Source organism: Carcharhinus amblyrhynchos, chromosome 13 (genome assembly GCF_965287045.1).
Source record: "Carcharhinus amblyrhynchos chromosome 13, sCarAmb.v2.hapA, whole genome shotgun sequence".
NCBI lineage: Eukaryota > Metazoa > Chordata > Chondrichthyes > Carcharhiniformes > Carcharhinidae > Carcharhinus > Carcharhinus amblyrhynchos.
Window position 1 is genome coordinate 51,265,397 of NC_137336.1, and position 144,179 is coordinate 51,409,575.

At 42.4% G+C, this 144,179-nt stretch overlaps 3 protein-coding genes across 3 annotated transcripts in view; 1 reads left to right on the top strand and 2 right to left on the bottom strand.

Annotated features, from left to right (window-relative positions):
* Positions 1-13,989: 13,989 nt before the first annotated feature.
* Positions 13,990-102,444, top strand: ccnjl (cyclin J-like). Its single transcript, XM_080201686.1, has 5 exons — positions 13,990-14,149; positions 20,703-20,913; positions 88,592-88,891; positions 90,245-90,404; positions 101,252-102,444. The coding sequence occupies exons 1-5, from the start codon at positions 14,033-14,035 to the stop codon at positions 101,706-101,708; spliced, it is 1,245 nt and encodes a 414-aa protein (XP_080057812.1). The 5' UTR covers positions 13,990-14,032; the 3' UTR covers positions 101,709-102,444.
* A 5,968-nt stretch (positions 102,445-108,412) lies between these two features.
* LOC145351519 (gastrotropin-like) lies at positions 108,413-111,974 on the bottom strand. The gene is made up of 4 exons (XM_080201116.1): positions 111,894-111,974; positions 110,041-110,216; positions 108,550-108,639; positions 108,413-108,466 (listed from the first exon to the last, which is right to left on the bottom strand). The coding sequence occupies exons 1-4, from the start codon at positions 111,958-111,960 to the stop codon at positions 108,413-108,415; spliced, it is 387 nt and encodes a 128-aa protein (XP_080057242.1). The 5' UTR covers positions 111,961-111,974.
* Positions 111,975-129,932: 17,958 nt separating this feature from the next.
* LOC145351520 (gastrotropin-like) overlaps positions 129,933-144,179 on the bottom strand; it is a 16,150-nt gene continuing 1,903 nt past the window's right edge. The window contains exons 2-5 of the mRNA XM_080201117.1: positions 137,961-138,031; positions 133,306-133,478; positions 130,196-130,285; positions 129,933-130,105 (exon numbers count right to left, since the gene is read on the bottom strand). Of these exons, the coding sequence (XP_080057243.1) occupies positions 130,052-130,105; positions 130,196-130,285; positions 133,306-133,478; positions 137,961-138,027 (384 nt within the window). The 5' untranslated portion in view covers positions 138,028-138,031 and the 3' untranslated portion in view covers positions 129,933-130,051. The remainder of the gene's footprint in view (positions 130,106-130,195; positions 130,286-133,305; positions 133,479-137,960; positions 138,032-144,179) is intronic.

Genomic DNA, 144,179 nt, shown 5'->3' on the forward strand with positions numbered 1-144,179 from the left:
GCTTCTTCCTTAAGATCTTGGTTGCCTCCTCTGTTGTGTTTTCTCTGAGATTTTTGATGCTTATGGACCTTTATTGAGAGTTGCCCTCTATTCGGGTCTTCCCCAATCTTTATGTCCATAGCTGTTTGTTACTTCTTGTGGTTGCCACTTTAAATGTATTCCCTCTGTAAGTATATTACCCACTATAAGCCTTTTTTTCTTCACACAGCTGTCAGCTTTCTTTCTGTGGTTTTCCTGTGCTTTTGAAGTTTTGGCATGAACCTGGCTGCTGTTTATTGAACTTTTAAGTCTACTTTTAAAGCGATCTCTGGAGTTTTTTTTTGCCATTTGTAGAATCCGTTTTTTCCCTTTTTTGATGTGCCAATTTACCAATTTCACTTGCAGTCAAGGTCCGATGAGGCTGTTGTTTTCAAACTAGTTAACTTGTCATCTTTTTGAAATTTCAGAACTTCTCTGCTTGAAGTCCATCTATGCAGGGATTGCTATTTTGGAACCCCTCTGCTCCAATCGGGAGCTTGTCAGTTTTTGCTCCTTGATTTTCCAGCACTTCTGGAGAGCTTGCTGCAGCTCCTTGCTGCATTTTTACTTTTTCACTTAAAGCACTGTTTTCTGCGTTCTGTTTTTTCAAAAAATACAGCAATTCTTTTTAAAAACTTAAAGCCATGACTCTTGCTTTGCAGGGCTATTTTCTCTTTGTTTTCGATATGTTTCTAAACTTTTGACTCCGCTGGCCAGTTCAGTTTTGTTCTGTGTCTGTCCCTCAAAGCCTGGCAGTATCTCCACATCTCAGATGAGTTTGTTCACCCAAAGAGAGGTGTTCGGGTGAGCACTTTCTCTTTCAGACTTTGATTAAAACAGGATACTCACAGGAGTGTCACGATAATTCTATTGTTGTTGCCAGATTTAATGACGCACTTTCACAGAGTTAATTAGAAACACCAAAGTTATTTATTAATAAGAAAAACTGCACAGCAGGCACACGGCTGTCCTAGTCCCCTACATGTCTTCTGCCTAAGAGAGGATTCCACCCTCTGGAGTGATTATCCATTCTGTGACCCACTTGGTCCCCAAGCCAGATGACCCTTACTCTGGTCTGATGTCCTTAAAGGCATAATCACCATAAATCACCACGTAAGATGTTAAACAATGCTAACCATAGTAGCTCATTTGCTTATAATGTGTGAAAGCAGAGAATAACAAACAGTTCGGAGAAAAAGAATTAAGGATGTAGCCCACTAACTCTAACAATGTCATCATTGTCCTTTGCCTCATTTAATGGACACCATTTCAAAGACTCCATCTGGAAATCTGGGTGTGCAATGGGAATGTACCATTTTACCTCAGATTATCTTTATGCAACTAAACTTCCATTCAGCCAAGAATGTAACTCTTCAATCAGCTGCTGCAGCTCTGAAAATGCAGAAATTTCTTGACAGCTGCACACGGCTTGCCTGCTGTGCAGTTGGAAGCTAATTTTGAATTACCCTGATTATTTTTTGGGAACAGTTGTCTGAGAAAAATCACATATCATCTCCTGTGTTGCACTGTTCCTCCATTAGCTGTATCCTTAAAGGAATTTTGACTTTGCCACCAAAGTAAGATCAGTTTTGCACTGTTGTAAAAGTGGAGCTGGGATGAAATTACGTAAACAAATTCATGATGAATTGCAGAGTTCTCTAACCAATATGATGTGAAGCATGGAATGGACTCACACATGCAATTTTAAACCTTTCAGCTCCCTTGTCTTGACAATTGGATTTCTAAGCCATGTCCTGTGTGAACAATAGATCACAATCACACAAAGATTTGAGCTTTGATGTCTTCCATAATCAAATATCATGGCAAGATTTACCAGCCAGTCTCTACATAAAGAAAATGACAAAATACTGCAGATGTTGGAAATCTGAAATAGAAGAAAAAAGAAATGCTTTAAGTGCTCAGCAGGTCAGACAGCATCTGTAGAGAGGAACAGAGTTAACTGGGTGGAAGTCTCCCCCACTGGCAGGATCAAAGATAGGTGGAGGGGAGGGCGGGAAGAATTTGGCAGGAGGTGCAAAAATAGGCTTCATTCCAGTGTGAAAGATGCAGTGGGATCTTCTGATGATGCACAGCACCATCTGGAATTCTGCTGGAGGCTGGCATGGGGATGCAAGTGAAGGCCTGGCCTGAATCTTCACTCTCGGACGTGATTGTCTGTTAGGTAAGTGGGAAAACATATTGGTTCAGGACATATCTGGACCAAAGTGGCGTGTAAATGGTGAACAGAATGGTGAGTGTGAGAGGGAGCAGAGGGTGTCGTCAGTCGGGTGGGACAGTGAAGGTACGTTCGTAGTGGTAGAAGGGGTAGTGAGGGTGATTGGTGGAGGCTCTGAGGCTGACATAGACCCTGTGAGTGAGAAGTAGGATGTTGGGGATGTCAGTATAGATGGGGATGAGATGTTTGAGAAGGTAAGGATCATACATGTTCACCGCTGTACATTGTTGAAGGAGAAGGATTTAAGTTGAAGGGTAATAGTGGAGACTGAGGTTATGCTGGCGGGTAGGACAGGGGTGTGGGGGTGGTGTTGGTGGAATGGGTGTTACTTGAAAGGAGTAGCATGTTACCTTGGTTGGGAGGCTGGAAATTGGTTCATTGGTCATTTCTCTCCTCCGAAGATGGCCCACTCTTTTGTGGCAGAGTCATCTCTGGTGTGAATTGGACAGAAGGATTGTGGCCAGCTCCCTCCAGAGTACTGAGCACATCTACATGCAATGGGATTGCCCATACATGTATGTGATTTGTGGAGTTTGCTGGTCCTCTCTGTGCCTTGGTTGTGTCCCCTCCCTTCAACCCTCCAACCCAGTGGATATGACAGAGAGATGCGTGCCATCAAATCTACTTCACCATGGAAGATGGCGCAAAGCATAATCATTATATAATCAATGACATCAGGGCCAGAATATCACCCTCTGCATGGGAAATACCCCCCATCCCATCCCCACCATAGGACTTAATCTCAGATGGGAAAACTCTGCCAATGTTTCAGATTATCTTTCATCATTAAGGCTGTGTGGGGTGAGGGGGGTGCGGGGCTAGAGGGCAGAATGAACAAAGGGAAAGTCTGTGATAGAGAGCAGAAAGTATTAACTTGCAAAAGATTTCCTGATGCAAATGCCAAAGAGTAATGGGTGAAGATTCACAGTTTGTGGCCAGATGAGACTTCTGTTACGATCCTAGATCAGACCCTTAAGTTTTTGGTAAGATCTGGTCAGGAATCAATAATGTTTTGTTTAAAGTAGACAAAGTTGCGATTCAAGATGCCTACTAAGCAAATAAAACCACAAGCTTCCATGAGTATTGGACTAGCAAAAATAAACTTTATTTTCCAAGGTTGAAAAGGTAAAACAATGGCCTATAACTTCAAGCCTGAATCCCGACTTATGGGGATTGTGTGCCGCACATGGGCATCGGGACAAAATGGGAGGCCTGACCCATGGACATTTGTGCTGAAAATGCACCAAGTTTAAACCTCTGGTTTGCTTTATTAAAACTGTTATAATTGAAGCGCTGCACTGGAGTCTCTCCCTATCTTCTCTTTCTTGCCCCAAAGATAGGGGGGTATTTACACTCATTTATTTGCACACTTTTTTCTGCTCCAGCTGCAGTTTAGAGGCAGCAGACATTCTTTGGGTGGGTTAATTTTTTTTGTAAATGTGTTTAAAAGACATTTAAAATATATGCAATGCACAGAAAGTAAAAGAAAGATTTAAAAAATATTTTTTACAAACTCAGTAAAAAATATGTTTGTATATAACCAAGTGGATTTGCAGTAATAAGTTTCAACTAAAATCCATTAGTATTTTGCTATGTATTTTAAGCAGTATTATTTACCTCAATTTTAAGGGTCTCCCTGATGCAATGTTAATCTTTAGGATCCTCTTAAAATATAGAGTGAAATGTGTCCTACGTTTACAGTGGGAAGTATGCAACGTGGCTATTTCAAATGCTTAAGGAAAGTGTATTCCTTGAGATGATATATGCAAGTCTCCTATAAGTGGATGTGAACTATTGCAGAATCCAGTGCAGATTGAAGATCTGGATTCATGTTCCACCACTGCTGGCACATCGCACTTTTAACTTAGCTTCTTAAAATCATTGAAGTTCTTTTGAGGCTTTGACGTAGGTGCAGAGATTATGAGAGAAGAGTCAGGCTATATATAAAATGTACAATTAATATGTCCAAACCCTCCGCTCCCCGCCTTACTCCTTCTAACATCCCCCCCTCTCTTACTTCCCTGTTTAAAGAGAGGACAGAACCGTTATGTTGAAATTAAAGGAAAATGTTTTGATCGTTGTGTTAAAGAGAAAAAACATTAATATTTTATTGCAAAAAGTTTGAAAAGATGAGGTCATTAAACAAAATGTCATAGTGCAGCTGCTAAAGTAAAGTGTTTAGTTAAATGTTAACATGGTATACAAAGTTTTCTATTTATAACATTATATTTGTTAGTAAATGTTTCCCATTAAACTTCACAAAACTCTACTTGTGCTTTATTGAAACATCAAAACACAACAATTAAATATGAGATAATGATACATGAAGTAAACAAGACAAAACAATACTAATGATAAACACATGGTGATTTAGATTTTCCAATGTGAACTCTCCTTTGCTCAATCTCATGCAATAAAGTATCCTAATCACAGTCTGAGAAGTTCTGACCTCTCTTTTTTCCAATTACATTTACAGTTTCCACATTCTAAATTAAAACATATGAACATGTATAAGCATGGCACACAGAAAGATATATAATAACATAATCCAGATTTAAACAGGAGTTTCACGGGTTTAAAACAAATAACAAAACCTATGTCAAATTTTATATATTAATTAATGCTCATTTTCAATCATGAAAATAAAATTGCACTTTAAATAAGCCAATAACAACAGGATGAACAGCTTAAAAGAAATAGCAAAAAAATGAAAAAAGTCAACATACATTTATAAAAGCAGGGAATCCTTTTGATTTCTCTGTGATTTTTGAACGAAGGTAAGTGTGCAAAAAATTCAACTATTTTTGATGGCCCATGGCTTTCCACTTGCACTCAACCCTGGAATACCTAGATAACAAAGTCACCTAAGACAGACTCGTATTTATCGACTACAGCTCAGCCTTCAACATCATTACTCCTACGAAACTCACCTCCAAACTCCATGGCATGGGGATCGGCTCCTCCCTCTGCGAAGGGAAGAAGAGAGTGCAAAATGCAGTATTACAGTCAGAGCTAGGCTGTAAAGAAAGGTCAACTTAATGTGAGATAGATCCATTCAAAATTCTGATGGCAGCAGGAGGAAGCTGTTCTTGAGTCAATTGGTATGTGAACTCAGGCTTTAGTATCTTTTTCCCGATAGAAAAGGTGGAAGAGGGTATGTCTGGGGTGTGTGTGGTCCTTGATTGTGCTGGCTGCTTTTCTGAGGCAAGGGGGAAATGTAGATGGAGTCAGTGGATGGGAGGCTGGTTTGCATGTTGCACTGCCACTAAAGCTTCAAGCAGTCGGTCCTGCTGAGTATAGCTCAGGTCTTTTTCACTCAGGAGCTACTGTTTCAGCATCGTGACTAGACTGATTTAGAGACCTCGATGTTAGCTCAGAGACGGGGAGAGAAATTGGGATGGCAGGAGGGGCAGGGCCTGTTTTGCCTTCAGGAAATCAGGTACGATTATGAAGTGGTGGAAACAGGTAATCTGGAAACAGCAAGCAAGTGGAACACCCATTGGATCCAGCTTTACTGATGTCTGTTTAGCTATTGGGTTTTCAGAAGGCTGGAAAACCCAACTGACAAAGATTACATTTAAAATGGAGATTAAATTACAAGCACGCAGCCAATTATAGTATTTAAATGGCCAACCCCATCCCAGGAACAGTTTGAATACCAACTCCCCCATCTGGTAAAAGCAAAAATGGGCTTGTTTGAGGCAGGTTGGAGCTAGTTTTGAGACTTTTAGCATTTTAAAGCCCACTGACACAAACCCATCTATTTCTGGGGGGATTAAAACTCTGCTCTCAGATGGTCATTCCTGTCTCTTTATCGTTGGTTTTAAATGTTTATTTTCTAGTATATTTACAGAAATAAGGACATCCCAGGATATGAAAGCAATGAAATGAAGATACTCACCCCACGTGTGGTGCATACAGGAAACTCTGCACAGAAATAAATATGGAAAGAAAGCACAATATTATTCAAGAAATACGTTTTTAATATGAAAGGCATTTTAAACATATGTTTTTTTTATCTTTCTTATTTTATCTTTGCTGGAATGCCTTTTATCTTTTACTTTGAAAGTTCCTGTGAAATTTGTAGCCTCCAGATAGGGCTGGGAGCGCTAAAGAAATAAGAGTGAAAGCATTCCACTCCCTCAAAACGACTTGTTAGTTGTCATGCCAACAGAACCTATGACCAGGCCACAAAATAATAACTCTATTGGATTCAAGCGCGAATCTCATCCTCCTCTGCGGCCTATTTGTCCTAAGCTTATCACGCACGCTATCGGGTAGATCCAATACTGATCAAAGCAATACCAGAATATCTCTACAGGGGGCACCAATCTCAGCAAAATTACACTTTAGTTTCATGCTGAACTCTCAGTCAGCGTTGTACATGTTGTACGTAGATCATCTCTCCGAAAATATTGATGATCTTAATATTTTATATATTGGACCAGCTTCAAGGTGGGGGGATGGTGGGGTGAGCTTAAGGAGGTGTGTGGAGGATATTTGTCATGCAATGTGATGGGTGCCTGGAAGGCGCTGCTGTAGGAGGTAGTGGAAGCAGGCACATTAGCAACATTTAAGAGGCATCTTGATGGGTACATGAATAGGGAAGAAATAGAGGGATACGGACCAAGTAAGGGCAGAAATGTTTAGTTTAGTTAGGGCATCATGATCAACACAGGCTTGGAGGGCCAAAGGGCCTGTTCCTGTGGTGTATTTTTCTTTGTTCTTTTTTCTAATTTAGCATAACAGAAGACTCCTACTTTGTTGAAGGGCAGGAGGAGCATTAGTGGTTATCTTTGGCATTCTGGAGTGCTGAAAAGTGTCTACATTTTGCACATTTCTCATTTCCCCTTCATATATTCCTCCCCAGTTTTAGATTCCCCTTCTCCTTGCCCTTGGATTCCCTTCTTGGCCTGTGGACAAGTGGTCTCCTGGTTCCCAGAATGCTTCACCCAACAGTTGCTCACCCACCTGCAAAGATCCTAATCTCTAGGGACCCAATCATCATATACAGTGAGTATAGTAACAGTTACAAATGCCAGATGAAAGAATCTGGAGAAATAACAGGCCTGACATTCATACAGATGCTTTGGGACCCCCAAAGTAGAGAGCCTCTGGGCTGTTCTGCTTCCCAATAGACAGATTCCGATGGATGTTCCTGGGTGGGTGATGGAAGAGAAATGGGACAGAGTCACCAGTTTAAAACTGTGGTGGGCAGGAGTTTTACTCCACTGCATTTACACCAGGTTTACGGTATATAATACATCCCTTTCCACCTGCTTCCTGTTGAATATTCTGTAACGTGCTTCCAGCTGACTCTGTGTGTGTGTGTGTGTGTGTGTGTGTGTGTGTGTGTGTGTGTGTGTGTGTGTGTGTGTGTGTGTGGCAACCACACTTTTGGACCTTTTTCTAGTCTGCTGCTGTTTTGGTCTTGCTCAGTAAACTACTTTCGATCATAAATTCCAATATTCAAAGAAAGTGCCTGTGAAAATATTTGACTTAGCTTCAACTTCCTAATGTGTGCTGACAAGAGTTGCCTTGATAAACGAACAAAATGGATGGAATTTTTTACAATCTGTCATTAAGAGTTATAAACCTGTGGGGATGCATTTGGTGTTTTCAAACCTAGGCATCAGGATATCTGTACTAATACATTCAGATCCTACAGCTCGTCAACTTTTCCAATTGTGAATTCCTATTTCCATGTTGATATAGTTAACCGTGTGTGTAAGATCATTAGCTATTCCAGGAAATTATATCTTCCCTCAAGTGGGGGATCATAACATGCAGCCTGTTTAGATACGAAGCTATTAAGGGAGCAGCTGGTTTTAAAAAAATATATCAATGGAGGTGAGGTGATGTAATATTGCCCATCATACTGCCATTCCACACAAATCAAAGGTAAATCTGAAACTGTCCCTGAGTTCATTTGCAATGTGACCTTCCTAAATCCGCTGTTCCAAACTCAGACATTTGTTGTTAACTGAATTTGGTGCAAAAGTGGTAAAAGTGATTAAAAGTATCCCATTTCCACTCCTGACTGTTTTGTGGCTCACTTCTGTAAAGTGTGTGCATGCAGCGAGGTGAGGATCAGTGCAGTATCCACCCAGTAAGTCATCAGTGCTCTGTGAATGGCCGTATATATGAAGAATGGCTATGAGAAGCATAGGAACAGGAGGTCATTCTATCCCTCAGGTCCATTCTGCCAGTCAATTAAATCATATCTGCAATAGTGTAGCAGCTGTCATTGATAAAATGACACGTTGAATGAGCTATTGGAAGAGAGTTGGCATTTGAAAATAACACAAATTAACGTTTAAATTTACATGCAGACTGTAGTGACTATACCATCAACCTCCCCAGCAGCAACAGCAAGATGAGACCCCCCCCACAGAAAGCTCCATAGGTGTTCTAGCCACCACAGAGAGCTGTATTAAATATACAGTATTTAACTAAAATAGAGAATCGGCACAAAACTATTGCTGTCCCTGTTCTTAAAACCGCTTCCAGAAGAAGATTTTCCCCTTATGTTGCTGGACAAAAGCATGGACTAAGACAGTTACTGATCCAGGCTGAGTGGGCTTTTATCTGGGTTGCAACTAACCATGCAGCTGTTAATGGTTACCCTGTGGGTATGGTCACCACTCCCAGACAGATGGTTTCCTGCTTAAGGCTTGGCGTTTCACATTGCTTGGTTGTGTTCTTTACTGTCATTACAACATCTATAAACTCTTTTATAGCACATAGTGTACTTAATGGAAAGGAGGCACAGTGAAGCACTATTGTTTTTATTTTACCCAATTCTTTAGCTGACTTCTGTTCCCATCACTCTGAATGCCTTGTAGTTGTGCAATGAACTATATATTGTACTGTTTCACATCAGTCAGCAAAAACAAGAAAAGGAGACAGTCCAGACTTTCCTCACCACCCCATTCCCTCCTACATAGAAAAAACACCTGAGGCTCTGACACATTAGCATTTGAGCACTAGTGGCACTCTACAGAGATAAATAAAAGAACAAAGAACAGTACAGCACAGGAACAAGCCCCTCAGCTCTCCAAGTCTGTGCCAATCACAATGCCTGCCTAAATTAAAACTTTATGCACTTACAGAGTCCATATTCTTCCATTCCCATCTGATTCATGTATTTGTCTAGATACTAATCTTTTATGCAACTATTGTACCTGCTCCCATCACCTCCCTGGGCAGCGCGTTCCAGACATTCACCACCCTCTGTGTAAAAAACTCGCCTCACACATCTCCTCTAAACTTTTCCCATGCACCTTAAACCTATGTCCCCCAGTACTTGACTTTTCTACCCTAGGAAAGAGCATCTGACTATCCACTCTGTCCATGGCACACATAATCTTGTAAACCTCTATCGGGTCACTCCTCAATCTCTGTCATTCCAGTGAGAACAAACCAAGTTTATCCACCCTCTCCCCATAGCTAACACCCTCTAGACAAAGCAACATATTCTGTACCCTCTCCAAAGCATCCACGTCCTTCTGGTAGTGTGGTGATCAGAATTGTACACAATATTCCAAGTGAGGCCTAACTAAGGTTCTGTGCAGCTACAGCATGACTTGCCGATTTTTATACTCAATGCCCCAACCGATGAAGGCAAGCATGCCATATGCCTTCTTGAGAATATTTTTTAAATGGCAGAGCTCTGAGGTGCAGAGGGATCTGTGTGTCTTAGTGCATGGATCGCAAACAGCTAGTATGTAGGTACAGCAACCAATTAGGAAAGCTTATATACTTATCATTGATTGAGAGGGGAATTGAGTATGAAAAGGAGGGAGATGTTGCTTCAGTTATATAGAGCACTGGTGAAATCACATTTGGGTATTATGCACAGAATTGGTTGCCTTATTTAAGAAAGCACGGAAATGCATTGGAAATAGTTTACCAGAATAGTACCTAGAATGGGTGGGCTGCCTGAAATAACTCCTCAGAGGCAAGTGTCCCTTCACCAGATTCTCTTTATTTACAAACTCTATTCCACTCAGCACATGTTTCTGATACACAGTCAAAATCCAGAGTGCCAGAAGACCTGACACTCCCATGAGACTCCCTGCTTGGGCAGGCAATTATGATCTCAATCAGGGTGTTCATACGCCAAGAGGCCAACCTCATGTGCCTCGTTGAAGTCATTACATGCCTTATGAGGAAAGGTTGGACTGGGCAGGCTTGTATCCGGGAATTTAGAAGATTAAGAGGTGATTTGATTGAAACAAAAAAGATCTTGAGGGGTCTTGTCAGAGTGAATGTTGAGAGGATGTTTCCTTCTGGGGGAGAATCTAGAAATAGGGGTTACTGTTTAAAAATAAAGGCTGCGATTTTGCACTCCTGTTCGTACCAGGATGATCCCCGATATCGAGAGATTGTCATATGAGGAAAGGTTAAACAGCTTGGGATTTTACTCATTGGAATTTAGAAGAATGAGAGGTGATCTGATTGAAACATAGGATTCTTAAGGAGCTTGACAGAGTAAATGGTGAGAGGATGTTTCCCCTCATGGAAGGGTCTAAAAACAGACGGCATAGTCTTAGAATAAAGGGCACCAATTTAAGATTGAGATGAGGAGGAAATTCTTCTCTCAGAGGGTTGTGGGTCTTTAGAACTATTTATCACAGAGAATTGTGGCGGCAGAGTCCTTGTGTATATTTAAGGTTGAGAAGGATAGATTTTTGATCAGTAAAGAAATCAAGGATTATGGAAAGGGCAGGAAAGTAGCTGTGAAGAATGTCAGATATCGAATGTCAGATCAGCCATCATCCTATTGAATGACGGAGCAGGTTCAAGGGGCCAAATGCACTGCTCCTATTCCTATTTGTATCAGGATGATCCCCAAGTGACAATGGGAGTGCAAAATTTCCAGAGAGGCCCAAATCACGTTTTATGCAAGTGGGACTCCAGGAATCCCATTAAAACAAATTTATATTTAATTATCAGGCCTCTATGTTGGGGGGCTGGGGAAGGGGGGTCCTTCTTTGACTTTTATGTAGTTTATGTACTTTATTTGACACTTCAATCTTTAACGAAATAAGATGCTGGCGGGGCAGGCTCAATCAGAGTCCAACCAGTCAGTGTGACTTTGTGGGACCCACGCTTTCTAAACTTTTTTCCCAAATTGCGAGAAATCCGCTATTGAGGACGACACCTTCAGTGCTGCTTTTCACACCTGTACCTGCAGGAAGATGGAAAAATCCTGCCCAAAGGGATCCCTATTTAAAATGGAGATGAGATAAAAAGTTCTCTCTCTGAGGGTAATGAGGCATTGGAACTTTCTCCTGAAAATGCAGTGGAGACATAGTCTTTGAATATTTTTAAGGCAGAGGTGGATAGATTCCTGCTAAGCAAGGGAGTGATAGTTTTGAGGGTAGGGGGATGCAGATTTGAGGAATCCTGCCCCTGTTCCCTTGTAGCCCCACCCCTATTCTCTCTAGCTCTGCCCTGTTCCCTCTAGCTCCACACCTATAAGACCATAAGACCCATGAAAAAATAGGAATAGGAGCAGTGCATTTGGCCCCTTGAACCTGCTTCGTCAATCAATAGGATAATGGCTGATCTGACATTCTTTACAGCTACTTTCCTGCCCTTTCCATAATCCTTAATTTCTTTGCTGATCAAAAATCTATCTCAACCTTAAATATACACAAGCACTCTACCCCTACAACTCTCTATGACAAATAGTTCTAAAGACCCACAACCCTCTGACAGAATAATTTCCTCTTCACCTCAACCTTAAATTGGTGCCCCTTTATTCTAAGACTATGCTGGCTCCTGTCAAGACTCTGTCAACCTCCTTAAGAATCCTATATGTTTCAATCAGATCATCTCTTATTCTTCTAAATTCCAATGAGTAAAATCCCAACCTGTTTAACCTTTCCTCATAAGACAATCTCTCGATATTGGGGATCATCCTGGTGAATCTTCTCTGAACTGCGTCCAATGGAATAATGCATTTCCTTAAATAAGGGAACCAAATCTGCACCCAGTACTCAAAATGTGGTCTCACTAGTATCTTGTACTGTGGCAACAAGACTTCCCTGCTTTTAAACTCTAGCCTTCCTGATTATCTGCTGAACCTGTGTGCTAGCTTTCCATGTTTCGTGCACAAATACTGTTTGTAATGCAGCTTTCTGCAGCTTGGCTCCATTTAAATAATACTTTTTTTTTCTCCCTTCTAATATGAACATCTTCACATTTTTCCACATTTGCCAAATTTTTGCCCACTTAATAAACCTATCAATATCTTTTTGTGAACTGTTTCTGTCCCTCCCGCAGCTTAACTTTCCACTGATTTTATGTTGACTGCAAATTTGGCTGATGGACATCTGCTTCCTTCCTCCAAGTCATGAATATATATTGTAAACAGTTGTGGTCCCAGCATTGATCCCTGTGGAACCTCACTGGTTACAGGTTGTCAATCTGAAAAAGAACCCCTTATCCCCACTTGCTGTTTCCCATTAGCCAATTTTCTATCCATGCCAATATACTACCTCGAACCTCATGGGATCTTATCTTATGACCTAACCTTTTGTGAGGTACTTTGTTGAATATATTTTAGAAGTCCAAATACAAAACATCTACTGGTTCTGCCCTATTCATTCTAGTTGAGGTTTCCTTGAAAACTCTTATAAATTAGTTAGACATGATTTCCTTTTCATGAAGCCATATTGACTCTGCTTGATTGGTTTATGATTTTCCAAATATGCTGCTGTAACTTCCTTAATAATTGATTCCAACATTTTTCTAACAATAGATGTTAAGCTAATCGGCCTATAATTATGCACTTTTTGATTCCCTTTTTGAATATGCAATTTTCCAATCCTCCGGCGTTTTTCCAGAATCTAAGGATTTTTGGAAAATTACAACCAATATAATCCACTATCTCAGTTGCTACTTTCTTGGATCCTGGTATGCAAGCCATCAGGGCCAGAGGAAGACACTCCAAACATCCCATTGATGCTAAGAAGTACAATTAGGACTAACTGGGAAGGCGCCATGGTCGACATGAACTGGTTGGGCCGTAGGATCTGTTTCTGTGCTGCCTTTAGCCTCGTTAGTTTGCCGAATACCTCTCCTGTATTAGAGTCACAGAGCAATACAGCACAGAAACAGGCCCTTCATCCCAACCAATTCATGTCAAGCATGGTGCCTTCCCAATTATACTTCTTAGCATCAATGGGATGTTTGAAGTATCTTCCAAATAAGAACATGCAAAATATTTGCTGAACGGCTTTGCCATTTTCATGTTCCCTATAACTATCCTCATTTACTACAGGGTTTATATTCACCTCGACCTCTCTTCCTTTTCATACCTGACCTGTAGCTCCGCCCTTGTCATATAGCTCCACCTATTCTCCCAAGGGCCACGCCCACTTTAGATAATACCGCCCACTTTCTCACCTATTCCCGGTCACAATCCACTGGCTCCGCCTACTACCTGCAATAGCCCCACCCATTCCATATGGCCCGCCTCTTTGTTCACCAGCCCCGCCCACTACCCGCGACTCCCGCCCCCTCCAGCCAGGCCCGGCCAGGGTGGCTGGCTGTTGGCGCACGCGCGGTGGCCCGCGGCCGGCCGGCCAGCTGCAGCCGCTGCGGTTGGGGGGGTTGAGCTCGGGAGGGGGGGCAGTCGGGGCTCCGGCACTCCGCTGTCGGGTCCGCCGCCAGCCGCCAGCCCAGGCCCTGCGGCGGTGGTGGTGGTGGTTGGAGGCGGAGCGGGGTAAAGCCGAGTACCGAGCGCCCGGCCGCCGTGGGTGCCGGATGCCTGTGTGCTCGGAGTGGAGGAGCCTCTTTGTGTGGATGGGAAGGATGGAGCCGGAGGAGCAGTGGTGGAAAGGGCAACTGGCGAGCGACATCCACCAGGCGCTCAGAGTCAAGGTGCGGGTCCGGGGACGGGGCCAGGGCCGGGAGGGGGGCCTTTCGCTGACCCTCACTCACCGGGAAAGTTTGGAGCCGCCGTCTTTTCAGCCGAAACTTTGGCTCAGGATCCGTGACTGGAGCTGCGGCCCGTTAGCGCCGAGTCCCCAAAACACCCCGCAACCCGGCCGGCCCCCACCCCGACCTCCAACCCCGGCCCGATCCTTGGAAACCCCCCGATCCCTCGCCCACCTCGACCCCCCCGATCCCTCGCCCACCTCGACCCCCCCGATCCCTCGCCCACCTCGACCCCCCCGATCCCTCGCCCACCTCGACCCCCCCGATCCCTCGCCCACCTCGACCCCCCCGATCCCTCGCCCACCTCGACCCCCCCGATCCCTCGCCCACCTCGACCCCCTCCCGATCCCTCGCCCACCTCGACCCCCCCGATCCCTCGCCCACCTCGACCCCCCCGATCCCTCGCCCACCTCGACCCCCCCGATCCCTCGCCCACCTCGACCCCCCCGATGCCTCGCCCACCTCGACCCCCCCGATGCCTCGCCCACCTCGACCCCCCCGATGCCTCGCCCACCTCGACCCCCCCGATCCCTCGCCCACCTCGACCCCCCGATCCCTCGCCCACCTCGACCCCCCGATCCCTCGCCCACCTCGACCCCCCCGATCCCTCGCCCACCTCGACCCCCCCGATCCCTCGCCCACCTCGACCCCCCCGATCCCTCGCCCACCTCCACCCCCCCGATCCCTCGCCCACCTCCACCCCCCCGATCCCTCGCCCACCTCCACCCCCCCGATCCCTCGCCCACCTCCACCCCCCCGATCCCTCGCCCACCTCCACCCCCCCGATCCCTCGCCCACCTCCACCCCCCCGATCCCTCGCCCACCTCCACCCCCCCGATCCCTCGCCCACCTCCACCCCCCCGATCCCTCGCCCACCTCCACCCCCCCGATCCCTCGCCCACCTCCACCCCCCCGATCCCTCGCCCACCTCCACCCCCCCGATCCCTCGCCCACCTCCACCCCCCCGATCCCTCGCCCACCTCCACCCCCCCGATCCCTCGCCCACCTCCACCCCCCCGATCCCTCGCCCACCTCCACCCCCCCGATCCCTCGCCCACCTCCACCCCCCCGATCCCTCGCCCACCTCCACCCCCCCGATCCCTCGCCCACCTCCACCCCCCCGATCCCTCGCCCACCTCCACCCCCCCGATCCCTCGCCCACCTCCACCCCCCCGATCCCTCGCCCACCTCCACCCCCCCGATCCCTCGCCCACCTCCACCCCCCCGATCCCTCGCCCACCTCCACCCCCCCGATCCCTCGCCCACCTCCACCCCCCCGATCCCTCGCCCACCTCCACCCCCCCGATCCCTCGCCCACCTCCACCCCCCCGATCCCTCGCCCACCTCCACCCCCCCGATCCCTCGCCCACCTCCACCCCCCCGATCCCTCGCCCACCTCCACCCCCCCGATCCCTCGCCCACCTCCACCCCCCCGATCCCTCGCCCACCTCCACCCCCCCGATCCCTCGCCCACCTCCACCCCCCCGATCCCTCGCCCACCTCCACCCCCCCGATCCCTCGCCCACCTCCACCCCCCCGATCCCTCGCCCACCTCCACCCCCCCGATCCCTCGCCCACCTCCACCCCCCCGATCCCTCGCCCACCTCCACCCCCCCGATCCCTCGCCCACCTCCACCCCCCCGATCCCTCGCCCACCTCCACCCCCCCGATCCCTCGCCCACCTCCACCCCCCCGATCCCTCGCCCACCTCCACCCCCCCGATCCCTCGCCCACCTCCACCCCCCCGATCCCTCGCCCACCTCCACCCCCCCGATCCCTCGCCCACCTCCACCCCCCCGATCCCTCGCCCACCTCCACCCCCCCGATCCCTCGCCCACCTCCACCCCCCCGATCCCTCGCCCACCTCCACCCCCCGATCCCTCGCCCACCTCCACCCCCCCGATCCCTCGCCCACCTCCACCCCCCCGATCCCTCGCCCACCTCCACCCCCCCGATCCCTCGCCCACCTCCACCCCCCCGATCCCTCGCCCACCTCCACCCCCCCGATCCCTCGCCCACCTCCACCCCCCCGATCCCTCGCCCACCTCCACCCCCCCGATCCCTCGCCCACCTCCACCCCCCCGATCCCTCGCCCACCTCCACCCCCCCGATCCCTCGCCCACCTCCACCCCCCCGATCCCTCGCCCACCTCCACCCCCCCGATCCCTCGCCCACCTCCACCCCCCCGATCCCTCGCCCACCTCCACCCCCCCGATCCCTCGCCCACCTCCACCCCCCCGATCCCTCGCCCACCTCCACCCCCCCGATCCCTCGCCCACCTCCACCCCCCCGATCCCTCGCCCACCTCCACCCCCCCGATCCCTCGCCCACCTCCCCCCCCCGATCCCTCGCCCACCTCCACCCCCCGATCCCTCGCCCACCTCCACCCCCCCGATCCCTCGCCCACCTCCACCCCCCCGATCCCTCGCCCACCTCCACCCCCCGATCCCTCGCCCACCTCCACCCCCCCGATCCCTCGCCCACCTCCACCCCCCCGATCCCTCGCCCACCTCCACCCCCCCGATCCCTCGCCCACCTCCACCCCCCCGATCCCTCGCCCACCTCCACCCCCCCGATCCCTCGCCCACCTCCACCCCCCCGATCCCTCGCCCACCTCCACCCCCCCGATCCCTCGCCCACCTCCACCCCCCCGATCCCTCGCCCACCTCCACCCCCCCGATCCCTCGCCCACCTCCACCCCCCCGATCCCTCGCCCACCTCCACCCCCCCGATCCCTCGCCCACCTCCACCCCCCCGATCCCTCGCCCACCTCCACCCCCCCGATCCCTCGCCCACCTCCACCCCCCCGATCCCTCGCCCACCTCCACCCCCCCGATCCCTCGCCCACCTCCACCCCCCCGATCCCTCGCCCACCTCCACCCCCCCGATCCCTCGCCCACCTCCACCCCCCCGATCCCTCGCCCACCTCCACCCCCCCGGATCCCTCGCCCACCCCCCCGGATCCCTCGCCCACCCCGACCCCTCGCCCACCCCGACCCCTCGCCCACCCCGACCCCTCGCCCACCCCGACCCCTCGCCCACCCCGACCCCCCCGACCCCTCGCACGTCCCCGACTCCCGCCCCGATCCCCCGACACCCCCCCCCCCCCGGTGTCTCCCCCGACCCCCCAGACGTCTCCCCCCACCCCACCAGGCGTCTTCCCCCCCCCCCCCCCCCGACGTCTCCTCCCCCCCCCCCCCCCCCCCCCCCAACAATTATTGTCGCTGACACCCCTCGGTTCCCCTCACAAATCCAACCCCCTCCCTCAGTGGTCCAGGTCCAGTCCCAGCCCCTGTCCTCTTCTCCTCCAAACCCTCAGCTATTGCTCTTCTGCTTGAGTTGCTGCTTCATTTGTTTTGGTGCCATTAAAAGTTTCTAAACTTGGGTGGGAGATGAAGTGGTTTGTTGATTGAATTAAACACTACCTTTCTGTTAAATATTCTCTGTATAAATAAAAACCCAATAGTTCCTCCCTCCCTCTGTCAATCATTCTTATTGCTTCAATTGTAACTGGAACGTTAAGATGAGGGTCTCCTTGTTTCAACGTCCTTTCTAACTTGTTTCCCAGTGCAATATCCAATCGCTATTTTTACTTTTGGTGCCAATAGAAATCAAATGTGCAAATTGTTTCTTAAAATACATTAGTTTTTAAAGTAAGAGCAGTTTTGAAGACTAATGAATGCAGATTATTTTACTTAATTGTAAATCTGTCTGTAATTTAGTGGTCATAATGGGGTCTTTATGAATGTGAAATGAGTGCAAAATGGTGATGCGGTACCCAACAACCATTTGATGTCATAATATTGTTTGCTGGCTTTTTAAACTGAGAGCTTGTGTTTCATTTGGATTCTCAGAAACTTGCCTTTGATTAATGTTGGAATGAATAATTTACGAAACGTGATTCTAAACACAAGAAAACAGTCTAGAAAACTGTTGTTCTAAATAAATAACTTGTTTTAACTTGAAGGTTAAATGTGTTGTAAACTGCATCCCTAAAAATGAAGCAATTTTTAGCTTAACAGCCACTATTGAAACAAAACCTTTTGCCACCTTCCTGATTCTTCTCTCAATGTTTAATTTTTGTGGTGTTTCTTGGCTTTTTCTTATTTCACTGGTCCAAGGACAATGTGATCACTTAGTGAGGCCACCAGGGTTCTTGCGTAATGTGATTTAGGACTCGATTTCTGGGCTAACCCTCTCATTTCATAACTGAAATTAAATTTAAATAATCTGAGATATTGTTTGTACAGCCCCTTTGGAGTTGCTTCATCCCCAGAATTTAGTTGCCTTACATTATGATTAATGTAAGGCTGTCCATTTGGCACATTATGCCAAATGGACAACCAGCAAAGGAGGTGATTCACTGTGTAATTGTTATGTGTAATTGTCTCTTGACCAAAAAGTTTTTTATATTTTGAACAGTTCTACCCTGTTGGTAGGAAGTTGGTACATCTTATTTTGCAGATGTTAGCAGTTGTATCAAACTGTCCCCAGGATACAATGATTTCCTATAGTAATTAGAAGTTTGTATGGCTATGGTTCATTTCCTTTCTATTTAATGGCCCTCCATTCTTAGCTTTCAAAATGAAATGTCACAGTTTATTAGAAATTCACTGAGAATTACTGCAGATTAAAGTATGGGTTCTGTTTCATAACTGAATAGGTTACTGACGCATGTTGTTTATGGATCATGCTGCTATGAATAGTTGGTCTAAGTTTTATGTTCATTGCTAAATATCTGTTCTAATAATGCAACTGCAGCAAATGATTAAACTTGGGATTGACTTGTTTTGGGATTAACAAGTGAACTACCTGGCTTTGGAAATTACACAGTGTTGAATATTAAGCTTTTAAATAATTTCCTGCTTTGAAACTTCTATCTAAAACATAAAAAAAATCCAAATCAAAGCTGTACAAAATTGGCCTCCACTTCTCTAGCCTAGTTACTAAAGATCTTGTTCTAATTTATCAGATTGTAAACAGGACTTTCAATGTTTAATTGTTGAAACCTTGACATTTTGAAACTTTGATTTAGAGCCTTTAACAAGTTATTGGAAAAAGGCAGAACTCTCACAACTTTTAAGGAATGTTTGGATGAACACTTGCAATGCCATAGCATACAAGGATACGGACTACTGGAAAATGGGATCAGAATAGATAGGTGCTTGATTCCCGACACAGACATGATAGGCCAAATGGCCTCTTTTTAAAATGCTGTAAAACTGACTATAACTGATTTCAGTAATTTAAAAACAAAATCTATTACATTAGTCAAATGAGGTTTTGATTGTCCCTTTTTGTGTGTCTCATACTTTTATTCTTTCATGGGATGTGGGTATGGTTGGCTAGGCCAGTATTTATTGCCTATCCCTAATTGCCCTTCAGAAGATGGTGGTGAACCACCTTCTATTTTAATTTGCAACTACTGTACATAAAGGCACAGTACCACAACAGATCAATGTACAAGATCTTCTCATGACCAGCATCTGAGGTGCCTCTAAACCAATGGTCTTAGAAAAACATGTATAAACAGAAGTGTCGAAGTCCATTTGCCATGTAAGATTTAACAAAGCCTGGTCATTACTGCATCTTCAGCAGTCGTTCACCTGGACCTCTGCCTCATCTTTCGCCTTTTATGCTTCAGCCTGCGCATGCGCTTCTTCCGCCACTTCGCTCTCATGTCGCCAAGGATCTCAAGACCCCAGAACCGAAAGGTGAACCACCTTCTAACATGAATAAAATGCAACAAAGGCATTTTATTCTCAAATCACAGTTTTCCTGTGCTATGTGAGAAATGTCATGTTGCTGGACGTTTTTAAGATTCCTGTTTGGTTTTTGAACACACCGTGGGAAAAATAAACCAAGTTTAGATGTTAAAACAGCAAATAAGTTTTGGGATTCTTTCTTATCCCACCAGGAGGTCGAAATGGGTGATGGAAATTGAAAAGGTTCTGGAAAACAATTGGGAGAAGATCAAATGGCAAGCATGAATCTTTTTCCTTGTTTTTATAAAACATCCTCTGAGATAAACTTGAGTTGTGAGATTCAAACCCGTTTGATTGCTGTCTGAAATGTGGCTTTTTATTTGCCATAATGAGGATCACCTGTAAGCATCAAAGTTCTGGCTTCACCAAGCTCAGCATGCAGCTGTTCACTCTGAAAAAATATGCCATTTGACACGGGCTTTGAAAAGCCTGCAGCTTACTGAAGCATGGCCTGGTACTGTGCTTGGGCTTTGTACGTTGTTTTTATTATGAGATTTCCTACCGCAATTACACAGCTCGCAGTGACAGACTGTACTTTTGCATTTTTTTTCTTGGCGTAAATCCTATTCCAACAACTGTCCTGTGTAGTTTTTTAAAAAAGTGTGTTTGTTGCTAAGCAGCCAGACCCTACTAGCAGGTGGCAAGCGGGAGCTTTCTAGGTATTTTTTATGTAAAGGCACACACTTGATGCTGCCCTTTCTTTACTCTGCTCTTTTGCATTGTGTGCATAGGAACTGAAACTGCCTGTCTACAAGGCTCATTCACCACAGATTGGCTTGCGCCGCTATTTTGCTGACCTCCTCGCCATCCTGAGCAATCGCTACCAGCTCTGCCCTACAGCACGCCACCTTGCTGTTTACCTACTAGACCTCTTCATGGACCACTATGATGTTGCAGCGAAACAGCTGTACGTCATTGCCCTTTCCTGCCTCCTCCTAGCTAGTAAGTATATTCAGCTAGTAAGTTTAAATTGTGCTGCTTGACTAGTAAGTATAATTTGGAAATAATTGTCAGGTTTTGTTTTTATGATCTGTTTATAAAGTTGCAAATGCCCAGTGTCTGAAAGTGCAAATAGAGCAAATTTCCTATTTTTTGCATATTTGAATTTTAACTTATTTAAAAAGGAATGTTTGATAAAGCATGTATGTCGTCCAGACGACACTGAAGACAGGTAAACATTTAAATAGTGTCCAGAAAGTAATTGAGGATTGATTTTTATATCCTTGCCATGTTCAATTTTACCCTGTTCAATAAAAACTTGGGTTTAGTATAGCACTGTTGCATTGTTTTTCAATGGTTTTACTTTGCTGTGTGATTAAAGTAAAAGTAAAGTTTATTTAATAGTCACACATAGACTTGCATTCACACTGCAATAGAGTTACTGTGAAAATCCCCTTGTCGCCGCACGCCAGCACCTGTTTGGGTTCACAGGGAGAATTTGGCATGGCCACTGCACCTAACCACTGCATGCTAACCAGCATGTCTTTTGACTGAGAGGAAACCCACGCAGACACAAGGAGAACATGCAAATTCCACACAGGCAGTGACCCAAGTCAGGAATCGAACTGTGAAGCAGCAGTGCCACTCCTGTTCCACCCAAATCCTTATTTCATTATTGGGATCATACTTTTCAGGTGGAAGTAACTATGTCCTTTTGTGGCTTTGCTTCTTGAACAAATATATAAAATCTGACGTGAAGCACTTAACACTGGAATGTATTTGTGCTGTAGCTACCACTCTGAGACCAATAACTACAGTTTTTGTAAATGTACCTCAATTTCTGTCTGGCTGGAAACTATAACTGCTGTGTTTAGCAGTAAGTTTTGTACAGACTTGAATACGCAGATGGGCAGTGCTTTCTCCAAGAAGTTAGAAATTTAAATATTTAAGAACATAAGAAATAGGAGCAGGAGTAGGCCATCTGGCCCTTCGAGCCTGCCCCGCCATTCAATAAGATCATGGCTGATCTGTCGTGGCTCAGTTCCACATTCCCGCCCTCTCCCCATAACCCTTAATCCCCTCGCTTATCAAAAACCCATCAACCCACGTCTTAAAAATATTTAGCGAGGTAGCCTCCACCACTTCAACGGGCAGAGAATTCCAGAGATTCACCACCCTTTGAGTGAAGAAGTTCTTCCTCAACTCCGTTCTAAACCGCCCCCCCCCTTTATCTTGAGGCTGTGCCCCCTAGTCCTACTGTCCTTTCTGAGCAGGAAGAGCCTCTCCACCTCTATCCTATCCATCCCATTCATCATCTTATACGTCTCAATGAGATCTCCCCTCATTCTTCTAAACTCTAACGAGTACAAGCCTAGTCTATCCAGCCTCTCCTCATAGCTCAACCCCCTCAACTCCGGCATCAGCCTAGTAAACCTCCTCTGCACTCCCTCCAAGGCCAAAATATCCTTGCGTAAGTACGGTGCCCAAAACTGCACACAGTACTCCAGCAGAGAATGCAGAAGGAGGGATCTTTACTTTAAACACTTCAAGGTCAGATGACCCTTTGAACACTTCATAAACCAGATTTGATATTTAAGTGAATTTACACTTTGGGGTTAGCTCCGATCCTGACTTCAGGGTTTGTAATCTTTAAATCGATTCACATCAGCAACAAACATAGTTTATAACTGAATTCCTTAATGCAGTTTGTGAAAATAAGTTGTGCCTGCATTGATTATTTGTGATTATAATTGTAAGATGCCATTACAGTTCTTTGAAACAATATTGTGCTGCGATTAATGTCAGGTGGTATAGTATGTTGGTCTTTGCTGAAAATTGTTTTAGTAGCCCATATGAGTGTAAACTTATGATCAACAATTTATAATAGAGGAAATTTGATCATACTATCTGTTCCCTTCCCTCCCCTCTTGAACTCATGGTCTTATTCTGAATATCAATCAGTCCATAGCTTCTAGTTGTGCACTTGGAACTTGCACATTATTCTATATAAATGTAACCATACAGTATAGTGTCAAGGTATGATGGATGGCATCAGGGCCACATAACTGCAATTGAATTTGCTCGTTCCCTGTGCCAGTACAATTTGGAACATGGACCAGGTTTTCGTAACCCAGTGCCATTGAAGTTCTTTGATTTGATTTATTATTGTCACATGTATTAGTATACAATGAAAAGTATTGTTTCTTGCGCGCTATACCAACAAAGCATACCGTACACAGGGAAGGAAAGGAGAGTGTGCAGAATGAAGTGCCACAGTCATAGCTAGGGCATAGAGAAAGATCAACTTAATGTGAAGTAAAAGTCTGATGGCAACAAGGAAGAAGCTGTTTTTGAGTCGGTTGGTACGTATCCTCAGAGTTTTGTATCTTTTTCCTGATGGAAGATGGTGGAAGAGAGTTTGTCCAGGGTGCATGGGGTCCTTGATTATGCTGGCTGCTCTTCTGAGGCAGTGGGAAGTGTAAACGTATCAGTGGATGAGAGGCTGGTTTGAGTGATGGACTGGGCTTCATTCACAATACTTTGTAATTTGTTGCGGTCTTGGGCAGAGCAAGAACCGTAACATGCTGTGATACAACCAGAAAGACCATCTTCGGTGCGTATGTGAAGGTTGGTGAGAGTTGTAGTGGAGATAGCAGATTTCTTTAATCTTCTGAGAAAGTAGAGGCATTGGTGGGCTTTCTTGACTATAGTGTTGACATGGAGGGACCAGGACAGGCTGTTGGTAATCTGGACACCTAAAAACTCGAAGCTCCCAACGATTTCTACTTTGTCCCTATTGATGTAGATGGGCATGCCCTCCAGTATGCTTCCTGAAATCAATGACTATGTTCTTCATTTTGTTGACATTGAGGGAGAGATTATTGTTGTTTTACCAGTTCACCAGATTCTCATCTTTTTCCTGTACTCGTTTTTTTATGCAATTCAACCCTCAATGGTGGTGTCATGAGCAAACTTTACAGTTCCTGCTTAGGGTGTCAGCTTTTCCTCTGGTACAGTTGCATTGGAATTAAAAGGCTGTGGTTCAAGCCACTCTCTGAAACTTTGGCAGTAATGTGGACTTCATACAGCACAGTACTATACTGAACTGTAGGAGGAACTATCTTTTGAAAGAGTTGATGAATTAAGGCCCCTTAGTTGGATATATAAGATCCACCGACACTCTTTGGATAAGCAGGAAAATTCCCCTGTTTCCCTGGCCAACAATTATCCAGTAAGAAGTCTCACAATACCAGGTTAAAGTCTAACAGGTTTATTTGGTTGCAAAAGCCACTAGCTTTCGGAGTGCTGCTCCTTCGTGAAGAGAGTGAGATTTCAGTTCGCAAACAGGGCACTTAAAGACACAAACTCATATTGAGTGTTTACCCGAGTCCAACGCCGGCATCTCCACATCACAACAATTATCCCTCAGCCAGTGTTACTCATGGATGTTCTTGTTATTTGTCTCATTGTTTGTGAGCCTTTGCATAAAGTGGCTGTCATATTTCTCTATAGTATGATAACGATTGCACTTCATTGAAATGTTCCCACAAAATATTGTAGGACATTCTGATGTTATGAAAAGCATGATATATAAATGCAAGTTCCATCTGACTTACAGCACAAACTGGGAATTGAACATGGGGCTTTTCCTGGCCTACCTTAGCAGGTTACTGGATAAGCTATCATAAATCCTGAAAAAACTATTCCATCTCTGTGGGAAAACAGTAAATAAAAAAAAATCTAATTTTCTGAGCCATCCTCAATTGAAGAAATTACTAACAGAGTTCCACTTTTTTTATAATGTTTACTTTAACATGAATCAGAATCAATACAAATTGCATGTGAACTCACAAGAAAATTATACTTCAAATAAGTTAAATTTCACTTCAAAGATACATTTTGCACATCTGCAAGCACCCACATCACTCCCTGCACAAATGTAGCACTATCTAGCTACACATTTCCACAATATGCTGTTCTTTATTATGCAGGGTAGATCAGGACAACAGCTCTGAGTTTCATGGGTACAATTATCAGCAAAACATATCTACAAACCCCATCGCCCTTTGACCATGGCAGTATTGTTTGTACAGTTTTCTGAAGTTCTTTTCTAACCAACTCAATGCCCCTGTTCATATTATGGCCACTTCTGTGAAAACACCCAGCTCTTTTGCACCTCTGAGTTATTTGCATACCTTTCCAAAAACTTCCTACCCCCTTTTCTGCCAAACAGAAAAACTAACTTCTCCCTCAGTGTGATTTGCTTCCTCTCTCAAGAATTCTCTGTTCCTCTTGCTGTCTCTGAATTCTCTTTGAGTCTGCATCTGTGCTCTGATTACCTTTGCCTTCCATTGCTCTGCTTGTAGCTCTCCTTTGTGTCAGGCACCTTTCCTAACTTCCTGTTGGTAGGGCTTTCAGCTCAAGGGTTGTTAGATCACATGGATCAGCATTATTTCTTCAAGAATTGACCCCTTTATAATTGATGGAAACTTTTAAAAGGCCCTTTTAAACATTCTTAAAAACAATTGCAGATCACACATTTCTTTACCGTATTGCCCCTGGGTTGAAGGCCATTGCCAGGGCCCAGACAGAGTGTGGGCATATGCATGGCAGATGCAACATAATGTGGATAAATAAAAGGTTATTCACTTTTGTAGCAATAATAGGAAGACAGATTATTACTCGAATGGGTGTAAATTGAAAGGTAGATACTCAATGAGATCTTGGAGTCCTCGTGCATCAGCCGCTGAAAGTAAGCATGCAGGTACAGTAGGCAGTAAGGAAGGGAAATGATACGTTGGCGTTCATAACAAGAGGATTTGAGGACAGGGATGTTTTGTTGCAATTGGATAGGGTGTTCGTGAGGCCACACTTGGAGTTTTGTGTGCAGTTTTGAGTTTATCTGCGAAGGGATGTCCTGACTACAGAGGGAGTACAGTGAAAGTTTGTCAGGCTGGTTCCTGGAATGACATGAGGAGAGACTAAGGTGGTTAGGATTATATACACTGGAGTTTAGAAGAGTGAGAGGGGATCTAATAGAAATGTATAGAATTCTACCAAGATTAGATTCAGAAAGAATGTTCCCAATGATGCGGGGAGTCCAGAATTAGGGGTCATAGTTTGAGGATAAGGGGTAAATCTTTTAGAACTGAGGTGAGAAGAAATTTCTTCACCCAGAGGATGGTGAATCTGTGGAATTCATTATCACGAAGTAGTTAAGGCCAAAACATCTTTAGAAATTAGGTATAGCTCTAGAAGTTAAAGGGATGAAGGGATATGGGGGGGAGGAGGGGTCAGGTTATTGAATTTGATGATCAGCCATGATCAAAATGAATGATGGAGAGGCTCGAAGGGTTGAATGGTCTCCTCCTAGTTTCTATGAAACATGATCTTGTTTATTCTTACTCCAAGCATTTTCTGTTTTTACTTTAAATTTCTTAATAAAGCAAGTTTTCTTTCAGTGACCCTTCAGCCTTTTGTCAGTTGTCAAGAATAGCAAGGGTAAGACTGCGAAGTGAGAGGCAAATGGAGGAGTACTATGGAAACAGTTATTACTGTTTCTGTTATTGTGATTTTCTGTTGTCAGAGTACAGAAATATTTGGAATACAATAATAGCCTCTTTTTTGTTCATCATGCTTGTCTTTTTTGTTCAAGGTGCCTGGCATTTATAATTTTTATTTAAAGTTAAAGTTTTAAAGTTCTTTTTCACTGAATAAAAGTAAGTGTACCTAAGAACTGCAGTAGGCTATTAGTTTCTGCTTTGTGTTTAAATTGGGAACTGATCTTTAAAATTAAATCTTTAACAGGATAATTTTGCTGAAGCACACACACCCAGGTTTAAACTTTTGACTCACTAGCAATAAGTGTGGGCTGGAAAATAGGATTGCAGTGTTGTAGTCCGCCTGTGTTCATACTTGTTGCTAATCATTTGTCATACCAGTTATGAAACCCTGTAAAATTATGCCTCAAAAGTGAAAATTTCAGTACCTGATCATCAGCATGCCTTCTTATTCTGGTAAATTTAATGAATAGAAGCATTATTTTAAGTAGCAATCTTTGGTTAACAGCTTTTGCTGAAAGTGATTCTTTCAGGGACAGCATTAACTCCTCCCCAGTAACTGTGATGGCACGGGTTGCATATGGAGCTAAATCTACCTAAAGCAATGCCCCTTTAAGATGCTCTTCCTGCCTGTGCTGTTCATTTGGCACATTGTTACTATTCTAAGTTGGGGGAGGAAGTATGGTGCAATATCCAAGAATTGTGTGATCTGAGTTGTCGGAAGTTCTAAAATTCTCCTCTCTATTTTCAAAACCCTCCCCCTCCTCCTCTCCCTCTCTTTGTATTCCCCTCCAGCCTCATAACTCCATGAAATATCTGCACTTTTCTAATTCTGGCCTCTTGAGCATCCACAAATGTAATTGCTCAACATGGGTGATTGTGCTTCAGTTGCCTAGATCCTAAAGCTCTGAAAATTCCCTTCCTACCTCACTTTCCACGTCTCTACCTCATTTTCCTCTTTTACAATACATCTTGCAGCTTATCTCTTTGCCCAAGCCTTTGATCATCTGATTTAATGTTTCCCCACGTATCTGTGTCATACTTAGTTTTTTAATGTCTGTGAAGTTCAATGGAATATTATTACCTTAAATAAAGCAAGTAAATATAAATTGTTGTTATAGGTAGCAAGGGGAACATAATTTCCTCCCCCATTTCTTTTCTAGTTTCACCACCATGTCTGAGTTGAAACAATTTGCACAGGGCCATTTGATGCTGTGGCTAAGGTCAGCTCACTTGGCACTGACCAGTGGTTAAAGCCCATTGACTAGCATGGCTCAAGCAGTACACCAAATTAGTGGAGAGTTATTATTCCTTATACTTGGAAATACGAGCATTACCCCCTCCCCTGCCTTATCAGACTTCCCTGTTTTTCCTTAGAATGTCAATGTGGCATTGTGGCAAAGTGGTCAGCACTGCTGCCACATAGCACCAGGGACTTGGGTTTGATTCCAGCCTCAGGCCGCTTTGTGTGGAGTTTGCATGTTCTCTCAGTGCCTGCATGGGTTTCCTCCAGTGCTTCGGTTTCCTCCCACACTCCAAAGACATGCGAGTTAGGTTGATTGGTCATGATAAGTTGCTCCTTAGTGTTGGGGGACTAGGAGAGTAAATATGTGGAGTTATGGGGATAGGATGTGGGTAGGATTGTTGTTGGTGCAGGTTCCATTGGTCAAAAGGCCTCCTATTGCACTGTAGATTCTATAAATTTGAAATATAAAGATCTGTCTGGCTCACCAAATTTGCTATCTGAGATTTCAGCCTCGCAGGTGGAATCTGATCAGTTGCTTTTTTCATAACACCTGTGCCCAGAGACCTTGTTGTTGAAAATGTAAATATTTCCAAGATTTTTCACATCTGATTATAAATGCATGCCATGCAGATAAGATTTATGAGCTTGCTCATTATAATCTGGGTATTTCTAGGTCCATCAGTTGACAGTGATCCGTTTGAAATCAGCACCTGGGTTATTACCTGAAAGACCTCTGGGGATCAAGGAATGTTAGGGGTGGTAGAATTGGCAATTGATCTTGGCTAATATTGGCTGTGGAGTCTCACTGTGGTCTACTTATTATTAATTGATTGTGAGAAAGAATAGAACATTGATGGAAGTTCGTTTACACCTTTAAAGCATGTTTTGTTCCTTAGGAGCAACAGAGTAATTATAATAAAAGCTTATGCAACCTGTGTGTTACTGCAACAATTATCTGATTGATAGTACATAAAGTGGAATATGCTTGATTCTTCAAAGTTTTACAGAACACTTGTAAGTGAAGTATTCATAGAACTTTCAAAGATGTCCAAAGGCAGCTCTTTACTGTAGTCATTAACCTGCTATGTCGGCTGAGCCTGGTGGCTTGTGGAAACAAGGGTGATAGCTGGTGCCTGTATCATACCTGAATGGTCTTTCTTGATGTGTGAACCCAAACACTTGGGCAGTTTAACTTCAGGGAGTGTAACAGCCAAGCACTCGAGAGCTTGCAAAGATCATTTAACAGTGAGCAGGAGTAGAAATTGTTATTTTTTTGGAGCTGGCGTCCATTGGATAATTATTAAATTAAGGCCCTGTGTACCCTCTTGGGTGAACATGAAAGACCCCTTGGCAATAATTTGGAAGTAAGCTGGAGATTTTTCCTCAATCCCGGCCAATGATTATTCTTCAGCCAACATGACTTAAAACGTTGAGGTGTTTTCTTGCTTTCATGGCCGATGTTTCTTTCATGCCGGTAAAATAGATTAATTGGCGTGATTTGAATCTACGGACAAAGCTTGTATGTTTCGAGACAAATCCCAATTGAAAAGTGAAAGGAAAGAGAGAATCTGAGAAAGGAAACTAGGGTTAAAACTGAAACTGGAAATCAAAACCTCTGGAGAAACAGAACCTGGTTGAAATCATATAAAAGGTTACAGAGAGCTCAGTGGTAGATGATTCCAGTGGTGCAGTGTGCTGCAGCTGTTTCTGAGAGTTGGAAATAACATTGCAGATATGTGCCATTTTTGATGAAAACAATACCCTTGGAACTAAGCTTGGCTGTGCGCTGCTGTGGGCTGAGGATCAGGTCAAATCCTAGAAGAGGAACTTAAATTTTGCGAGGAAGGCAGTTTTGAAGAACTTTGTGACTCAGGTTGATGCCATATAAACTGAGTGATTACCAAGCTATAAGGTCTGTCTTAGTTGTATGTCACGATGTGGAGATGCTGGCGTTGGACTGGGTTAAACACAGTAAAAAGTCTCACAACACCAGGTTAAAGTCCAACCAGTTTATTTGATAGTAAACCCACAAACTTTCGGAAATACTGTTCCTTCGTCAGGTGTGTGGAAGGTTCTGATCAGAGAAGGGCGTATAGAGGCACACACAATTTACAGAATACTGATTAGAATGCGAGTCTTTCCAGCTAACCTGCTATTCAAGTTTTAAAGGTGCAGACAATGTGAGTGGAGATAGCATTAGCATAGGTTAAAGAGATGTGTATTATCTCTAGACAGGACAGTAAGTGAGATGTTGCAATTTCAGGCATGTCATGGGGGTTACAGATAATGTGACGTGAACTCAAGATCCCGGTTGAGGCCATCCTCATGTGTGCAGAACTTGGCTATCAGTCTCTGCTCAGCGACTCTGCGCTGTCATGTGTCATGAAGGCTGCTTTGGAGAATGCTTACCCGAAGATCAGAGGCCGCTGAAGTGTTCGCCAACAGGAAGGGAACAGTCTTGCCTGGTGATTGTTGAGCGACGTTCATTCATCCATTGTCGTAGCATCTGCATGGTCTCCCCAATGTACCATGCCTCGGGACATCCTTTCCTGCAGCATACTAGGTAGACAACGTTGGCTGAGCTGCAAGAGTATGTGCTGTGTACCTGGTGGATGGTGTCCTCACGTGAGATGATGTCATCTGTGTTGATGATCCAACATGTCTTGCAAAGGTTGCTGTGGCAGGGTTGTGTGGTGTTGTGGTCACTGTTCTCCTGAAGGCTGGGTAATTTGCTGCGAACAATGGTCTGTTTGAGGTTGTGCGGTTGTTTGAAGGCAAGAAGTGGGGGTGTGGGGATGGCCCTGGCAAGAAGTTCGTCTTCATCAATGATATGTTGAAGACTCCAGAGAGGATGTTGTATCTTCTCCACTCCAGGGAAGTACTGGACGATGAAGGGTACTCTGTCCGCCATGTCCTGTGTTTGTCTTCTGAGGAGGTCGGTGCGGTTTTTCGCTGTGGCATGTCGGAACTGCCGATCGATGAGATGAGCGCCATATCCTGTTCTTATGAGGGCAACTTCCAGCGTCTGGAGGTGTCTGTCGTGATCCTCCTCACCTGAGCAGATCCTGTGTATACAGAGGGCTTGTCTGTAGGGGATGGCTTCTTTAACGTGTTTAGGGTGGAAGCTGGAGAAGTGGAGCATTGTGGGCTTGCAGTACAGTGAGGTGCTGAGGTGATGCGTGTGTTCAGGAATGCAACTGATTCCGGAGGTCCATGGTAAGTCTGATGGTGGGATGGAACTTGTTGATGTCATCATATAGTTGTTTCAGTGATTGTTCACTATGTGTCCAAAGGAAGAAAATGTCATCGATGTATCTAGTATATAGCATTGGTTGGAGGTCCTGTGTGGTGAGGAAGTCTTGTTTGAACCTGTGCATGAAGATGTTGGCATATTGAGGTGCTGTTCCCCATGGCTATTCCGTGTGTCTGGATTAAGAACTGGTTGTTGAAGGTGAAGACATTGTGGTCCAGGATGAAGCGGATGAGTTGTAAAATTGCATCTGGAAACTGGCAGTTGTTGGCGTTGAGTATTGAGGCAGCTGCAGCAATGCCATCGTCATAGGGGATGTTGGTGTAGAGCGCCGAGACACCCATTGTGACGAGGAGACTTTACATAGTTGTATGTGTCATTTAATGCTTAATTGATAGTTAATAATTGACTTCAATTTACCTGTTAGTTAATGTTTAATTTAATGGTAAATCTGGGTTTTTTAGTAAAGGGATTATCCAAAATAGGATTTAATGTTTGCTTTGTTTGACTCTTGTGTAGAAAAAAATCTTTTATTTAGACTGTGGAATCTTGCAGCTTTGTTCTTTTGGTAAATAACTAGGATCTGAGATTTCTTAAACATGTTACTGGTCTCAAACAAGATCATTGTCATATTCATAATTTCATTGCTGTTTGTTAGTCCTCACTGTGCATACATTGGCTACCGCTTATCGTAATATTACAAGACTGATTACACTTCAAAAGTACTTCATTGGCTGTAAAATGCTTTGGGAGGCCCAAGGTTATGAAAGATGCTTTATGAATGTGAGTCTGATTCATTCATATCCAGTACATGATCCTGATGACAATTCATTATACCTTAGCATCTCAGCATTTGCTTTTGAATTCTTACATTTGTAAAATTATAGCAACTCCCACTACCTTGTTTAAGAACATTTAGAGCTGTTTTACTATTCTTTCCCTCTTGGCACATGTGCTACATTGATCTTGCAGCCAATGACAGCATGCAGGTGTGTACACTGGATTTTAAGACCAGAAGTGGGCTTTGCATAATTGCTGCCAGTATATTGGGGTTATTAAAGGTACTCTACTGAGGCTGATGGTAGCACAATACCTTGTATGGTCCACCATAATGATATGTATATGGATGATTATTGTTTTCATTGTTATGTCAGTATCACAGAGGATAATCTGTTGGAACCAGTTTGTGCACGTGTGAAATGAACGACATAACATATCCTGTGCACAAAAATGTTGTCTGCTCTGGGTGTTTAAAGGATACTGCTGACCTGAGACTTGCACAGTTTAAATTGGTTAACTGAGAGGTTAGGCCTGTTATATGTGAACTAATTTCAGTCTGTGCATTGTATTTATAAGCTGGAACTTGAAATCAAAATGCAGAATGTGTGACTTTTGTTCCTGTACTGTTTGAGCAGCTTTTCACTTCAAATTAAATAATTTATCAAATGTTTTAAATGTTTATTTAGTGTTTGATCATTTAGTCAAGACAAAACAAACAGGAATACTGAGATTAGAAGAGGGTTGTAACTTGCTTGGCAATTGGCTGTGAGTATAAGAGGCAGAGAGTAATGGCAAACACTATGCACTGACATGAGAGAAGTCAGTGAAGTCTCCCAGGAATTGGTACGAATGCGATTGTGTTTCTTAGTGACCTAGACTATTATTTTGTGTTTGCCAGTGTAGTAAATGGTGAACATGGTTGCACACTTCAGGAGGTCTTGGGCTGCTGAAATTTGCTGATGGCAAATATAATTTACGGAGAGATTAGTCTTCTTAAAAAAGTGGAAAGTTATAATTGCAGAGACTATCTTAAAACAGTGTCTTAACTGACTGATTTATGATTTGTCATTCTTGGTCCTAAACATTGATTGGAATTACTGTTAGAAGTTACTTTGGTTCAGCCATTTTTGCACGAATCTATGTAAGAATGAAATAACTTACAAATAATTAATTTGGGGCTATTCATGATTTCAAGATGTCCTAAATCCTTCTGCCAATTAAGTAGTTTTGAAGTGTAGTTGCTCTTATAGAATGAAATATTGATTGACTGGGTGATGGGGCACAATTGGCAAATTAGGACAGTCACTTTGGACCATAAAAAAGATAGAACAGAGTACTTTCTTAATGGTGAAAAAGTAGAAACAGTGGAGCTCTGTGCACGTAGATTCTTGAATTGTCAGGAACTGGTACAGAAAATGATTCAAAAGGCTTATTGACCCTTGTATCTGGAGGATAGACTGTAAGGTGATTGAGGTCATGCTTCAGCTATATAAAGCCTCAGTTAGACCATACCTGGAACACTGAGTAGTTCTCAGCCCCACACTTGGGAAGTGGAGTGAGCTTGAAGAAAGTTTACTGATATGATACTTGGGCTCCAAGGATAAAATTATAAGGTGAAATTTAACAAACAAAGGATGTATTCTCTGGATAAAAAAGTACGCTGTGTACCCTCTGGAATTTGGAAGATTGAGGAGTGATTTGATTAAAGATGTCAAGTTATTAATGATGAGCTTAGGACTGTGGAGCATAATCAAAAAATTAAAGCAAGACCTTTCAGTGATGCAGTTGGGAAATACTTCATCATTGAAAAGATTCTGTGAATGGCAATTGATGTCAGATCATTAACCAGTTTTAAAACTAAGGTTGATGGGTATTTCAGCCAAAATTGTTAAAGACTCAGGTGGAGAACATGAAGTTGGATCACAAATCATCCATGACCTCTTTAAATGACAAACTTTTGAGGGTCTAATAAATAGCCAACTTCTATTCCTATATTGCAAGATATGGCGGTTGTTTTGCACACAACAAAATACCAAAAGCAGCAATGTAAAATTACCAAATAATTTATTTTGGTTTGAATAAATATTAGTCAGGCCATTGGGAGAACTCTCTCGCTTTCTTTCTTCCCAGATCCCATAGCACTATTCAATGTCTCATCTAAAAGAGGAGCACCCCTGTTGGTGCAACATTCCCTCCATATGCCACTGAAGTGTTGGGCTCAAATATGTGGGAAAGTCTTTAGGCTAGGGATTAAACTTGTTAGGTGTATCCTTATGCTATGTAGCAGCTAAGTTACTTATTAGTATTAGTACATTAGTAAGGAGGGTTTTGGTTCAAAACAAAATCTTGGAAAGATCATTACACATTTATCATTATGTACTTAATCTCTGGCATTCTGAGCTTTGGTGCAAAGTATGGCAGTCCAATTGTTTCAGGTGCAAAAGGTAAAGACCAGTTCTGCAGATTTAGGTTACTGCCACAAGAAGTGTTATCTGACAGATTCACAATTTTTTTGTTGTTGCGTTTGAGGTTTTTCTTCCCTTTATTCTTTGCTGCGATATGGTTCCACAGAAATTCACTGCCTGCTTGCAATATTCTCAAGTAGACATTTTTTCAATGAGATTTTACTGAATGGCTTAAATTTGGAGGAGGGAGGGCATGCTGTCTTCAGGTAACATATACACCAGCTCAGTTCCGGTAAAGGTCATTGGATTTTATTTAGGAATAGAATGTCTGAATTTTGTTTCTTTTTTGCTTATGGTTCTGAAGCTCATGTGGCAGCTCATCTGTTGGCATAAATAAGTTTAGCACGGTCCTGGAATTGAACCTGGAGCCTTCTGGTGTGTGTTACTTGGAGCTATATTAGGCAATACTTAGTCAGAGGTCATCGGGAAAACTATAAATATCCATTTGTAGTGTTGTGCGCTGATGTATTGACTCTGGCATACTCTATTCTTTCAATCAGATCCTTAACCTCTCCTAGTTCAGGGAACTAGGAGAGGTTAAGGATGTTGAGGAGTATAAGGACTGTAGAAGGGAGCTTAAAAGGGAAATTAGGAGAGCCAGAAGGGGTCATGAGAAGACCTTGACGGTTAAGATTAAGGAGAATCCCAAGGCCTTCTATAAATATGTGAAAGGTATAAGGATGAGAAGAGAAGGGATAGGACCTATAAAAGGTGAAGGGGGAAAGGTCTGTGTGGAACCAGAAGAAATGGCAGAGGTGCTTAATGAGTACTTTGCGTCAGTATTCACAGTGGAAGCTGATCTGGGAGATTTTGCTACGGATTTGCAGCAGATGGAAAAGATTGAGTATGTGGATGTTAAGGAGGAGGATGTGTTAGAACTTTTGAATTCTATCAAGATAGATAAGTCGCCGGGACCAGATGGGATGTACCCCAGGATACTGTGGGAGGCGAGGGAAGTGATTGCAGAGCCCCTGGCGATGATCTTTGCGTCGTCGATGGAGACGGGACAGGTTCCGGAAGATTGGAGGATTGCGGATGAAGTTCCTATTTTCAAGAAAGGGAACAGAGATAGCCCGGGAAATTACCGACCGGTGAGTCTGACCTCAGTGGTTGGTAAGCTGATGGAGAGGCTTCTGAGGGACAAGATTTACAAGCATTTGGAGAGGTTTGACATGATCAGGAATAGTCAGCATGGATTTGTCAAGGGCAGGTCGTGCCTTACGAGCCTAGTTGAGTTCTTCGATAATGTGACTGAACACGTTGATGAAGGAAGTGCCGTGTACATGGACTTCAGCAAGGCATTTGATAAGGTCCCCCGTGCAAGACTTCTTGAGAAGGTGAGAGGGCATGGGATCCCAGGGCCTTTGGCCTTGTGGATCCAGAACTGGCTTGCCTGCAGAAGGCAGAGAGTGGTTGTGGATGGGTCTTTTTCTGAATGGGGGTCAGTCACCAGTGGAGTGCCCCAGGGATCTGTTCTAGGACCCTTGCTGTTTGTCATTTTCATAAATGACCTGGATGAGGAAGTGGAGGGATGGGTAAGTAAATTCGCTGATGACACGAAGGTCGGTGGTGTTGTGGATGGTCTGGAAGGATGTCATAAGTTGCAGCAGGACATAAGTAGGATGCAGGACTGGGCGGAGAAGTGGCAGATGGACTTCAACGCGGATAAATGTGTAGTCATCCATTTTGGCAGAACCAACGGGATGAACGAGTACACTATCAAGGGCAGGAGTCTTAGTAGTGTTGAAGAGCAGAAGGATCTTGGGGTCCGGGTCCACAGGACTCTTAAATTGGCCTCGCAGGTGGAGGAGGTGGTCAAGAAGGCGTATGGTGTACTGGCCTTCATTAATCGAGGGATTGAGTTTAGGAGTCGGGAGGTAATGCTGCAACTTTATAAGACCCTTGTCAGGCCTCGTTTGGAGTACTGTGCGCAGTTCTGGTCGCCTCACTATTGGAAAGACGTAGAAGCTATTGAAAGGGTACAGAGGAGATTTACAAGGATGTTGCCTGGACTGGGAGGCATGCCTTATGAAGTTAGGTTGAGGGAGCTGGGACTCTTTTCCCTGGAGAGACGTAGGTTGAGAGGCGACCTGATAGAAGTTTATAAAATGTTGAGAGGAATAGATAGGGTGGATTCTCAGAGGCTATTTCCCCGGGTTGAAATGGCTGCTACGAGAGGACACAGATTTAAGGTGCGGGGAGGGAAGTACAGAAGTGATGTTAGGGGTAAGTTTTTCACTCAGAAGGTGGTGAGTGAATGGAATCGGCTGTCATCAGTGGTGGTGGAGGCGAACTCGCTGGGGTCTTTTAAAAGACTTCTGGATGAGTATATGGGGTTTAATGGGATTGGGGGTTATATATAGGTATATAGATTGGTAGGTGTGATGTGATCGGCACAACTCGTGGGCCGAAGGGCCTGTTTGTGCTGTAGTGTTCTATGTTCTATGTTCTAAATCCAGGATGTTACTTTGTGTAAATTGGCTACAGTTTGCCTACACAGTATCAATGCACTTCAACATGACTCAGTGCTTTTGGGATCTTTCTGAAGACACCTGCTATATAAATACAAGTTCTTTCTTTCATCCATTTGTTGGTGCATTGAAAAAAGTTGCATAGTTGATTTACATTACAGTGCTGCAGCCAGCAGCAGCCATGTGTCCAACAATACTATAATGTAACTATAAATCTAAAGAATTGATGCAGTGATGGGACTAGCCATGTGGAGTAGTCATTTTCAAGGTAACAGCCTCTTTGAAGTGGACCATGTAATTGAGCCATTTCATTTATCAGCATTTGAATGTGGTTTAAGTACCTTGTAACCAAACAATCTTCACTTTTTAATGAGGGAGGATGGGGAGGGAAAAAGCAAGTGGAAAGAGGGAGAAGGGGAGAAAAAGATATCTGGAATATGTCTGACATTGCTAGACTAGATGAGTCTGCAGGTATATAACAGAAAAACAAAATATTCAGTCGTTTTCAGAAAGAGAATAAAGCTGTGATTCTTGTACCTGGTTCCATATTAATGACAACATATTTGCCACCAAATTATCTTAAGACTTTGTGGTGTGCTGTCCTCCTGGGACTTGTTTCTGTTTGAACTGTTTGAACTGTTCCTGTTTGCATGCATAGTAATGATGGATTTCCTCATCACTGGAAGTTAATTGCCGACTCTTCCTGAGGTATAAGCCCTATCAGCTATTTGATACTCTGTTCAATTGACCATTTTTCATGGCTGAATCCAGACAGTGAATGTCAACAGGTCTTTCAACTATGCTTTAGGAGTTGTAGGTGGCAGCATTATAACTGATTCTTGCCTTATTCTCTTTTGTTCATTTATCCATTTGTCAATAGGAGATCTATAGATAAGAAATCAGGAACTGGAAAACTGACGTTTATTTTACCCCTGATCTGAGAACTAACCTGTTCTCTCTCAGTACTGCCTTGATTGAAATCAGATCATTTGGAACAGCAACTGAATGTTCTCTCTAAGACTAGCTACACAATTGCGGTCTGCAATGTTACTGCACAGTGAAATGCAGGTTGTGCACAACCAACATTTCCTTGAGCATGTACAAGCAGAACAACCATTAAAGCAACTGCCCAATGTTATAAATAGATTTTGCCGAGCAGAGAAGATGTAGACGAATGTTGCCTGGGACTGTACCTTTAGATCCCAGTGGGAAGTCCAAGGAAAAATTCCAGTGAATCTTGAGGTATTTGTAATTTGTGACCAATTGGAACACCACTGTTGGGAGGCACAGTTCTCTATTTTCCAATTATATGAAAAAGAATCTATTTGTAATTGAGCATTTTATTGCCTGCTACTTAGCACTGTTATTTCTAAAGTTGAATGTGAGCAGTTTTAGAACGTTTTGTGAATATTGGACACTGTTAGTTGTAGCAAATTCTGGGTCTCCAAAGAATATAGGTGCATTGATATTTTGCTGTTCTTGATCTGAAAGTGCTTTTGATGTGTACTTTTGTAACGTAGGGAGACATGGCAACCAGATACTGTGGAACAGGGCCCCATAGACAGCAACATGATGACGACCGGGTAATCTGTTTTGCTGATGTTGAACAAATATTGATTAGGATGCCCCCAACTCCAGCCCCTGGGGTGGTTTTATGAATAGGACTGTACCATCTGTTGAATGGAAAGACTGGGCCTCAGTTTAATATCCCCTTTAAAAGATGGAGCTTCTGATTGTGCAATACTCCCTTAATATTGCACAAAGCGGGCTATGTGTGTACTGTTGTCATATTATGTTCTGAAGTGGCACTTGAACGTGCAACTTTTTTCATGGATCCCTTAGGTTATTTCCAAAATCTGTTCCTTTATTTTTAAAGGTCAATTTGGGGTCCAGTCACAATGAAAATGTCACTTGTTGCCATTCTTGCTGGGAAACAGTACAAGAGCACGCTGAAATAGATGATATCACTGCGTCTGTTTCGTGTGATGACCAGTGCCAAACTGGATTTTAAAAATGCATGCAGGTCCCATGAATCTTTGGACAACAGACAGGCCCTGGAATTGGTAGGTGTAGAATAAATCATAGAACAGTGCAGCATCGGAGGAGGTTCATTATGTCTCTGCTGGCTGTTTTGACAAGCAACTTAATTAGTCACACTTCCTCATTCTTTCCCATATCCCTGCAAATGTTTTAGGGTACTCTTGAATCTATATTCATCACTCTACTGGGGAGTGTATTCTCAAATTTTAACCAATTATTGGCTAAGAAGAGTTTCTGTCACATCTATTTCTTTTATAAACTACATTAAATCTGTTATCATTCCATTGACCCTTCAGTCATTGGAAACAGTTTTGTTTAATTTACCCTATTTAAACACTTCATGATTTTAACCCCCTCTATTAAATTTCCTGTAATTGTCTCTGCTCAAAGGAGAGCTACCCAATTTCTCCATTGAACTTAAATAATAGTAATCATCCCTAAAACCATTGTAGTAAATCCTTTCTGTACCCTCCCTCAAGACCTTTGCAGTCTTCATAGGTGCAGTGCTTAGAATTGAGCACACCTCATTAGCATGTTTTAAGATTTAGCATCACTCCCTTGCTTTACGCTTAACTGCACAGACACCCCTAGATGTCTTTGTTCTTGAAACCCCTTTAAAATTAATCAGTTTAGTATATCTGGTCTCATCCTTTCAAAATGCATTACCTCACACTTCTCTGCATTGAATTTCGTCCACCATGTGTTTATCCTTGTGACACATTGTAGTTCTCATCAGGAAAAAGTGGCAGCCTATCTGCCCTGTAAACCCACACACCTAAGCACACTTCCCCCCAATGTTCGAGATCTTTCAGTAATTAAAATAGTGAGTACAGAGATCATGACCTCCTGGCCACACTCGAGCCTTTTGTAATGTGTGACTGCTGGTGTCTTGATTGAAGATTTAAGCTGAATGAATGTCATGTTGGGATGACTGCATTTGGCCAAATAGAGGCAGCTATGAACAGTGTAGTTATGTGAAATACAAGAATTGTTTAAAGTCTGAGACTCCGGTTTGTTCAACCTTCACGTAACTAAGTTCCAGGAGCCGGGTGTGAACAGTAGTGACCAGGTGTGAAATGGCCTATTACCCATGATAAACTGGGCAGACATCCTGACGAGATTATTATATCACAATTTATACTTCAGTCCCTGCCCCAGGGAACAGTGAATAGTTTTAAGTATCAATCCATTGCAGATAACTGTAAGGAGGGTGGGGTTGATATGCTGGGCTGCAAATGAAAAGGAGACCTGTCTTCATTACCAAGGATCTTGCTATCAGTTTGTAGCAGCTGTAAAAATATATTAAGTGTTATCAGAGGTCAATAAAAGGTTCTCAAGATGCCTGAAAGTGGATCATCCTGATCATGATACCTCATTCACCAAAAATCCTTGCCTTCAAACATGTATCTAATGATAAAGTAGGCTGAGGGGAATGAACATCGCTTCAGATAAAAGGCAAATGCATATCTGATCCCAAGTAGAAATCTTGTGGCGCAAATGTCTCTATTCTTTCCATTAAAATAGCATTTTTGATGCAGCAGTAATAGTCTAATCCTCAGCCAAGCATAACATTTCCCCACTGTCTTTCCTTGCTTAGCACGTTGCATAAATTGTCACTCTCTTATTGCCACAATAACAAGCCTTTTTTAATTATTCATTCTGGTTTGCAGGCTGAATGATTAAAGTATGTTGAAAGTTGTGCTATAAATCTTTTATACTCGTAAAACTCTTGATGCTAGTATAATGCTTTTTAGGAAATTGGGTTTATTAGATTTCAGATGTTGCTTATTTGTGTTTTTCTTCTCCAGCAGCATGTTTAGTTGAGTTTTTTATGAGACTGGTTTTCATACATTTATGTTATAAAGGTGAAACTTGGTTTGTTGTGCAAAATCAAATAGTTTGAGAAGTATTAAAGAATCTCTTCAATTTAGTTGGCCAAGGTGAAAACCCATGCTATTCTTGATTATCAGAATACAGGTGACGCTGGCACAAAGCAGCATTATTACTCATCTTCAGTTACCCTAAGAGCACCAACACTCCTGCCTCTTGATTTCCATAGAAAGAATCATTCAAACCCTACCATGCAGAAGGAGGCCATTCAGCTCACTGAGTCTGCACTGACAATAATCTCATCCCAGGCTCCATCCATACAACCCCACGTATTTACCCTGCTAACCCTTCTAACCTAACATCCCAGACACTATGGGGCAATTTAGCATGGCCAATCAACCTAACCTGCACATCTTTGGACTGTGGGAGGAAACCAGAGCACTTGGAGGAAACCCATGCAGACATGAGGAGAATGTACAAACTCTACACAACAGTGATGCAAGCCGGGAATCGAACCCAGGTCCCTGGTGCTGTGAGGCAACAACACTAACCACTGCACCAATTACCACCCTCTCTTCCTTGAAGGCACCTCTTTGGGTAATCTAAAGTAAAATTCCCTTGTGTGGCTTGGTGTCTTACATTTGTATAATAACATGTGAAGCATATTGCAAAGTTATTGCATTCAATGTACTATACAAATGTAAGTTGTTGTAGTGATGTAGGACTAGAGCTAGCTGTAGGCTAGACCAAGCAGTGTTGCAGGCCTCTTCCATGATGGATATTGGTGAATCAGTTAAGGTATTCAGCAATCCAGCTGCTTTCTCAGTCATGTTAAGTGCTAGGTTGCAAACAATCTGAAACGTTAATTTAATCCCATAATTTACTATAGTTAAATTTGAATTCATAATCTCTGAAGTGCTACTTCTAATTTCTTTCTCACTTTTTTGCCCTCTTGGCCTAAGGCTGTTGATTTCAACGGTGTACCTTCATTGGCAGCTTTTGGCCCATTCTCTGCATGAGATAAGAGTGTTGGATGGCTGACTGGTCACAGAAGGCATTGCATCTGAACTCACCTGATATCCAAGACTTTGGTTTTACCCACTCATGCTGCCAAGGAACAAACAAGAACTCATCGGAGGTGATTAGAAGCAATACTGATTTTCTGTTCATCCGTCCTCTGATTCCAGACATGCTGTTGCCTGTTGTCAATCTATCTAAATGCTCTTGTCAATCTACCTATGAGCAGCAAACATCTCTGGACTTGAGATTTCCCTTGTGTTTATGACTCAACTGCTCCTTGTCTTGGGAAAGCCCCCAACTCTAAATTCTGAATCTCTGCCATGTCATTTGATTGCTTTGACATTGGATATTTATAGATTTTTGAAGCATTGAATTTCTATTGTAGCTTCTGACATTCCTGGAGGTTAAGGGAGAGGTTGAAAAATGTTGTCAAACATTTGTTGCTTTTGGTGCTGTGGTATTTTGGTTTTGGGTTGATTTTTTGTTTTAAAAAAGGCCAAATGCCTGCTCTCTACTTGAGTGCTTCATGGTCAAAGAAGAGAGTTGCTTTCTATAGGTCTTGACTAGTATTCTTCCAATTAATATAGTGTGCTTAAATAAATACTGTTGTAAATTTTTAATTAAAATCAGGGGGTGAAATATTAAAATGAACTACACAGCCCATCTCAAGAATGCAGTTTGTAAAATGAGAAACTCATCAGCATACAGGAGTGTCTAAAGTAGAAGAAAATTAATTGCATGCAGTTTGTTTTACATCACTGCTTGGAATTTCCTTAATTCAGGCTCTTTCTGCTTCTAACTGATTGTAGACAAATTTCAAAATGAGAGAAGCCACTTAAGAAAAGGAGATTTTTTTTGGTTAGTTGTCTTAGCATGTCAAGAAACTTGGTTTGGCATATTTAAGAATTCCCTAACCAAGCTATCGAGAAATTTACAGTTTGTGTGTTTGATGTGAAATCTACGCAACTCTTTGTAGCTTTATCTGTCAAGCGTGGTAGCAAATTGACAACACCCAGAGCTTACTGTTGTTGAACACAGTTTGTACAGCTGGGACCACCTTATCTCTTAAGGCATTGGCTTAGAGTTATGTAGGGAAGGATTGCAGCCCCCTCCTAGCTGACAGGTCAGCTCTTGCCGATCCAGTAATTGAAGGAGGTTGGCTAATCAGTGATCAACAGTACCCTGCAACATTACAGAATTGTCTGATGCAAGTATCAGGTTTCTTTTAAATTCAGTCATGGGACATGGGCGTCATTGGCTGACCAACATTTTTTGCTTATCCTTAGTTATCCTTGAGAAGGTGGCTGTGAGCTGCCTTCTTGAAAGGCTACAGTCCACATTCTGTGGGTTGACCCATAATGCTGTTAGGAAGGGAATTCCTGGATTTTGACTCAGGCCTAGAGGATTAACTGTGTTCCTATCTTCAGTTGGCAGGTGTGCTATCTTTTGCTAAATGGACTCCAAAGAAAAAGCATTTGTATAACAAAGAGTCTGTGTACCTTGGTACTCATATGGTATTTCCCCCTTCAGGTACCATGCCCCACAGAGGGCGCTGATGACCATGGACTCTCATTAAATTGGACCAAGAGTATGTTTGGCAAATTACTATTGTGATCTGCCATAGCTTTCTGCAGTATGCCCAACTAGGAAACTCTCCTGCTGTTTACCACCTGCCATCAGATGTAGTAGAAGGGTTTACAGCCTGATAATCAAGCTGTTTAGCCACATTATACACAAGCATTCCATGGTCATCAAGTGCTGAAGTGGAACTTCTGACCCAGAGGTAAGGAAGGCTGCTACTGCTCCGCAAGTATGGTATTGATCAGAAAATCTTACTGAAACCCACAAAATACTTAAAGGGAAAGGCAGGGAGATGCTTGTACAATGGTTATCCTCACTAGGGAGTCTCGAACCGAGGGGGGGCAACATTTCAAAATGAGAGGGAAGTCACTTAAGAACAAGAAGGGATTTTTTTTGCGCAAAGGGTTGTGAATCTTTGGAGTTCACTGCCCCAGAGGGCAGTGAAGCTCAGTCATTGAGTATGCGTAAAGTAGCAATTGATAGGTTTCAAATACCAAAGATGTAAAGGGATATGTGAGTAGCATTGGGGGGAAAGGTTTTAAATTGGATTAACCATGATCACATTGAATGGCAGAGGAGACTTGATGGGCTGAATGGCCTACTGCTGCTGTGCTTATGTTCCTCATGATTCCATGCAATATATCAATTAGGAGCAGCAGTAGGCCACTTGGCCCCTTGAGCCTGCTGTGCCTTTGACAGTGGCTTATTTCTATTAGTAGATATGTCAATATCCAGGAGGCATAGATTTGTACTAATTGTTCAAGGGTCTAGAGGGACAATGAATATTTTATTCACCCTAAGAGTAGTGGGTGTGGCAGTGGGGAAGTCTGGAACTCACTGCCTGAAAGGTGGTGGAGGCAGAAACCGTCGCTGCATTTAAATAAAACCTTAGATATGCATTTGATGCAGATTAACCTCCAGAAGAAGGATCAAGAGCTGTAAGGTGTGATATGATTGGATAGGTCATTTCTCGTGCACGCAATGGGCTGAATGGTCTCCTCAGTGCCATAAATACTCCTTTCAGTTGTGGCCTCACTGAATGGCAGAGCAGGCTTGAGTATACCATATTCATGCTCCTATTTCTTTCTTGATGCTAGATTGTAATGTAGATGGAAGTAAACTTGGGCATGTGATCGACGATAGTTCAACTGCATGTGAGTGCAGAAATATTCACCAATGTAGCATTTATCTGTGTACATATTGTGTCTTTTGGAATTTATGGCTTTTAAGTGGAAAAACGTCCCACGCAAAGTATGGAAACAGTAGATATTTTCTTGGACTGAATAGCTTGGAAAGAGCATTGCTATTAATTGTGCCCTTGGGCTATAAACATGTCTTTCAGGGCACCTGCCATATGTTCCTGTTATTGCGAGAAGACAAAGGTTGCCACAGCAGCCTACTCTGATGCTATTCAGCTGTGTACTAGCCTCGCACATGGTTTATTGAAAGAGTTAAACTGTGCAATGTGTGCCTGGGAATTTGTTTAGTCCAGGAACTGAGTGAGACGGGGAATAATGAATCTCGAAAAGCTGGAGGAAGTTGTCTGATAAAATACCCAAGATCAAAAAGTGGTATTTCCTACATAGTCCCCAAGTAAAATGTAAAATGGTTTAAGAAAGAATATGTTACTGAGAGTTTCTAAATTTAAATGAATTATTCTTTCATCTGCATTCACATTAAATTCCAAGTTTTTTTTGCCTATGTTTTACTGGACCTGCTTCTGTGTTAAGAAAATCTAATCACTGTTATTCCAGACACCCAGCACCTGCTGAACATATAGTAACACCCATCACATTGCTACATATTGTTTTCTGGTTTTATTATTTGTAGACGGATAGTAATTCAAAACTCTATAATCTACTAACTTTTCAAAACCTCGGCAAAGTTACAGGCTATGGTTGCTGTAGACTTTTATAAATCTAAGGGAGTGAGTATAATTTAGCAAATAGACTTTCAATGTCTTTGCTTAAAAAAAATGAAGTTGTAGTCCCTTTGTTCTGCCCTGAAGTTTCTGATTTGTGTATGTGCTGCCATCTGGTCAGAAAGAAGTTGTTCGTAGTTATTTGACAAAAAGTGTTATGTTCTTACACATATGGAGATGAAGCAGCATTAATTCTGAGATCTGTGCCTCCCAGTGGGGAGTTTTTTTGGCAGTTATGTCCCGACCTGACAGTTTGGGAAATTCATGTGTCACTCTGCAGTACTTAATTTCTCTGCTGAAGATATTAGTGCTGCAACGATATTCCTGAATGCATCAGAATGATACTCATTTAAAATAAAAATGCTTAAAGTCTCGTCTGTGAAAATTGAATGCCAGGACAGGTTTGGGCGAAAGAACTTGGCTAACTGTCATGTAAATCAGAATGTCCTTATGCCTTCCTGTATTGCTAATTATCCAAGAATTTTGTACATGGGTGATTTGCTTATTTATTCGCATCTATAGTGAAACTACACATTCATAAAAGCACGATGCCCTAAAATCTCCCCCACCAATTTTCTGCCACTGATGGGCACATACAGGGAAAAAGTCACCATTTCCTGCCATGTTCTTTCTTTAAATACTTTGGACTGGTTGAATGTTGTAGCTGCACAAATGCCTTGTATGAAAACCCATAAAGAGGATTTGTAGTGGGAGATGAGATTTATTCCCAAGTGGTGAGCTGTCCTGTTTTGCCTATTGTAATATGAGAATTGTGTGATTATTGAATGTGGATCTAGTAAAGGACAAATTATTGTAATTTATTAACTGACAGATATATTAAGTATTCATAAAGCAGAATCATCATCACATGCTTTGTTTAATCCTTGAGTGCAGAATTTACACTTCAAACTTCAAGATTTCCTTGTTTTAATAATTGTCAATTTCTAATGCCTAAGAAATAACACTTGAGGACCAGGACTAGAACAGTACTCTTTCATGTGTTACAGCGGTACTGCAGTACTGATTCAGTAAGCTGCAACTGCACCACCATGTTAGAATAAGCTACCAGCGTTTCTGAAAATTTGGGAGGTACTAATCAGACTAAGAGTATGAAGTCATTTTACATCCATGGTATGATCTGGAATGGACTCTGGTATGAATTGAGCATTTGTCCTCTATTTACACTGGCAGTTACATCAGATTCGGCATCTTTCAAAATCTAACTTAAATAGCTGAATCAGATATTTTATAAATAGAGTTAAAATAGTATATTTCAGTCTGTCTATTGTTTGTTAACCTTTTGTTACTTTATACTTCACTGATATGGCATCCAGCAGCCTTCATTCCAGTCAGCAAAAATGTAGCAATTTCTGCCCTCAATCTTTCTTCACATAAAGTTACCTGTGCAGCAGGTTTCATGAAAGAGTTGGTTCCGGTACACTGCTAACTATGGGCTCAACCTACTGTTGAAAGAGAGAAGAAAGACAGACTTGTCTGCACTAATAAAGCATCTTTCATGGTATAAGCATGTGCCCAAAACACTTTACAGCCAATTAAATACTTTTGACTTGAGTCACTTTCATAGGAAGCACAGCAGTGTGATGATGACTGGATAATCTGTTTCAATGATATTGGTTGAGGAATGAATATTGCTCAGGTTATTAGGGAGGTCTCCCCTGCTGTCCTTCGGACTTGTGCCATGGGATCTATTTTGTCTTCCTGAGAATGCAGACTATGCCTGAGCTACTGTTCCAGTGCAGCTGTGAAGTGTTCGTCCAGATTTTGTCCTCAAACCTACAACCTTATAACTAAGGTGCTACCATTGATAACACCACATGCATTCTAGTATTTCCCTGAAGTGCGAAGGGTTTTAATTCTGTCCTCCTTAGAAAACTGCCACTGTACTGGGTAGTTGTGGTTTCCAATCGCAACTTCTCTGTCCATTTGGAAGTAATATATGAATGTGCAAACTGTTGTCTTTTGTAACATTAATTGCACACATCATCACTCTCTCTAACTGCAGAGCTATCTAAGTGGGATTGTGGAATGGTAAACTGATTAGAACAAAGGCTGCTGGATGCCATATCAATGAAGTATAAAATAACAAAGGATTTAAACACACTATTTTAACCCTTTTTACAAAATACCTGATTCAGGAAACCTCGAATCAGTTCTGCTACAGAATAAAATTCTCTACATAACCACTGCCATAAACCATGCAGTTAATTAAGTTTGTCAGATTGTGTCTGGTCAGAGCTGTCTTCTGTGCCACCAGCTGCAGAATTGGGTTAATATAACCAACTCTTTGCCATTTTGACCTCTGATCTGAATTGAATGTGACCAATGGGAGTCAAACTAACTATGGTGTTAAGTGATTTGCCATCTCAATAAATAAAACTCAGACAATATACAAATCAATGAGGCTTTGCATTCAGACCAGGATAAGCTGGCGGGTGTCCTTTACTAACTGAATGGTTTATGGCATTGTTCGCTGGAGCGAGCGGAGTGAAGGTTGCACAGAGTAAAGGTAAGATTACCTTTGTAAAGATTTTCGCGGGCTTTGTAACGGTTTTTCTGCTTTAAAAACTAGACAGGGAGTGGGCCGCGGGGCTTTGTGGGGAGGGATTTTTTTTACCGCGCACAGTTTAAAAGGAGGCTTGCTGTAGACAGCGGGCAGCGGAGTGAGAGGGAAGCAGAATGAGCAGAAAGGGCTTTGGATCAAAGGGCTTGGGAGAAAAGGGCCAGGTAAGTTTAAATTCTTAACTGTGTTTAGTAATCACTAAGAGACTGTGATGGAGGGGCATGTGATTTGCTGTTTCTGTATGATGTGGGAGCTGGTGGACCCCAAAGTCCTTCCCAGTGACCATGTCTGCAGTAAGTGCTGGTTGCTTGAAGAGCTCCAGCTCAAAGTAGATGAGCTGACCTCTGAGCTTCAGACACTGAGGCTCATCAGGGAGAGGGAGTGTAACCTGGATAATGGGGTGCAAGAGAGATCCACACCCCCTAGACTGGCTAACTCTAAGGGTCAGGAACAAGAGGGTGCTGCTGGGGGGAGGAAGGAGGGGGGAGTGGGGAGGAAGGGTGAGAGGAAGGAGGGGGGAGTGGGGAGGAATGGGGGGGGATGCCAAAGGCCTCAGCCTCTCAATCTGCACAACAGGTTTGAGGTTCTTGATCCCAGTGTGGACAAGAATGAGGGCTGTAAAGTTGATGAGCAAACTGCTCACAGTACAGTGGTGCAGACACAGGACAAAGAGGAAGAAGTAAAGAGGAATGTAGTGGTGATTGGGGATAGTGTGGTTAGGGGTATAGACACTGTCTTTTGTCACAGTGATAAAGAATACAGAAGGGTGTGTTGTCTGCCTGGTGCTCGGGTCCAGGATGTCTCATCTGGGCTGCAGAGGAACCTGGAGTGGGAGGGTGAGAATCCGGTTGTTGTGGTACATGTGGGTGCCAACAACATAGGCAAAATGGGAACTAAGGACCTGCAGAGGGAGTATGAAAAGCTGGGAATCAAGTTAAAAAGCAGAACCGACAAGGTGGTTATCACTGGATTACTACCTGAACCGCATGCAAATGGGCGTAGGGTAAATAGGATTAAAGAGATGAACGGGTGGCTCAGGGATTGGTGTGGGAGGAATGGGTTTGAATTTATGGGGCATTGGCACCAGTATTGGGGCAGGTGGGACTTGTTCAGATGGGATGGTATTGGTCTGAACCGTGCTGGGACCAGAGTCCTGGCGAATTGTATAAGTAGGACTGTAGATAGGGCTTTAAACTAATTTGGGGGAGGGGGAGGGGTGCAGGGGTGGGAGAAATTACAATGTCTAAAGTAAAAGAGAGGGTACGGGCACGGGAAAATGTTGAGGATGTCCCAATAATAAAGGGAGTAGGGGGGATGAGAAAGGTTGATGGCGTTCCTTCAAATATGGTCCAGATAAAGGCTGGGATAAAGACACTTTACCTGAATGCACGAAGCATTCGGAACAAAGTGACTGAGCTGGTGGTGCAGATCAGCACAAATGGATATGATCTGGTGGCCGTTACGGAAACATGGTTGCAGGGAGACAGGGACTGGGAGCTGAATGTCCAGGGGTATCAAGTGTTTAGGAAGGATAGGCGGGAGGAAAAAGGGGCTGAGGTAGCTCTGCTGATTAAGGATAATATCAGGGCGGTAGTAAGGGAAGATATAGGCTCCAAAGAGCAGAACGTAGAATCGTTGTGGGTGGAGATAAGGAACAGTAAGGGCGGGGGAAGACGCTGGTGGGTGTGGTCTATAGGCCCCCAAATAATAACTTGGAGGTGGGGCGGGTTATAAACAAGCAAATAAATGATGCGTGCAGAAAAGGAATGGCGATAATTATGGGGGATTTCAATCTGCATATTGATTGGTTGACCCATGTTGGACGCGGTGGGCTTGAGGAAGAGTTCTTGGAATGCTGCCAGGATAGTTTCCTTGAACAGTGTGTGACGGAACCGACGAGGGAGCGAGCTGTCTTAGATCTGGTGTTATGTGACGAGGCAGGTGGAATTAGGGATCTTGTTGTGAGGGATCCTCTTGGGACGAGCGATCATTGTATGGTTGAGTTTTTGATGCAGATGGAGGATGAGAAAGTAGGGTCCTGAACCTGTGTCCTCTGTTTGAAGAGAGGGGAATACGATAGGATGAGAGAGGAATTGGCAAATGTAGATTGGGGGCGCAGATTGGTCGGTAGGACTGCAGAGGAACAGTGGAGGATCTTTAAGGAGTACTTTTTTGGTGCTCAGCAGAAATATATTCCAGTGGTGAAGAAGGAATGTAGGAGAAGGGATAATCAGCTGTGGTTATCGAAGGAAATAAAGGAGAGTATTATATTAAAAGCTGATACTTTTAGAGTGGCTAAAAGTAGTGGGCGAGTAGGAGGTTGGGAGAGGTTTAAAAATCAACAAAGATTGACTAAGAAGTTGATAAAGAAAGGAAGGATAGACTATGAAGCTAAACTAGCTCTAAATATAAAAAAGGACAGTAAGAGTTTTTACAAATGTATAAAGAGGAGGAGGCTGGCTAGAGTGAATGTTGGACCCTTAGAGGATGAGAGGGGGGAATTAGTGGTAGGAGATGAGGAAATGGCTGAGACCTTAAATAAGTTGTTTGCCTCGGTCTCCATGGAGGAGGACGTGAATAGTTTGCCGGATATTAAAGATAGAAGGATGGTAGGAGTTGAGGGCCTGAATGCGATCACTGTCACTAGAGAGGTAGTGCTTGATTGACTAGCGGGACTGATGGTGGACAAGTCCCCAGGACTGGATGGAATGCATCCCAGGGTTCTGAAGGAAATGGCAGAGGTGATAGTAGATGCCTTAGTGATTATTTACCAAACTTCACTGGATTCCGGGGAGGTGCCGGAAGATTGGAAAATGGCTAATGTTACGCCGCTGTTTAAAAAAGGTGGCAGGCAAAAGGCAGGGAATTATAGACCGGTTAGTTTAACGTCTGTTGTTGGAAAAATGCTTGAATCCATCATCAAAGAAGAAATAGTGAGGCACCTAGAGAAGAATTGTTTGGTAGAGCAGACGCAGCACAGATTCGTTAAGGGGAAGTCATGTTTGACGAATTTATTGGAATTCTATGAGGATGTGACTAGTGCGGTAGACGGAGGGGAACCGGTGGATGTAGTGTTTCTCAATTTTCAAAAGGCGTTTGATATGGTGCCGCACAAAAGGTTGCTTCAGAAGGTTAAGGGGCATGGAGTTGGGGGTAAGGTGGTTAGTGTGGATAGAGGATTGGATGTCTAATAGGAGGCAGAGAGTTGGTATCAATGGGTGCTATTCTGATTGGCGGTTGGTAACTAGTGGAGTGCCGCAGGGATCGGTGCTGGGGCTTCAGCTATTTACCATTTATATAGATGATCTGGAGGAGGGGGCTGAGTGTAGGGTGACGAAATTTGCTGATGACACAAAGATAAGTGGAAAAGCAAATTGTGCGGACGGTGTGGAAAGTCTGCAGAGGGATCTAGATAGGCTGAGCGAGTGAGCGAGGACCTGGCAGATGGAGTACAATGTTAGCAAGTGTGAGGTTATCCACTTTGGCAGGAATAATAGTAGGAGGGATTACTATTTAAAGGGTGAAAAGCTGCAGCATGCTCCAGTGCAGAGGGACCTGGGGGTCCTTGTGCATGAGTCGCAAAAACCCAGTCTGCAGGTGCAGCAGGTGATCAAGAAGGCGAATGGGATGCTGGCCTTTATAGCGAGGTGGATAGAATATAAAAGCAGGGAGGTCTTGCTGCAACTGTACAGGGCATTGGTGAGGCCGCAGCTGGAGTAGTGTGCGCAGTTTTGGTCGCCGCACTTGCACAAGGATATTTTGGCCTTGGAGGGAGTGCAGAGGAGGTTCACTAGGCTGATACCGGAGATGAGGGGTTTGGACTATGAAGAGAGATTAAATAGACTTGGTCTGTACTCGTTGGAGTTTAGAAGAATGAGGGGGGATCTTATAGAGACATATAAGATAATGAAAGGGATGGATAGGATGAAGGTAGAGAGATTCTTCCTGCTCAGAAAGCTCAACAGGACTAGAGGGCACAGCTTCAAGATAAGGGGGGGGGGGGACAGTTTAGAACGGAGTTGAGGAGGAACTTCTTCACTCAAAGGGTGGTGAATCTCTGGAATTCTCTGCCTGTTGAAGTGGTGGAGGCTACCTCGCTAAATATATTTAAGACACAGGTAGATAGGTTTTTGGTAGGCAAGGGAATTAAGGGTTATGGGGAGAAAGCAGGAAAGTGGAACTGAGGCACTTCAGATCAGCCGTGATTTTATTGAATGGCGGGGCAGGCTCGAAGGGCTAGATGGCCTACTCCTGCTCCTACTTCTTATGTTCTTATTTACTTTATTCCAAGTGTGTGCAAAATATAAGTTTTCGAAAGAAAACTTTTTCTCCTCTGAAAATCGTTGTCACCAGGTAAAAGGTGGCACGGTGGCACAGTGGTTAGCATTATTAACTCACTGCGCCAGGGACCTGAGTGCGACTGCAGCCTTGGGTGACTGTGTGGAGTTTGCACATTTTCCCCATGTTTGTGTGGGTTTCCTCCCACAGTCCAAAGATATGGGAGGTATAACCCCTTAGTGTCTCAATATGCCTAAATTAGGGGGATTAGTAGGTTAAATGCTTGGGGTTACGGGGATGATACTGTAAGAAGTCTCACAAAACCAGGTTAAAGTCCAACAGGTTTATTTGGTAGCAAAAGCCACTCGCTTTTGGAGCACTGCCCCTTTGTCAGGTGGGGATGGGACAGGGGTAGGCCTAGGTAGGATGCTCTGTCAGAGAGTCGATGCTCAACCAACCAAATGGCTGCCTCATGGATTCCCTGATTCTAAAAGCTGAATGCTACAAGTCAATTTTGGACAGATTTCTTCAGAGAATTACTTTTTATTTTCTATCTCCCCAGCCCAAATGACTTACTTCCCTCCTTCCTTAAAGGTAGCAACATTGTCCAGGATGTATTTCTTCAGGCATTGACCATGCGCTGTTGTTTTGCCTTGATAGTAAATGCTAGTTTGTGGAGTAAATTTCAGTCCTGTCCTCGACCAATTCTCACTGACCTTCAGCCTCCAGCAGGGATGGTGATTAAGAGCAGCCTGTGTACCTTCTAGTATTTAAATCATTGCTAACAAATATCAGGCTCTGCTAACAGTGCAACTGTGGGCACAATTGCCTCAACCACAATGCTAAATCAGGAGAGAACCTGAAATTCGGAAGCTGTGAATTTTAGTAGTAACATTAATAAGAGGAGCTTGATTACTTCTTAAAAGCTTTACTGCTGAATGCGCAACACAAACATGTTTTCTTTGTTTTACTGTGCTTGCAAAAGACCTTTGCACCCTATTCATTTTAAAACTGCAGATTGTTATTGTGAAGCGTTTGTAAGCAGTGTAACACAAGCTAATTGAGGAACTGAAACTACAATATGGTTTTTGCTTCTGGAAAGCTAAACTGGTAACATTGTCATGCAGCCTCTAAAACCAAATTTACTATCCCCCCCCAACCCCACTACACTGTGCAGTTAGAATCAGCACATTTTGATGTTTTTGTTTTCCTCAGATTTGCATGTGTATTCATTTTAATTCATTTGGGAAATTTAAAACAACTGGTGGGAATGGTGTGAAAAAATACTCCCTTTTAATTTGTATAATTATGTTTATATTAATTGACACCTTGCAACACCAACCAGTGAAGTGCTGAAAATGGAAATGTGGCAAATTTGTACAAATTTGGCCTGTGCCAATGTGCTTTTAAGCCAATTTTCCTTGGTTTTAAATTACCATCTTGAGCTCTGATTTTCTGTGGTGATTCTCATCACATTCCTTTGTAATATGATCTTGGGTCACTATAACTATCTTATACTTTGTATGTATGTGAGGGTTACCTGGTTCATATCATCTGCCAGCTGACTCTGACCTTGAAGTGAATTGCCAAAAAGAGATTTCTTTCGACTTCGCTCACACAGCTGTCACCTGAGTTAACATAAAGGAAGAGGTAATAAAGGCTTCTCTTAAAACTAAACACGCCTCCTCCTGCATTTCTACTTTATTTAGTGTCAAATTAGCCCAACAGTTTGACCTGATTCTGTGCAAAACAGGAAGTTGCATCCTATTTTACAGACCACTATGCTGTGTAAATGAACATTAAAGGTTCAATTGGTTTGCAGTGTAATGAGATTGATGTTTTATTTGGAGTGGAAATTATTGCCCTAAAAATGTGTTTCCTCATTTCTGTTGTTAGTTCTAGGGTATGATTGCCAGACTCAGCTGCATTAAGATGATTTGGTTTGGATTTTGGAGTGGAATTGTCCTCAGTGCATCTTGGTCGGGAAAGGAGGAAAACAGACTAGATTCTGTGTCTGTATATGTGTGCATGAGTTTTTTTATTTCATTCCTTTACTCTTGAGCACTTCCTATTTTGACTCATTTTATGTGCCAGTGAGCTGAGGGTCAGAGGTGAAGTGTTTTCACCACATGGCAGATCTTTTAGTGAGCAGATGGCATTGTTTTGACATCACTGCATTGGCAACTTTGTTGCTAAGGGATGAATGGTGCAGATGAATGGTTGATCAGAGGATGTATGGCCAACCTGGAGCCCCTTGATGGGGGAGGGTTTGTAGAATTCCACAAAGGTGGCTTTTACAGTTGAGATTCACCACAGAATTGCGCCACATTTATTTAGAATTAAAATTTACCATGTGGTGCTGGGGAAATGTTGTTGTAGTTGCAAAATTCAGTCAGCTTTGTCTTGCACGTTAAGGTGTTTTTGTAGTTTTTTCTCCTGTGGTATATTTGTGAGACGTTTTTTAATAGTTAAGGAAGTGAAACTTTTTTTTTGAGACCACAGATCCTAGCAAAGTATTTACAATGGATCAGATGGTTTTAATTGTTAGCAACCCCAGTGAGAAGAAATGCCTCATTTAAAAGTTTGGCTAGAAGCTATGTAAGATTTTTGTTTGATACCACTATACTTTCACTCCATGTCAAAGTTTCAGTTGGAGCTGTATTTGGCCTCAGCCTTTGTCTCCCACTGACATGATATGCTTGGCTACTAGTACAGATAGCAACAGACTCATGATGATTTGGATATGCATTAGAAGAATCTGACTAAATGCAGAACATTAAGTACAAATCTTAGTGTAAGTTGGGTAAATCTGCCATTTTAAAAAATTTGTTGAAGGATGTGGGTGAGATTAGCATCTGTTGCTCATTCTTAATTGCTCTTGAGAAGGTGTTGCTGTTGAGCTGCCTGCTTGAACCACTGCAGTCCATCCGGTGCAGACCCATTCACAATGCTGCTCGGAAGGGAGTTCCAGGATTTAGATCCTGTGACAGTGAAGAAATGCTGATATGGATCGAAGTCAGGTAGGTTGTGTGGCTTGGAGGGGATCTTGCAGGTAATGGTGTTGTCATGTGTCTACAGCCCTTAACCTCTTTACTCCCTAGGGAGTATATGGGGGTTGAATCATGTGTCAAAGGAACCATGAGGAATTGCAGCAGTGCACTTTGTATGTTGTGTATGCTGCCATCACTGTGTGTCATTTCTGGAGGGGGTGAATGCTTAAGTTGGTGGATGGCATGCAGTTCAAGCAGGCTTTCTCTTGGTTGTTGTTGAGCTTCTGGAGTGTTGGAGCCACAGTCTCCATTTGATTTGCTTTTATTATTGTCACATGTATTGCTATAAGAGTAAAAAGTATTGCTACTTGCTAATATACAAACAAAGCATACTGTTCGTAGAGCAGGAAAGGAGAGAGTGCGGAATGTAGTATTACAATCATAGCTAGGGTGTAGAGAAAAATCAACTTAATGTGAGGTAGGTCCATTCAGAAGTCTGGCAGCAGGGAAGAAGCTGTTCTTGAGTCTTGATGGAAGGAGATATGTCTGGGATGCATGGAGTCCTTAATTATGCTGGCTGCTTTTCCAAGGCAGCAGAAGCGTAGACAGGTGGGTCAGGAAGTGAGTTACTTACCTCAGAATTCAGTGGGTGGGAGGTTGGTTTGCATGATGGATTGGGCAACATTCATGATCTTTTGTAGTTTCTTGCGGTCTTGGACAGAGCAGCAGCCATTCCAAGCTGTGATACAACCAGAAAGAATGCTTTCTATGATGCACCTGTAAAAGTTGGTGAGAGTCATAGTGGACATAGCAAATTTTCTTAGTCTTCTGAGAAAGTTGGTGGGCTTTCTTAACTGGCGTGGGGGGAGCCAGTACAGGTTGTTGGTGATTTGGACACCTAAAAACGTGAAGCTCTTGACCATTTCTACTTCGTCCCCATTGATATAGATAGGGGCATGTCCCCACTATGCTTCCTGAAGTCGATGACTACCTCCTTTGTTTTGTTGACATTAAGGGAGAGATTATTCTCATTGCACCAGTTCACCAGATTCTCTATTTCTTCCCTATACTTCATCTCAACATTGCTTGAGATCCAACCCACTGCAGTGGTGTCATCAACAAACTTGAAAATCACGTTGATGGGGAATTTGGTCATGCAAGTGGAGAGTATTTCATCACACTCCAGACTTTTGTGCCTTGTAAATGGTGCACAGGCTTTGGTGGGTCTGGAAGGGAGTTTCTTACCTCAGAATTCCCAGCCTCTGACCTACTCTTGTAATCAATAATAACCCTCAGGATGTTGCTAGATGGAGTAGCTTAGTAAACAGTGACAGAAATTTAGCAAGGTTGGGAATTTGGAACAAGCGGAAGTAGTAGTGTTGGTAATTTAAATCAAGGGGGATACAAAAAATAAGTAAAAACATGAATCAGTAATTAATTGCTGATGTGTTATAGATAACCTTTCAAAGCTGTCTCAATTGAGGAATTACCCCCTCTCGATTAAAAATTTATAAATATAAGTTCAAAAATAGTTAATAAAAAGTGTGGGAAATTGTAGATCTGTTGGTCTAGCGACTGTTGTGGAGAAGTTATTAAATCTATAATTGAGGCCAGTGTAGAGAATGAAGCATGTAGAGAAATTTGAATTAATTGGCGAACCAACATGGATTTGCAACGATAAGTCATGTATAACAACAAACCTAATGAGCTTTTTTCAAGAATGTACCTAAGGCAGTTGAAGGGAATGAGTGAGGATATCGTTTATTGGATTTCCAGAAGATATTCAAAGAAGGTTCTTCATTAAGAGACTGTTGGCTATAACTAAAGTTCATGGAATTAAAGGTAACCTATTGGCTTGGCCAGGGAGACAAGAGATGATGGATATGCACTTGAATTGGAAAGAAGTTGCTAATAGTGAACCACAGTGATCTATGCTTAGGCTTCAATTATTCATGATCAGGGAATAGAAAGCCGTGGGTGGGATTCTCCCGAATAAGTTGTCTAATTCTTGTAAAGGCTGGAGTAAATCCCGCTGTTTTTTACAACAGGAGTTTCAAGATGAATCCCCCACATTCTGTGCACTGCAGTGTGCACTAGCGCAAATCAGTCCAAAAATTAGAGGGCGGGGCCTATTCCCGCTGGAGTGGTTGGCAGCATAATGCTAAGCGGGCCACTGCGCATGCAGTGATTTGTCAGAGTGGAGATGGCGCATGCACAGTGGCCCCACACTGCCACCACACCCCTTGTGCAGATTTCTGGTGCGGAGCTGACGTTGCCGGAAATCTGGCACTCGGAGACTCGCAGAGGCTGTGATGCCCAGTGGGAAGCCTGCCAAATGGCCTCTGCTTGAGTCTCCCAGCCCACTGCACTACAAAAGCAATGCAGCGGGGTGGGAGAATCATGCCCCCATAAGTTTGTCAATTATACAAATATTCCTGTCATAGTAAGTAGTATAGATGGCAATATAAAATTACACAGAGGCATTGAGAAAGTGATTCAATGCATGAGGTCATCCATTTAGCATCAAAAAACAAGGGTTATCTATCCACATTTTTAAGGATATATTGACCTTGGAGAAAGTGCAGATTCGCTAGAATTTTATCAGGGCTCCAAGGGTGGAATTATATTATCCAAGGAGAGATAATATTATCTAGTATTGTCCTGAATTTGGAAGGTTAAGGGGTAATTTGACTGAAATTGTTATGATTTTGAAATAAATTTATATTTTGCTACTGGTGGGGGAAGCTAGGATGAGGAGTCAGAACCTTAATCTCAGGGACATGGTATTCAGGAGAGAAGTAAAGAAACACTTCTTCACACAATGAAAGGTAGAAGTGTGGAATATTCTCCTACAGTAAGCAGTCAATACTAGTCTATTAATTTTAAATGCATGATTGATTTTTGATGGTCAAGGGATGTGGAGTAAAAGTGGCTGGTGGAGTTAAGATATTGAGGAACCATGATCTCATTGAATGATGGAAAGGGCTTGGTAGTCTTTTTTTTTGAGATCTCTGGACTTGAAATATTTTGTTAATTTCAAAGGGATTTACTGGTATGTTGTGGGGTGCAATACTGAGCAGTGACTTGCATGAGGCCCACTTTTGTGTACCTATTTTTTCTAGGTTTTCTTTTCCTGCATGCTTGCTCTCAAGCTGTCACTTGCTTTTTCACACAACATCACAAGAAACAGGAGTGGGCTGCCAGATCCTTTAAGCCTGCTCCTCCACTCAAGATAGTCATGGCTGATCTATGCTGACGTCAATTCCTTTTCTGTGCCATTCCCCCATAGCCGTCTATTCCTTGATATATCAAATATTTATCCACCTCCACTTTAAATACTTTTAATGATCCAGCCTTCACTATCCTTTGGGGCAGAGAATTTCAGAGATTCACCATCCCCTTCGAGAAGAAATTTCTACGCCTCTCAGTTTTAAATGACCAGCCCTTTATCTTGTAGTTATGTCCCCTTGTTCGAGGCTCCCCAGCAGTGAAAACATCTCGCCATCTACTCTGTCAAACTCCTCAGGAACTTATATATTTGAATAAGAGCACCCTCTCACTCTTCTAAACTCCAAGGAATGCAGACCCAAACTGTTTCGTTTCTCTAGGATAAGCCTTTCATCCTAGGAATTAGCCTGGTGAATCTCCTTTGGACTTCCTCCAGTGTTATGATATCATGGTCTACACTTTTGATGTGTAGTCACTATTTCAACATTGGAAAATGTGACTTGTAAGAATATGCTGGGGAGACAATGGTAGAGAGCTATACCGTACTATAATCCAGAGACCCAGGCTAATGGTCTGGGTGCATGAGTCCAAATCCCACCACGGCACCTGCTGAATTTAAATTTGATTAATTGAATGTTAGTCTCAGGAAGAGTGATCAAGGAACTATCATTGTTGTAAAAACCCATCTGGTTCACTAATGTCCTTTAGGGAACGAAATCTGACATCGTCATCTCAATTGGCCTACATGTGACAGCGATGTAGTTGACTAAAAACTGCCCTCTGAAATGGCTCAGCCTATTCAAAGGCAATTAGGAATGAGCAGCAAGTTCTGGCCTTCAGCCCACATTCCATAAAAAAAATGAATACCATTCTACTTTTCTCCCTGTCTCCTCTTAGACATTGATTCTTTCCTGGGCTGTGGTTCCATCCTTGCTTTCATATGTAGTCCAAGTGAAGGGTGTTGTTTGGGATGGTGGATTGAAAGAAGGAGCATCATACTTGAGCTAGGTAGCTGGATCCTGTCATCCACTGTCTGTAAGTGCATTTTCAGTAGGGATTGTTTGATTGTGGTTCAGAGCAGGAATCCTGAACTATTTTCCCTGACTCTGCAGGTGTATCTTATACTCAAATGATTTAGTGGTGTTAAAAAAGTTGTAGTCTGTTTTGAATTAAATTCCACATCTGAGAATAGAAATTGTTGGACTCCATCCTTGCCTGTTCTTAACACAACTAATTTAACCCTTACATGTTTAAACAATTACAGCAGCAGATATATCATCTTGTAGTGAGTGAACATAAAAGTTGTATTCAAAATTTCCAGTGTTGTAATGGACGTGCTGCTCAAGCTTAGGTTAAAGGTTCATTGTTGAAGCAATGAAACTGAACTCTATTTTCTGTCTGGCAACAAAACCAGAAGTGTCTTGATATTGATAGAAGTGTAAAAAAAGGAAGTGTTTCCTTCAACATTATTTATAAGAAAATAAAAAATATCAAATATCTCAATACATAATCAGTCCTGCAATTTGTAAAACATTGCAAGTACACAATAGGCTTAGTCCTGCTATCATGATTATTCAGAGATGTAGGGAATTTCATACCGGTGGTGACGTAGTGGTATTGTTGCTGGACGAGCAATCCAGAGAATCAGATTAATACTCTGGGGCCTGGGTTCGGATCTCACCATGACAGATGGTGAAATTTGAATTCAATAAATATTTTAATGACCATTAAATTTTCGATTATCATAAAAACAATTGTTCACTGAGGAAGGAAATCTGCCACCCTTACCTAGTCTGGCCAACATGCGACTCCAGATCCACAGCAATGTGGTTAGCTCCCTCAGGATGGGCAACGAGTGCTGGCCCAGCCAATGATGCCCACATCCCATGAATGAGTTTATAAAAAAAATTGGGTTAGCTATTTGGCTAAGCCCAATTTGTTTTGAGGTTTGGTGGAGATTCTCTTGGTCAATATATTAATGTCAGCAAGTTAACAGTATGTACAACGTGATTGCCCTTTTACTTGCTGGGCTACAAAGTAGAGGGGTGGCTGCAGTTCTGTGCTCCTCCTCCAAATGACATGCCAATGGCTTTTGCTGAAAAATGGGCATCATTCAAGGACCAGATTCTGTAATGTCTTTAACATCTTGGAATCGTCAGTTGATTACTTGTATGTTTAGCTTAAAACAAACAATGAGCACTTTAGTGAGATTGTAATGGTTACATTGACAATTAACTGCAGTCATCAGTACCTTGAGACAAAATTGGGAGGAAAAATAACCATTTTTAATATTTTGCTATTTAGTGCATGTTCTTGAGTTGCTATTGTTCAACAGCATTTGAACGGCAGTTAAACAAAATACTCAATGTTTGCACTGTCCTTTATCACAAGGAAAATAACAAAATGTAATTGAGTCTTTGAGGGATCCCTCTACTGTTCCATCCAGATATGCTGTTTGCTGCATAATGTAGTCTCTGGAGCAATTTACAAAAGTTGTGGTGATCTTTGAAAGGTTAGCTTTCTTGTCTGACTCTGGTTTCAATCAAGGGTGTTACTAAAATTAACCAATGATGCATGGAAATCTGATCCAGCTCTTTGCCTGAGGGGATGCTATTAGATGGGAACCAAGAGTAAGTCATTTCGCTGTGTTGTGCTTTATGCTTTTGTTTCTTTAGATGTATTCCATGTTGTTGAAAAGTATCACATTTTCTTTGTTTTAAATATTCTCATACATGTACCATTCAAGCCTGAGAAGCAGATGCTGTTGTGCCCTGGCTTTTGCCAATGTTGCTTTCTTACTGATTGAAGTCCATTTTAAACTGATGCTTTAACTGCTTGGCATTAATTAAGTGCAGCCAATTACTGTGTAACATTTACTTAAACTATGACACTCTCTCCTTATAATGTCAAAAATTATCCCACAAGTCATCTAAAAGATTTAATCCCCTTAATGTTCAATTTTAAAAAAACTTGAATGAAATTATTGCGTAACTGGGCAATGTAAACTGTCTTTTTATTTCCTGATAAAGGAAGTTGGATAACTTGAAACATGAGGGAAATTATGTTTTGGCTTAAATACTACCCAGTATCAAAAGACTGAATATGGTGCAATCTTTGAATGTGTTATAATGCTTTATAGTTCCCAAGACTCTTCCTGTCTGTCTCCCTCATAAAACAATGTCCCATTTATCTGGATGCAGTGGAGGATGTGAGGATTTGTCACTTTCTGATCAAAATAATTTTGGAGACGGGCATTTCACAACAAAGCATTGAGTTACGATCAGCAACACTTAAGTTTAAGTTTACTTAATAGTGTCACAAGTAGGCTTACGTTAATGCTACAATGAAATTACTGTGAAAATCCCTGAGTTGCCACACTCCGGTGCCTGTTTCGGTACGTTGAGGGAGAATTTAACGTGACCAATGTACCTAACCAGCACATCTTTGGACTGTGGGAGGAATCCGGAGCACTCAGAGGAAACTCACACAGACATGGGGAGAATGTGCAGACTCTGCACAAACAGTGACCCAACATAAGAACATAAGAAATAGGAACAGGAGTAGGCCATCTAGCCCTTCGAGCCTGCCCCGCCATTCAATAAGATCATGGCTGATCTGTCGTGGCTCAGTTCCACTTTCCCGCCCTCTCCCCATAACCCTTAATCCCCTCTCAAGAACCCATCAACCCGCTTCTTAAAAATATTTAGCGAGGCAGCCTCCACCACTTCAACGGGCAGAGAATTCCAGAGATTCACCACCCTTTGAGTGAAGAAGTTCCTCCTCAACTCCGTTCTAAACCGCCTCCCCTTTATCTTGAGGCTGTGCCCCCTAGTCCTACTGTCTTTTTTGAGCGGGAAGAGTCTCTCCACCTCTATCCTATCCATCCCATTCATCATCTTATACGTCTCAATGAGATCTCCCCTCATTCTTCTAAACTCTAACGAGTACAAGCCTAGTTTATTCAGCCTCTCCTCATAGCTCAACCCCCTCAACTCTGGTATCAGCCTAGTAAACCTCCTCTGCACTCCCTCCAAGGCCAAAATATCCTTGCGCAGGTGCGGCGCCCAAAACTGCACACAGTACTCCAGCTGCGGCCTCACCAATGCCCTATACAGCTGCAGCAAGACCTCCCTACTTTTATATTCAATCCCCCTCGCTATGAAGGCCAGCATCCCATTTGCCTTCCTGACCACCTGCTGCACCTGCAAGCTGGGTTTTTGCGACTCATGCACAAGGACCCCGAGGTCCCTCTGCACCGTCGCCTGCTGCAGTTTTACGCCACGTAAGTAATAGTCCTTCCTACCATTCTTCCTACCAAAGTGGACCACCTCACACTTGCCAACATTAAATTCCATTTGCCAGTTCCTGGCCCATTCGCCCAGCCTATCTAGATCCTTCTGCAGACTCTCCACACCCTCCGCACAATTTGCCTTTCCCCCAATCTTGGTGACCCAAGCCGGGAATTGAACCGGGTCTCTGGACCTATGAGGTAGTCGTACTAACCACCATGCCACCCTGGTAAAGCTTTAAAGGTAGCACTAATAGTTTAAATGTAACCCCATAATTATCGAGGTGTAGTTACTTCTGAGCTTCTAGACATTCAGTAGCTCAGCATAAATCATATCAGCACCTATGTCCACAATACAAGTAGTGAACCAGGATAATTGTAATTTCAAACAAATTTTTCAACATGCTTTACTGTGGCCTTAAAACTGGAATCATGAAAGCTCCAAAACAAGTCGTCTTCCAACTTATGTGCGTGAATTACTAGGGGTTTTAGTGGGATGCACAATCCAGAGCAATGGCTTATAAGAACATATAAGAACATAAGAAATAGGAGCAGGAGTAGGCCATCTGGCCCTTCGAGCCTGCCCCGCCATTCAATAAGATCATGGCTGATCTGTCGTGGCTCAGTTCCACTTTCCCGCCCTCTCCCCATAACCCTTAATCCCCTCTCTTATCAAAAACCCATCAACCCGCTTCTTAAAAATATTTAGCGAGGCAGCCTCCACCACTTCAACGGGCAGAGAATTCCAGAGATTCACCACCCTTTGAGTGAAGAAGTTCCTCCTCAACTCCGTTCTGAACTGCCCCCCCTTTATCTTGAGGCTGTGCCCCCTAGTCCTACTGTCTTTTTTGAGCGGGAAGAGTCTTTCCACCTCTATCCTATCCATCCCATTCATCATCTTATACGTCTCAATGAGATCTCCCCTCATTCTTCTAAACTCTAACGAGTACAAGCCTAGTTTATTCAGCCTCTCCTCATAGCTCAACCCCCTCAACTCCGGTATCAGCCTAGTAAACCTCCTCTGCACTCCCTCCAAGGCCAAAATATCCTTGCGCAGGTGCGGCGCCCAAAACTGCACACAGTACTCCAGCTGCGGCCTCACCAATGCCCTATACAGCTGCAGCAAGACCTCCCTACTTTTATATTCAATCCCCCTCGCTATGAAGGCCAGCATCCCATTATGTTTATGTTGCACCCAGTCTTTTGCCCACTGCTATGGAATTCGGTTTTCAAAATGTTAGGATGTCTTATATATTGTTGCTGGTAAAGACAGATGGCATTCGAAGGCTGTGATTGTTTGATTCATCATAGCTCTAGCTACCTTTTTACTTTGTATGTAAACTTTCAAAAGCAATTCAGTTTTGAAACAAACCATTAGTAGCATAGAAGGCACTTCAGCACTCACTGTTGTATCCCAAAGTGCACCTCCCACCCCTGTCTGAAGGTGCTTAGTTGTGCTCATTGGCATTATTCTATGATTTGGGAATTCTTGACCTTAAATACTGTCAGCTACTCTGGTATTTTTTTTAATTTAAACTCGGCAATGTGAACATCTGAAGTACTCCAGAATTCCATTGATTAACTAAGCTAATTCATTTAATGGCACCTGAAGAAATGTTGGGATCATTCCCAATCAATTCAGATAACCCAAGTCAATACCTTAATGGGTCCTTGTTGAACAAACAGCACAAAGCTCCCACTCTGCTGATGAACCATGTGAATTTTAACTGTTAAAAGTCCAGCAATAGCATAATTTAAAAAATGGCCTTGGACTGCTGTGCCCCTAATCCACATTTGGCAAACAACACAAGAAAGGCTTTCCCAAACCTATTTTGGAGACTCAGGAGCATGATATGATCCTGTATCTGTAACAAGGACAAAAAAAGTCTTTTTAAATAAATCCATCAGCCTGTATACAGAAAGGAGTTTGACGTTTCTCCTTCCATACAGGCAGTGTACAATGTTTTCACTTACGTGGCTGCTCTCACTGGAAAGTTGACCCAGACACTAACTATGGAGCTAATTTCATTTAGTGATACAGATCCTTGTGGCTGCATCTTAACACATTGCTATGCACTACCAAGCCTGAGAATATAAAAACATAATGGTTGAAATAGAGTTGATGTGCACCATAAGTTTGTTGGTTGAGTTGAAATTCCCTTCAGGCAAAATGTTCAACTGCAATTGTATTCTTAATGAAATGCAACTGAGATAAGAGTCTTGTTCTTGTTGGTCTCTGTTTAAAATGCCTATCGATGCACCTGATGCTTTAACTGAAATTGTGTCTTTAAGTGTAAAGGCACCATTGAGTGAAAAATGGCAAAGATTCACAGTTCAGAATCTAATTTCTTCAATCTATGACCTTCCATACAGGGTGGAATGAACAGAAAAACAACTTGTTTTTGATTTAGCAAAGACCTAGATGACAAAATCTTTGTAAATTTACATGGCAAATTTACCCTTATCAGTTTTCTCGTGAGGCATAATCTGTATCTTCAATGCAAATGACACAGATTACAGCAATATTGACTGATGCAGCATAGATTATAGAACTTTTTGATAAAGCAATAAATCCTAATCTGGTGGTCTAATTTTCTTTATCCTTAACTATAGCACAGAATCAGCAGGATATATTGTAAGCAGAGTCTGAGTGTAAAGTTGCTGATTCAGGATGCAATCATTTAAGCATTCAGGCTGTAATTTTGTGGTAAGTGTTTCATGCTGCATCATAATTCCAGAACACAAGCTTAGTGAGAAGTAGCTAGCTATATAAAAAGGAGCTCAGTCTGTCTCTGGATTGCACTTCCCTGAGGCATCTTGTGACATTTTAAATTAACTTTGATGGGCTGTCTGATGAATGCAATGGCTTGTGTCATGTAAATTTTCACTTTATTATGTGAGCAGTGGTGTTCATTAGACTGCAAAGTTTCTCATTACAGTATAAACCTCAAGCATTGTGCATTCAGTAGTGTTTAATATAGTAGCCATTAACTATAGAGGCAGTGAAACTCCTTATTCAATCGGCCCCTTTAAGCTGCTTTTAGCTTTGTACTTAAACCTAGAACCCTGTTTTAGGAGAGGTACTTCTGCGTGCCATCTTTCTAATATATTTCAATTCAAAATTGATATCCATTAGTTTGCTGGGCTCTTCCATAAACAAGAACAACCAGGTAGTAATGATGCATCCCTATGTTTACATTGGCAAAACTGACAGCCTAACCCTGATGGCAGAATCAGAGACTAATATTTTGTCGGTTGATGATGCTGTTTCCTACAACCTCAGCTTGCTTGCACCAAGTAGTGCTGCCAATAATAGGAGACCTAAATGTCTCCAATCAGCTAGATGTCACTTGCCACTAAATCAGAAGATTGTGGGTTCATGAGATATTTGCACTGCTGCACTCTTTCATGGTAATCTAGACCCACCACCATTGCATAAATCAGTATTCATTGAGCTTATGAACTAGGCATCTTATATGCAGCTGAGTTCAGCTTTTTAACAATACTGTGTATGCCTCTAGGCATAAGTTTGTCAGGCTCGCAGAGTGGTGCATTTGCGTGTACTGTAAGCCACGTATATTAATATGTAGGCCCTTGTTCTTTGCAAGCAGAAAACATGGACACACATTGGCTATGTTTAGCTGAAACAGATGCATTCATTGGTTTATTTCACAGGGCACTGTCGTGATCAGTCAGAGTTGAGCTGTCCGGTTTAAATTTCAAACTGTGCTCTAGGGTGGCACGGTAGCACAGTGTTTTGCACTGCTGCTTCACAGCTCCAGGGACCTGGGTTCGATTCCTGGCTTGGGTCACTCTGTGTAGAGTTTGCACATTCTTCTCATGTCCGTGTGGGTTTCCTCCGGGTGCTCTGGCTTCCTCCCACAGTCCAAAGATGTGCAGATTAGGTTGATTGGCCATGATTAAAAATTGCCCCTTTGAGTTCTGAGATGCGTAGGTTAGAGGGATTAGCAGGTAAATATGTAAGGATATGGGGATAGGGCCTGGGTGAGATTGTGGTCGGTGCCAAATGGCCTCTGTCTGCACTGTAGGGTTTCTATGATTCTTCAGTTAACTGTTAGTCACCACCAGCTGGTGCATTCTCCATGGCAACACCTCCGCCATTCTGGGTCCACTTGCCAACCAATCAGTTACCCTCTTCTCATAAGTATAAGGTTGTTGTTTATTCTGACATTTATATTCTTGCAATTTCCTTATCAGTGCAGGACGAAAAACTTCAACAAAGTGTCTTTTTCAGCATTACTCAAGTTCTGTACAATCGAATCACTATTTGAGTGCTATACTGTTAAAGATGTTGTATTTAAGATGAGATGCAAGACCTGTGTGCCTGATCACGTGAAAGATTGTGTGGTATAGTTTGAAAAAGACAACTAAATTTATCTGTAACCAACAGCAAAACAGAGTAGCTGGTGAGTTGGTTGGACCTTGCTGTGCTCAATTTATCACTAATAACTGTGCACACAATGGCAGTGGTTACACTTAAAAATAAACTATTTGACTCTCAAGTGCTATGGGATTATAAATTCAAATTTGTTCTTTTCAACATGGCTCAAATTCTGACTGACTGCACTTATAGGTATTTTCCATTACTGCATATAACTAGGGAGGGCAAAGGTCATGATTCGAAGTTCTCAGTGCCTTGAATTGGGACTAGTAGTAGAAATAATGGGAACATAAGAGTTGCTTGGTTTTCAGCCAAAGGAATGATATTTATTAGATTTATTCCAGAAAATAGCTTGTGTGTCACCCATGTGGGTATCAGGTAAATGGTTGAATAAAAATGTAAATAAAGCCTTGCAACTAAGACTGTCCTTTTAAGATAAGCAGTGTTGTTAGACGTTTGTAATCCATTTCATATTTTGTATTGCTTTCACGAGTGAATTTACTATATTGCAATTTTAGAAATAAAAATGGTCTGCTTACCACAAATTGTTTTATAAAATGATAATAAGTGTATGTTGTTCTAATTTAAATAGGTATTTGAGCTGTAAGATTGCTGGCTTCAACCTCTCTTTCCAAAGCTCTTTATTGTAGGGCATCAGTAGTGTAGTAGTAATGTTATTGGACTAGTGATCCAGGTGTCCAGACTAATCCTCCATAAATGAGTTCAATTCCACCACAGCTTCTGGGGGAATTTAAATGCAATTAATTAATAAATCTGGAATTAAAAGCTAGTGTCAATAGCAGTGACCATAAACCTGGTATTGTTGTCAAATCTCATTTGATTCTGTAATACCCCTCAGAAAAATAAATCTGCTGTCCTCTGGCCTTCAGACTTATATTTGACTCCAGATCTCAACAATGTTGTTAACTCTGAACTGTCCTAACAAGCCATCCAGTTGTATTAAACTGCTACAGAAAAGTCAAATAAGAATGAGACTGGATTGACACTTAGCATTGACCTCAGTACTTGGAACAGGAAAGGCACATACTTCCCAACTTACCCTGCACAGTGCTCCTCACAAACACATGGAGTCCTGTGCAAAATTGGGAAATCTATCCTACAGACAAGTCAACCAACAGCCAGACACTCATACTCACTGAATCATAACTTGGAGTCAATGTCCCAGATTTCTTCAAGCACCATTCCTGGGTGTGTCCTCTCCCATGGCAAAACACACTGACCAGAGGTGACAACAGTAAAAAGTCTGACAACACCAGGTTTTAATCCAACCGATTTATTTGATAGTAAACTCACTAGCTTTCGAGGGGTTTCCCTCTTCTTCAGGTGAATGGAGAGTTCTGGCCTCAGACAACACAGTAGTAAACAATTGGGAGGGAGTGGCTTTTGTCTTCAACATTGACTCCAGACTCCATGATGTCTCATAACAGGGTATATCTAGGCAAAGAAACCCTTGCTGATTATCACCTAGAACCTCCCACAGCTGATGAATCAGTGCTCCTCCAGATTGATCACCACTTGGAAAGAGTACTGAGGTTATCAAAGACACAACATACTCTGGGTAGGGGACTTAAATGTCCATCACCAAGAGTGGCTTATAGCACCACTACTGATTGAGTTGGCTGCCCTAAAGGATAGATCTGCTAGGCTAGGCCTGCAGAGGTGGTGAGAGAACCAACAAGAAAGAAAGCCCACTAGATCTCTTCCACACCAACCTTGCAGATGCAAGACAGCATTGGTAGGAGTGACCACTGCATAATTCTTGTAGAGATCAAGTCCAAACTTCAGTGAGAACCTTGTGTTGTATGGCATTACCGCTGTGTTAAATGGGATACATTCAAAATAGATCTAGCAGTTCAAAACTGGGCAGCTGTGAGGCAGCAGTCAAATTGTATTGTCTGTGGTCCAGCATATTATTGAAACTATATTCAAGACAGCAATCTAGCTGACTGATCTACCTGAACTACACCTTTTATTTATGGAATGTGAGCATCACTGACATGGACAGCATTTATTGCCCATTTCTAATTACCCTTGAGAAGTTGCAAACCATGTCCTTGAATCTCTGCAGTCCAGGTGGTGACAGTACACCAACAGTGCTGTTGGCAAGGGAGGCCAACAGCCTGTGGTCCAGCATATTATTTTATACCATTACCTGCTTCAGTGAGAGTAGGAGAGCATGCAGGTGAGCTGTAACTGCAACACTATATTCTGCACCCTCTCCTTCCCTTCTCCCCTACTTATTCTATGAATGGTATGTTTTTGCCTATGAAGTGTGCAAGAAACAATACTTTTCACTGAATCCCAATACATGTGACAATAAATCAAATCAAACATTCAACACAGGCTGGGAACTTTGTAACTAATAATACACCTGACATCCATCGTTTGCAAAGCACATGTGAAGTGAGTGGTGTGACATAGAAGGAACTTGGTTGGATGAGTGTGACTGACAACAACAAGCTTGAAATTATTCAGGGCAAAACAATCCACAAGTTCCCTTCCAAGTCGCACACTGTCACTGTTCCATCAATATTGTCACTGGTTCAAAATCCTCGCCCTCCCTTGCCAACAGCACTGTGGGTGTACCGTCACCACCTGGACTGCAGAGGTTCAAGGAGATGGTTTGCAACTTCTCAAGGGTAATTGGAAATGGGCAATAAATGCTGTCCTTGTCAGTGATGCTCACATTCCATAAACAAAAGGTGTAGTTCAGGTAGATCAGTCAGCTAGATTGCTGTCTTGAATATAGTTTCAAATTGCTCTATTGGTTTCACTGAGCGGGAAGTGGATTGCAAACTTGTAGAGTGGGTGATAGTTTTGTAGATTGTTGCCTTTGAGTATTTAGTTCTCTTTTGAAGGTTACTGTTGAATCAGCTTCACCACTCTTTTATAGTACATTCCAGGTCATGACAGCTGGGTATTTAAAAAGATCATGTGGCCTCAGGTTACAGACACTTCTGCCACTGAAAGTAGTTTTATCTATATTTACTGTGATCAAAACCATTTATGATTTTGAACACCTTTATCAAATCATTCCTCCCCACCCCGCCCGGCCTGATGCTCATTGCTCTAAGCAGAGCAGTCCTAGCTTTTTGCATCTTTTGAGATAACTGAACTCTCTATCTTTTCCAGTAGATCTCTTTGGCATCCTTCAAGTCTTGATATCAAACAATTTTCTCAACTTGTCCTGTCACCTTCAAAGATTTGTATATTGATATCCCAAGTGTCTCTTTCCTGGATCCACTTTTAAAATGTAGCACTTCACACTTCACATTGAATTTTATTTACCATCTGTCTTACCATTTCAGCAGTTTGTCCAACTGAAGTCTTACCATCTGCTTTATTGTTTTCACATTTCTGAGTTTCATATCATCTCTAAGCTTTGAAATAATGCCCGATATGTCCAAGTTCAGGTCATTAATATCATCAAAAAGAGCCAAAGCTACCATCTGTGGGATTATGATTGAACGCCTCTAAGTCAGAGTCCTGCTTAAAACCATCCCATTGGAATACCACTACATATTTCTCGTTGAAGAATTGCCATTGACCACTACATCTACTTTCTGTCCCTTAGCCATTTTTGTGTCCATGCTACTTCTGACCCTTTAATCTTATTTTGCTCGTAACACCCTTGTATACTTTTTGAGTGTCATTATAAGGTGTACATCTACTCTCTTCATCCATAGAAAAGTTAAAGCTCGTTTTGTCCATGCCAGCCCGAGGACACCCAGGTGCCCTTTCTAATCCTACCTCCAGTCCATAGCCTTGTAGCTTACAGCACTTCAAATACAGGTCCAAATACTTTTTGAGAGAGTTTAGGGACTCTGCCTCCACCACCAACTCAGGCAGCAAATTCCAGACACCCACCACCCTTTGTGTAAAACAAAAAAGTTCTTCTTTATCTCCCCTCTACACCTACTGACACTTATCTTGAATCTATGACCCCTGATTCTAGAATTCTCCACCAAGGAAAACAATTTTACCTTGTCCACTCTCTTCCTCTCATAATTTTGTATACCTCTATCAAGTCATTCCTCAGCCTTCTTTGTTCCAAGGAAAACAACCCCAGCCTATCCAATCTCTCCTCTTGTTACTTTCTTCAGTATTCTTCAAAGATCTTGATCAAGTCAGTCCAAAATTGGCTTTGGTATAGGTAAATTATTGATTTCACTTATTATCCCATACTTCCCCAAATGCCAAGTAATTTTCTCCCAGAGTTTTACCTCGAACAAGTTCTGCGTTGTGGATGTTTAGGCCTGTAGTTGCTAATGTTATAGAGTCATAGAGGTTTACAGCATGGAAACAGACCCGTTGGCCCAACTTATTCATGCCACCCTTTTTTTTTAAACCCCTAAGCTAGTCCCAATTTGTCTGCATTTAAAAGACAAAATTGTTCCTGCCGCTACTACTACATCTGGCAGCTTGTCCCAGACAATCACCTACCTTCCTCTGTGGAAAAATTGCCCTCTGGATCCTTTTGTATTTCTCCCCTCTCACCTTAAACCTATGCCCCCTAGTTTTAGACTTCCCTACCTTTGGGAAAAGATACTGAATATCTAACTGATCTATGCCCTCACTATTTTATAGATCTCTGTAAGATCACCCCTCAGCCTTCTATTCTCCAGAGGAAAATATCACAGCCTCTCTTTATAACTCAACTATCAAGTCCCAGTAGCATCCTGGTACATCTTTTCTGCATTCTTTCTAGTTTAATAATCTCCTTTCTATAAAAGGGTGACCAGAACTGTACACAGTATTCCAAGTGTGGCAGTACCAATGTCTTGTGCAACTTCAACAAGATGTCCCAACGCCTGTATTCAATGTTCTGACCAATGAAACTAAGCATGCTGAATGCCTTCTTCACCACTCTGTCCACCTGTACTCCACTTTCAAGGAGCTATGAACTTGTACCCCTAGATTCCTTTGCTTGGTAACTCTCCCCTAACGCCCTACCATTAACTGAGTAAGTCCTACCCTGTTTCAGTCTACCAAAATGCATCACTTTGGATTTATTTAGATTAAAGTCAATCTGCCATTCATCAGCCCACTGGCCCAATTGATCAAGATCCCGTTGCAATCCGAGATAACCTGCTTCACTGTCCACTATGCTACCTGTCTTGGTATTATCTGCAAACTTACTAACCATGCCTCCTATATTCTCATCCAAATCATTGACATAAATGACAAATAACAGTGGACCCAGCACTGATTCCTGAGGCACCCCACTGGTCACAGGCCTCCAATTTGAAAAACAGCCCTTTACAATCACCCTCTGGCTTCTATTTCAAGCCAATGTATCCTTTAGCTACCTCACCCTGGGTCCCATGAAATTTAACCTTATGCAGCAACCTACCATGCGATACCTTGTCAAAGGCCTTGCTGAAGTCCATGTAGACAACATCAGCTGCACTGCCCTCATCTATCTTCTTGGTTACTCCTTCAAAAAACTCAATCAAATTAGTGAGACATGATTTTCCACTCACAAAGCCATGAGTCTCTAAGTGCCTGTAGATCCTGCCTCTCAAAATACCTTCCAACAACTTACTCACCACAGATATTAGGATCGCTGGCCTGTAGTTTCCAGGCTTTTCCCTGCAGCCCTTTTTAAATAATGGCACAACATTTGCCATTCTCTAAATTTCAGGTACCTCATCTGTGGCTATCGATGATTCGAGTATCTTTACTAGGGGATCCGCAATTTCCTCCTTCGCCTCCCACAATGTCTTGGGATACACTTCATCATGTCCCGGGGATTTATCTATCTTGAAGCACTTTAAGACTTCCAGCACCACCACCTCTGTAACATGTACACTCCTCAAGACATCACTATTTATTTCCCCAAGTTCCCTAACATCCATGCTTTTCTCAACAGCAAATGAGAAATATTTATTCATTTAGGATCTCAGCCATCTCTTATGGATCTGCACATATATAACCTCATTGATCCTTAAGAGGTCCTACTCTCTCCCTAGTTACTCTTTTGGCCCTTAAGTATTTGTAGAAGCTCTTTGAATTCTCCTTTGCCTTATCTGCCAAAACAATCTTGTGTCCCCTTTTTGCTCTTCTGATTTCTCCTTTACCTCTACCCCTACAGCCCTTATACGCTTCAAGGGATTCACTTGGCCCCAGCTGCCTATGCATGTCACGTGCCGCCATCTTCTTCTTGACTAAGGTCTCAATATCCCGAGTCATCCAAGGTTCCTACTTCTATCAGCCTTGCCCTTTACTCTGAGAGGAATGTGCTTACCCTGAACCCTTATCCTTTCTTTTAAATTAGGTTTTAACATTTGCAATCTTCCAACTCTCTAGCACTATTTGCATATCTAAGGAGGATTGGAAAAATGATAATTACAACCTCTGCAATTTCCAAGCTTATTTCCCTCAGTAACCTCAGATGCATCCCTCTGGATTATATGTATTTTCTGCTTTCAAGATTTGCCAGTCTTTTAAGTGCATCCTCTATTTTAATCCTATTCAAAATTGCTACTGTCTCCTCTTTTACAACTACATTGGTAGTATCCTTTGCTCTAAGATGTGAAGCCTAGTGGGAGTACTCATTCAATATCTCAACCAGGATCATTATTTTAGTTCATAATTGGCATTACCTATCCTTTGACTGCCCTTTTATTATTTTTAACTACCAATAAATAGGAAATCAAATAGCAAGCTTAATGCAGTTCAAAACTAGTTAAGTGGGGGAGTTTCTTTGCAGTCAGGCTAATGAATTAGGAGATGCAAAAGTACAGCATCATGATTGATGAGAGGCCATTATGTGGATTTATAAATTTGATGTGTGACAAATGAAAGTGTGTACAAGCATAAGATATCGAATATATTACTGGTTGATTATCCATTGAACAATGGAGTCCAGACTAAAGTGCACTCCTAGAATGAAGTGGGTGAGCACATTAATTTGCCCAGAGCATAATTGTAATTCCATTTCCATTTTAAACCTAACGTTTTGCCTTTATTTGGGATTTCATATATCCCAGCAGGGCAGAAGGGGCCATTTGGTCCATCAAGTCTGCACCGACTCTCTGACAAAGTATTTTACCTAGACTCTGTCCCCTGCCCTATCCCTGTAACCCCACACCTTTCCCATGGCTAATCCATCTAATTTAAGGGGAAATTTAGCATGGCCAATCTACCTAACCTGCACATCTTTGGAGTTTGGGAGGAAACCAGAGCGCCCGGAGGAAACCCATGCAGGTGTGGGGAGAATGTGTTAACTTCACCCAAGGCTGGAATTGAACCTGGGTCCCTGGAACTGTGAGGCAGCAGTGCAACATCTGCCATTGTGCCGCCCGTAATCATTTCTTGGTGAAATAGGAAAACATCCTACATTTTGGGAAACAGCTGGTTAGGCATTGAAGTTACCTTGCAATGTACGTTGAGGAACTTGAGAAGCAAAACTGGCATGTTACAGTGCCACCAATGGCAAGAGGCTATCATTACACTGGGGCAAACATCATTAGGCAGTTACATATAAATTATGAGCACCGAATAATAAAAACATGAAAATGCAAGGTTTCAAAGACAATGTGTGATTAGGTACTGTACCTAAAATATTTTTAAAAACTTCTCTCCTCATTTACAGTTGCTTTTAAATATCACATTGATATTGACTTTGATTAGAAATGTATTGTTTGAATGCTTGCTGGCAGAATTTGTATTACTGATATAATGTACATAAAGATTAATATATTATAATTCTGAAAGACATGAATACTTCTCGAGTATAATGGAATGAAATCCTTGATGTGATTAATTCAACAATACAACCATAGCATGAGTGTTGATTGAAAAAAATATTTTGTCTAAGCTTTTCATCTTTCGCTCATCAGGATAGTCGCAAGAATTCAATGCGAGAGAAATCAACAAAATAATATGAAATGGGATTCTTAAAGTTCCACGTTCTTTAAGATTGGCCTTAATGACAACTTTGTAAATAGGGTCTAAGCCATTTGCTCACCTGGTAAGTTTAATAATGAAATAGGGCACATCAAACATATCCTGCAGAAAATAGCTACCTTAATCAGATAATTTCATGCTACATAGCTTTCAAACTGATGAATAGACATGAGACCACCACTTTTGGCCCTGAAAAGTACCCAGTCTACCTGGATTACCCTAAAGTGGAGTTGCCGGCGTAGGATTCAAATTCAATTGAGTTTGTGTCTGTATATGTCCTATTTGTGAAACAAATCCTGCGCTCACCTGATGAAGGAGCAGCGCTCCAAAGCTTGTGCTACGAAATAAACCTGTTGACTTTAACCTGGTGTTGTGAAACTACTTACTTGGATTACCCTGGAAGGGCAAGGTATCTCGAATATTTGAGCAACAGGCGAAGCTAGCTGATTCATGCTGCTCCTACAAAATAGCAGCATGAATGATATTCACCACTAACAGGATGCTGCTATCAAGCCAAAATTACATTCTGTCTAACAAATGACTAATGTGATATATGACTTTGTGTCAGTGTGATGCTAGGTATGTAGTCCATTATTCTGAAAGGCTGGTGGATCATATTAAACAACATGTTCCTTCCGCTGTTCGCAGAAGGCAAAGTATAGATTGTATGCAACGAGCCTGTGCTTGCAAAACTCAAAACATGGTGTCCAACATTAAGTGTGATATTGCATTTGGACAACATTTGCTAAATATTCCTCAATGTGCTAAGAATTAAACTGACAACTGTTATAAAATTGTCAGTCAGACTCACATTGGAAGCTATGTACATTAATACGCAGAACTCTGTTCTTTGCAAGCAGAACATGTACACATATTGTGGCTGTTTCAGCTAAACAAAATAAACAATAGCCATTTGGTGGTTCATTCCACAGGGCAATACCTTGATCAATCTAATCATCTTCCCATGTCATTCAATGATATTGCAATTATCAATATCTTGAAAATATTGATAATTATCAAATATTATCAAAATTTATTTGATAAATCAATTTTATCACTCCACTATCAACATGTTGGAGCAAAAAGTATTCAGAACATCAATTTTGCTTTCTCTCCTTTCAGATGCCAGACCTGCTGAGTTTTTTCAGCATCTTCTGTTGCTGAGATTACCATTGACCTGAGCCAGCCATATAAATACTATGGCTACAAGAGCAGGTCAGAGGCTGCGAAATCTGCAACATGTAATTCACCACCTGCCTTCCCAAATCCTGTCTGTCATCTGCAAGGTGCTGGCGGCATGGTGGCATGGCTAGCACTGCTGTCTCACAGCGCAAGGGACCCGGGTTCGATTTGTGGCTTGGGTCACTGGCTATGTGGAGATTGCACATTGTCCCCGTGTCTGCATGGATTTTCTCCATGTGCTCCAGTTTCCTCCCACAGTCTGAAAGATGTGCTGGTTAGGTGCATTGGCCATAATAAATCCTCCCTCTGTGTACCTGCACAGGTGTCGTCGGAGTGTGGCGACTAGAGGATTTTTACTGTAACTTCATTGCAGTGTTAATGTGGCCCTACTTGTGACAATAACAAAATAAGTAGAAGTATGATGAAATACACTTCACTTGCCTGAATGAGTGTGACTCCAAAAGCACCACTTAGCACCATCCAGGCCAAAACGAACCTGGTTGATTGCCGCCCACCGCATTCACCAATTTAAGCGTGTACTCCACTCCTTCCACCATTGAACGCACTGGCAGCAGTATGTCCCATGTGCAAAACAGCAGCAACTCACCATGACTCTTTTTCAATAGCACCTTCCCATGGCCTCTACCACCTAGAAGGACAAAGCCACTACAATTTTCCCTCCAAACCCTCCACACTTCTGACTTTCAACTACAAGCGTCGCTGGAAAAATATGGAACCTCCTTTTGAACAACAGAGGGTGTGCCTGCACTAAATGGACTGCAGTGGTTCAAATGGTTCACGACCACCACTTCAAGGGCAATTAGTGATAGCTACAAATGTTGGTTTTGCCAGTGGCTTCCACATCCCAACCCAGAACAAAAACCTGACCAGCCAGTTGAAAGTTGTTCTATAAGGTGCCTTTACACTGGCCTTGAGGTGCATTTGAATGGCCGACTTCTAAAATGAATCTTGCACACACCCTATGATATAGCCAATATAGACTTGCTTGGATTGCTATGACCAACCTTCAGAACAACAAGACATCTTTAATGGGCATTTTGATTTCAGTACTGAGTCCAGTAATTTACTGGAGAAATTTGAAAACAAGGTTGAGAATTTTAAATGACCCAAGGATCAATCTAAGCCAGTGAGGGCAAGTAGGACACTTGATATAGGATAAGATGCAGATAGTGGAGCTTTGCATGAGCTAGTTTTTGGAGATAGGCCAAGTGAGTTTTAGGGTTGTCAAATTTGGAGGTAACAAAGGCAAAATGAGAATTTCAGTGGCAGTTTTGCTGAGGTGGGGCTTGGTGATGCTGGAGGTGATTTATTCTATTTTGTGAAGGTATTTGCAGCATTTAATTCTTATTTGTTCCTTCCAAAATTATTATGTTGGCGCTGACACTGGTTCACAGCTGCTTTCACCCAATCTTTTTCTTTTGACCTAAATTCAGGACACGTAATACTTGAATCAAAAATGAATGAATTCTTTTCTGGACACTGTACAAAATATTAGAACTGCACAAATCAAGTGTCATAATGTGGACACAGTAAGAAGCCTCACAACAGGTTAAAGTCCAAGAGGCTTATTTGGAATCATGAGCTTTCAGACTGCTGCTCTTCTGTCAGGTGCTGGCCCACCCCAGTCCAACGCTGGCATCTCCACATTATTATCAATGTGCTACCCAAATTTGCTTTAATAGCATCTCTGTCTTTAAATTATTTCCCCCTTTGGCTTCATCCTTCCCATCTCTAACTGACTCAAGTACAATTGTCTCAAATGTTACATTAATCTGACTCCAAACGTCTTGTGCAGTTTGTCCCCTCATCCTACAAATGGCAGCAGTGCTTTGACTAACATATAGATGATGACCATGGAGTGAATTGAATCAACACAACATGTATGTTTCTTCCCCAGTGTTGAAACATTCCAATTCTGGCTTCTTGCACAAACCTGATTTTAGTTCACAATTTCTAACCATACCTGATGATACCAAAGGTTTAAGGTCTGGAAATTTTTTCCTAAAACGATGTCTCAACCTTTTCCTCTCTTCTTTAAGATGCTCCACAAAACCCACCTCTATCATTCTTCGGTCATCTGCATTAATCCCTCAAAAGATTCTTCATTATAATAGGGAACGTATTTTTCTGGTGCCTAGACAAGGAGTAAATTCTATTTTATTTGAAGCCTATGAGGAAACCATATCAAAGCTGGTTTATTGGCATTATACTCACCTACCATTTCTCTTCCAACTTTCAGGAATGCACATACTTTTAAGTTGCAACGTCTTAAGTAATTCCTTTTTCACCAAATCCCTTTTGTGAGAAAAATAATCCTGAAAAATACAGAAATATACCCCTCCCTCTCCTTCCAATATAAAAGCAGCTTGAATGTTTTTAAGTGCACTATGTGGAGGGTGAAATGATCCTATAAATCCATATTTAACATGTCAATTAAGAAAATTATGAGAAAAGGTGTGATGGTGGATTTTCATTATATGAAGAAGTATTATAACTCAGCCAACTCAGGATCAGTCAGAGGAATAAAACTTTTGAGTCTTATTGATTCACCCATGTAAGCACAAGAGGGAGGGGCAGCACTTGATGTTGGGCGATTGTTTAATCCAATATGTAATGAGTGTGATGTGAAAGTTGCAATATTCCCTGGGAACAGGATCATAAGGAATAGGAGCAAGAATGTGCCATGTGGCTCCTTGAGCCTCTTCTGATATTCAGTAGGCTCATGTTTGATCTGACTGATGCGTCAACTCCACTTTCCTGTCTGTCCCCTGTAAGCCTTAACTCGCTTGTCAATTGAACATCTATATTTGAAAAATCTTTCACAGATGTGGGTATTGCTGGTTGGGCCAGCATTTGTTGTTGTCTTTCGTCAATTGCTGTTGAGAAGGCGATGCTGAGCCATAGCCTGGATCTGCTGCACTCCATGTGGTGTAGGCACACCCACTGTACTGTTAGGAAGGGAGCAAAAGAACCATGAAGTAAGTCCAAGTCCGGGTGGTGTGTGAAGGGGAGCTTGTACGTGGTGTATTCCCATGTATCTGTTGTCCCTGGTGGATGAGATCATGGGTTTGGAAGGAGCCGTCAAACAGTTTTGGTTAGTTGCTGCAATTCATCTTGTAGACGGTACACGTTGCAGGAGAGATGGGGCATTTGGATTAAGGTGCATACATAGTCCCTTGTTGGGTTTTGACTGGAAGCATTTGGATTTGCTTTTTTTAACATCCCCAAATTCGGTGCCTTTAGCTTATTATAATGCATCACAATCGCAATCATTTCAAGAGATAACCACTCCTCAATGTTTGCATAATAAACTGTAGCACAAGTGTGGTGAACTGGTGACCTTGTTCCTCACTCCTCACTTGTACATGTTTTATTAAACTTACAGCTAAGCTGCCCTGGTGATTAAGCAAGTTAGAAGTACCCAGTGTCTTATTGATGTTCAACAGAGGGAAATCACTTGGAGGATAACAGTTGAAAAATGGATGCACCTAACTCAGTCTTAGATATAAAAGCCATTCTAAAATAGCGATGGAAAAGTTGCAGTATTGATTTAATCAAAATATTGCCAAGGATAAGGATTACAGTTATGAAGTGGGGCTTGAGGACAGAACTTGTATCGTTGTACCTCAGAAGTTTGAAGGTGACTTGATGGAAGCCATGAATTATGAAAGATTACAGTATTGTAAAGTGTGACTGTTTTCACCCTCCACTTGTTGAATTGGCACAACACAATTTATCATAGTAGTTCAGAAAAGGTTCTTAACACAGTAGTTAAAATGTAATTTGTTTCCACAAATACGTGCAGAAACAGCACCCAGAAATTATTTTACAAGAATGCTTGATGGTTGATCAAAAACGAATATTAATAAAGAGGATGATGTGTGAACAGAAAGTCAGATTAATTTAGATAGCTCATGGAGAAAAGCACAGGTGTATATCTAGTTGATGAGCCAAATGATTATCTGTTGCAACCCTAACTTCAAGTGTATGTTCGTTGGCATTAGGTGAGGATATCTGTAATGCCTCCCACTTTTTGATATCCACCATGCACTCATTTTATGAACTATTTCTTAATGTCTGACCATAATGGTTAATTTGCAGTTTTCATCAGTTTTGATGAAAACAGTTTTATTCAATTTTGAACTGGCGATGATGCGTAAAGAACTGTCCAGTCACCAACACAAATATGATTCTGGGGTAATGGGGGTTAGCTGGTTAGTTAAGGCCCGCTGATAATTGAAAGCTGGATAAGGCCCGAAAATTATTTGAGACGTCCAATAATTTGAATAAAGTGATGTAAATCGTGGAAACGTGGTGCTTTTCAAAAAAAATGAATTAAATGACAAAATTAAGAAGAACTACATGTTGAAGTACCTATATGTTGAGAGCATATATTAGATTGTGGGCCTTGCAATCTAACATTACACCAGTTCCTACACATTTTTCTCAGCTCCCGAAACTGAGGAAACTGTGGTTCTATTTGTTAAATACAATGTCCTTAAAAGTAATGATCAAACTTCCAGTTTGGGACTCATGACTGTATTGAAGGGTTTTGAAACCTAAAAGCCAAATGATGACTGACACTTGATGCAGCTAAACAAAGGAACAGCCTCCCACTGAAATAGGAGTTCAGCTGCCATTGCATGCTTAAATCAACCATATCATTTCAAGGAAAGAACGGTGTAAACCCGTCCTAGGCCTTGGGCTGAATAATGTTTTAGATGAACATTTCTTTGTTGCTTCCTTCACTTGACTGTTATGTTTTGGTCTTGCTTTGTTTTTAACCCTTGTGTTCCCATTTAGCTACACAGTATTTGCATTACAAGGATACACCCATGGGGAATGTTCACACCATTGAGGGGCAGTGAAAGGACTACAAGTTGTAACCTGACCTCTGCCGAACAAGGAGAAAGGATCCTGCTTCCTGCATGTGATTGATTTAAATTAATGAGAAGAAAAAACTGTTCCTAGGTCTGAAATACATGGAAAAGATGAATGTGCAAAGGTTGAGCAACTGTCAAGGGAAAAATTGTCTCTCAATGGAGCTCCCATTTATATAGGAAATTCTTCATCTGTTCCTTTAAAACAACATTCCACTATGTATCTCTTGATATCAAATTTTGTTTTAAAACATGAGAACATTAACTGTGTTTCATATGCCAATCCTCAAATCTCCATGGCTCGACAAAAAGCTAAGCCAAAAGTGCTTATATTGAACAATGCAAATGTAAACCACTAAATTCGTCGTTTGATGGATTTATGACTTAGCTATCATATTTTCTCCAGTACCTGCAAAGGTTCCATTTAGTACTAGTGAAAGGAACATTCCCCGGCTTCTACAAAAAAAAGCTGTACAATTTCAGTAGATCTGACAGCATCTGTGGAGAGAGAATAGAGTCAATGTTTCGAATCTGGATGACCCTTCGTCAGAGCTGCTGAGGTTTTCCAACATTTTTTATTTTTGTTTCAGATTCCAGCAACACCAGTATTTTACTTTTACCTGTTGCTTTTATAGAGAATGTTCAACACTGTGTCCAAGGACAAAATCCTTTGAGTGCATTTTCCTTTGTTCATTTCCTCTGTTTACTCATGTTGGCACTGATTTTTTTCCATTGTTAACAAATGGAGAGAAATATAACTCCTGTCTTTACTGCTGCTAAGCGCACTGGTACTCTTCCGTTGGAACCCCACTACCTTAACCTCTGTGCCCCTTGAGGGCAATGGTGGAAGTGTGGGAGGGCAAAAGAGAGAAAGTGCATCATGGCCTCTCACTTTCACAATGCTTACTGATTCTCCCATCAGAGACCGTTTCTCTCCTGTGTTTGCTGCTGATAGGCTCAACACCGTTTGAGATTGGAGGTTGTACTTAACCTATGTTTTGAATAAGAACGTAAACGTAAGAACATAAGAAGTAGGAGCGGGAGTAGGCCATCTAGCCCTTCGAGCCTGCCCCGCGATTCAGTAAGATCATGGCTGATCTGAAGTGGCTCAGTTCCACTTTCCTGCTTTCTCCCCATAACCCTTAATTCCCCTGCCTACCAAAAACCTATCTACCCGAGTCTTAAATATATTTAGCGAGGTAGCCTCCACCACTTCAACGGGCAGAGAATTCCAGAGATTCACCACCCTTTGAGTGAATCCGTTCTAAACTGCGCCCCCCCCCCCCCCCTCCCCCCCACTCCCCTTTTCTTGAGGCTGTGCCCTCTAGTTCTGTTGTCCTTTCTGAGCAGGAAGAATCTTTCTACCTCGATCCTATCCATCCCCTTCATTATCTTATACGTCTCTATAAGATCCCCCCTCATCCTTCTAAACTCCAACGAGTACAGACCCAGTCTATTTAGTCTCTCTTCATAGTCCAAACCTCTCATCTCCGGTATCAGCCTCGTGAACCTCCTCTGCACTCCCTCCAAGGCCAAAATATCCTTGTGCAAGTGCGGCGACCAAAACTGCGCACACTACTCCAGCTGCGGCCTCACCAATGCCCTGTACAGTTGCAGCAAGACCTCCCTGCTTTTATATTCTATCCCCCTCGCTATGAAGGCCAGCATCCCATTCGCCTTCTTGATCACCTGCTGCACCTGCAGACTGGGTTTTTGCGACTCATGCACAAGGACCCCCAGGTCCCTCTGCACCGTAGCATGCTGCAGCTTTTCACCCTTTAAATAGTAATCCCTCCTACTATTATTCCTGCCAAAGTGGATAACCTCACACTTGCTAACATTGTACTCCATCTGCCAGGTCCTCGCTCACTCGCTCAGCCTATCTAGATCCCTCTGCAGACTTTCCACACCATCCGCACAATTTGCTTTTCCACTTATCTTTGTGTCATCAGCAAATTTCGTCACCCTAGACTCAGCCCCCTCCTCCAGATCATCTATATAAATGGTAAATAGCTGAGGCCCCAGCACCGATCCCTATGGCACTCCACTAGTTACCAACCGCCAATCAGAATAGCACCCATTGATACCTACTCTCTGCCTCCTATTAGACAACCAATCCTCTATCCATGCTAACACCTTACTCCCAATTCCATGCCCCTAACCTTCTCAAGCAACCTTTTGTACGGCACCTTATCAAACGCCTTTTGAAAATTGAGAAACACTACATCCACCGGTTCCCCTCCGTCTACTGCACTAGTCATATCCTCATAGAATTCCAATAAATTCGTCAAACACGACTTCCCCTTAACGAATCCGTGCTGCATCTGCTCTATCAAACAGTTCTTCTCTAGGTGCCTTGCTATTTCTTCTTTGATGACGGATTCAAGCATTTTTCCAACAACAGACGTTAAAACTAACCGGTCTATAATTCCCTGCCTTTTGCCTGCTACCTTTTTTAAACAGCGGCGTAACATTAGCCGTTTTCCAGTTTTCCAATCTTCCAGCACTTCCCCGGAATCCAGCGAAGTTTGGTAAATAATCACTAAGGCATCTACTATCACCTCTGCCATTTCCTTCAGAACCCTGGGATGCATTCCATCGGTCCTGGGGACTTGTCCACCATCAGTCCCGCTAGTCGATCAAGCACTACCTCTCTAGTGACAGTAATCGCATTCAGGCCCTCAACTCCTACCATCCTTCTATCTTTAATATCTGGCAAACTATTCGCGTCCTCTTCTGTGAAGACCGAGGCAAAAAACTTATTTAAGGCCTCAGCCATTTCCTCATCTCCCACCACTAAATCCCCCCTCTCATCCTCTAAGGGTCCAACATTCACTCTTGCCAGCCTCCTCCTCTTTATATATTTGTAAAAACTCTTACTGTCCTTTTTTATATTTAGTGCTAGTTTAGCTTCATAGTCTATCCTTCCTTTCTTTATCAACTTCTTAGTCAATCTTTGTTGATTTTTAAACCTCTCCCAATCTTCTACTCGCCCACTACTTTTAGCCACTCTAAATGCATCAGCTTTTAATTTAATACTCTCCTTTATTTCCTTCGATAACCTCGGCTGATTATCCCTTCTCCTATGTTCCTTCTTTACCATTGGAATATATTTCTGCTGAGCACCAAAAAAGATCTCCTTAAAGATCCTCCACTGTTCCTCTGCAGCCCTACTGACCAATCTGCGCCCCCAATCTACATTTGCCAATTCCTCTCTCATCCTATCGTACTCCCCTCTCTTCAAACAGAGGACACAGGTTCGGGACCCTACTTTCTCATCCTCCATCTGCATCAAAAACTCAACCATACAATGATCGCTCGTCCCAAGAGGATCCCTCACAACAAGATCCCTAATTCTACCTACCTCGTCACATAACACCAGACCTAAGATAGCTCGCTCCCTTGTTGGTTCCGTCACACACTGTTCAAGGAAACTATCCTGGCAGCATTCCAAGAACTCTTCCTCAAGCCCACCGCGTCCAACATGGGTCAACCAATCGATATGCAGATTGAAATCCCCCATAATTATCGCCATTCCTTTTCTGCACACATCATTTATTTGCTTGTTTATAACCCGCCCCACCTCCAAGTTATTATTTGGGGGCCTATAGACCACACCCACCAGCGTCTTCCCCCCCTTACTGTTCCTTATCTCCACCCACAACGACTCTACGTTCTGCTCTTTGGAGCCTATATCTTCCCTTACTACCGCCCTGATATTATCCTTAATCAGCAGAGCTACCTCAGCCCCTTTTTCCTCCCGCCTATCCTTCCTAAACACTTGATACCCCTGGACATTCAGCTCCCAGTCCCTGTCACCCAGCAACCACGCTTCCGTAATGGCCATCAGATCATATCCATTTGTGCTGATCTGCGCCACCAGCTCCTTCACTTTGTTCCGAATGCTTCGTGCATTCAGGTAAAGTGTCTTTATCCCAGCCTTTATCTGGACCATATTTGAAGGAACGCTACCAACCTTTCTCATGCCCCCTACTCCCTTTATTATTGGGACATCCTCAACATTTTCCCGTGCCCGTACCCTCTCTTTTACTTTAGACATTGTAATTTCTCCCACCCACACCCCCCCCTCCCCCCCCCAAATTAGTTTAAAGCCCTATCTACAGTCCTAGTTATACGACTCGCCATGACTCTGGTCCCAGCACGGTTCAGACCAAGACCATCCCATCTGAACAAATCCCACCTGCCCCAATACTGGTGCCAATGCCCCATAAATTCAAACCCATTCCTTCCACACCAATCCCTGAGCCACCCATTCATCTCTTTAATCCGATTTACCCTATGCCCATCTGCACACGGTTCAGGTAGTAATCCAGAGATAACCACCTTGTCGGTTCTGCTTTTTAATTTCATTCCCAGCTTTTCATACTCCCTCTGCACATCCTTAGTTCCCATTTTGCCTATGTCGCTGGCACCCACGTGTACCACAACGACCGGATTCTCATCCTCCCACTCCAGGTTCCTCTGCAGCCCAGATGAGAATAAGAGTCCACAGGTGGAGAGACACGGCAGGCCAGTTTGTGATCTGTGGGCTCTATGTTTGCAAACCTTTCTCTAGATGTATAATGTGAGGATGAGATGATTGCATTGTATGTGGCAACCATGTTGAGTCCCAGTGTATTGCACACATCAAGGAACTGCAGACCTATGAAAATCTCTGAATTTAGTTTATAGTAGAAGGTTATAAACATTTAAATTAGATATGCAGATTCAGCTTTGCCACTGATAATTAAAGTATATAACTATATACTGAAGATTTAATTTCTCACAGGCTTGAAATTAATAATGCAATAGATGTTGAGTGCCTGCTGTTGATTTGCTTCAGGGAGAAATCCTTGACCATATGACAGCATAACTATATTTTACCTGCCAATTCTCAAATCTCCATGACAAACAGACCCTTTTTGTTGCTTTGCCATAAAAAATACCACTTAATTGTATTATTACTGGTGTTATGTAACACAATGCAATTTTTCTGCAGGCCACAGTTAAAGATCCTTTATTTCTATTTCCATTTTTTCATGATATCCCTTAATTTTCTTCCCATCTGCTCTCCTCAAGGAATCGGCTTCCTGCTGGGTTACAACTCAATGCATGCCCAAAGTCCTCTATGTCCCATTTTCTGGACCAAATTCCAAAACAGCACAAGAATTGAACTGTGTGGGAGGATTGTGAACCATTGCTATTGTACTGAGGGAATAAATGACTAGCAATTACTTATGGGAGTTGTTTTCACAAGGCTGCATTTTCTGCCAGTGCTGTGCAAGTGCAGTTGTATGCCGCTAACAGGCCTGAGTTAATGGCTACCATATTTATAGGTGAGCAGCAGGGCGCATGTGTGATCATCACTGGCAGCAGGAGGAGAGAATGCTGTGAATTTCTATTTGGACTGACAGTGGAGGATTTTGGAAATTCCTTTTATAGGAGGCCAGAATGGAAGGATTTGCAGATAGGAAAGTAAATTATTTTCCTTGTGGGATATTTTACTGCAGTCATGTTAGTCAATGTTTGTAAACTTTGTCTCACTACCCAAGTAATGTAAGTGGACTGTAGGTTACTGAGAGTGTTGGATTATATTGCCTTATCTAACACTCTCAGCAACCTGTCTAATTCTGTATAGAATGACATAAGGTGGCTTGAGCTGTCTTTTCATACTTCTAAGTCAAGACTGACACTGCTCAACTGTGGAAGGCTTCAGGCACTAGACCGATCTCGGTCTTTCTTGTCCATGGGATACATGCTTCTGGTAGTATTGCTGGTATTGATCAAAGAAGATCTAGAGCTTGTTTTCCCTATTTTTGTTTCCTCTCTCTGCTTACACCATTGGCAGTTGTGATGCCCTTCATGTTGTGCTGTTTGAAAAGAGCTGACTGACTGCAGAATGACGGTTAAACCAGGGAACCGAACGTACCTCTGGTTCAGCTGTTCACTCTGACAACCAACTGGACTTTTGGTTAAACCCTGAAGAACATGTGCTTTACTGACATCTCCAAATTGCCCAGTCATGGATTGCATGGATCTGGTTTAAACTCAATATTCTGGGGGTTATAATTGACCAAAAACTGAACTGGACTAGCCATATAAATTCATAAAGAAGGTCAGAGGTTTGGAAACCTGCGACAAATAACTCACCTCCTGGCTCCCAAAGCTTGTCCACCACTTACAAAGCATGAATCAAGTGTGTAATACAATACTCTCCACTTGCGTGGATGAATGCAGCTCCAACGACACTCAAGAAGCCAGCACCTTCGAAACCCATGATCGCTGCCATCTACAAGGACCAGGGTAACATTGACCAACTGGAAGCTTCCCTCCAAGCCATTCATCATCTTGACATGGAAATATATCACCTTCCCTTCACTATCACTGGTTCAAAATCCTGAACTCCTCTTCTAACAGCACTAGGGTGATAACTTGCACTCCAGGCACTGCAGCGATTCAAGAAGGCAGCTGACCACCACCACTTCGAGGGCAATTAGGGATGGGCAATAAATGCTGGTCTCACTGGTGAATTCACATTCTATGAATGAATTAAATAAATTGTGTAAATTACGTTCCAAGAAGGTACTTGTGTTTTAATTCTCTTCTCAAGGTTTATTTATTTTGTTGTATGTGAGGCAGTGGCAAAACAATCTTTGTAGTCTTTTGGCATTTAAATAATGGCATACTTTATCATGATTCCTTCCCATGAAGGGGAGAAGGAAAGATATATATTCACTGCCAGTTAGTCTTGATTCATGAGTAAGAAAGGATACTTAATTGTTCTAAATAATGTAGTGAAATTCTATCAAGAATGCATGACATTCAGAATGAATCTTGTCAGAAACAGTTTGGGAGAAACATAGAGCTGAGGCTATTGATGTGAAATACAATTACTGCAGCTGTTCTGCTTTTTGTGGTTAAGATGTATGAAAGTTTAATTTTAATAAATTATAAAGAAACTATGGTCTGCATTCAAGCATACAATTTTATATATTGCAAGGGGACACTGTTACTTAGCAACAACTGAATGGTCAGCTTGCGAGCACTTTTGAACAGAAAACATGGAAGGGCAAATTTCGGAGTAATTGTGAGCAAGGCAAGACTACAAAGGTTTTTTAGTCTAGAAAACGTTTGGGGAATGTGTTCTCTTGTTCCTTCAACTCTTGGGCATATTATGTGATCTCTAGCTATTTTCCCCCTCACGGGTGGCAGTGCTGTGCTAAACATGTCATCATACCAAATATCAGGAACTCCATGTGCATAGCTCTTACTAATTGCATTCACAGTACATCTTATGAATTTAACTTTCATTTGCACATTTCTGGTCTGCTCCTCAGTTTTTCCCAAATACAATATGATGAGATTGTTAAAACAAGAGCATGGGAAATTATAGGTGTAAAATTGCACCCCATTACCTTGTTGCCATTCTCAATATATCTGATTTAAGTGCTTTTTTTATTGTTTAACCCATGCATTTTAAGAAAAAACTTTGGTAATTAAGATTTTTTTAAAAACTGCAGAGAGACTATTTGGATAAAATGGATTAGGATCTTTAACTCAAGACATGATGATGCTCCAGTATGGCAGAAATCTCTGAAATTAGTGAATACCAAAATTTGTTAGTATAATTAGTTTGAAAGTAAGTTGTTTGCTAGCTCTAAATCTCATTTGTCATACGTGGTCAAAAGTGTTGGAAGTGAAAGGTTCACCATGTTGTTGCTGCTCTTTTTCAAGGTAAATTCGAAGAGAAAGAAGATCGAGTGCCAAAGTTGGAACAGCTCAACAGCCTGGGCTTCATGAGCAGCCTGCACCTCGTACTGAACAAACGAGATCTGCTGCAGATGGAGCTGCTGCTGCTGGAGACTTTCAACTGGAACCTCTGCATGCCTACAGCAGCACATTTCATTGACTACTACCTCTCTGGCTCTGTCCACGAGAGTGACCTCCATAATGGCTGGCCGCTCACCTCCATTACCAAAACCAAAGCCTTCATGGAAAAATACGCCCATTATTTTTTAGAGGTTTCACTTCAAGGTATGTTTGTCAAACATAAAACTGTCAATGTAACAATATCTAGGTTCAGTCGTTTTTATGCTGGACTATCATTTGTAATCTCATAAACATGAATGTGTTTCTTCCTGCTCCTGATCACCTTGCCCAAAATTTAAAGCATAACCTCAAACGGGAAATTATATTTCCCTTTTGTGCCATCCTACTGATAGTTTATTTTCTTTTGACTATTCCCCCGCTCTCCTAAGGCACTGACTTGCACTCGGATGTAGTTCCATGAGCATTAGGTAACCTCTAGAACTTCACCCTAAATGGTCACTCATCATGTGCAACAAATGCAGACAAAGCATTCTTCATGGAGAGGAAGGACAAGCATCATAAGTGAACTCCAACCCTTCTCTCTCCCACTGCCTCCACTTGTGCACCTTCCACGGAAATAGCAACCAGGGATTATTCCCCAGTTGTAGTATCACAGCTGCCACTTTATCTGATCGTCTAATTCGGCATAAGATCAGCGATCAAGCCTCGGATGAGTAGGAGACTACTAGGCCATACAGTAATTTGCATCCTAATTTTAAGATAAATGAGCGCCCAAGTAATAGGTTCTTTTTTCCTCCAGAAGTAAAAAAAATTAGGAAGAAGACTATCTGAGTACTTACATGTAATATTAAGAGATTGCTACTTTATAATACAAACCATCATTCATGTGAGCCATGAAATTTATGCCCCATGTCTGATTGGTCAAAGGAGTAAAAGATTTCCTAGCACTATTTAAAAAGTAGGCACTATAACAAGTACCAGAAAAGCAAGTTGGCTTCAGGTCTCCCAGTGACATGGGCTGGAGTCAATGGGAAATCTCATTGACAGCAGCGAGGCCAGAAGATCCACATGCCATCTCTTGCCATAAGAAAGACACCAGGGGGAGGCCAGAGAACCCCACTCAAAACTGGTCATTCATCTATTTTGCTATGTTTAAGATTCTAGAAGCAGACACTATAGTTTCAAAATAATTAATTGGTTGTAAAGCACTTGGCAATATAATTGAGATGTGATAAGGTGCTAGGTAGATGCAAGTTATTTCTTTCATTCTGCTCTTCTATTGAATGTTGGAAATGGAACTTGCTGGTACAGGTGGCAAAATGTAATTAACATTTTTACTTTGAATTGTGAATTTGAAGAGTTGGATGGTTGTGGCAAGACTGGAGGTTAGGAATAAAACGTGGGCGTGAGACGATGAAGGAATTTGAAATTAAGGATAAGAATTTTGAATTGCAGATGTGAAGAACAAGAGTCCGTGTAGGTCAGCAGAAAATGGGGTGATGTGAAAGACTAGGTTACATTCTCCCTTTAAGACTGATCTTATTGTTCTTGTTGTAGATCACAGCTTTCTGACTTTTCGTCCATCACTGGTAGCAGCTGCCTGTATAACCGCCTCCCGTATTTGTTTACACATCAGTCCGTCCCTGACCACTCACCTTCACCTGCTGACTGGGTATACGTGGGAACACCTGACTGCCTGTGTTGAGCTCATGCTTATGTAAGACACATCCACTTTTTTTTTTCTTATTTACATAACATGAAAGAAGGAGGACTGTTTAAATAAGGGACATGGTTTTCTCTGTGCAATTGTGATTTGTGTGGCTTCCTCAAATGGAGTTTCAGCAATGCTGTAAAACCTACCTCCATCTTCATTTTCTTAAGGATGACATTATGAGCATATTATTGAATTTAATTTAGATTTGTATTTAAATATTCTAAATTTAGTACATATACTTATTGTGGAAATTCTCATCTTTCTCTCCAAGTACTTAATGTGTAACTGTAATCTGTAGTTATCTTCCTCAGCACAGTCTAAAGACGACACAGTTCTGTATTAGCTGCTAGAATGAAAAGAGGAGACCTTTATTTCAGGCATTTGTGAGTACCTGCTTTACTCAACTATTCCGCTGCAATATATAGGGATAAGCAGGATAACATCTATGTCATCTTGTAAGACACTGAACTTCCGCAGGGCGGCATGGTGGCATAGTGGTTAGCACTGTTGCCTCGCAACACCAGAAACCCGGGTTTGATTCCAGCCTTGGGTGACTGTGTGGTGTTTGCACACTCTACCCATGTTTGTATGAGTTTCCTCCAGGTGCTCTGGACTCCTCCCAAGGTCCAAAGATGTACATCTTAGATGGCTTGTCCATGCTAAATTGCCTCTTAGTATTCCAAGATGTGTGGATTAGGGGGCTTAATGGGATAAAGTGTGTAGGGTAACGGGGATAAGGCAGCGGGTGGGCCGGGTAAGATGCTCTGTCAGAGAGTTGGTGCAGACTAGATGGGCCAAATGGCTGCTTCCTGTGCTGTAGGGATTCTATGAATTGTATTTTCTGTTTATAGATTTTCTGTTAGTTAAAAATAATTATTTAAGGATATAACATTTGCAGCAAGAGAGAATGGTTTAAACCATTAAGACCATTCAGTCTAGAGTCCATATGCAATTTCCTAGTTATGAACTGCACTTGCTTGCTCACCTATCGATCCCTTACTTTAAGGAGCACTCAACTCCTTGCCCAAACATTTGAGAAATGCAATGAATAACTAGCATCTTCAAAAGCTAAGATAATGTAAATTATCTCTTTAGGAGGCTCCTTTTTTGCACAGTCTTTAATTAAGGTGATGTTATTTGCTGGCTCTTGATCCAGCTGCTTGCAGATAATGGGGATTTTATTTACACTTGAAGAACATTATATAAATCTTACAACATGTTAACCTATTTGAAGGAGCTTTCATTGTTTCTTGTGCTTAACAACACATCACTTCACAGAGTTGTACAAAGGTTTTGATTTTTGAGTGGATTGGTATCATTTTCATCTCTCCACTGAGACTGAATCTCTCCGCTCAGACTAATAATTAAAAAATTTTATGTTCCCATATCTGTAAAATTTGGAAGCATTTGAGTCACCTGAATTTCCAATGGCTTTAAGGTTACAGCACAAACAGATTAAAATCAGTAAACCAAAAGTAAGATTTGAGAGTAAAAGGATTTTTTCCAGTCACCTTCCCTTCTCCTTCTCCCTGCCTACTTTCTTATGCCATTTCCCCCTCTCTTCCTCTATTCCCCCTCTTCCTGTCCCTCCACATTCTATCTCCCTACCCCTTTCTTTACTCTCTTTCATTCCCCTCTCCCTCTCTATCGATTTGGCCCCTTCCTTCCTCTTTTCCTTCCAACCACTTGCCTGTCATTCATTTCACTTCTCTGTCCTTCTATCCCCTTCCCCCCTCACATCCTCCTTCTACTTTTCTCTACCTCCTCCCACCTCCCCATTTCTCCTCCGTCACTGTTCTTTCTTTCTTTCCCCCTCCATCTTTTCTACCTCCTATCCATTCATAAGAACATAAGAAATAGGAGCAGGAGTAGGCCATCTGGCCCCTCGAGCCTGCCCCGCCATTCAATAAGATTATGGCTGATCTGCCGTGGCTCAGTTCCACATTCCCGCCCTCTCCCCATAACCCTTAATCCCCTCTCTTATCAAAAACCCATCAACCCGCGTCTTAAAAATATTTAGCGAGGTAGCTTCCACCACTTCAACGGGCAGAGAATTCCAGAGATTCACCACCCTTTGAGTGAAGAAGTTCCTCCTCAACTCCGTTCTAAACCGCCCCCCCCTTTATCTTGAGGTGTGCCCCCTAGTCCTACTGTCCTTTCTAAGCGGGAAGAGTCTCTCCACCTCTATCCTATCCATCCCATTCATCATCTTATACATCTCAATGAGATCTCCCCTCATTCTTCTAAACTCTAACAAGTACAAGCCTAGTTTATTCAGCCTCTCCTCATAGCTCAACCCCCTCAACTCTGGCATCAGCCTAGTAAACCTCCTCTGCACTCCCTCCAAGGCCAAAATATCCTTGCGTAAGTATGGCGCCCAAAACTGCACACAGTACTCCAGCTGCGGCCTCACCAATGCCCTATACAGCCGCAGCAAGACCTCCCTACTTTTATATTCAATCCCCCTCGCTATGAAGGCCAGCATCCCATTTGCCTTCCTGACCACCTGCTGCACCTGCAAGCTGGGTTTTTGCGACTCATGCACAAGGACCCCGAGGTCCCTCTGCACCGTCGCCTGCAGCAGTTTTTCTCCACGTAAGTAATAATCCTTCCTACCATTATTCCTACCAAAGTGGACCACCTCGCACTTGCCAACATTAAATTCCATTTGCCAGTTCCTGGCCCATTCGCCCAGCCTATCTAGATCCTTCTGCAGACTTTCCACACCCTCCGCGCAATTTGCCGTTCCACCAATCTTGGTGTCATCAGCAAATTTCGACACCATACACTCGGTTCCCTCCTCCAGATCATCTATATAAGTGGTAAATAGCTGAGGCCCCAGCGCCGACCCCTGAGGCACTCCACTAGTCACCAACCGCCAATCCGAATAGCACCCATTGACCCCCACTCTCTGCCTCCTATTTGACAACCAATCCTCTATCCACGCTAACACCCTACCCCCAACTCCATGTCCCCTGACCTTCTGCAATAATCTCTTGTGAGGCACCTTGTCAAACGCCTTCTGAAAATCAAGAAAGACCACATCCACCGGCTCTCCTCTATCCACCGCCCTAGACACATCCTCATAGAACTCCAGTAAATTTGTCAGACACGACTCCCCCTTAACAAAACCGTGCTGCGTCTGCTCTATCAAGCAATTCCCCTCAAGATGCCTCGCTATTTCCTCCTTGATGACAGATTCTAACATTTTACCTACAACAGACGTTAAACTAACCGGTCTATAATTCCCCGCCTTTTGCCTGGCACCCTTCTTAAACAACGGCGTAACATTAGCCGCTTTCCAATCTTGTGGCACTTCCCCGGAATCCAGCGACGTCTGGAAAATAACCACCAAGGCATCCACTATCACCTCCGCCATTTCTTTCAGAACCCTCGGATGCATTCCATCCGGTCCCAGGGACTTGTCCACAATCAGCCCCTCCAGTCTGTCGAGCACCGCCTCTCTAGTAACAGTAATATCATTGAGACCTCCAGTCCTACCACCTTTCCATCTCTAACACCCGGCAAATTATTCACGTCCTCCTCCGTGAAGACCGAAACAAAAAAGTTATTCAAGACCTCAGCCATTTCCCCATCCCCTACCACTAAGTCCCCCTTCTCATCCTCTAAGGGTCCAACGTTCACCCTAGCCAGCCTCTTCCTTTTTATATGCTTATAAAAACTCTTGCTATCCTTTTTTATATTAAGCGCTATCCCAGCTTCATAGTTTCTCCTACCCTTCTTTATCAATTTCTTTGTCAATCTTTGTTGACATTTAAACCTCTCCCAATCCTCTTCTCGCCCACTACTCTTAGCTACTCTAAACGCCTCCACTTTTAATTTAACACTTTCCTTCACCTCCTTCGTTATCCATGGCTTATTACCTCTCCTCCTACGGTCCTTTTTGACCATCGGAATAAATTTCTGCTGACCACCAAGAAAGATCTCCTTAAAAACCCTCCACTGCTCCTCAGCAGACCTACCTTCCAACGCGCTCCCCCGGTCCACATTCGCCAACTCCTCTCTCATCCTACCATACTCCCCTCTGTTCAAACAAAGGACACGTGTCCGGGAACCCACTTTGTCCTCCTCCAATCCTCCCACTGCTTGTCTCTTCTGTCACCTTGTTTCTCTTGTCTCCCCACTCTTTATCCTTTCTGCCCCCTTTTCCCTTTCTTTATCCTTATCCACTTTCCATTTTCCCATTCTGCCCCCCCGCCCCCCACCACAATCATTTCCCTTGCGCTCTCTTCTGTTTCTCTCTCTTGCTGTCCCCCTTCCTCTCTTGCTTTCCCCTCCCCTTTCTATCTACTCCTGTAGAAGTTGGTTGCTCTCTGAATTAGAGACTGGCTTCATGAGAGTAATTTATTTTCCTGTTCCAAAGTTCTTTCTATGTGGAACTTTTAACTAAAGCAGTTCTCCCAGCTCTCTTTTTGATGATGCCTGGTTTGGAATGGGACTGAGAATTATACAGATAAATGCAGATGGCGTTAATTGAAAGTTTCTTGGAATCTGATAGTTTCTGAACTGCAGTTTCCATGCCAATGCCATGCTAACAAGACAGCTGGTCTAGCCTGAATATTCTGAGTTCAATAGGTTCTGTGTTGCATGTGCAGAATATTGGAATCCGGCATTAGTTTAATTTTGTTTATAAAATTGGAAAATGAAACGTTATAAATGCTACAACATTTGCAGCACAAATGCTACAAATCCTGAAATCGCAGCCCTGCAGTAGAACTCTGATTAAAGAGAACTGAAAATTGATGCCTTGGACCTCTTCCCACTAATTAATTGTTATTGTTTCTTTGACCTTTCATCTTTCATCATTACTGGAAATACATTTGCTTCTCTAGTATCTTTGAAGTGATTGTCAAATCGCATAAGCATTGAACGAGGCATTGATTGAGATGGTACTTACATTCTCAGTGTTGAGGGATCTGGTTTTGCATTTGATGGGTATAGAAGCATATAAAATAGGAGCAGGAGGAGGCCATTTGGCCCTTTGAGCCTTCTGCACCATTTGCCATGATCATAGCTGATCATCCAATTCAGTAGCCTTTCCACCTCCCCCCCCCCCCCCCCATATCCTTTGATCCCCTTTGCCCCAAGAGCACTATCCAACTCCTTGAAAATATATAATGTTTTGGCCTCAACTGTATTTTGTGGTAGCAAATTTCACAGGCTCACCACTCTCTGGGTGAAGAAGTTTCTCCTCATCTCAGTCCTAAAAGGTTTACTCTGCATCTTTAGACTCTGACCCATGGTACACCCACCATCAGGAACATCCTTTTTACTTCTACCCTGTTTTGTTAGTATTTTATAGGTATCTTTATTCTTCTAAGCTCCACGTGAAGTATGGTCACATCTAACTGTCTCAATCTCTCTTCGTACGTCAGTTCTGCCATCCCAGGAATCAGTCTGGTGAACCTTTGCTGCACTCCTTCTATAGCAAGAACATCAAAAAAAATTACAACACAGGAACAGGTCCTTTGGCCCTCCAAGCCTACACCGACCATGCTGCCTGTGTGATTTAAAACCCCCTACCCTTTTGGGGACTACATCCTCATATTCTTCAGATAAGGAGACCAAAATTGCACACAGTATTCCAGGTATGGCCTCACCAAGGCCCTGTATACTTGTAGTAAAACATCCCTGCTCCAGTACTTGAATCCTCCCATTTGCCGTGTTCACTGCCTGCTGCACCTGCATGGTTGCCTTCAGTGACAGGTATATGAGCACACCCAGGTATTCATGTGCATTTCCTTCTCTTAATTTATAGCTATTCAGATCATTTGCTTTCCTGTTTTTACTGTGCATCTGACCAATAAACATGATGTAATGGCGGGAATGGCATGAAGTTGAATTTAAATGATTGATGTTTTGCTCCATGTTCTAGTGCTATTGTAAACTGAATTTGCAATAATTTAACATCTGAATGAACCAATATAAGTAAGCTAACCCATTCCCACCTTGCATTAAGGACATGTAAATCCTGTTTTTACAAAGCAGGGCTCCAGAAACTCATTTCCAACTTTGTCAACAAATAGAGTAATTTTGAGAAATTTGATTTGCTCCCTCCGGCTATCAAGATAAGGAAGTACCTTCAATAAAAAGAGAAAAGCAAGTCCATCTCTTCCTCATCTTCTAGCGTTTTTCCCCCGTTCTGAATGTTGGATTTGGCTGGAATATTGTCTCAGAGGTGTCACATGACTTGCATTGGTGTGCCTATAAGTGCACATTCTTCATGTAAGCCTAGATGTTCACTGCCAACAGGCTATATCCTGCTGAGCTCTGTTATATCATCACTTGATGTTTGCAGATGCATTTTTTCCAGTAATACTGGAGCCCTCCTACCCCTCACCAACTCCCCTTAAAAAGGGCATTTAAGCCAATAGTACAACCTGCCACTATTATCCCCATTTGAAATCTAATTTGAACATATCAAAGCTCCCAAAACGTGTTTTTCCCCCCTTACTCCATATCCCTGTTCTACATTTTAAAGTAAAGTTTTAAAGTTTATTTATTAATCACAAGTAAGGCTTACAATGAAGTTGCTGTGAAATTCCCCTAGTCACCACACTCTGGTGCCTGTTTGGGTCAATGCACCTAACCAGCATGTCTTTCAGACTGTGGGAGGAAACTGGAGCACCCGGAGGAAACTCACGCAGACACGGGAAGAATGTGCAAACTCCACACAGTGACCCAAGTCAGAAATCATACCCGGGTCCCTGGCTGTATGAGGCAGCAGTGCTAACCATGTGCCACCGTGCTGCACCGTCTGTGCGCATTTCTTAGATAAATCTCTTTCAGACAAATTAAAAATTGACTCCAAATAGGTAAGTTAGAACCTGTAATTTCTCTACTCTTATTATAGTCAAATGCTATTCGCAAAGATTCTGTTCAGTCTAGTAAGAGACTACTGTGAGATAGTGGAGAAAATAAAAATATCAGTTGCTGTACGCATTGTTCCAGTTTCAGGCTTCCAGAGAACTAAATTACTCCCATTATAAGGACTTGTCTAGTTTATTTTATTTAGTATGATAAATGCACCAAATGACACCTGCACATGCTAGATGTCTCATGATGTTGTGTAGGTTGAAATGATTTAGGAATTATTCAAGATAGGCAATTTAGCACCAAGATTTTCAAAGCAACTGCAGTAAAACCTTTATTATTCAGCATGCGCAGTGGATGGATTGTGCCAATTAATTGAAAATGTGGATTAACAGAGTTTCAATTACCAATGGAAAACAGTGCAATACTTGTAGTATGAACTAATACATAAGTACTGAGGAGTAAAGAACAGTATTCTTTTTGCTTCAAAATCTTCAAAGGCATGGTTTTGAAATATAAAATAACAGTATAGAGTATTGGTTCTAGATAACTTCATAATTGATTCTGGTAGAGAAAGTGACAATTCTTATTTGGGGAACATCAGGAATTGTGATTAGCAAATGTGCTGATAACATAAATTTTACTGTTTTATCTGCAAGTTTTGACTTTGAGATAATCCTTCCTGAAAGTTTGATTCTAATGAGGGTATCTGAATTTAGTTGGATGCTTGGTTTATTTTGTATATTTATATTAAGTGTTGCCATGGTTCTGGGTCCAGTTCTGTATTGGTGGAGTCCAACTTGTTCCTGGTTGTCACCACAATTTTCTCCCATTCTTCTCACATGAGCAGTGCTATGGAAAATATCCTGGTGCTGAGCATGCAGAACATTTATAGCGGGCACATTAGAAGTTGCAATATTTGTTTATGTGGCTTCCAAAAGCATTTACCTGCAACAAAACTAGCATGCAGACCAGAAGAGCAAGAGGTCAGTGAGAGCACTCCACCCTGAAAGCCTCGGATGAACCTGTGTCCGAGGTCACCATTGCAGATGTCAGAGCAGCCTTCTCGAAGGTCAACCACAGAAAGTGACTAGCCAGGATGGGGTACCAAGATGAGCAGTCAGATCCTGCGCAGATCAGCTCGAAGGGCTATTTATAGACATTTTCAACCTCTCTTTACAACAATCTGAGCTCCTATCTACTTCAAGAAGATGACCATCATCCCAGTACCAAAGAAAAGCCAAACAGCTTATCTTAAAGTGAAGTTTAGAAAGTTTATTTATTAGTCATAAATAAGGCTTACATTAGCACTGCAACAAAATTATTGTGGAATTCCCCTAGTCGCCACACTCCAGTGCCTATTTGGATCAATGCACCTAACCAGCATTTCTTTCAGACTGTGGGAGGAAATCGGAGCAGCTGGAGGAAACCCACGCAGACATGGGGAGAATGTGCAAACTCCACAGAGACAGTGACCCAAGCCAGGAATCGAACCCGGGTCCCTGGCGCTGAGAGACAGCAGTGGCAACCATTGTGCCACTGTGCCACTCTTAATAACTATCATCCGGTGGCTTTGACTTCCATCATTCGAAAGGTTAATCATGGCAAGAATCAATTCTGCCCTCCCGACTGCCTGGATCCATTACAGTTTGCCTACTGTTGTAACAGTTCTGGAGCAAATGTCACCTCCCTGGCCCTGCATTCAACCTTGGAACTCCTAGGTAACAAAGACACCTATGTCAGACTGCTATTTATTGACTACAGCTCAGCCTTCAACACCATTATTCCTAAGAAAATCATCTGCAAACTTTGTGGCCTGGAGCTCGGATCCTCCCTCTGTAACTGGATCTTGAACTTCCTAGCCCGTAATCAGTAAGGATAGGCAACCTATCCACCTCCGTGATAATCCTCAACACCGGTGCCCCACAAGACTGTGTCCTCAGCCCCTTACTATACTCGTTATAGACCTATGATTGTGTGGCCAAATTCCCCTCCAACTCAATTTCAGATTTGCTGATGACACCACTATTGTGGGTTCAGATCTCAATGAGCTTCAGATTTCCTGTCCTGATGCCTCCCATGCCGATACTATAATTAAGAAAGCCCATCAATGCCTCTGTTTTCTCAGGAGACTAAGGAAATTCAGCATGTCAGTTATGACTCTCACCAACTTTTACAGGTGCACCAAATAAAGCATTCTTTCTGGTTGTTTCACAGCTTGGTATGGCTCGTGCTCTGCCCAAGACCGCAAGAAACTGCAAAGGGTCGTGAATGAAGCCCAGTGCATCACTCAAACCAGCCTCCCACCCATTAACACTTCCTGCTGCCTCGGAAAAGCAGCCAACATAATCAAGGACCCTGCGCACCCTGGACGGTACTCTTCTCTCGATACAAAAGTCTGAGGTCATGTCCAACCGACTCAAGACATGCTTCTTCCTTGCAGCCGTCAGACTTTTGAATGGACCCACCTCGCATTGTTGATCTTTCTCTACACCCTAGCTATGACTGTAACACTACATTCTGCTCTCTCTCCTTTCTTTCTCTATGAACTATATGCTTTGTGTGTATAGTGTGCAAGAAACTATACCAACACGTGACAATAATAAATCAAATCAAATCAGAAGGACCCCACATTGGATTCTTGGCCTGTCTTTGCTCATTAGTTTGGGCAGCAGTACGATTAACACTTTTACCTCTAGATCAATGAAGTGAGAAGTTAGTTGAGGTTTCAGCCTTTGTTTACTGTCCATCGACTTGATTCACCACATCAAAGTGTGCATTTTACTTGTAGACAAGAATGATTCTTCAAATGTTTTCCAGAGCTGAATAGCCTGCATATATACATGCTATAAGAACAGAAGAGGGTGGATAAGCTCAAGGATTTGGCTGCATGTGTGCAGAAAGACAGTTAACATTTCAAGTCCGTTTTAATTCGTTCACGGGACATGAGCATCACCAGCTGGCTGGCACTTATTGTCCATCCCTAGTTGTCCGACGGCAGTTGAGAGTCAACCATATTGCTGTGGCTCAGGCAGCACATGTAAGCCAGACTAGGGAAGGACAGCAGATTTCCTGAACCGGATGGGTTTTTCCAACCATTGATAATGGTTTCATGGTCATCAGTAGATCCTTTAATTCCAGATTATTTTATTGAATTCAAATTCCAGCATCTGCCATGGTGGGATTTGAACCCATGAGCCCAAAACTTTCTGGATTAATAGTCTCACAATAATACCATTAGGCCATTGCCTCCCCATATGGCCCTTCTACATGTGCATGCAGTCTAGATCTTGTGTGAAGAGTCATTTGGATGAGATACCACAATAAGTTAGAGCTTTGGAGAGGAGGAACAGTTGGAAGATGAAAGAAAAATTGCTGTGAATCATATAACACTTGGTCCTGGATTATTCCTGCTTGAATCCTTTGTTTGAAGTAATAGACTTCTTTAGACCAGAATGTATTATTTCTGCAAGAAGTTTAAGCCTTTGGATCTCAGTTTTTTATAGAAACCCAGTCATTTTTGGGTGAAACTTGCACTTGTGTTGACCTTGCATAACTATTTATTCCGCCCCATATAATGATTCAAATAAATTGCAATAAGTAAGAAGAGTCCTGAGACTAAAGACTCTGTGCATTCTGGTTATTATACTGTATCTTTGAATTGTATAAATGGCCTGCTTTCGCTAGCAGAAGGTTTAGATCAGAAAACGAAATGTAATGTGCAATGTTTCACTGCTTCAATTTTGAATTCTTCATCCTGATATTTGACCCCTTCAACTACCTGATTGTTTGAGTTCAATACATTAATTACTATAAATTAACAACCAATTATAAAGAAAATTTGATATAAAAGGGTATCAGAAAATATCTTAAATTCACAAATTTGCAATAATCAAACTATCATAAATTCAAATAATTAAAATGTGGAATTATTGTGCTTGTCTTGGTGGCACATATTATGAATGTTGGAAGGTAATATTGGAAAGTGTCTGATCCAAGGTGTCTTTTGTATTTAGTGCCCACGATAATGACGTCAAAGAAGCCAACAAAACCAAAGGACAACAGTCAACTCTACAACAGCAAACAACAGTGCAACAACAACATCAACATCAGTCCTCACCACAGCTCTTGTTCCAACAGGGTCAGTATCAACACTTCACCCAGAACTCCTCCCAGCTCGTACAGTTCCATTCGCCGTTGCAACCTCAGGCTTCGGTTCAGGCCCACAGGAGCCACGTGCAGGGTCGCCGAGCGACCATTGTCTCAGGAAGTACTGGCAGCAGCTATACGCTACAGTCATACCCAGGTTTGCAGGCCAGTCTACAGCCCACAGTAAGGGCTCTGCCTGTTCAGGGACCCATAGCTATGCAGGTTGCCATAACTACAGAGCCCAGACACTGCATTGCTGTGGCCTATGGTAGTAATTTTTTAAGTGGACATCAAACATATGCAACTGGCTGTTTTGACAGATGACAGTAATTGCAATAATGCTTTTTCTCTAAACCATCTTCCCGTCTACTTTTCAACGTTGGAAACCGTCTCTCAGAAGCGATACAATTTATTACACTGATTTAACTTTTTTATTTTTTGATATGCAAAAGAATGCATTTGCCATGCAGCTTTTCTTGTTACAATTTTTTCTGGAAATGTGCTAATTATATTGGACTGAGAATGCCCATTGCTGGTATTCTGAACAAACAGTTTTGAGACTAAATAGTCCAATGGGATGTCAGGAAGCCATATGAAAATATTTTGATAGATTTGGAGAAGACAAGATACTTTTTTGAAGAAAATTTTTAAGCTGCTGCCTTAACTTACATAAAGGGCTGTTATTACTGTGACATTTTTATATTGTTTACTTGAAAGCTATTGGGCAGGGGTGGTTGTCAGGGTGTGAGGGGTCACTTTTTTTTACTTGAAGGCAATGCCGTTAGCCCCACTTGTGTTAATTTAACACATGTTGCCTGCGATGTTTTAGTGTTTTATCCAGGGAGTATTGTGAGACATTTGCTAGTGCAATATGGTTTGTGTCTTAGCTGTACCTTCACTTTAAACTGTTTACGGCACTGTATCCCCTTTCAATTGCATGACAGGCAAGGCAACGTTGCAGCAACTGACTTCTTACATTGACTGCTGCTAATCACAATAACTGTAACCATCCCAGACAATGATTGCCTGCTGCATTTGTGAATTAATACTTTTTCATTTTGGGGTGGGGTGGGCGGGTGGGCGGGCAGGTAGTATGAGAAATGCACTCACTGATTCAATCTACTCATCACTTCAGCAAAGGTAATCTACTGAAAATTCTAAGTTTAGGAACAGAACTGTTTAGAGGATAGATGGTAACATAGAACTGATATTTGAACCTTTTGTTTTGGATTCAACACTGGCTGCTTAGGGAACAAGAGAACTCTGGTTGTACTAATGGTGAAACCAAGAAGCTGGCACAACCAAACAAACTAGGTGAGGATCTCTTGCGCACATAAGGGTAAATTCCTCAATAATTAAAAACTCATTAAGGCCTCTTGAGATTTCACAGAAGGGAAACAAATTAATAAATACCTCTTGTTATTTTTGATGATCAGCATAAATACAAGACAATTACCTCAGGATAACTTGGGTTCTCCCTCCATCTGACCTGAGTTTCACCTCCACAGTATTGAAGATGAAAACTAGCCTTGCTGGAGTGCGACACACCTTGACTATTTACATTTTGGGGCGGTGCGGGAGGGGTGGTTTCTGATGCAGAAGAATCCAAAGAGGCTTTCTTTAACTGCTTTTTGTAAAATGCCTATTTTTGGAATCTTTGTTCAGTTTATTTCCATGGACTTTATTGTAAACTAAGAAATTAAATTCATGCAACTGTATTTAAATCGTAGAATTCAGCTTTCAGATCAGATCCAAAATTTAACAAGCTGTAATCTTCATAACAATCTTGTTTCAGTAAATATTTCATTTTCAATGTAATTTTTAATTGCTCATATTTAAGCTAAGATTACTGCCTAATTGAAGCAAATTCTTATATAGCCTCATCCATCCCTAGTGGGAGGAGTGGTGAGGAGTTTCTACAAGTCACCTGAGATCCCCAGTTTAAAGAAAGGGCTGTCATCTTTGATCTCTATCCTGTAGCCCACTGCAGGAATTGTTCATACGTGGACAGAGTTAAACTTGGCTGTGATCATCTCCCTGATTGAATTGCTCACTAACACTAAGTGTCCAGGTTCATGCTTGAAAAATATCCACTTGGGCAAAGTATCAGGGGTTAACGTTTCTTGTAATGGAGAGTGACAACAAACATATGGCAAGTCCTTTCTTAATTTTCTAAGGAAATTGAGCTGCAATTCTGAACCTATAGCTGAAGGCTGTAGTTTTCTTTTAGATTTGTCAGGAAGGGAGAATTGTTTAAGACTTTACTGTTTTAGTTTTTTCAGTTTTTAATGTAATGGGAGTTTTAGGCTCATGGGGTGAGTGACTTAGTGCAATGATATGTTAGTGTTAGGCATCTAAGTAATCCATTGTTTCTTTGTGTCATGTCAAGGCATGTTCTAATGAAATGTGGTCTTTGTCCATTTCAGCAGTAATTGCTTCCAAGCATGTTCCGTAGGCTTTATCGGGGGCATTTTGGAAGTGAATTCACACTGATGAACATAGCAAATAGTTTAATGACTTGGAGTTCGGTGAAAAACCACCGTAGTTTATACAAATGCTTCAGTGTCAAATAGCGCTGGAAAGTCCCACTCCCAGGAAGTCACTCCAGTTTGGAATATGAACAATACTGTTGCCAAGATGAAACAGCTTTGTGTTTACCCTTGGGTTGTACAGATTAGTCAATTTTAGATGTCATCATCAGATCAAAAATGTACAGCAGTTGATTGAATTGCTGTCTTGTGTTGAGCTGCTACAGTGCACTCCTCGGGATTTGGGGTAGTAAAGAGCAAGCTCTGATTTTGGTTTTAGTTCATTGGCTGACAATGCCATTAGAGGCAGCTGGTATTCATTCAGCGTGCTGTTGTGTTATGATATCATTGCACTTGACATCAAATGTGTGCTGAACCAGCAATTTGTACTTTTTTTTTAAAAATAAATATAGATAGTTTTAATGTGTCCAAAAATCCAACTCTTGATAAATTATTTATTTTTTAAAAAGAAACTTATTAAATGTAACACATTTGGGTGCAGAACTTTTTTTAACCTCTGATCAAATTCTGACCTCAGTCTGCCTGAAGTTCTTGGCTTGTGTTTATTTTTAAAATGTTCAACATAACTAAACAACCTCGTTATAAGACGGATTCATCGAGGAATGACTATCCTGGAGACATTTCACAGTGTTGGACAGTGTGTTTAAAAGTGCCTTCTGCATCTAATTCTTGATATCTTTAACCCTTCGTAGATATAAATTGTCATGCAGGGCAAGATCAAATGTTTACTTCTTTCAAAAATTAAAAAAAATGGATGCCTAATTACTTTTAAGGCTTACAGCCATTTTCTAATTGAGTTTGCATCTTATGAAGTGATCTAAATTTTTTTTTCTTTAAGTGCATGGAATGTGATGGGGGAGTCTGATAAAAGTCATATTGTGTGGCCTGTTCTTTAGGAGATTGGAAATCTTCTGCATACAGACTGGTTAACTAAATGTGATGCTGTCTTTCAAATGCAAACATTGTTTAAAATTTTGAGATGACTAAGCACACAATTGAGGATGCATAATGCATGGTGCTGTGCATACATCCTATTAATTAGATACAGCAACCAGTAACTACTTTACTGACTAGAAGTAGGGTAATACACATTGTATTCGAAGAGACAGGATAATGTAAGATGCATTCTAGTGAATATATGAAGGAATTGTGAAGCAAGTTGCAAATGTGACAATACTGTCAAACCATGAAAAACCAAGTGGAATAACTAGCGACCAAAAAATATTATTGTAGTTCCGATCTTCTGATACAAAGTTAGCTCATTTTATTCCTGTCCAGAGATGTTCTGTTTAAAGGGACCTCTTTAATGGCACAGTATGCCAAATATCCATGTATTCTCAAGAACTGTAAGGCAAGAGTCAAATACCTGCTGAATGATACACTAATATTTGCTAGTAATATTATTTAAATAAATCTTAGACCTGGCTAATTGAAGTTTAAGCAAATATGCTGTAAAATCCTGTGTACTTTTTTAAATAAACGCCAGTCTGTTGATTCCTGTGTTCATTTCGTTATTTCCACTTAAATGTGCCTCAGCAGTGTTAGCAAGTTCCAGAGAACCACCTGGCTTTGAAATCTTGAATAATGTTTCAGTCTGTTATTTTCTAATTTTGTTCTTTTCTGGATCAGTATTGATCTGTTACGTACTGCCCCAAGGTTGAACTTGACTGAGTATTAAAAAGTGTAGACTGAGCTCTAGGCTCCCTAACCATTTTCCAACCCTGTGACTTCTACTGCCTAGAAGGACACGGCAACAGATCAAAAAACAAAGAAAATTACAGCACAGAATCAGGACCTCCAGCCATCCAAGCCTGTACCAACCATGCTGCCTGACTTAACTAAAACCCCTACCTTTCCAGGGACCATATCCCTCTATTCCCATCCTATTCATGTCTTTAAATAAGATAGGCATACCACCTGGAAGGTCCCCTCCAAATCAGTCACTTTAATGGAATTACATTGCCATCCCTTCACTGTCGCTCTAGCAAAATCATGAAACTCCTTCCAGAACAGCATTGTGGATATGCCTATACCACACGGACTGCACTACTTCGAAGATGGCTCAATACCAATCTCTCTAGGGCAATTAATACCAGCCTTGCCAATAATGCCCACATCCCAAGAACGGAAGAAATACCTTGGATGGCTCTGTTGTCAGGGAGGCCTTGACAAGCCTTGACTAGCCTTGACTTTGTGGTAGACATTTCTGAACCGTGAGGAGGCTGAAGTCCAAAAGCAAAGAAAACAATGACAGCAAGCAATTAGATGATTTGGATAGAATTTTAAGCTCTTTAGTTTTGAGCAATAGCCATAGGAAACAGGATATAAAAGCTGCAAGAAAAGTAGCAACAGTCACCAGCTTTGCAGGTTGCAAGTGAGCCTTACTTTTGGCTGTTCATCACTATCCAGTTGAGATAGAGTTTGACTTTGAACCTCTTGGTATTTTTACCTTAAATAAGAAAAATGCCTATTTGAACCTTTGATGCTTGTGATGGTGTTAGGCCTGGTCAAAATGATTTAAAATAACTCTTTGTTCATCTGTGTGGTTTCTGATTGTATTGTTAATGGTTCTGGAATTTCCACGCTATCCTGAGATGTCTGCAAATAGTCTTCAGTGTTGTTAGAAGTACTATAAAAGAAAATTAAATTGTGTAAGCAGCTGGATATAAGCATAGTTCAAAAATAATTTTTTTCTCCACACTGCTTCCGTCACCAAGGTAAATATTCTGTGGCAATGTTTTCCACTCAAACTCCTGCAATATCAATAACTCCAGGGTGATTGACAGCCCAAAGAGATAAAACAAAGAAAATTACAGTACAGGAACAGGCCCCTTCAGCCCTCTTAAGTCTACCAACCATGCTGCCTGTCTAAACTAAAACCCCCTACCCTTCCGAGGGCCATATCCCTCTATTCCCGTCCAATTCATGTATTTGTCCAGATGCCCTTGAACTCCACTATCGTGTCTGCTTCCACTACCTCCCCCGACAGCAAGTTCCAGGCGCCCACCACCCTCTGTGTAAGAAGATGCTACTTAAAGTCACAATATAAAATGAAATAAGAAAAAATTAACAAACCGGCTTGTCAGACTGCCTTCATGTTGCTCTTTGCACCCTTCCAGGTAGCCAACTTTTTTTTTTCTTTTTAAGGTTGATTAAAATGTAATATTTTCCAGATAGTCTCCAAATACAACATAGCTGTACAGCTTTGAAGCATTTACTGAGGTAAGACTGACTCCTTTGACAAAAAGATAGCACTTGATAGAGTATGGCATCAAGGAGTCCTAGTAAAATTGAAATCAATGGTGAAAAAATCCACGTGACTGGATTGATACTGAGTGCAAAGGAAGACATTTGTGGTCACTGGAGTCCAATAGTATCAAAGCATGAGTTCCTCGGTCAATATCCTAGATCCAGCCATTTTCAGTTGCTTCATCATTGACCTTCTCTCTATCATAATGTCAAAAGTGGGGGTGTTCATTGCTGATTGTACAGTGTTCAGACCGGTTTACAATTCCTCGGATAATGAAGTTAATGCCCACAGGTGGTATGACTTGGAAACACCTTGAGTTGATAAAGGGCAAGTAGCATTTGTTCCATACAAAGACCAGATAACAATAATCTCCAACAAGAGAAATGGCATTAAAGTCATCTAATTCCCCATTATCAACGTCCTGGGGACCACCATTGAAGAGAAAATTAACTGGGTTAGTCGCAATAAATATTGTAGCTTCAAGAACAGATCAGGGGCTGGGTGTTCTGTGGCAAGTAACTCTGCTTCTGACTTCACAGTGCATTTTCACCATCTATCAGGCACCATTTAGAAGTGTGATGTAATACTCCCCACATGACTGATTAACGGATCTCCAACAACATTCAAGAAGCTCAACAGCATCCAGAACAAAGCAATCTACTATATGGGTAACCTATTCACTGTCTTATACATTCACTACTTCCACCATCAGCACACTGTGGCTGCAGTGTGTACCAGCTGCAGGACAAGGCTTTGTTGACAGCTCACTTAGGGATACAAAAACAACAAGCCTATGGGAAACTGCCGCTTCCAAGCTGGAATGCATCTCAAGTACATCAGCCACCCTCCAGTAGCTTTGACAACTGCCATTATTTATGTGCTAGTCAATCTTTGACTTTTGACTGAACATAATCCTGCCCTCATTTACTATCCACTTTCCAGAAATTGACATCAGAATGTGATCGAGGATCGAATTGGGGACGTTGATAGTCCATTCTCTGTGTCTCAGGTTCAATACTGACCACTGCAATTATCAGACTCAAGCTTTGAGAAAGAACTGCAGTTCTCAGTATGCAAGTAAAAGGTAGTTGTTTGGCAGATAATGGTATTGTATAGTTGAGAAAAAAAATCAACAGCACCCAAATTGTTATCATTTTATTATAAAATACAGTTGAAATGTATTGCGATACATTCTTAACTTCCAAATGGGTAACTGGAGTTTTGCAGTCTTAAGCAATTTTCTTGCTAATTCTCTTGTAAGCAATGCCACCACATGTAGAGGTCTGTCAGAAAAAAAGAAACAAATTAGCAGATGCCCATTTTTCACTGACCATATTGAGTTCATTTTCTAACTGAAGACACTTACCTCGACAAGATTTCCTCCTTCAATCTCTGAAGTATGATGATAGTTCGGAAAGTCACAAACTATCTTATTTCCTTCCATTTTGACTGTTGCCTAAATTTGGAAAAAACGAAAACTAGATTCAGTACTGAGTTGCGTATTAGTGATATTGACATTCCACCTCATAATAAAATGGCACTTCCCCTGGTTTATTTAGATCAACTAGGCTATGTGTTACTAAAATTCAAACCAGAAGAGATGGATTTGCAACTCTTAAAAATGCGCCCTCAGATGAGAGATGCAGAAACGCTGTTCAATAGAGAAATAAAAAAGTGAATTCCAAGTCTTGTCTGATAGTATTTTGGGGAGAAACTAAGTTTATGCGGTTTAAGTTTACTTATTAGTGTCACAAGTAGGCTTGCATTAGCATTGCAATGAAGTTACTGTGAAAATTCCCTAGTTGCCACATTCCGCTGCCTATTCAGCCACATAGAGAGAATTTAACATGCCAATGCACTGACAGCACGTCTTTTGGACTGAGGAGGGAAATTGGAGCATCGAGAGGAAACCCATGCAGACACAGGGAGAATGTGCAGACACCACAGGAGAGTGACCCAAGCTGGGAATCAAATCTGGATCCCTGGTGCTGTGAGGTAGCAGTGCTACCCACTGTGCCATCCTTAGTGTGGCCCTCAAAGAATAAATATTACAGCCAGATTATTAATTTTAACTAGATTTTCTCTCCCTAGAGACACTGATATATATTGGGGCACAATTTTACAAGCACAGTCCATTAGCGCTTTAATAGTAGGTGGCCATTCAGTATTTGACCACAGCATGCAATACACCTTAGCTCAATACAACCTTCACATGTTTCCCATGCATGCACATTACCAGTAGGTATTGTTGAATGAAAATCTTGCCTGAACTGTCCCCTGTTAACTGGAAGGCCAAACATTTTGGGTCAGCTAGCTCAGCAGGTGATAATAAATGTGCACTTTATTTGCCAGGGTTACTACCTAATTTGATGCATTCTGAAGCAGAGGTGGCCAGCATGACAGAGACCAGAACACTCAAGTCCATTCCACTTGTTTGGGAGGTAGATATCTAACATGATGACTTTTAAATATTATTTCTAAATGCTTTGTTTGCTTGATGGTTAGCAGTGCTGTTTCATTGCGCCAGGGACCCAGATTTGATACATGGCTTGGGTGATTGTGTGGAGACCGCAAGTTCAGCCCATGTCTGTGTGCATTCCCTCTGGGTGCTCCGGTATCCTCCCACAGTCTGAAAGACTTTCTGATTAGCTGCATTGGCCATGCTAAATTCTCCCTCAGTGTACCCGAACAAGTGTTGGAGTGTGGCGACTGGGGGATTTTCACAGTAACTTCATTACAGTGTGAATGTAAGCCTACTTGTGACACTAATAAATAAACTTTATTATATCTGACTGTTGAAGTAATGAAATGCTGAAATAATGTTTTGTGTACAACACAAACGTTTTTCCATGCTCACCTTGAATTTCTTGCCATCCATAGTTTCCATCTCTGATTCCTGGTCAATCACAAATGTGTTCTTCATGGTTTTGCCTCCCGGGTAAACTTGGGACCAGGTGAAATTATTTCCATTTTGGATCACTTCCGTGATAACCTTGGCGTTCCTTCCCTTCTCGATGATATCAGCAGAATATTCTGAGGGTAAATAACTGGTATGTCAGGTTTGATGTTTAGTCCAATCTCCAGTCTCTTGGTATCTAAGTGCACCTTTCCATATTACAGAATGTTGCTGCTTTTTTGGGTTACTCAAACACTTTCTTTCACCAATTTTTTTTCCAAGTAGTTGTTCAAATCCCTAATCAGGTTGTGCCTATCATTTTGTGACCAAAATCAATGAAACACAAGGTTAAAGAAAAGAAAGAGTTATTATTGAGAAAACGATGGATACGGAAAGGAATTGTCATGCTGGGGGTGGAGAAATATTGGCTGCAATGCCTCCAGCTTTAGCTTTTGGCTCAATCTGATTTACAGTAATCAGATGAATTCCAATGCAAATTGGTCATTTTTGCAGATGACTGGACCAAAATCTGAGAGGGCCAAACAATGACAGATAAATCTTAATTCAGACACGTGTGAAATACTGCATGTAAAATGGCACAGTGGATGACAAAAATACCCTAAGAATGTTGAACCAGTTGAGGATGAGCCTGTGCAAGAAATCTAGAGGCCCTAATTGAATTAACATCTTGAACCGATGTAGGACAGCAGTCAACAAAACCAATAGACTGTTAAACCACAATAACTGAAGCAATAGAATATAGCTGAGCAGAAGCTGTGATAAATTGCCCAGGGTTCTCGCCGGCCCTCGCCTTGAGCACAAAGCAAAGTACTGTGGGTACTGGAATCTGAAACAAAAACAGAAAATGCTGGAGTAACTCAGCAGAACTGACAGCATCTGTGGAGACCTGCTGAGTTTCTCCAACATTTTCTGTTTTTGTTTCATCTTGAGTACTTGTCTTGTTTAGTCACCGAGAAACAACAGGAACATTCAACTGCTGAAGACAGTGCAAAAACAAGCATAATCCTACACATGCTAGGGACTGCATTTTGAGAAAAGAGAGGAGACACTTGGACTTTTTTTCCTGGCATGGACACATCCAAGATCTTATCCTGACGACTATAAGGTGAAACCTTGAGGCTGATCTGACTCTATAAAGTTAAACACCGGCCCATGTCTCATCTGTGGATTTTTCAAGTTGAATAATGTTCTTAATCTATAGGCACTGCCAAAAGCAAACCATTCTGTTCAAATATTCATGTTTATTGAGTTCTCAAACGAGAATGAAATGGACAGGGTGTCTATTGGTCACTTTAAAATGAATCTTTCCTGTTACTGGTTTGGACTGGGAGGTGGGGGTACGGGGTGGGGGGGGTGCGGTGTATCAATTTTCAAGACCAGCCAGATACAAAATAAACCCATTCTGAGGACACTGCTGAAATGACAGATGGATGGAACAATATGAGTGATGGGTTAATCTTGACACATTGTCACTGTTCACAGCTACACAACAGGGTATTTTACAGAATGAAAAGATCCTCTCCAGCAACCTCTGGAGCACATTTGTATTGCAGTCCAACATATGCTGCACCTCACATTTTATTCATACTTCCACCCAGTGACAAATCACCATTTGCATTGACATCTATGTTTCTTGGTAGAAAACTGCTATAAAAAAATCTCAAATCCTTTGCAGTGAAGTTCAACTCGGTAAGCCGAATGGGATCAACATTTGTAAAATTAACATCACTAGAAACACCATTTGTTGCAACATTGTTTGACCAAAGCTATTACTATCAATTAGCGTAACTTACTTAGAACCTTCATGAACTCATCGTAGTTTTCCTGACTTGCAACTTCATACTTGCCGCTGAAAGCCATAATGACGGAGCAGAAATCAGGCACTCAATAAGTTTGGAAATAAAGAAGCCAGTGAATATAGTGACCAGTCTGCCTGGTATTTATACACATGGAGCAGTCACACCCTAATGATTTATTAACCAAATTTTTATGTTCCTGTGTACAATATTATGAGGTAATTACATAATTTTTATGGCATAAAATGTACAATGCACTGAAAATGTCATTGACATGGATGTCATTGTCCTTGATGCTAACTCTACTAAAGATGAAGACATCTATCTTTATAAATACAAAAAAAGGTTGTAAATGCACAGCATGGTGAGCCAACTGAAGGACAGACAAATAAAAAGTACTGGGAGGTGGTGCTTCATCAGAATTCTGTTGGAGCAGATTGCACAAACATTCATCAGTCAATCCATAGAATCATACAAAGGTAGAATTATGCAACACAGGAAGACGTGATACACCCTCTCAATGCCTATGTTGACTCTTTGAAATAGTTGTCCACTTATAGTTCCCCCCCCCCCCCCCCTCCCCCTAGTTTGCAGGACTATTTCTTCATAGCCCTGCAAACTAAGTGACCTCCATCTGGGCAGTCAAAACCAATTCCGGACAGGCAGCACAGTTCCACAGTGCTTGGCACTGCTGCCTCACAGCGCCAGGGGCCCAGGTTCAATTCCGGCCTTGGGTCACTGTGTGCGTGTAGTTTGCACATTCTCCCCGTGTCTGTGTGGTTTTCCTTCGGGTGCTCTGGTTTCCTCCCACAGTCAAAAGATATGTGGGTTAGGCTGATTAGCCATGCTAAATTGACCCTAGTGTCAAGGGGATTAGCAAGGTAAATGTGTGGGGTTACAGGAATACAGCCAGGGTGGAATTGTGGTCAGTGCAGACTTGATGGGCTGAATAGCGTCCTTCTGCACTGTAGAGATTCTATGATTTTGATCTCTTGTTGAAAACTCCACATGTCCTTTAGAATGTTGGAAGGTGGTCAGCAACAGGGACCCCCCGGTTCATTTTTTACTTTTATTGGCCTATGTGGCATTGCTGTAGACCCCCCCAAACTGAAGGCAGGGAACGTAGCACAGAACAAGAACGAAACATTGAACCACTTGGTTCCTGGAACAGCTCCACGTCATCTCTAATCTGAAGCTGTTGGGATGGAGATGGTAATGGTAATTCTCTAATGAATGTATTATTCAAGTGTTGGACAGTTATTGGCTCATCACACACATGCATGCATGTGCACGTTAACACATACAAAAACTAGTCCATTGTGGGGAAATCCCCCATTTTTATTTTTGTGTGATTGTTTTACAGTGTCAGATTGGCATGAGATGAAAATTTGAAGGGAAATGTTGATTTTGAATCTGTAGTTCTGACAGCCCTCCTCCAATCAAGTTTCCTTGTGTCATTTCTGGATATAGGGAAGGCAGAAACCAGTCTCCAGTTTCCACATAGACTCTGTTCTTCAGTCACTGACTCCATTCAATGGCATTGCCATCATCAAGTCATCCTGCATCAACATCCGGGGGCTTAACGTTGACTAGAAGCTTAACTGGACCAGTGACATAAATATTCTGGCTATAAGGGCAAGTCAGATACTGGGAATTCTGTGCTGAGTCATTCATCACCTGAGTCCCTAATGCTTGCCCACCATCTACAAGGGATAAGTCAGGAGTGTGATGCAACACTCTCCATTTGCCTGGACGAGTGCAGCTCTAGCAACGCTCAATGTGCTCAATACCATACAGGAAAAAGCAACCTGCTTGATCAGTACCCCACCCACCACACAGAAGTGGTGTGCACACAGTGACAAGAGTGTGTATCGTGTACAAGATGGACTGTGACAACACACAGCCTTCTTCAAAAGCATCTTTTATAACCACAAAAACTGCAACAGGCACATGGAAACATCCCTTTCAAGACACATACCATCCTGATGTGGAACTAAAACACTGTCCCTTTACTGTTATTGGGACAAAGACTTGGAATGCCATCCCTAACTGCACTGTGGGTGTACCTACACCACATAAACTGCAACAGTTTAAGGAGGTGACTCACTACCACCTTCTCAGGGGCAATTAGGGATGGGCAATAAATGTGAGCCTAGTGATGCCCACAGAAAAATGTAAAAAAAATCTCTCTTGAGTACTGGTACTGGCGTAGGCTGATGGGAGCAAACAGAGTTAAACTGTCTTGAGCAGATTAATATTATGCAATGCCTGGATTCACAACCATTCCATGGTTTTTCATAGTTTTATTTTGTGTAATAAATATACATTTCACAATAAAAATACAAAGTGGAACTATGTTTCCAGAATTTACTCTCAATATCATCCAACTTTTGTGTTTTTGCCCTTTTAATTACCTATAGTGACTTTGATATAAATTCCATTGCATTTTGTTTTATTTCATTTAATGTTACTGTCTGAGGCACTAGGTAATATTATTTCTGGTGGTGAGAGTCAAGGGCTGATCCGAATATTGGATGGACAAGACAAATCTTATATGTATGTAAAGCTCAAATCAGCATGATGTCTCATCACGTCACAGTAAGTCAAAAGTCTCTGTAACATGAAGAGTGTCTCCTCAGTCTCTGCCACTGCGAACACTGAACAACCTTTCTGACAATGGCGGGGTGTCTGTTCACAGTTTATGTGTTCCCACCTTTCACCAAATCCTGGCTATACAGATTACAGTGCAGAAATGAGACCATGTCTTGTATCTTGCCACTTAACAGGTTAAAACAGAATGATGCAACATTAAGCAATACGGATCAGGAATATTCCAAAAATTGGTCTGTGCTGAGTTCCTTCCTTACCTGGAGGGGGACAGTAGGGATGATCTCAGTGACTTTGGGTATAAGAGGGAATAAACCAACCTGATGAATATTGTAAAGATGCACTGTCACATTTTTTGAATGCAAAAGAATTATACAGCAGCCTCACAGTTGCAGTTTGCTTCTCTACAGGTCTCCTGCCTAAGAGGGCCCTCCGCTGATTACCCACTTCGAGTCACAATTGGTCAACCACACTAGGTGACCCTTTTCTGCTGCGTTGCCCTTAAAGGGGCAATCACCACAAATACCCACTGGAATTGCTGGAAAATTTGTGCTGCCAAAGTTGGGGAAGGAATTGACTTGTCCATCTTTCACTGCCTCGCTGTCAAACTGCTGCTAACTGCCTCGACCGAGCTTTGGGGCAAGCAACTGGAGGCTTGTTGCTCCTTCAGGAATTAAACTCCTGAACTCCAGCAGGAGCCAACATTTCTAGGGGAGGATGGAAAAAGAAACTTGTGAATGAACAGTCACCACCTCATTTAATATGTGATGAGTAGGCTTCTGTCTACTGCTGGCCACTATTATTTTGACCAGGTTGCCAAACAATGAAGCTTTAACTTTTCACTCTCACCAGTTGCATCAGTGAGTACTTTGAGAAATCTTGAGTGGCTGCGGGAGGGACTGAATCCTTTCAGTTCAGGGAAGTAAGCTGACAGTTTGAACATTGTCTCAGAAATGCATGGCATGAGGACAGAGCCAGATCCATTCATCTTGTTAGAGCAGATAAGAACCAATGTAGAAATGACTGCAAATGGCTGAAAATTAAAATAAAGTTGTGTAATAATCTTGCCACAAGATCACATTAGAAGTTTCCTGAGGTCAGTGCACTACAGCACAAGAGCTCGAGTGTAATAAAAGTACATCTCTTCCACTGACGAGGCCATTGACTCGGTGCTGCATATTAATTCCATCTTTATTGCTTAGTTATAACAATTACTGCTTTTTATAGCTCCATTCATGGTAAAGATGAAGATACAAGTGAAACTGATTTCCTCGACCTTCAGAATTGGTCACACTGTTGAAATGATGAGCTTGCTTTAGCATGCAGGCTGCTCACTGAGTCTCCACAAGGATGAAGTCATTCACCACCTCTACTACCACCTCTGGCATCCTGTTCCACCCTCTGTGTGAAAAAATTGCCTCTCTGGACTCTTTTGTATATCTTCCTCTCACCTTAAATCTACACCCTCTAGTTTTAGACCCTACCTTTGGGAAAAGATATTGACTATCTATGCCCCTCATTATTTTATAGACCTCTATAGGATCACCCTGAGGCCTCCTACGCTCCAAAGAAAAAAGTCCCCGTCTATCCAGTCTCTCCTTATAACTCAAACCATCAGTCCTGGTAGTATCCTACTAAATTTTTTCAGCACTCTTTCTAGTTTAATAGTATCCTTTCTAATATAAGATGACCAGAACTGTACATTGTATCCCAAGTGTGGCCTTACCAATGTCTTGTACAACTTCAACAAGACGCCCCAACTCCTGTAATTACTTACTTTTTCTCAGGTCAGAAATGTCAGATATGACAAACACAAGGGGTCACAAGTTCAAGGTAAGGGGGGCAAGGTACAATACAGATATGCGAGGGATGTTTTTTCACACAGAGGGTGGTGAGGTCCTGGAATGCACTATCAAGCAAGGTGGTTGAGGCGGACACACTAGGATCATTTAGAACTTATCTAGATAGCCACATGAACAGACTGGGAATAGAGGAATGCAAACGGATGGTCTAATTAGGAACATATGATTGGTGCAGATTTGAAGGGCCGAAGGGCCTGTTCCTGTGTTGTTTTGTTCTTTGTTCTTTATTCTTTGTATTCAATGTTCTGACCAATGAAACCAAGCATGCTGAATGTTTTCTTCACCACTCTATCCACCTTTGACTCCACTTGCAAGGGCTCATGAACCTGTACCCCTAGATCTCTTTGTTCTATAACTCTCCCTAATGCCCTATCATTAACTAAGTCCTGCCCTGGTTCAATCTACCAAAATGCATCACCATGCATTCATCTAAATTAAATACCACCTGCCATTCATCAGACAATTGGCCCAATTGATCAAGGTCCCCACTGCTGGTCACAGGCTTCCAATTTGAAAAACAACCCTCTACAACTATCCACTGTCTTCTGTGATCAAGCCAATTTTGTATCCATATGGTTACCCTCACCCTAGATCCCATGAGATTTAACCTTATGCAGCAACCTACCATGCGATATCTTGTCAAAAGCCTTGCTAAAGTCCAAGTTGGGGGTAGGGTGTTAGCGTGGATAGAGGATTGGTTGTCAAATAGGAGGCAGAGAGTGGGGGTCAATGGGTGCTATTCGGATTGGCGGTTGGTGACTAGTGGGGTGCCCCAGGGGTCGGTGCTGGGGCCTCAGCTATTTACCATTTATATAGATGATCTGGAGGAGGGAACCGAGTGTAGGGTGTCGAAATTTGCTGATGACACCAAGATTGGGGGAAAGGCAAATTGTGCGGAGGGTGTGGAGAGTCTGCAGAAGGATCTAGATAGGCTGGGCGAATGGGCCAGGAAATGGCAAATGGAATTTAATGTTGGCAAGTGTGAGGTGGTCCACTTTGGTAGGAAGAATGGTAGGAAGGACTATTACTTACGTGGCGAAAAGCTGCAGCAGGCGACGGTGCAGAGGGACCTCGGGGTCCTTGTGCATGAGTCGCAAAAACCCAGCCTGCAGGTGCAGCAGGTGGTCAGGAAGGCGAATGGGATGCTGGCCTTCATAGCGAGGGGGATTGAATATAAAAGTAGGGAGGTCTTGCTGCAGCTGTATAGGGCATTGGTGAGGCCGCAGCTGGAGTACTGTGTGCAGTTTTGGGCGCCGCACCTGCGCAAGGATGTTTTGGCCTTGGAGGGAGTGCAGAGGAGGTTTACTAGGCTGATACCGGAGTTGAGGGGGTTGAGCTATGAGGAGAGGCTGAATAAACTAGGCTTGTACTCGTTAGAGTTTAGAAGAATGAGGGGAGATCTCATTGAGACGTATAAGATGATGAATGGGATGGATAGGATAGAGGTGGAAAGACTATTCCCGCTCAAAAAAGACAGTAGGACTAGGGGGCACAGCCTCAAGATAAAGGGGGGGCGGTTCAGAACGGAGTTGAGGAGGAACTTCTTCACTCAAAGGGTGGTGAATCTCTGGAATTCTCTGCCCGTTGAAGTGGTGGAGGCTGCCTCGCTAAATATTTTTAAGAAGCGGGTTGATGGGTTTTTGATAAGAGAGGGGATTAAGGGTTATGGGGAGAGGGCGGGAAAGTGGAACTGAGCCACGACAGATCAGCCATGATCTTATTGAATGGCGGGGCAGGCTCGAAGGGCCAGATGGCCTACTCCTGCTCCTATTTCTTATGTTCTTATGTAGACAACAGCAATTGCACTGTCCTCATCTACCTTCTCGGTTACTCCTTCAGAAAACTCAACTAAACCCATCTTCCTCCATTTGTGACAGAGCAGCTAATAACAACTCTGATATCTCATTCTCTTGCAAGGTTGAGCTTGGAAACCCAATCCCTGCAGATTCATTGGCATGAAACAACTTCCTAGTTCTGTGACACAAAGCAAAGGCAAACTATTACCCTGATCTATTCATTACATATAGGCTGGAACTCTCCCATCTCGCCTGCCATGGAATCGGAGCAAGCGAGAGTCCGACAAAAGAAATCTCTGTTGGCTTTGGGCGGGAATTCCCGGTCTTGCCTGAGCGAGGCCATAAACTCCTGCCCATTATCTTTTGGCGCAGGGACACAAGTAGGCTATCAGCTCATTCAATTTACTCAGCTACTCAACTCAATCATGGCTGTTATGTTCCTCAACACCATAGAGCTGCCTTGCCTCCATATCCTTTGATATTCTTGTCTAACAATGTCAATACAGTCTTAAAAGGGTTAAATTGAGCCCACATCCTCAGTTTTTTGCACAAGGTAGTCCCAGATTTTCATTACCCTTTTGTGTGGGAAAAATTTCCTGCTCAGTTAAATCCCTCCTAAATGGCCCAGCCCTAACTTTAATATGATGTCCAAGTGTTGTCCAACTAAGCCTGGAGTCATTACTGAAGGCTTAATAGCTGATGGTCTGATCCCATGATATCTGTTACTACATTTACTATAAATGATTTGGTGCACAGTTGTTGAGTATCTCAGTTTGCAGATTTGCAATAGCAGCTGTGCCAGATGTTCCAGGGACCCGGAAGCCACCATGAACAGGCGAAGCAGGGAAGAAGGTGAGAGAGGGGGAGAGTCGGGGGGTGCGGGGGGGGGTGGGGGGGAGGCGGGGGAGAGTGGTGGTTTAGGTTAAAGGGGGAATTGGGTTTGGATTTTGAGTGGGGCAGGAGGCATGATGGATTGGGAGAAGGGCTTAAGAGACAGCCTGTGGGTTGAGGGGGAAAGAGGAGTTCTATGCGGTGGGGATGGGGATTAGGGAACCTCATAGGGGGAGGTTGGGTAGAGAGATTGTAAATGCCCTAGGGATGTGATTCGTCAGGAGATGGGGGTTCTGGAGTTTGATTTGATTTGATATATTATTGTCACATGTATTAGTATGCAGTGAAAAGTATTGTTTCTTGCACACTATACAAACAAAGCATATCATACATAGAGAAGAAAAGGAGTGGTTGCAGAATATAATGTGATAGCTAAGGTGTAGAGAAAGATCAACTTAATATTAGGTATGTCCATTCAAAGGTCTGACGGCAACAAGGAAGAAGCTGTTCTTGAGTCGATTGGTACGTGACTTCAGACTTATGTATCTTTTTCCTGTGTGGGTCTCGGTCTGGCTGTTTAACATAGTTATACTGAAGTTACAAGTGCTTTTATTTCTTCTAACTGTTTCAGAGTAACTTTGGTGTAACTGGCAGAATCACCTGAAGTTAGCAATTTAAATCCCTTTGTGGGATGGTTCTCAGCGCAGTGCAATTGTCCAGCACTTTTGGACATTTGCCATGTAAACCCTTGCGTGGGAACTTCTGAGAGGAATTTCCTGGGTGGCACATAGAACTCTCACAGTGCAGAAGTAGGCCATTCGGCCCATCAAGTCTGCACTGATCACAATCCCACCCAGGCCCTATCTATCTCTGTGGCATGGTGGCACAATGGTCAGCACTGCTGCCTCACAGCGTCAGGGACCTGGGTTCGATTCCTGGCTTGGGTGACTGTGCAGAATCTGCACTTTTAGTGCGGAGCCTGCACATTCTCCTCGTGTCTTTGTGGGTTTCCTCCCACTGTCTGAAAGACATGCACCGGCTATGCCGAATTCTTCCTCGCCAGACTGTGGCGACTAAGGGATTTTCATTGTAACTTCATTGCAGTGTGAATATAAGCCCAATTGTGACGATAATAAATAAATTTTAAACTCTCTTTGGGTGCCCCAATGCTTTTCCAGTGTTGAGAAGTCTGTCTCAGCTCAAAGATCAAGATTAACCACTTGGTTGCTCTAGATATTGTATGTCAGAAAATTGGTGAAAACTCTTGAAATTTAATAGGAGAACCCTTTTTGGAGGATACTCCAGTTGTCCCTTAGTAACTTGGAATTCCTTGTTGCTTGTATTTCCCTTTGTTAACAATAGATGGGGTTGAATTGGAAAACTACAAACTTTTGAATTTGTCTGGCTGAATTCCAACATGCAAAATCCATATTTATAATTATAAATACAAAAATTTCTTTCCCTTTGGAAACTTTCCACTGTACACTTTAGATAATTAAACAAAACAACATAGAATTTTCTCAGTCACATGGCCTAATTATTTTTATCTGCTAATTTTTTCCTCTCTGTTTCTCCCTCATGGAGGCTTTGATGTTTTCATGCAGAACATTTCCAGGATCGCTCTTCAACCTCTAAGTGGCTTTTATTTATGTTTGACAATGACCATGGGTAGGCTGGGTGACTGAGAGCATTCCCCTGCCTCACCCGGTAATGTGTGTAGGTGCTGATCCCACAGGGCCTCTGGACAATGAACGGAAACAGCAGTGAAATGGTCTTTGCATTTACAAAGCAGTTTCCTCCACTGTTGTACATTGCTTCACAACCAGTGAAGAGCTTTTGAAGTGTTGTCGCTGTTGCAATGTAGGAAATGTAACTGCCAACTAGTGCACAGCAAGTTCCTACAAACAGTAATGTAATAATGGCTAGGCAATCTGTCTTTGTGACATTGATTGATGGATAAATATTGGCCATACACCATGGATGACTCCCCCACTCTTATTCAAAATAATGCCATGGGATCTTTAATATTCACCCAAGTAGGCAATGAAAGCACTGCCACCATTCTCCTTTGAGATCAGCTGAGAGGCAGGGTGGCACAGTGGTTAGCATTGCAGCCTCACAGTGCTAGGGATCCTGGTTCGATTCCTGGCTTGGCTCATTGTCTGCGTACAGTTTGCAAATTCTCCCCATGTCTGCGTGGGTTTCTTTTGGGTTTTCCAGTTCCCTCCCAGTCCAAACATGTGCAGGGTCAGGTGGATTGGCCATGCTAAATTGCCCATAGTGTCATAGGGATTAGCAGGGTAAATGCATGAGGTTATGGGGATTGGGCTGAGTGGGATTGTGGTTAGTGCAGACTCAATGGGCCGATTGGCCTCCTTCTGCACTGTAGGGATTCTATGGAACAGACTGGAGAAGGAATCTGGATCTGCTTTAGTCCCAAAATGTTTAAGTACTCATAGGGTCAGTTCACCAAGATGGCTGAGAAGCTAACCCCTCTCCCAGCTTGTGATTTATCATTTATTGAATTTTATAAACCAACTGAAAATACTTAAAATGTGTACCTCAGATAAGATGTTAAAGTCCTATTTGCCTGCTTGGGTGAATGTTAAAGATACCATGGCATTATTTAGAAAAAGAGTGGAGGAGTCATCCATGGTGTATGGCCAATATTTATCTGTCAATCAACATCACAAAGACAGATTCCCTGGCCATTATCACATTGCTGTTTGTGGAATCTTGCTATGCACAAGTTGGCTGTCGCATTTCCTACACTTCAAAAGTACTTCATTGGTCGTAAAGCAATTTGCAACATACAATGGAGGAAACTGCTTTGTAAATGCAAGTTTTTCTGTTTTTTTTGGTGAGAATATTTGTATGAAATTACAAACTGCATGAATTAACTGGGTGAATAATTTTGAAACGACATTGTCCAGAGCTGCCTGTATCATCAAGTCACAGACAGAGGGAAGTTCTGTGTTAGTGAAGGAAAGATCTATTGCAAAGAAAAGAATTCCTCACAGCAACCAGAGGTAGTTTGTTCTCTCATTCCTTTGTTCTTTCATGTGGCTTTAAGCATTTTGCAAGCTTTGCTCCATTGTAGGAGATCCATCATGAGGTCTCCACAGAAAAATGTTATTTGTCAGAGAGTCAGTGCAGACTTGATGGGCTGAGTGGCCTCCTCCTGCACTGTAGGGATTCTATGATTCTATGATGATTCTATTGGTACTTTTTCCACAAGCGTTTTCCTACATTTGGGCATAGTACAGGTTCAGCTAAAGACCTGAGGGCAAATGAATATTTGTGGCTGCAGTGTGCTGTTCTGACTTCCTGCCTTTCAGTTCTTATTTTTAATTAAGAGTCTTGCTATTTTCCCCTCTCTGATGTTTACCACATGGCTGATTATTGAAGTTATCTATGGAGAGAGTATACAACATTCCTGGTCTCTTCTTTTAGGCTTATGGAGGTTAATAACCCCAAAGCCGAGACCCTTTGTGATTGCTCACAGAATGAGCCACATCTGACCCAGATTCTAGTGCTTGACTAGGTTATTCTCTAGGGATGATGGTGCAGAGTTGAGGGGGGCTAGTGTTGACAACCCTTCCCTTTTTTAAAATGTATTCTTTCACAGGATATGGAGGTCACAGACAAGACCAGCATTTGTTGTTCGTCCCCAATTGTCTTTGAACTAAGTGGCTGACTAAACCATTTCTGGGTGAACTACTTTGCTTTGAGTCTGGAGTCACATGTAGGCCAGATGGGATAAAAATGGCAGATTTCTTTCCCTAAAGGACTCAATGAACCAGATAAGTTTTTACAACAATGGTTTCTAAAAAAAATCACATTTTACCACCTGCCATGACAGAACTTGAACCCATGTCCCTAGAGCATTATCCTGTGTCTCTGGATTAACTGTCTAGTGACAATAACACTAGACCACCACCTCCACACTGTAGCCTGGATTCACATGTTGGGCCAGACCAGGTATGGAAATGGAAAGCTTCCTTCCAGGTGAGTTTTTATGACAATTGATGATGATGTCAAGATCACAATTACTGAGACTAGTGTTCAGTTCCAGATTGAATGGTGAAATTTGAAACTGTGACTTCAGAACATTAGCCTGGCCTCTAGAACCATAGAATCATAGAACATTACAGAAACAGGCCTTTTGGCCCTTCTTGGCTGTGCTGAACCATTTTTCTGCCTTGTCCCACTGACCTGCACCTGAACCATATCCCTCCACACCCTCTTATCCATGTACCTGTCCAAGTTTTTCTTAAATGTTAAAAGTGAGCCCGCTTTCACCACTTCATCTGGCAGCTCATTCCACACTCCCACCACTCTCTGTGTGAAGAAGCCTCCGCTAATATTCCCTTTAAACGTTTCCTCCTTCGCCCTTAACCCATGTCCTCTAGTTTTTTTCTCCCCTAACCTCAGTGGAAAAAGCCTGCTTGCATTCGCTCTATCTATATCCATCATAATTTTATATACCTCTATCAAATCTCCCCCCATTTTTCTATGCTCCAGGGAATCAAGTCCTACCCTATTCAACCTTTCTCTGTAACTCAGTTTCTCAAGTCCCGGCAAGATCCTTGTAAATCTTCTCTGCACTCTTCAACCTTATTAATATCCTTCCTGTAATTAGGTGACCAAAACTGCACACAATACTCTAAAGTCGGCCTCACCAATGTCTTATACAACCTTGCCATAATATTCCAACTCTTATACTCAATACTTTGATTTATAAAGACCAATGTACCAAGAGCACTCTTTACGACCTTATCTACCTGTGACGTCACTTTTAGGGAATTATGTATCTGTATTCCCAGATCCCTGTGTTCTACTGCACTCTTCAGTGTCCTACCATTTACCTTGTATGTTCTAACTTGGTTTGTCCTTCCAAAGTGCAATAGATTCCTAGTCCAGTGAAATTCCGACCACACTACCATCTCCTGATAGTAATCAATTTTGGATCTTACTGAAGAGTTCTATCCTCCTGAGCAACAGGGTTTGGGGGATGGAATAAAGTCGACTACACTGAACTTTATGTCCCATTCCATCAGATTTAAGCACTCAAAGTGAAATTGTCAGCAAATCTCAGAAAGAGATATAGTTACAGCTACCATGCTGGTAGTCTATTCAATGAGATATACTGTCCTGGATCCTTGCGGAAGTTGGGAATTCATTTGGAAGATGGCTGCAACAACTTGCATTTCTGTGGCTCCTTTAATGCAGCAAAACATCCCATGGTACTCCTCGAGAGCATTATCAGACAACATTTGATACCAGTGAGGAGATGGTAAAACAGATAATCAAAGGCTTCATCAAAGAGGCAGAATGTAAGGAGTGTCTTAAAGGAGAAGAGTGAAGTAGAGAATCAGAGAGGTTTCGGGAAGATGTTTTAGAGCTTTTTTTTCACTTGTGAGTGGCTTGTGAGGCCATTTTAGAGGGCGTTTAAGAGTCAACCACATCGCTGTGGGTCTGGAGTCAGAGACCAGGTCAGATTGGCAGATTTCCTTCCCTAAAGAACATCAGTGAACCAGACGGGCTTTTATGATAATCGACCTTGACGCTGGTTTCATAGTCATCTTTAAATTTTTAATTCCTGATTTTTATTGAATTCAAATTTCACCATCTGTCAACATTTGAACCTGGGCCCCCAGAGCATACTCTGGGTCCCTGGTCTACTAGTCCAGTGATAATACCATTAGGCCACTCTCTCCCCTTGTTCAGATTTAGAGTCTAGGAGGCTGAGAATATGGGTACCAATGATCAAGAAATGTGCACAAGGCCAGAATTAGAGGAGTGGGACTACTCAAATATGTACAGAGCTGGAGAAGATTATAGAATGAGGGAGGGTGGAGACCATAAAGTAATTTGAAGATGTGAATGACAATTTTAAAATTGAGGTATTACTGGATTGGGAGCCAATATAGGTCAATGAGCACAGATATGATGGATGAATGAAACTTGGTGTGAGCTAGGGTATGTGTGATAGAATTTAGGATGAGCTCAAGTTTATGGAGGGTGAGTGTTGGAGGACCAGTCAAGGATGATTTGGAATATTTAAATCTCAAGGTAATGAGGCTGTGGATAAGGGGTTCTGCAGCAGACGGGTTGAAGCAGGGATAAAGTGTGCTGTTGTTATGGAGGTGGAACTGGTTGTTTTGGTGATGGAACAGAAATGTGGTTGAGAGCTCTTCTTAGGATCAAATATGACATGAAGTTTGTGAAAGGCTGCTGCAACCTGTCAGGGAGAAGATATTCAAGGGCTTTGAGGGGAAAAATGGGATGTTAGGGTTGGGGCAGTAGTTTGCAAGGTCAAAGAGCTCCAGGATGGATTTTCTAATTGGTAAGGGGAAGTGATGGTGATGGTCATTATAAAAAGGTCTGGAACATTTACAATGTTAGCTAACGTGGGTCGGAAAGGCCAACAATTTAGCAGGAATTAAATCAAGGAAGCAGGAGGCAGGGTTTCTGGAGAAGACAATATCTAAATGGTCATGAGAGAAGATGGTAGAAAATAGAGAAAAATGCAGCTTTGAAGTTTAGGCAGGAGGGAGCCAGGCAGTAGTCATGGTGGAGGGAGAGGGGTTAGGTTTAGGTGGGTAGGAAAGGGGAAAGTGGTGACACAGATAGTCTCCACAGAGAGGCCCATGAGCTCCTCACTTATTGTTGGAGATCGGGATGGGGTGGGGGCGGGTGGTGGAGTAGAGAAAGGGGTTTAAAGCGTTGTTTGGAAAGTGGAATAGTCACAAGAACTGCCAAAGATCATTAACAGAGCCAACACAATCCCAAAAAAAAACAGATGCCTCAGCAGCAACTGCCAAATAAAGACCACCATCATTTAACATTTTTCAGTATATTGGATTCCTACCAATGTTTGTGGATCATGTACTGCTTTAGATTATGTTTCTGTGAAAACTGAAGCTTCATAGCCTTATCTAGGCTACATGCAATAAAAACTTGGAAGGACATGAACTTGCAAATAGATCCTGTCTTCCAAGCTATAGGGGGAAGGAGCTAAACAAAAGTGTGATTTTTATCTCCAGTGACATAATTACAAATTGCTGAAGCAACAAGTGAGCACTGAATTCTGCAGCTGTTCCCTCGGGGGACCTGAAGAATGATCCATTGTTTTATTTTTATTCAGACAGACTTTTGGAAATCTGCATTTGATGCTAAAATGTTAGAGCACACCAAATCCCCACATGATTCGAGCAACAATAATGGAATATTATCTGTGCAAAACTCTACATTTCAGAAATGACAGATCAGACAAAGGCTGTCCCTTGTGATTTCATCCAGCACATCACAAATTTGGAGAAAATGTCTGCTTTGCCTTGATGTGAGAGTGTTAGTTTGAATATAATATAAATTTTAGCCAGCTTGCCAAACACAGGTAGCAATAATGCAAAAAGTAATGCTTCGAGTCTGTGTGGATCTCCTTCAGGACTTGAAACATTGGGCGGGATTTTATGTCCTCGCTCGCCCTGAAACTGTAAAACCCCACCTGAGGTCAATGGACCTTCCCATGCTCCGCCCCTCGCCCACTCCGGTTCCCGTGGTGGGCAGGCCAGTAAAATTCTGACCATTAGCTCTGTTTTTCTCCTTCAGGCACTGCCAGACTTGCTGAATTTTTTCCAGCCTCCTCATTTTTATGTCACTAAAAACCCAGTTTATGTTCACTTGTGTCCTTCAGGGAAGGAAATCTGCTGCTCTTACCTGGTCTGGCTTACATGTAACACCAGATCCCCCACAGCAATGTGGCTGACTCGTAATTGCCATTTGAAATGGTGTGGCAAGCTACTCAGTTTCCAAGCAATTAAGGATGGGCATCAAATGCTGGCCTTGCCCTTGTGCTCACATTCCAAGAAAGAATAAATAATAATCTAGTAAAGACAAAAATTTTTATTCATGGCCTGCACCAGGAACTTCTCCCTTTGGAGCCTGCTAACAAAATGACAATTGTTCCTTGTGCAACCCAACCAATCAATACTGTTTTCATGTTCTTTTTGAATAAAACGTGGAAATATTTTGCACTGTATATGGCATACACACACACACACACACACACACAGCTGAAACATACAATACAAAGGAGGCCATTTAACCCACTGTGTGTGCTTGTTCTTTGCTGGAACAATTCAAAACTAATCCCACTGGCCTAATTTTCTTTCTTTGGATTTGTATGCTCAATTGTCCAATTTCCCCATTAATGATGCAATGTTTTCTGCCTTAACCATTTCCTGTATCAAAGCATTTGGTGCTCTGTGCAGAATTTTAATTTTTCTCTCCGCTTCTTTAGTTCGTTTTTTAAATCGAGAACTCCCTCACGATCAACTTGCCAATTTTTGACCACTAACCTGGTAAAAATGGCATCCAAGTTATATCTTTACTAGGACACCAATGTCCATAATTTTTAATGCAGCACTGGAACTTTAACGTCCCAGAGCCAATGAAATGTTTTAACAATATCACCATTTGTTAAGTATAAAATAGGTGGGGAATTCGACAGTCATAGCATCATACAGTGCAGAAAAAGCCCTTTGGCCCATCAAGTCTACACCGACAACAACTACCACTGAAGATGTGCTAGTCCCATTTTCCTGCGCTTGTCCCATATTTTTGATTGTTATGATATTTCAAGTGCTCATTCAAATATTTATTAAAGCTTGTAAAATATTCGGCCTCTATTACCTTCCCAAGCAGTGCATTCCAGATTCCCACCATCCTCTAAGTGAAAATATTTTTTCTCAAATCTCCTGCCCTGGGGAAGCACCTGGCACAGTAGTTAGCACTGCTGCCTCACAGCGCCAGGGACCTGGGTTTGATTCCCGACTTGAGTCACTGTGCAAAAGCCTCCATGTTCTTCCCATGTTTGTGTGGGTTTCCTCCGGATGCTCCAGTTTCCTCCCACAGTCTGAAAGACATGCTGGTTAGCTGCATTGGCCGTGCTAAATTCTCTCTCAGTGTACCTGAACAGGCACTGAAGTGTGGCAACGAGGGGATTTTCAAAGTAATTTCATTGCAGTATCAATATCAGCCTACTTGTGACATAGTAAATAAATTAAAAACCTTATCCTAAAACTATATCCTCTCGTGATGGACCCTCACCCAAGGGGAATAGCTGCAGTGGTACATCTGTCAAATTGTAACCCAGTTTTTCTCAGCTTGAGCTTCGGGGGGGAACTGAAATCTCCTGTTTGTTCTAGACTCATGTTACAACTAAATTATACCTACAACAATAATTGGAGTGTTAAGTGAGTAATGCAGTGTGTTTCACAAGCACTTTAACAACATCATATAAATATCATATTTCCCATACATACATAATGCACCCTATAAACACTGTTGTGTTCTTTTATTATTTAATTCCTATTTCAAACTGTCAACTGGATCACAAATAAGAATGAGAAAACTGAGCAAACACACAGCACCTAAGGTTACTGCTCATGGAAATTCCAAAAACAGGCAGATGATGGCGCTGGTACTCAGGTTTAATGGTGTGTCAGGGCCTGGATGGGAGAGGAGAAATAATTCAACTTTGTGTTAAACCAGTAGTTTCAAGTGTTGTGATTTCAACATTCAGCTGGTAAGGGGGATACCTTTATTCCAATTATCCCTTCTTTTGCTGGCTCTGGTCTGTTTCAATCCTTTGTCTCAATGTTGCCGAATTTGGGTCTCATTATTCTGAACCTAATCCTCAGTTAGGGTTTTGAATTGGCAGAGCTCAGGTATAAGGTGCTTGGATCCTGTTTGACTGAAATCTCAACTGCCCAGTTTAGCAGAGAGTCCGAAAAGGCCTGAACACATGCAAGGGGTGAAGATTAAAAATTTAAATCTCTAACATGGTATGGGGAGAATCTGGTCTCCAAGTGTCAGTGGATGTACAAATTAAGTGTTCATTGGGTCCAATATGCATGCATTCTCCTGTGTATTGGAATATGTGTTTGCGTGTGGGGTGGGGGAATCAAATCTGAAATATATTTCAGAAATTAATCAAGTTACGATTCATTTTATTTCATGTTTCCATTTTTCTTCTTTATTCTGTAGCTTTCAAGAGAAATTGCTGCCAGTAAAGCTGCAGATATGGCTCTCTGTAGATTACTGAGGCTGACTATTAAAAAGCAGCATTGCACTGAACCTGATGGAACCACAGAGTATTCTGTAATCTGTTGATTTCAAAATGCATTGTTGTCAATTAATAGAACTTGTGCGCGCTGTAGACAAAGCCATTCACCCAGTAGTATGTTTCCACTGTTTGGACAGCAGTACCGGGTAAAATCATGTAGATCCATAGACCACTCAATAACTTTTAAGTTTATTCATTAATGTCTCAAGTAGGCTTACATTAACACTGCAATTAAGTTACTGTGAAAATGCCCTAGTCACCACACTCCGGCATCTGTTCAGGTACTTTAAGGGAGAATTTAGCACGTCCATTGCACCAAACCAGCATGTCTTTTGGACTGTTGGAAGAAACCGGAGCACCTGGAGGAAACCCACGCCGACACGGGGTAAACATGCAGACTCTGCACAGACAGTGATCCAAGCCGGAAGTCGAACCCAAGTCCGTGGTGCCATGAGATCCAGGCCACCATTCTATAATCTGTTTATTGAACAGAGTGGCCGTATCAAATGATAGAACCTGCCTACATGTGCAAACAGTACGCGTCCTATTCACCTACCAGGTTTCAACTGAATGAATAGTACAGCTGAGACGGCAAAGAAAGGGAATGAACTACATCTTCCTGAGCAGCACTGATGCAAATCTAAAATTTCGTAAGTATGAGTTTAACATAAAAGTTAGACAGTATAATTTTGTGCTTAGCTGTTCTTGTGTATTTCTTAATGGTGTACTGGTGCAAACATTGGTGATGGTACAGAGCAAAAAGAAACACACAAAAGTTCTCATTTTATAATTTTATTCAGTGGTTTGACTGTGGCATATCATTTCCTTTACGTGCACAGATATGCTTCGGAAGTGCTGGGTTATTTAGTTATTGTGAAATTATTCTATCGTCCACAGTGGTTCTTGGATACAGCAGTCCTCAGCAGCTTAAACTGTTTTTGTATGGACTCTTTTTAAAGTGATCCCATCACAAACAGATGTCTGTTTTCAAGAATAAATTTGGTCTTTAATAGATGGACCATTAAGCAGCAAAACTGTCCTTTAGGAAAAATGTAAATATCAGATACTCACTTCAACCAGCTTGTCTCCTTCAATCTTAGCAGTGTGAACATATTTAGGAAAGTTCATGAGCAGTTCTCCTCCTTCCAGATTTACTATGATCTGAAGTGAAACAAAAAACCTCTTTTGATTATTACATAGAATTTACAGCACAGAATTCTCTTCTTTTCCTATCTCTCTCACATGTTTATCTAGCTTCATCTTAAACTGGGTGGCACGGTAGCACAGTGGTTAGCACTGCTGCTTCACAGCTCCAGGGACCTGGGTTCGATTCCTGGCTCATGTCACTGTGTGTGTTGAGTTTGCACGTTCTCCTCATGTCTGCGTGGGTTTCCTCTGGGTACTTTGGTTTCCTCCCACAGTCCAAAGATGTGTGGGTTAGGTTGATTGGCTATGCTAAGAAATTGCCCCTTAGTGTCCTGGAATGCGTAGGCTAGAGAGATTATTGGGTATAAACTGTAGGGATATGGGGGTAAGGCCTGGGTGAGATTGTGTTCGGTGCAGTCTCGATGGGCCTCTTTCTGCACTGCACAGTCCTATGATTAAACTGCACCTATGCTGTTCACCACTACTCCAAGTGATGGCAAGTTCCATCTTCTCACCAATCTCGAGGGAAAGAAGCTATTTCTAAATTGTGGAATATGAGATCAGCAAGATGCCTCCAGAAGATTCAATGTTGATTCCAATTGGAGTTTAGTTTTGTACAAAACTCCGATTTGGAGTTTAGTTTTGTTTAGCCCAAAGTTGCAGTGTCTGCTGAATATGATGCGTCTTTATTCAATGTCTACGCAATTTATTGATTAGCATTCCGCTCTGAAGTAGAGTCCTGGCAGATTCGTTTGACCCCTTTCCAATAGGGATAAGGCCAACTAATGCCCTGATTAAGAGCAGCACCATCCTGGCAATTGAATCTGGGATTCTCCAGTTTGTATACTGCACAAGGGTGGCACAGTGGTTAGAACTGCTGCCTCACAGTGCCAGGCACCCGGGTTCAATTCCAGCCTCGTGTGTGTGGAGTTTGCACATTCTCTCTGTGTCTATGTGGGTTTTCTCCAGGTGCTCTAGTTTCCTCCCACAGTGCAAAGATGTGCAGGTTAGGTTGATTGGCTATGCTAAATTGAGTTTTGTGTCAGGGGATTAACAGGGTAAATATATGGGGTTGTCGGGATATGGCCTGGATGGGATTGTTCTTAGTGCAGGCTTGATGGGCCAAATGGCCTCCTTCTGCACTGCAGGGTTTCTATATTCTAGTCTTTAGATTGCGAAATAAATATATATGTTTTGATTATCTGGCTCCCACTAATCTCCAAGTTTTACTTATTCTAGTTAACTTGAAGTGAAGAAGTCTTTGATTTTGACTGTTCATTTTCAACAGAATATATCTAGCTTCCTTGGCAACGCTCAGATTTGTGTTCAGAAAGAAATTCCACTGCTATATGCTTAGATTGTGATCAATTTCATGTTTTATTATAAACTTATAACAGTTGTAGCATCTGAAGTTTTGAGATTGATCTGCTGCCTATAGTGAGTTAAGTGATAACCGAGCTGGTGGTACAATGTCAATTTCATCTCTGCTTTGCACTCTAAGCATTCCCAAACAAATGAAAGTGCTCAGTTCTCAGATTAATTGAGAGAACTATCCAGGGGGCCATCAACCAGAGATCAACCTAGTCACACGAAGTCCACTTCCTTTGGGTGAATGCTGATTGGTGCAGTTGATCCACAGATGTGCGGGTTAGGTGGACTGGCCATGTTCAATTGCCCCTTAGTGTCAGGGGGACTAGTCGAGTAAATATGTGGCATTACAGGGATAGGGCCTGGGTGGGATTGTTTTCAGTGCAGGCTTGATGGGCCAAATGGCCTCACTCTGCACTGTAGAGATTCTATGGGCCCTATTTTACCATTGCGTCATGCCCGTTTTTGGACGCAAAAGCATGGTAAAGTCGGGTGTGAGACCATTAACGCGATCTGCGCCCTTGTCCGTGCAGGTGGCCACTTTACAGAAATCCAGGAATGGCCGTGATTCGCTTCGTGCCCAAAATGGGCGCAATGGCGATTTAGATGTATTTGCATGTATTCCAACCGAATTAATGAACTGCCCGCCTGACTTTATCCGCATTTCCCCCTTTACAGCTGCATTCGCCAATCCAGAATTGCACCAAAATGAATCTGCTGAATAAAACTCTGAATTGGGCGCTCCAGCTGCTGATGGCTCTGTGATTCAGATCGGTGGTGGGGGGAAGGAGGGAGGCAGGTCACATCATTCTCTGGTGAGGGGGAGGGAATGAGGCTTGATCATTGTCTGGTTGGAGGGGTGGAGGAGGAGGAGATGGGTCAGATGTATCTCTGGTGGGGATGGCGGGGGAGGGAAACCCGATCGTCGTCGTGTGGTGGTGGTGGTGGTGGTGGAGAGGGAGAGACGATCGTTGTCTGGTGGTTAGGGTTGGGGGGGGTGGGGCTGATCATTGTCTGATGGGGAGGGAGAAGGAGGCGCGTCAGATGTTCCTCTGGGGTGGGGGAAGTGAGGCCAGATCATTCTCTGAGGGGGGAGGGCTGAGGTGAGTGAGACCACACCATTTTCTGGAGGGGGGGGTGGTAGTGAGGCCAGAAAATGGTCTGGTCTCACTCCCATGGTGAACTAACCCATTGCAACTCATTATGGATAGCACGGTGGCACAGTGGTTAGCGCTGCTGCCTCACAGCGCCAAGGGCCTGAGTTTGATTCCGCCCTTGGGTCACTGTCTGTGTGGAGTTTGCATGTTCTCCCCATGTCTGCCTGGGTTTCCTCCGGGTGCTCCGGTTTCCTCCCACAGTCCAAAGATGTTTGGGTTAGGTTGATTGGCCGTGCTAAATTGACCCTCGTGTCAGGGGATTAGCAGGGTGGGGTTATGGAAATAAGGCCTGGGTGGGATTGTTGTTGGGCTGAATGGCCTCCTTCTGCACTGTAGGGATTGTATGATTTCTATGATATGATTGTGCCCCCTGATAACCACTTGCCCATTTTTATACATGCAAGGTGGCTACTTAGATGAGATGCCACTGTGCATGCATTTCCAAACCTGTTGGCATTGAACAAAACATGTAGGAAATTCAGTTCTTCAGCTGGTCAGTTGCAGATTTACCTTGACTTTATCACAATTCAGCATCTCAAGTTCTGACTCCTTCCCGACAATAAATTTATTTGTCGTTGTGTGACACGGGTAAATTTGAGACCAAGTAAACTCATTCCCATTCTGCACCACCTCTGTGTCAAACTTATTTGTTTTCCCACACTCTATGGCATCATCGGGCACACCTGCACAGTGAATAGTAAGTGCCATGTTAATGCAAAGGAACATCCCATGACGAAGAATACTATTGCAAGCACTAATTCATTTTCACTTTATCTAAATCAGTATTGATGGACTTGGCTTCCTGAAACTGGCCTTCGAAATATTAGAATTTGCCTTTAAAATATCACAAGTAATGGCTTCTAACCTCCCTACATAACATTGGATTGCACAGAGTTAAAATGTACAAATAATTTCCCACTCACAGGCTGACTAATCATCATTTGTGGAGATTCCTGCAGATGTCAATCAGCTGTTCCAGATTTACAAAATTTCAAGAAAAGGGCCATTCAACAAACATAGACAAACAAGAGAGATTTTTATTTCAGTCTCGATCATATAGCCATTCATATTGACTGTACCTGCACCCACTTGGACTGCGGAGGTTGAAGAAGGCAGCTTACCACCATGGCTAATGCAGGAAAGGCAACAAATGCTGACCTCGCCAGCAAGGCTCACATCCCAAGAGCGAGTAGAAAAGAAGTAGAATGGGTAAACCCAGTAAGATTGTATATCTGATTCCCCAAGTTTCACTTGTTACATACACTCATACCCCTAGTAGGATTACTAACTCTTCAGGATTGTTTTGAAGTCGCCAGAAGTTAAATCTCCTGGACGCTGCTATGAGCAAACCCAGGACAAAAATCATAGAGAAATGAAAAAAAAACTATTTTCCAAACACTTTTGTTTATTGGCTGTACAAGTATAGGAGGGCAGGAGGGGGGTTTAGGTGTTTGACTGGGTAAGGTAGGTAGGTATACTTCCAACCAAAGGTGATAACCCTATGACAAGATACATGAAAAGGGATGACAATAGATTCAGGTTGAATGAATTGAACATTTTTACAGATTTTAAAGATCAGGTCCTCTTCAGCGGCACTTGGTGGGTTGCATTGCTGGCAGCCAGAGTATGAAGAATCCGCATCGGACGAAAATGGATAGATCCAACTATTTTCTAAATGGAAAAAACTAGGAACATTGGAGGTCCAGAAAGACTTAGGTACCCATGTACACGGATAACTAAAATGTAACGGAATGCACAGTGGTGAGCACTGCTGCTTCACAGCATCAGGGACAAGGTTTCAATTCTGACCTTGAGTGACTGTCTGTGTGGAATTTGTACATTCTCCCTATCTCTCTGTAGGTTTCTGTTCTGTCTTCTCCTTTTGTTGACACCAGATTTTGCTAAGGGTTTGGCCTGAGTAAAGCGCTTCAATGCCTTTCTAATTCTAATGTACCTGAGCCTCGGAGACAGGCACAAGTGCCTTTCAGTAGTATGGAGGATACAGGAATAAGCCATTCACCCCATCAAACATGTTCCAACTGATCAAGGAGATTATGGTTGAACTGTATCCTGCTGGACTCCATACCCTAAATAACACTGGTTCGGGAAACTTTACTGAGCTCAGATTTCAAATGATCAATTGAATTTTGTGGAAGAGAGTTCCACATTCCTGCCACATTTTGCTTCAAGAAGTTTTCCCCAACTTGTATCCTGTTAGGCTTGGCTCTGATATTAAAGTTTTGCCCTCTTGTCACCAGCAGCATTGTCTCTAACTATCCCATCAATTCCTTACAACACTATCCCATCCTTTTTGATTCCAGGGAATAAAGGCAGGCTTTATGTAATCTCTCCTCATAACATAATCCTTGGTGCTCTGGTAACATTCTGATAGATCTGCACTTCAATACTGCCAAGGCCAATATGTCCTTTCTGAGCTGTGGCGCTAGAAATGTATACATCACTCCAGATTTGATATAATCAGGACTTTCTATTGCTTAAACAAATAATTTTTGAAAATTCTAGTTATAAAGGCTCCATTCACTTTTAAATTTATTTTCACATTTAGAATCATAGAATCCTTATAGTGCTGAAGGAGGCCATTCAGCCTACTGAGTCTGCACCAGCTCTCTGACAAAGCATCTTACCCAGGCCTATCCCTCACCCTATCCCCGTAGCCCCATGCATTTACCTCGCGAATCCTGTCTAACATACACATGTTTGGACAGTAAGGGGCAATTCAGCATGGCCAATTCACCTAACTGCACATCTCTGGACTGTGGGAGGGAACCCATGCAGACACAGGGAGAACATGCAAACTCCACCTAGACAGTCACCCAAGGCCGGAATTGAGCCCTCATCCCTGGTGCAGTGCTAACCACTGTGCCGCCCATTATGTTTTAGTTACCTGTGTACATGGACACCTAAATCTTTTTGGATCACCAATATTCCTAGTTTTTCACCGTTTAGAAAATAATTGGATCTATCTATTTTCATCCAACCTGGATTCTTCATGCTCTTGTGCTACCTACTTAATCTATTTATTCTCCTGTTTACATTATTTAATAAGTCACAAATAAGCAGAAGTAATTATAGGAAAGGGGAGGGAGAGGAGCAAATACAGATGGTGAGGAACAGAAAGGAAGCGAAAACTAAGTGAAGGAAAGACAGGAAACGGGGAGGGAGACAAAGCAAATCGAGATGAAACAAGCAAAGAAGAGGAGAGAGGAAACAGTACAAGTAGAGAAGAGGAAGAGATATTGGGAAAAGAGTGAACGGGAGGGAGATGGAGCATGGAACGAGGAACAAAAGATGTGAGCAAGAGAAAAATTATAAAAAATGTGTGTTTGAAATGTTTTTAAATATGATTATTTCCGTAATACAAGATTGACATTGTGGTAGTAGAACTACCAGAGACATTTGAATTATTTTAGTGATATAACATTAGATTTGTTTCAGCATGCACTGGAGCTCAAAATGTTCTCTTTTTAAACCAAAGCTGGTTGCTCTCGAACTGTCAGTACTCTGAGGTTTAAGCTGCTCACCGTTGTCTCAGCTTATCACAGCAGTACTTTGAGTCATTGCCTGTGGTGTTTTTGTTTTCAACCTAATTATTATACAGCTGATATTAAAGGGCATGTTCTCCACAGAATATGGCTTCAGGGGAGCGAGAAAATAAATTTGCAGAGAGAGGGATTTCTAGCTGGGCAAAAGTATAATAAAAGCGATGATGTTCTGATGGCTTTGTTGTATTTTATAAAAATGTATCTCTCTCAAATGAAATCTGTTGAGTTCCCTTGCCCCAAGGCCAAGTAAATATAAATGGTTCCTGGCTTATTATCTTGTGTCATGAGGAATGAGGTTGTCGTTCCTTAGTTTGTTTTTAAAACTTTAATTGTAGAAATTGTGAAACAGTAGAAAACAGAGAGCTTTCTTGACTGAAGCATAAAGTTTATTTTCCTCCATGGGTGCATTGAATTGCCTTTTCCTTTGTGAATAAACTACAGGATGTAACTTAAAACAAGTAAGGGCCATTGAAGCAAGTAACATAAATGATTGTAAGAAACACTGGTTATATTTCTGAAGAGGGCATTGATGTCTGTGATGGGTAGGCAGTGAAGTGAGATGGAGAGTTATCAAAAAGCCTTTTGGACTTTGTTGGGCCAAAGGAGAGATTTATTTAACCAGTGTTGTCTAGAAAAATTCTTGATGAATCTTTTCTTCCTCTCACTGATTTTTTCCCCCCTCTTGCACTGCTGAAGGCATGAACGAACTTATTGACAGTTCCATGGTTGCATTCAACTGTTTTCCCTCAGTGACCATTATTCACGTGCCAGTAAACATTGGTAAGCTATTCAGTCCAGGGTATCCTAGCCATGCCTGACTCAATTCTCATTCAATATCCGCACATGCTCACTTTCATCTGAGTACACTGACTGTAGCTAGGCTGAAAACCTTGGTCAAAATCGATTCTCTCGAACAGAGCAACACAGGTCTCTGCGACATTTGGTGATTGTGACATGCTTCATAGTGCCGGGGAAGAAGGCTCAATGCTGGCTTTGTGTTACTGTGTTGAGTTTGCACATTCTCCCCGTCTCTGCGTGGGCTTTCTCCGGGTGCTCGGGTTTCCTCCCACAGTCCAAAGATGTGCAGATTAGGTGGATTGGCCATGCTAATTTGCCCCTTAGTGTCCAAAGATTAGGGGGATTAGCGAAGTAAATATGTGAGGTTACAGAGATAGGTCTTGGGTTGGCTGTGCTGGCTTGATGGGCTGAATGGCCTCCCTGTGCACTGTAGAGATTTGATGATCCCTAACCCTGATATGTCAGAGGTCAGTCCAGGCAGCACAGACTAAGGATTTAACAGGAACCTTTTGGGCTAGTACTGTTCAAAAACTCACTGGACGAATTGGTTGAGCCAGCAGGAGAGCTCAGTAGGGGAAGAAGTTATGGGGTTGTTAACTTTTAATACTTTTTTATTCACGCCTACCATTTCAGTAAATGTTGAGCTCATATTGTGCCTTTGTGAAAAACACATTTTTGTGCCAGTTATTATTTGAGTGGTGACCCATTAAATTTGTTTTCCCAACACTTCCCAGAAAAAAGATAGCGTTCTTTATTAAAATCGATATAACTTAGTGATGGCATTACCATAAAATGATTACTTACCTAAAGCCTTCATAAACTGCTCATAGTTCTCTTCACTCCCAAATTTATATTTTCCAGTGAAATTCATGATGCTGCAAAAACAGAATCAAAAAATTAATCCCACGGCAATGAAGGCAGCGGGCACAGTGAAGTATGTTCAGTGTCCATTCTCTTCACCTGTACCCTGTGATAAATCATTAGCTAAAGCATTCACTAAATGTTAAGCATAATTTTTTACAGTGTTAGATATTAAACTATTTCATCAAGATTTGGCGCAGCCCAATAAATGTTCTTGTGACTCATATCACAAAGAATTTAAGCAAGTGTCTACTTACTGCCAGAGTGAGGCCCACCAAGAGCACAAACGTTAAGCCTTGAATTGTGGGAGATGGCAGGGAGTCAAGGTAAAAATCAAAATCAAGCAAATCCTTCAAACATTGGCCAGAATTTGTGTCGGGATGGACTTAGCCAAAAAATCATCCAGAAATCCTGCTCCCAAACCTGGCACCCATGCTTCTTGCCATGGTGGTGGTGGTGGTGGTGGTGGGGGCAGTGGAGTGAAGCTGTGGGCTGTAGTTTGCACATCAGGGGCAGCTGCATATGTAAAAATATATGCAAAATATGACTCATTGGATTTAGACATTTGAGCAAAATATCTAATGTTGCTCAAGTCATTTACAGAAATACAGTATTCTGGGATAAGTAGCCTTTTGGATCGCTTGAAGATGTCATTTGGGCTTGTTAAAAATAAACATGAATATCTGTTAAAAGTAGACAAGAATGTATGTAAAAAGTAGATAAACTCATTAGAATTGCCAAGGCATTAAATCTCTTGTCAATTTGTTTTTAAAAAGTCTGCTATGACTATGTGCAATTTCACTAGTTGTCCAATGACATAAGCCTGAGGATTATTATTACGGGATTAGTGCTGCAGGACTGATTCTGCAACCTTTTAATATTGCAGTGGGGGCTTCTAAGTTCACATTTTGATGAATGACTTCAGAAGGTTATACAATTTTTGATGTGGAATTATGAACAAAAATGGCAGTTTTCATAAGGGATTGAGTACTTGAAGAAACGTAAATATATTGAATTTGCTTTTAACAATGGGAATTTTTTTTGTAATAGGGAAGTTAACAATAACCACTTAAAACTTTATTTCATTTTGGAATGGCTCCAGAAGGCTGGCCATGGTGGATACTGGGTGAGTTGGCCCAGTGGGTGTAAGGGCAAAGAGTTGGGGGGTGGGAGTGGGGCGCAGGTGTGGTTATGGGTTGGCATGAGTTAGCACTGAGCTGAAATCAAAGAATAAAGCGCCATAAGGGTGTGCAGAGTAGCAAAGGTTGGCACAGGAGCTGTAAAGGCCCATGGGATTGGATAGAGGGGCAGAGGGTGCCATGGAGAGATGGGTGGGAGGCACTAAATTGATTGGATTGGGCAAGGGGAGTGTGTGGGGGTGAGGGAGCATTGAGGGAGTGAGAGTTAGGAGACCTTTTTTGTTTCTTTTTTTACCCAAAGAAAGTTTGCATTTCTGGACAATTACCGTACAAACCCTTATCTAGGAACTTCAGAATGAAATTTTCCAGCATATTTGTGGGGTACCGCCCCAATCCAATGCTGTGAAACTTGGAATTTATCACTCATAATGATTTTGCAACTCATGAAATTTCTTCGCTGAAGTTAAGTGGAAAACTGATTAATTAGATTATCACATGCTATTTACCCACTTCGTCCCCCTAATTCATTTCTTTTAGAATCCTACAATGCAGAAGGAGGCCATTCAGCCCATTGAGTCTGCACTGACCACAATCCCACCCAGTCCCTATTCCTATGATGCTTTTGATGCATCTATCCCTATGATGCATTTACCCTAGCTAGACCCCTTGGCACTAAGGGTCAATTTAGCATGGCCAATCCACCTAACCTGCAGATCTTTGGAGTGTGGCAAGGAAACCAGAACACCCAGAGGAAATCCATGCAGACAGGGAGAGAATGTGCAAACTCCACACAATGACCCATGCCGGGAACTGAACCCGGGTTCCTGGCATTGTGACGCAGCAGTACTAACCACTGCGCCACTGTGCCACCCAGGATAAGGCCCTAAAATTGTTACTAATTGTCTCAGTTGATGCCAGGGTCGTAAAGTCGACCATGAACCTTCCCAAACATAAACTTAATTCTAGCGCAGGGGGAGATGGCAACAGAGTTCCAGTATGAAGGTGTTGACCCTGCCACAAACTAAGGCCACAATCATCCTCAACACTGGTGCCCCCCAAGGCTGTGTTCTCAGCCCCCTACTACACTCCATGTGCATCTGTGATTGTGCGGCCAAATTCCCCTCCAATTTGATTTTGCAAGTTTGCTGACGACACCACCATAGTGAATCTTAAACAATGATGAGACAGAGTACAGGAATGAGATGGAGAATCTGGTGAACTGGTACGGCAACAATAATCTCTCCTCAGCGTCAACAAAAATGAAGGAAATTGTCATTGACTTCAGGAAGTGTAAAGAAGAACATGCTCCTGTCTACATCAAAGGGGATGAAATAGAAAGGGCCAAGAGCTTCATGTTTTTAGGTGTCCAGATCACCAACAACCTGTCCTGGTCCCTCCATGCTGATACAACAGTTAAGAAAGCCCAGCAACGCCTCTACTTTCTCAGAAGACTAAGGAAATTTAGCATGTCAACTATGATTCTCACCAACTTCTACAAATGCACCATAGAAAGCATTCTCTCTGGTTGTATCATAGCTTTGTATTGCTCCTGCTCTGCCCAAGACCGCAAGGAACTATAAAAGGTCGTGAATGTAGCTCAAACCGTCACGCAAACCAGCTTCCCATCCATTGACTCTGTCTACTGTTCCTGCTCTGCCTCGGCAAAGCAGCCAGCATAATTAAGGACCCCATGCACCCCAGACTTTGCCTCTTCCACCTTCTTTCTCTGGGAAAAAGATACAAAAGTCTAAGGTCACGTACCTGCTGACTCAAGAACAGCTTCTTCCCTGCTGCTGTCAGACTTTTGAATGGACTTACTTTGCATTAAGTTGAACTTTCTCTATACCCTAGCTATGACTGTAACACTACATTCTGCACTCTCTTGTTTCCTTCTCTATGAACAATATGTTTTATGCAAGAAACAATACTTTTCACTGTATGTTAATACATGTGACAATAATAAATCAAATCAAATCAAAACTAATTAGCAACCATTTAGCGACCTCATCCTGCTGCTACTGGTATGAACCCAGCAGCAGGCAAGCCTGTTATCACGTGGCATGATTGATTGCGTGGCCAACATGTCACTTCTGCAGGGAGGTCTTTCAATCGAAGGCACTCGGTGCCTGATCGAAGGATTACGCATCATGAAGAGAGTGGTCCAATGAGAACCGCCCCACTGACCTTGTTGCCCTGCAACCCTCTCCCCACTCCTCCCTACTCCTCTGCGTGACTTACGTGTAACCTGGGTCCTCCATGATCTGGATGCTCAGGTGCCTGCCTTTCCAAAAACCACCACAGCCTCCCCAGTGATGCTGTTGGGCACACAAACCATCCGCCTCTGATTGGCTGGCAGCTTTGATTTGGTAACTGAGGCTTCTGCAGTCTCGATTCCGGGGAAGACCCTGTTGGCTTTGCCTCTGCCTGATTGTCATGTGGTTTGGTGGGCTTTCCCAGAAACGAAGCAGCATGGGCTTCTTGCTGCCTCTTCAGCCAGCAGGCGAGGCCCCTGACGTCTCAGTAAGATTCCATGCAAGGTATTGATTCCCCTTTATCACTGGTGTAGTGTGTTGTGCTAATGTCGCTGCATTGAAAACCCTTCGTCTTCTAATGTCAGCATTCCTTTCCATTTTGTCACATCTGCTAGTTGCAGAAAACTGTCCAAAGACTGACTGGTTTAGGCTGTTCCAAAGCTTTAATTGACACTGGCATCATCCAATCTGGTAGTAGTCACGATGTGGAGATGCCGGTGTTGATTGCCCCATCATCCAATTCCCCAGTGCTCAATGATCTAACTTGGCTCTTAGGCCAGCAATGCCTTGAATGAAAAGATTTTGTTCAAATAATTATATGGCCTTGCCACTCACTTCTCAGTGACTTCCTACAGCCCTCTAAGAACTAGGCAGTCCTCCAGTTCTGTCCGTACCTGATTTTCTTTGCCCCAAAAATTGTGGCTGTGCCTTCTGCTGCCTATGACCTAAGCTTTGAAAATCCCTCTCTAATTTTTTTAAGATGGTCCTTAAAACATACCTCTTTGACCAAGCTTTTGGTTGCTTATTCTAATATCTCCTTATTAAAGTTTAAGTTTATTTATTTATTAGTCACAAGTAGGCTCACATTAACACTGCAATGAAGTTACTGTGAAAATCCCCTAGTCTCCACACTCTGGCATCTGTTCGACTACACTGAGGGGGAATTTAGCATGGCTCATACACCTAACCAGCGCGTCTTTCAGACTGTGGGAGGAAACCAGAGCAAACCCACACACATATGGGAGAATGTGCAGACTTCGCACAGACATTGACTTAAACCAGGAATCGAACATGGGTTCCTGGCATTGTGAAGCAGCAGTGCTAACCACTGTGCCACTCGTTATGTGACTCAGTGTCAGATATTATTTGGTAATGTTCCAGTGAAGCATGTTGAAACATTTTGCTATGTTAAAGACAATGTATAAATGCATGCTATTGTTGAAGTGTGCTGATAAAGATGAAAAAAGAAAGTTAAAGTGAAGTCTGGAACTCCATTGTTAAGAAAGGTGAATGCTCTGAAGTACTAAAGTGATTCAGAAAGTTTAGCACAGTATCAGTTACCGTAGTGACCTGGTCTGACTTGTGCAGTCTGAGGACTATCATGTACTTTAAGCAGTTTTCACCAAAGAAAGGACACAAATGAACCTTGAAAACAACAAGTAGACAAATATCTTACTTTTTGAAAGTTTCTGCCACAAATCTGAAGTTTCACAATCATATTAATGTAACAATGAATTCTACAATATATAAAAGCAATGGATGACTGAACTGAAACCTTTTCTTTCTCGTGTGAATTAAATAGCTCTTGGACCATGTTCAAGAAGTTACTGTGCATCTGCCAATATATATCCACTTTTTTAGTAAGAGATGGTTGATCTTGTTATGGACAGGAGGGGTGTTAATTTAAACAGCCCTGATTTCTCCTTTCACCACCCGTCCAAAAGTAAATCTTTTTGATTTGCTTCCTCCTTTACAAGCCTTTCCCAACCACTCATTTTGGCGTGATCCGGTTTACTACTAATAACCCCATAGCAAATTTGAGGTAAGATGAACACAGAGGGTTAGTTTATTTGCACACTAAAAAATTAAATTATCGACATGATCTATTGGAATCGTGGTATGAGATGTATGATAAGAATTTATCAAACCAAGGTGTGAAAAAGACTTTGCCTCATTTTATGAGATCCAACATCCAGCTTTGGGAATCTCATACAAAATAAATTGTAAGTGCCCAGTGAGATGAATATGCAGGAATTGCTGTGATAAATACGCAGTGAGAGGAAAATGGCAAAATTGGCATTGTTAAATACCCAGTGTGAAAGTCCAAGAGGAAGGCAATGTTAGGTTCATGGTAAACCCTTCACATCCTGTTGGATCAACTTCTCCCCCAATAATGAAAATATGCCAATAAGCTAGAAATGGAGGATCAGCACAATATATTCTGAACGCCAACTTTGTCTAAGTCATTTGGGATAATAATAATATGCTCTCCCAAAAAATGTATCAAGATAAAATTGAGATAGAAATCTTGACAAGCTGAAATGGATTAAAACATATAAATACCTTCTACCTAACAATGCAGTAAGTTATCAAAGTGAATGGGAAGTGATGTTTTGGACATGAAGAAATCCAAAAAAGATTTACTTCACAACTTATAAAATGCCAAACCTAAATATGTGCAGAGATGAACAGGGAACAGAAGTTCCTTTCAGCGATGAATAATAACATTCAAAAAAAGCAAAGGCTGCAACTTTTGGATTGAGAGATCTCCAATTCTACTTCTTTACTGTCTCTTGACAAAATTAGGAATAGACTGTAGTACAAAGGATTCCAAAGTTGAATATTCTAATTGCATTAAATTTTCACTTTGCTCTGTTATTGAGTGTGTTGTTTAATTTAAAAGAGTGGATAATTCAAATCTTTAAAGCTCCTGTTAAGTATCAGTCCTTCAAGAAACATTAGGAGATATTTCTCCATATAAAGATTCTATG

What these genes read in the sequence shown, in the direction of transcription:
- ccnjl (XM_080201686.1), top strand. Translation starts at nt 14,033, where the DNA reads ATGCCTGTGTGCTCGGAGTGGAGGAGCCTCTTTGTGTGGATGGGAAGG. An exon ending in TTCCTGCCTCCTCCTAGCTA is followed by an intron (nt 20,914 to 88,591) that starts GTAAGTATATTC and finishes CTCTTTTTCAAG; the next exon opens with GTAAATTCGAAGAGAAAGAA. An exon ending in TTTAGAGGTTTCACTTCAAG is followed by an intron (nt 88,892 to 90,244) that starts GTATGTTTGTCA and finishes TTCTTGTTGTAG; the next exon opens with ATCACAGCTTTCTGACTTTT.
- LOC145351519 (XM_080201116.1), bottom strand. Translation starts at nt 111,960, where the DNA reads ATGGCTTTCAGCGGCAAGTATGAAGTTGCAAGTCAGGAAAACTACGAT. An exon ending in TGAGTTCATGAAGGTTCTAA is followed by an intron (nt 110,217 to 111,893) that starts GTAAGTTACGCT and finishes ATTTACCCTCAG; the next exon opens with AATATTCTGCTGATATCATC. An exon ending in TGGATGGCAAGAAATTCAAG is followed by an intron (nt 108,640 to 110,040) that starts GTGAGCATGGAA and finishes TTCCAAATTTAG; the next exon opens with GCAACAGTCAAAATGGAAGG.